The sequence below is a fragment of the Brachycentrus maculatus genome, unplaced genomic scaffold (assembly GCF_059751285.1).
Source record: "Brachycentrus maculatus isolate JH-2025_06_01 unplaced genomic scaffold, ASM5975128v1 h1tg000574l, whole genome shotgun sequence".
NCBI classification, from domain to species: Eukaryota; Metazoa; Arthropoda; class Insecta; order Trichoptera; family Brachycentridae; genus Brachycentrus; species Brachycentrus maculatus.
Genome location: NW_028281314.1, coordinates 52,457 through 196,635, shown reverse-complemented (window position 1 = coordinate 196,635; position 144,179 = coordinate 52,457). Strand labels below are relative to the sequence as shown.

The window sequence follows — 144,179 nt, the reverse complement described above, 5'->3', positions numbered from 1 at the left end:
TTCATCAGTTCTTAAGAATTCTAAAAATTGTTAGGACTTTTTTGTGTAATTTCATTTTCTGAGTTCTCATTGTTAGGAAAGGAAGAAAATTCAGGCACGTGCTTTTGATACATAATCAAAATTATCGTTTTTCTGTCATAGATACGTTTCTCAAATCTCATTTACCAACCACTGTCATATTATACGAGTATATCCAAATTCATGTCTACTAACAATGAACCGTTTTTTTTTTAAATATGTTGGTAGTAAACAATTTATATTTTCACACCTCATTATTAACACCTCAACAAAGATAAATAAAAGTATTGAAGTATGGGTATTTACAGGGCTTATGACCTGTTATAGGCTGGTTAAGTGATTACATCATACACGTACAACATTCACCATTTTATACCCATGATTGACAAACGCACTTATCAAGTTTTTGGAACTCTTACGTATATCATTAATCTCATAACATTGAACATGTGAGTTCACTAGAGCCATCTATGGTTGGATTGAGTAAACCTTGATTTAGTAGAGACCATTTTATTTGGATGTATGCAAAATGCTTACCGAATTATTTGTCATACTCGGAAACGCCTGATATTTGGACACACTCAAAATGTTGTTAACAATTTGTATGTTTTAGGATGAACGACGCACGTCGGATATCATTTATTGTGTAAAAATGTAAATAGCTCTGCGAAAAAATAAATCGTGCATTACAATGAAACCACCTTTTAGGGTAATATTTAATTTTTTCAAAAAAAGCTTCATTCTTCAATCCGTGTTGGGGACAATTTGTCACGATTGTGATATCGCAAACATCTCGAAACAATTATTTTCATACGTTTTTATGGCCGTTCAGATGCTAATATCAAATTTCTGGCACGATAGCACTTTTTGAAATCGTTTTGGATTATATTGCAGCGTCTATCATGAATGGTAATACAAAAAGGTGCATGTTTGTATAATGCAAAAGAATTTTTAAAAAAAAGAACAAGAGCAAGGAGACGGTTGCTAGCTGATACAAGGTCCAGAAGGTATCTTATCAGGGACATGTGGTAAAAGGAGAGAAGTACAAGAACCTAATCCTTAAAGGCAAAATAGAGGTGCCTGCTGCTGCCTTGATTTGATCGGTCCATCGTGTGGGGATCTTCCTTTCCCTCTCTTTCTCTCCAGGCTACCGATCACAACTAGTCATTCCAGGCTATCCTCGTTGCCACGTGTCCAAAGAACTGGAGAATCCGTCAAGTTTTTTATTAATTAACTGTTTTATCCGAAATTCTAAAATCGTATTATAAATTCAAAAACACGATAAAATAATGTATTAAATAAATTTAAAACTTTATGATTTGTCAAAATTAAGTAGTAAGCGCTTTAGGAGTTCAGTTCATTTGGAAAATTTGATGTAAATAGCGTCTTATACGCCTGAAAACTAGGCGTAATTTATTTTATACATATTTTTTTGTTTGTTTATATTTGCAGATAACGGTCAGTTGATAACATTGACAAAAATGTAGTTAAGGCACTTTACGTAGGGCACGTTGATACAAGATTGGACGGGGACCTGGACCGTCGAGGCGCTATTTAGAGCTGCCCAAGATAAAAACAATTAATAATTATAATTGTCGACGTCAGGGGGACCTGACATGACACACACAGAAGAAGAAGAATAATGGCAGAAATAATCAGTAAGGAAAGTTATTTTGTGCACCATGTCCCTGCGGAGTTATGGCATAAATTATTTAATTGTGCGCTGTAAGCAATGACTTTCCAAATAACACGACTATTGTCTCCGGTTGAAGTGCTTTAATTTATTCCCACTTGAGAGATCTGTGAAGTATTTACACAATTGTCGAGATCGCTCTGTTTGTTCTTAAAGTTTATCCGCCCTTAAAAGGTTTTGTTTGTAGCAACAGCTGATAATGACACAATCTGTAATGAAAATAGGTACATAACTACAGTATAAAGTACGCAAATTATACCAATGATCAAATATTATACTTTACATTTTTTATTACGTGTTTTATTTTTATTTTTAGTATTGTTGCCGTTGTAATATTTTATTGTTTTAATCATTAGTGAAAAATATCCTTTGAATTTAAAACGAAAATTTGTTTTACTAATTGATTCGGTACTCACTTTTTGGTCATGTCTACCCATTTTTTATTTGAGTTTTACTTAGTAAATACCGCTATTTAATAGAGAAAAATAAAATCAATACATAAAAATTGGTAAATACCAATATAAATAGTGGTATAAGCTAAGTAAATCTTAAAGAAAAAAAAGGTTTATTTATTTATTTAATATAAAAGTTAAACTACTTTTACAGAATTAATGTATATCAGTGGGCTTATTTCTAAAAAGCAATATCTTCCAACTAACCAAAAGCAGACTGATCAAAATTTTAACCTTAGACAGCATTTTGAAATTAAATGACAGATAATGCTTGGGCATAATATCAACGAAAAAATACAATTAATCGCAGTATGAATGAACAAATAACTACATTTTCATATATTAATAAAACGTAAATTTACGAATATAAGAAAAGCAAAGAAAGAAAAATAAAAAATTGAATTTAGGGAAGAGGTAAAATAAACCAAGAATGAATGATATGGTAGACAATTACGGTTCAAAGGATAGATAGTAATATTTCCGGCGTTTGCTTAAAAGTTTTCGAAGATGGTGCACTAAATTATTTTTAATGTGTTATCTCAATTACTTTTTAATTACAAATTTACAACCTTTGACGTATTCTTTCGAAAATATTTGAAAATTTTATAAATTTGGAAACTTTTATTATTATTTTCCTTCAGTAAAGTGCTGGAACTGATGGAAAATTGTATAAATGTCCTTGTACACTCTCTAATTTTTCTTCTTTTCGTGACACTTCTCTTGGAGGTTGGCGACCATCTCCTTAAACTCCACACGATCCTGGACCAGCCTGATGAGGGTTGCTGCCTCCGGTATTCCAAACCACTGTCGAAGATTTTTTAACCTTTTACGCCCCAAACCCCGTCTACCCTCTACCTTTCCCTCTACTAAAAGCTGTAGAAGGGCATATTTTTCCACAGAATATGTGGCCAAAGATTTTTTTTTCGACAGTGGTAGCAGTACCCTTTCTAATATTCTCTATCTCTCGATAGAGAACTGATAACCGCTATCTGATTAGTTAGTATTTTATTGTTTAAAGATAGAAATCGAGCTTTAAGGAGAAATTATTAAGGATAATAAAGTAAAAAGCCGAAGATAAACCTTGAAAATTTTGATTCAACTGTTCATGAAGAAAGTTTTGAATATACAAGAGAATTCGTGAAATCGCTTATAGTTTCGTAAGAAAGTTGTGTAATACAAATAGTTATACAGTATATTTGAATTTCAAAACTTGATAAAATACAGTTAAACTTAAATCCCATAGATTACACTTAAATACCGCATACAAATCTTAGACACAGCACTTTGAGTGTTAATAAAATACGCATACTCAAAATGTTTTAATAAAATAACTGGTAAAATTATGAGCTGCATAAAATTTTTTGATTTCTTTTTCAAGCGACTCCTAGTATGTTAAATAATCCAGAATTTAGATCTTGCATATGCTATCTCAATCCAACTAAAGATGGCTGTTGTAAACTGCATCGTGAATTGTCATGAGATTGATGATATATTTATGTACATAAAAGTACCAAAAATGTTAGTAGAAAGGTTGTCAGTCATGTGTAGAATCGTTTTTTTTTCGAGCAAAGCATATAAAATTATATCAATGTATTTCTATATATATATATATATATATATATATATATATATATATATATATATATATATATATATATATATATATATATATATATATATATATATATATATATATATATATATATATATATATATATATATTTATAAATATATATATATGTATACATATATATATATATATATATATATATATATATATATATATATATATATATATATATATATATATATATATATATATTATATATATATATATATATATATATATATATATATATATATATATATATATATATATATATATATATATATATATATATATATATATATATATATATATATATATATATATATATATATATATTTATATATATATAAATATAAATATAGTAAATGTTGTATACTTGAAAATTAAAAAAATATGTTTTATATCATATTGAATGTTCAATTTTCCACGGATCCCAAAGGATTCAGCGGGATTCAGAAAATTCCACACCAGTTCCCGATGGATTAAATCTGCGTGATTGCAATCCTTGATACGAGTACACAGTAATAATTTATGATAGCACAAAAGGATTGGCATTACTCAAACAGAAAGCTTTTTGTGCTTACAAAATTTTCGTGAAACATTTTTTAATTATCAAACACTGCGAGTGATTTAATACTGATATTAAATGCGAGCTCACATACGTGTGTCTGTATGACTTTATACATTTCTGTGAAATTTATACATCTAAAATAATTAACTTGACTTGAAGTCTTGCAAATACATTTCATAATTATATAAAAAATATTATTTTTCTTTTATGCATGCAAAATAATAATCTCCATGATGGCGTTTCTCCGCAGGGGAGAGAATAGATCGCCACACGGTGTAGCCCACACCAATCTGTATTAGTACGCAATCTTCGCCTCTTCCACATTCATGCATCTTCTCATATATACACGCCCATTATTCCGAGACCTTACCTGGCTACTTTCAAGAATTCGATAAACTTGATCAAGTCAATCTTTACTTGGTCTTCCTTTGTTTCTCTTACCATCCACACTCACCTCAAATAAAAATAGGTATTTTTTTTATTGTCAACGATTTCCAATATTTTGTTTATCTGTAATATGTACCAACATATTCCTTCTATTTTCATCTACTACGATTGTTAACAATAACAACAAAACAAATCAAATCAAATACATATCGTAGTCATACAGATGAAAGTGACCAAGTGCATTTTTTACAAAAACGTGATCATTGATTATTTGATATCTTATTAGCTTAATGTTGCCCTGAAAAAATACCGAAGGATTTTAAACTTGGAAGTATGATATATTGAATTGTTAAAAATGACTAACTGCATTAATTTTTATTTTTTTACCAAGCAAACGTGAGTTTAAGTGAGCAAACGGCCCTGCTGAACATTTTACGTTTTGTTAATTGGTCTTTTTCTCCTGTACGACTACGATATATGTATATAATTTGAATATTTTGAAACAAAACTGTCAATGCCGTAGTGGTATAACGAAAATGAGTTGTGGTCTTGTGATTCCGTCGGAGTTTTCAGTCGATTCCACTCTGTCAAAAATGTATTCCCATTTTAAAATACAAGCCGCTTGGGCTTACCTGAAAATTGTATTTAAAATTGCGTTTTTATTTGGGTCAAACGCAAAAGCGCGTCACGCGTCTAGCCGTAAACATGTCCAGTGCCAACAATACCGAGGGAAATGAAACAATATTGTCGAAAACAACAACAATAACAAGGATTTTATTGCTTAAATTTCTACTTGGAATTGGAATTTGAAGCGTGTAATCATTACACCTTCATGCAATTTAAGATTAAGATGCTCCGGTTTTAATATATTGCCGTGTAAATGTAAATGGTACCAGCGAGGATGGAGATTATAATATAATTCAACGGTAAGGAATGATACTAACTAATAAGACCTACTGATACTAACACCCTGGAATTTATAGTTATACATATACACACACACAAGCTTTATATATATATATATATATATATATATATATATATATATATATATATATATATATATATATATATATATATATATATATATATATATATATATATATATATATATATATATATATATATATATATATAAATATATATATATATATATATATATATATATATATATATATATATATATATATATATTTATATATATATATATATATATATATATATATATATATATATATATATATATATATATATATATATATATATATACAAATATTTATTGCTAATACTAGCTTAGTATAATTATTTACGTTTGGTTTAAACCATTTTATTATAAATTAAAATAAAAGGAATAGAAATAATAACAGAAACCGTAATCAGAACATTTGTAACAAAAATTACTTCTGTATAAAATTATACGTGAATTTGAATATTTTTAAGTTCATTAAATACCAAATTACTCGTCGATATTACTCGATGACAAATCTAATTTTCAGGTACGTTCCTTGAAGAAATAAATCTTGAAACATGTGTTATATAGTATGATATAAATTACTTTTAAAAAAATACTCAGAATTCATTTGTATACTGCAGAGTTGCAGACCATACAGATGAAATGCAGATGAAATTCAAAAATGGATGTGAAAAAAATAAATAGATAAGCAAGCTTTCATGCAAGTGACACGAGATTTTTTTCTCTCGCTTGTTTTATTTTAACGGTGTAATTTAGTTTTCTGAATTATATTCCGGCAAATAGTACCTACGTGTTAGAAATCTGAAATATGTTTGCCCATAAATTTGATCATTAGTATTCAGTTCATAGACTGCAAACACAATTAGTTTGAAAAAATGTTATCAGAATTTTAAACCATGGCGGAAGACGGCAAAATATTCCGGTACTGAAATTGTTACGACTCACGCTAGTGTTCTTTGATGAAGTAGATTTTTAAAGTGTCATTTTCATGGCGTTAGATTTATGAAGGAAGCGGGATCTGATATGTTTTGTGGTTCATTGTAGAATATTCATCATCCAGACAATTTAAAAATATACATATTTATCTTTATTTTAAACCTTGAGGTGAAGTGTGCAAGCTTCTTAGGTTCATGTGATATTATAAATACATCATATAGAATTTAATAATAATAAAAAATAACATAAATGATTAAAGAAAATAACAGCAAACTAAGAGTTAAATGAAGTCAAATTGATGATTTCTTTGTTACATTTTTCAGTTTTCTTATGTTGTTTTTTTTACTTTTAATAAACTGTCCTAAAAAACTTAAAACATGTGATTGTCTTCGACAACAATATTTCCTATAATTTAATTTTAGTGTGCTCATTGGTTGCAGCTTATTTTTTGCCTAACCACCGTTACAACTAACATTCGAAAGAAATACAGCAATAGTGGATATATACGACTCCATATACATATGCTATGTGTACAATATTTTTCGACTTGTACACACACACACAAGCAAACACACACACATACACACGCGCGCGCGTACGCACACACACACACACACACACACACACACACATATACGTCGCAGCTATATATGTAGATAAGTTGCGTTCTACAAATATATTATTTTTTCCATATTCATTTCGTTAAATATATTGCTCAGCTAGAAATAGTTGAAACTATAGGTTCCAGGTACGAATCCTGGATCCGGCGCTTATTTTTTCACATTGCTACAATGACACCATCTATTGATATTTATTAAAAACTCGGTTTGTAACATTTACGTATATTCGTATCCATAAATTCTGTTAAAATTTTACTTTATTACGAAAGCTCAATACTAAAAAATACGGACTAGCCAGTATTCACCCCAGTATTCATGTCATGCCTCTTCCGATATCAATGTAATTTCACTATTGGTTTTTGACACATGGGTCTAATAAGTTGATTTCAACCGGATAAGAGAGGGAATAAAACAGGGCGGGAGGAACCTATCCAGTTTTTCAATATGAAGATTTCTCTACAGGGTAAAATGTTAAAGGCCAATCTGAATTCACCCGTGAATAAAAGACTTATCTACATCGTTAAGCTTAGTACATTGAAAATGTTGAATTATAATTCTTAATATTTTTTTTAGGGATTTGTTTTATGATGTCTAAGTAAAATCATTGATTTATGTTTTCCAATGAAATTTCTTGGTAGAACAGCATTTTACTCATACGATTAAATGACGAATAGTATATTTAGTTTTTGCCACATTTATTTTATTCGACCAGTGACTAGGTTTCATCGTTACCGACATTATCAGACAGTACCAGTCTAGTGATGTCGGTAACGACGAAACTCGGTCACTGGTTAAATAAAATAAATCTCGAATAAATTCTATTAAATAATAATTAATTTAATTTGTAATTACTAAAATGACCCAAAATTTTTTGTTTGCTTATGAATTTTGACATACCGCTCACTCCTTTCAAGAACGTCACAAATCAAAAAACTTAATTTTTCAGGAGAACGGTTTAAAAGTTTAAAAATAAAATACAGTGTATTAAAAATAAATATCAAGCCACTTATTGAACTTTTTACTGTGCAACAGATCTTTTAGGTAAAACCTGAAGGTTTTTCTCCATTTGAAAAATATTCCAGATATTAAAAAAAAATTAAACAATAACTTTTCTTCAAAATGTACAACACTTTGTGCCCTCTAGCTGGTAAATATTAAGTTAAAAATATGCCTGTTTTGCTGGGATAAAGTACATTTTCTGGGCATTCCGAAAACATGCACAACTGAAAATTGACGATTTTTGATTTATGACGTTCTTGAAAGGAGTGAACGATATGTAAACTCTTGGTTTTTGAAAGAGATGTGTATAGATCAGGGTGTAAAATATTAGTAAATGGGTATATTTTCACACAGGAAGATGATTCCGTATATTTGGGAAGTTTCTTTACAAGGGGTGAAACGATTGATAACGATATATAGAAAAGAGAGTGAATGCTGGAAACAGAAGGATACACTTAAACCAGTTATGGTTAACCAAGGCCTACCAGCATAAGTTAAATTTTCAGTAGAAAACGGAGTCCTAGTAACAAACCTAATGTATACAACTGAAACATAAAAGAATACTGAATGCAGTTAAAATAATATACAATCTATCAGACGAATGTGATATTAAATTATTTATAGTGAGAATATGCATAAAATATCCATCACATTTATGTATTTAGCATGTTGAAATATATGACACTTTCAAATATATAACGTTTTTAATTTTATAAACATTTGTTTTTGGTAGAAAACAAATGGAATTATAGTGATGTTAAGTGATATAAGATCATTAAACCCAATTTACTTTGAAGGTTATTGAAATACATCATAAAATTGATCAAAAATCTTAATGATTTTGTAGTTTTCTGTATCAGAGTCGGTTGATTTATCAAGTGAAATATTCACTTTTTTCAATAGATTTGAGGTTTGACAAATAGGTACCTACCTGATTGAATTTTACAGATGAAAATTATACATAAAACACAATACATAAAATGATTTAAATTTAAAATTATTTAATTTTATGTGTCTTTTAAGTATTTTATTTAATGTGCTATTACACAATACACAATGTATTTTGTCCGCCTCCGTAGTGTAATGGTCAGCATGCTCGGCTACTGTTCTGGAGGTCTCGGGTTCGATTCCCAGGGGGGTTTAATAAATATAAGTGATTTTTTTCACTCTAATATTTATTCAATATTACACTGGACTGGTACCTGAAGTTGAGGGCTGATCACCTTTCCTTCATGTGTAAACGATCGAGATAACACTGCGTTTATATGAAGCAGTGCCCTATGCACCGTTGGGGTGCGGTAAGGGTTTATTATTATTATTTATTATACACAATGTAACCGATGAATGATAAGTACAGTGTTATATTACCATACCACAATGTTAACAATGCTGTTAATATAGAAAATATATCCAAATTGTATTTATGATGACAAAATTATGAAGTAGTACAGTGCAAACATATTGTTGACTTATACTTTGCTTTCCTCAGGATTTGATTAAAGTATGATAGGTAATTACTACGTACAAAAAAATGAAAAGTCCGAAATCATATTAATGTAGAACATTAAAAAATATTGGAGTTTTTCATGCCAGATATCACTAACGCCGAAATATTTTAAACTGATTTCATATTAAGAAATATATAGGAGAGTTTGCCCGAAGAAAATTTTGCCTAATTTGTTAAGGTCCATTTCAGTTGTTCGTCTTATCCCAATAATGAATGGACGATTGACTTATCAATCTGCTTGTAAAAATCACTCCCGCTTTAAATTAAATCAGTTAATGTATTCAAGAACTTTCTGGATCGTTAAGGCAACGAAGATTTAAGATTTCTCTCAATATTTGAATGGGTTGGAAATGAAACGACAATCTTGATCGTGTTCAGAATTAATGACGATAATTAAACCTTAGAATTCTTCATATTGCATGAAATCGAAAATGCTTGCAACACAAAGAAAGGTCATTCAATACCCAGACACAGTAAATACAACTCGATTTATTTGATATATTTTCCACTCTTATGTTTTTTATTAGATTTAAACAAACTGTACTAAAAATAATAAAACATGTGGTTGACTTCAATAACAATATTGCTTAACTTTAATTAAAGCGTTTTATTAGTCAATAAGCGTTTATTCGTTTAAGCTTAATTTTTTATATAGGGATTTTTTATCTACTGGTTTTGAGACGTACCAGTCTCTATGTCAGGTTAATTGCTACAACAGCATACAAACAGTACTACACACCACTACCAAAGTAATATTTTTTTTATTGGAAGGAAGAACAACAGTCACAAAATATGATACATCAGAATACAAAAAATAAAATCATGAGTACCAATTACAGTTCTTCACAACTATGCATAAGAGAAGTCTATATATAGGAAGAGACATGAGACAAGGATGGGATAAGAGAAAATGAGGTGGCAGTGATAGGAAAAGAAGAAAAGGAAAGAACAGGGAATAGAATTACCTTTTTAGGTTTATAAGATTTCGAACAATTTAGCTTTAAAGTTTGAAAGATTGGAGTAGAACCTATCAATATTCACACACTTCTAAAAACGTAAAATGTTGATCACAGTAATGTGTAAGTGAATAGTGCTATGGTAGTGACATATAGTATTGTTTGCATGCTGTTGTAACGATTATCCAGACGAAGAGACAGGTACGTTCAAACTTTTAGACAAAAAATCCCGGCGACTGGTTAAATACTTATATAACAAATATTTTTGTAAAAAAAATATAAAATATTAAAAGTGATTAACGATAAATTAAATGCTTTAAATATTAACCCCTCGTGTGATTTGCCCAAATATAATTTGGGTAGGTATTTTGCTGACACAGTGATTTGCCCGAATTCAGTTCGGGTCATTAGTCACAGGTCACCAGTCTAGATATATCCATTCATCCTTTGTTTTTTTTTCTTTCCTAATATCGTTTATTTACGTGTTATACTGATTTATTCTAGGTACACAAACTTTTTATAGTGATTTGCCCGAATCTAGCTCTGGTCATTAGTCACAGGTCACCAGTCTAGATATATCCATTCATCCTTTGTTTTTTTTCTTTCCTTATATTGTTTATTTACGTTGTATACTGATTTATTCTAGGTACACAAACTTTTTATAGTGATTTGCTCGAATCCAGCTCAGGTCATTAGTCACAGGTCACCAGTCTAGATATATCCATTCATCCTTTGTTTTTTTTCTTTCCTTATATTGTTTATTTACGTTTTATACTGATTTATTCTAGGTACACAAACTTTTTATAGTGATTTGCCCGAATCCAGCTCAGGTCATTAGTCACAGGTCACCAGTCTAGATATATTCATTCATCCTTTGTTTTTTTTCTTTTCTAATATTTATTTTTCTTTTCTTTTCTAATATTGTTTATTTACGTTTTATACTGATTTATTCTATGTATCTCAAAATGTGAAAAAAAAAACATAATTCTGAAGAAAAAAAAGGGTGGCTTTTTTTGACCCACTTTTTTCCAAGAAAGTACTTTTTTTTTTACCTCACAAGTGGTTAATAATATTGTGATTATAATAATTATATTTTTATATATTTTTTTAGATTGGATTCATTCAACTGGTGATCGAAAGTGCCAACAATGGATGAATACGAGTTCTCGAGTTTGGTGGAGAACCTGACGGATCTGGCCGCCAACGTGACGTCACTGGTGCGCGCAGCCCACCCCGCGTCGCACGACGAGTCGGACGACTACACCCCTTACTCTGAGAGGCCGGAGACATACATCGTACCGGTGCTGTTCGCCTTTATCTTCGTGGTCGGAGTCCTCGGGAATGGGACTCTGGTCGTGGTGTTCGTGAGGAACAGGGCGATGCGAAATGTCCCAAATACGTGAGTGTTTTTATTATATTTTACACTCATTTTTCTAGAATAAATATTAAAATATTTATATTCGAGTATATGTAAATACATCCATTATTTCAAAATTTCAAATAAATTTCAAAAATTCAATTCAACAAAATATGTTTTTTTTTAAATAAATTATTAAAAACATACTTATAATGTTTTTTTCTTAAAATAATTAAAAACAATTAAAATGTCGATTTTCAGTTGTGCATATTTTCGGAATGCCTAGAAAATGTACTATATCCTAGCAAAAGCGGCATATTTTTAACTTAATATTTACCAGCTACAGGGCAGAAAGTGTTGTTTTTGCATTTTGAAGAAAAGGTGTTGTTTAATTATTTTTTTTAGATAAACCAAATATTTTTCAAAAGGAGAAAAAACATTAAGATCTTAACTAAAAAGATCAGTTGCACAGTATAAAGTTCAATAAGTGGCTTCATGTTTATTTTTGAAACATTGTATAATATACTTTAAACTCTCAAAACGATCTTATGAAAAATCAAGTTTTTTGATATTTGACGTTGTTGAAAGGAGTGAGCGATATGTATGTAGTTAAAATCACTCCAACCCCGTTGGGTTGCCGCCATCTTGAATCTCGTTTATTTTCAATTTTAGACTGTCATTGAAATAAATTAATTTAAAGTCAGTAAACGCTTTACTTCAATTTTTTATTGTGTTGTTTAATTTATTTAAGAACAATACATGTATTCCAAATTTATGGTAATACTTTACAGGCAAACATGGAACTGGCAAAGGAAGGATGAAAGCAGAGTGAATGCTGTTGAAATGCGCTCCCTCAGACATTAGGAAAGGAATGTAAGGCTGAACGAGGAATAATTGAAAAGATTAGAAAGAGCTCTTTGCGGTGGTATGGACATGTGGAGCGAATGGATAGCGAGAGAATGACTAAGAAAATATATGTGGCGAATGTGAGAGGGAAAACAGAACGTGGACGACCGAAAAAGACTTGGCACGATCAGATCAATCGGAACCTAAAATCTGGCGGTGTCAAAAGTCTGCGTAATCGGAGGGCATGTATGACTAGATGTATGGATGTGAAGGAGGCGAGGAGTGTATGTCAGGACAGAAGAGTGTGGCGTTCCATCCTCTCTGCCTACCCCTGCGGGGAAACGGCGTGATGGTAGTAGTAGTAGTAGTAGCTTTACAGGCACTTACTGAGTAAAAAGTACATGCGGATGTTGTAACAACTATTTAACAATAAGATTACACAAAATCCTTTCTTTGATGGGCTTCAAAAATTCTAAAACAACATTTCAAAATAAATGTAAAACAAAAAGTTTTCACCACTTGTATATGATTGTTTCCTGGGTTCGTCTAAATATGGTCTGGAATTTGGAATGAGTCAATATATGTGATGATTTATACAATGGATAACGAAGTCTTTGTAACTTGAATTCTCGAAAAAGAGCTTGCCAGGAAATGAATACACTTCCCTTTAGTCCAAGGATGGCCCGCATGCGGCCCGCCAGGTGTCTACTTGCGTCCCGCGGAGCAAATCACACATTTTTTTCCTTTAGTGTACACAAAACCACCAAAAGAACATTCCATCGTGCGTAGTTCGTATCATATCCCATATATGGATGTATAAATTGTTCGAAATCTTATAAACCTAAAAAAGTAATTCTATTCCCTGTCCTTTCCTTTTCTTTCTTTCCTATCACTGCCATCTCCTTTTCTCTTTATCCCATCCTTGTCTCATGTCTCTTCCTTTATATAGACCTCTCTTATGTATAGTTGTGAAGAACTATAGTTGGTACTCATGATTTTATTTTTTGTATTCTGTATGTATCATATATTGTAACTGTTGTTCTTCCTTCCAATAAAATAAAAATAAAAATAAAATAAAATAACACTATCCTGTCAATTTCCAGACCCATAATGGCGTCAAGTGGTAAATACTTTAGACTAAAGAAGAGAAGAGTAAAAGAAAAACTGAGAAATTTATAAGACAGATGGACTGTAAACTAATTTTTCGTGGAATTTAAAACAAACCCAATATGACTGATATGCAATGGTTCTATTTCTATCTTGAAAAATATAACATTATCGACATTCCAAGGCTAAACATCATTCTATAACACTTCGTTTTTGGTGGTGCCGCTCATTACCAGCGTAGTATTTGGTAATATTGAAATTATAATGAAATTAAATCATTTATATGGCGTCATATTCGTAAAATGCTGCTTCAAGAACGCTCAGGTGAGTTATTTGGCCGACTTCCAAAAAAAATACGTTCGTAATTATGTTTGAATTCGGGAGCATTATTTGAAAAAGTTCGTTATTTACGACGCTCGGCCCATCGGTTTCCGTGGTGTAGTGGTTATCACATCCGCCTAACACGCGGAAGGCCCCCGGTTCGATCCCGGGCGGAAACATTGTTTTTTTAACTTTTTTTTTTTGGTTAATATGGAAGGAAACATTGATTTTTTCATTATTATTTTTAATTTATTTGAATTATTTCGTATTTTTTTGTCTTCATTATAAAGTGTTTAACTTGAGTAAATTGGATCTCTGCAAAAAAATAACTGTTTATGAATTAAAAAATAAATGTGTATTTGTAAGTATATATTTAACAAATAAATAATAATAATAAAATAAAAAATAAATTACATGTTTCAAACGTATACAAGCAAAAACGTATCATATCAAATATTTTTTGTACTATAAGAGTACGGGAATGAAACCACGACTGCCCTAGCTATTGAAAAAAAACATTCAGGTTTTACCTAAAAAGTTCTGTTGCACATTAAAAAGATCAATAAGTTTCTTGATATTTATTTTTAATACATTGTATTGTATTTTAAAACTTTTAAAACGTTCTCCTCAAAAATCTTTTTTTTCTGACGTTCTTGAAAGGAGTGAGCGAAATGTTGGTACGTACAAATAATATCTACTTTATTCAGTGCTTCAAATGTGTTCAAGAGTATTCTGAAAGTGTTTTAAATGCTATTTTATTGATGTACTGATTTACAAGAGTAAATCAGTACATCAATAAAAACTACGAATTTAGTTTTACTGTGGTAAAACTAAATTCGGTATTTCACAATAATTCCCAATTTGATATTGGTTTGGTTGCCCGCATTGAAGTTTCTGAAGAAACTCTTGAACTATTTAAATTACAGTATGTACTGTCCAATTTTATCCGAGTTTTCCGAGATAAGTGTGACAAAACAAATCACAGTGTACGAGTATGTGGGTATCGCGGTCTGGAGTTGGGTATGTTTTAGGTAACTTTAAAGTTTAAATCCAATTTCAAATTTTGATTTGAATTCTAGTTGGAGGAAAACAAATAATGGAAGATGAAATCATGGAATTATGAACGCTTAATTTATAAAGATAAGTGAAGTGTCTATAAAATTAATGCTACTTCTCGACTTATATTTTGGAAATTTGGAACGACTTGGAAATTTGGAATGGAGGTGATGTACAGGTTGGCACAAAATTAATAACCAAATCAGAGAATGTTGTAATTTTTGCAAATGGCGTCGTTCGTCAATCATATTTTACATCTGTGAATAAGACAGCTGCAGTATACAAACATATTCATTGTGGCGCAAAATTTATCATCTTATTTTATTTTTTAACAACTTTTTTAATAAATAAAAAAAATTGAGTGATGGAAATCTTTATTTGGACCTTTACAATTGTCTGTCAAGTGGAAAAGATGATATCCGTCAAGTGGCTGCCACAAGTGTTGATACACAATTTGTTTATATAGTGCAGCTGTCTAGTTTACAATGTTCAAATATGATTGACGTACGACGCCATTTGCAAAAATTATAACAACTTCCGACATGGTGATTAGTTTTGTGCCACCCTGTACTATATACTAAGCAATTGCTTTTTCTAGTATAAAAATTTACGCAGCAAATGAAATAGCGTTTAACGAAACGTAGGCAAGACACGATAAACCCCACACGGCATAATAACCCAGAAAAACGGCATCAACATAATGATTTTATTTATTTCTTTAATATTGGAATACATAATTTTAAGCAATTATTTTGTTTTATGTATTAATTTTAAATCAAACACATATTTTTTGAGTCTAATTAGTAAACTTAGTAGACTCAAAAAATCTGTGTTTGATTTAAAATTAATACATAAATTAAAATGGAGTTCTACAAATTAAACGCGAAATCAATAAATAGAAATTATTTACAGCATTTTGAGTGTGTCCAAATACTTGTTCACAAAATCTGGATTACCTCCAATTACAGGAGTTATTTTCATATTATTTTTAGACATCTCATCAAAGATGAAGAAGACCATATTCTTCTTCATCTTTGATGAGATGTCAAAAAATAATATGAAAATAACTCCTGTAATTGGAGGTAATCCAGATTTTGTGAACAAGTATTTGGACACACTCAAAATGTTGTAAATAAATTATCTGGTCAAATTATAAGCTTAATAATAAAAATGAAAATGGTATTTTCTGGCGTTTCTCATGTGTGTGATTATAATCCAGGATTCGGATCTCACATACTAATATAAGAGTTTCTGCTTAGTAAAAAAGCTTCTTTACATCTCACCAATAGATGTATCTAGTGAAGTTCTAGTGATTCAAGAACAAAGTTTCTAAATTGGTTCATATATATAGAACTTCCAAGAATTTGAGTAGTGTGGTTGTCAATAATGGGTAGAATTGGTGAATGTTACACGTGTGTAAAGTGATCACTTAAACCAGCCTATGACGGTCGTAAGCCCCGTAAATGCCCAGACTTCCATATTCTTCTTCATCTTTGATGAGATGTCAAAAAATAATAGAAATTATTTTGTATTATTTTGTATTCCTTAATAAATAACTTAAATTACAAAGCGTTTATTTTTATTGAAAACCAAATTCATTTTATTGCTGTACCTAAGTAGATTCTACTTAGTCCAAAAATGCAAAAAAAACGTACTACAAAAAATGTCCCTTACTGTGTTTTAAGTTTGGACAGCCGTATATGTGCTTGTATCTATACAAAATATTAAATTGGTATACGTGTATTTGTGAAAACGTATCATATGTTTCAATAAAACAGAATACTTTTTTTAAGTGTTTGTACCCTGCTTATAATAAACAAGGTAAATTTCAAATGAGTCATTTTTACATATTAACTACAGTGTTTTCAATGACATATTGTATGGAAATTAACAATATAGTACAATATAATTTAATACGGAAGCGAAACGTGGACTATCAGGCAGGCAGAACGGGGTGGCTGGAGACATTTGAGATGTGGTGCTACAGGCGCATGTTGGGGATTCATTGGTCGGGACATGTAGGGAACCACGAGGTTTTAAGCGGAGAGTGGGAGTCTAGATTCTCACTCAATGAAGGAACACAACAGCGAGCCAAATTGATAGGGCATAAAATAAGACACCCAGTTCTGCTTTTCGGGTTTGAAGAAGGCATGTGCGAAGGCACAAACTACAGAGGACGACCCCGATTAACTTACATGGACCGAATTATCTCCGACATGCGTTGTAGCGGGTACGTTGAGTTCAAGAGACGAGCGGAGGACAGAGATGGGTGGAGACTGACCATGAAAGAAACATTACATCAATCATTACAAAGACTGATGCCCACGATGAAGAAAACAACATTCCGTCTAAAAATTATCAATTAGTTCAATGTCTGCATCTATGATACAATGTAGCCATTTCTAGCAGTTGGTTGCTAAACGCCAAAATCACCTGACATTATTCGTACTCACGTAATTAAAATTTAAAGCATCAGCGGAGTCGGATAAATCTTAAAAGCGTTTATTTCGATTTAAGGTAATAAGTAGAGCAACTCTCCATTTTAATAAATTGATAATGAAGTTTGAATATTCATAAAGTTCCGGTTCTTAACATGCAAAATACGTAAATCGCACGAAACTTCTACAACAACATCTCAAGAGTAATTGATCGAGACAGCAATAACTATACATAAGTATAAATGTAAATGTTAAATGAAAATGTATGCTTTGTTTGCTGTTAAAATAAAAAAAAAGACTAATCGGTTTACAACCAAAACTAAAAAATAAATGCGCCCAACGTGGGGCTCGAACCCACGACCCTGAGATTAAGAGTCTCATGCTCTACCGACTGAGCTAGCCGGGCTTATAGCTGAGTCGCCAAATTATTATTTCCCCAGTGGAGATTCGGTCAATTGTGTTATTTCTGTAACATTATCTCGCAGAAAGAAAACATTTTCTTAGGAACAATTTTCATGAATTGAATATTATTATGTACCCAAGTATACAACACAACGTATCAACAAAAACAGATTATTAATCAACTATAGGAATATATAACTTATTTTTCCTTGCTTCATCTCAACTTATCATCTTTGTAGACTATTGGGGTCAGCTCTCCTCGTCCTCAGGTTGTAGGTTCTTCTATCATGGACAACTTCACCTAGGCCATGCCTTCAAATAGTGTTTTCTTTTTCTGTAGTATCCATGAATTATTTGGTCTTCTTCTAAATGTCTTTCAAGGAAGATCCATGGCAATTACCTGGCTCACAATATGATAATATAAATAGCAGAATAGCTGTCACTAAGCCACAAAAATGGTTACAAAAATGGTTAGTTGCAAAATACATATACTTATTACATACATAAAACATACACAACTGATTGACGATGAAATACAAATAAATTATTTTAACGATATTCCTTTCCGATTACTCGTAAGTTAAAAAATAGATAAAAAAGGTAAAATACACATTACAATTTTCTTTTCTCAACATCTTTTTACCGCATTCCGGAATTCAGTATAAATATTTTTATGTACCGATTTGAGTAATAAAATTCAAATGGATAATAAATAATAATTCGCCTTAGAAACGATTTAGTATTTTTGTGAAAATGAACGCAATAAATCCCGCCAGATGAATACTATCTCTTAAAATTTACTGATTTCCTTTAATGATTTAGTATTTTGTAATAGTTATTTTCTGTTGTTCATTTTCTGTTATTAATATTGAATAAAAAGCATTGTTCTTTTCAAAAGTACAAGTAATGATTTATTTCGACAAATTATGGAGCATGTTCGACTATAATAAATTGAAAATATATTCTTAGAGTAGTTTTTGTATAATCATTGTATAGATAATACATAATAATACACAATATATATATATATATATATATATATATATATATATATATATATATATATATATATATATATATATATATATATATATATATATATATATATACATAATATATATATATATATATAAATATATATATATATATATTTATATATATATATATATATATATATATATATATATATATATATATATATATATATATATATATATATATATATATATATATATATATATATATATATATATATATATATATATATATATATATTTGTATATATATCAATCAGAACCTAATATCGGATGCTGTCAAAAGTCTGTGTAATCGAAGGGCATGTATGACTAGATATATGGATGTGAAGGAAGTTAGGACTGTAAATCAGGACGGAAGATTGTGGCGTTCAATCCTCTCTGCCTCTTGCTGAGAAATAGCGTGATGGTGGTAGTAGAAGTAGCAGTAGTACTAGTGTCGGGTTGTGGTCCCGTGGTTAGTGTCGCGGACTCTTGAGTCAGAGTTTCTCGGTTCCTAAGCGACTCATTACCACAATATGTAATAATGAGTCGCTTAGGCTAACAGAAAAAGATTAAGATTGTTTTTTTTTTTTAATATTTCTCTAAAAAAAAGTACACATCGCTCACTCCTTTCAACGACGTCATATATCAAAAAACATTAATTTTCAGGAGATCGTTTTTAAAATTTGATAGTATAATAAAGTATTATAAGTTAAAAATAAATGTCAAACCCCTTTTCGGACTTTTTACTGCGCAAAAGATCCTTTTTGGTAAAACCTGAAGGTTTTTTTCTCCATTTGAAAAATATTTAGCATGTATAAAAAAATAATTAAACAATACCTCTTCATCAAAATGCAAAAATAACACTTTCTGCCCTGTAGCGGGTAAATATTAAGTTAAACATATGCCGCTTTAGTGGATATAGTACATTTTACGGGCATTCCAAAAAATATGCAAAACTGAAAATCGACGATTTTTGACAAATGGCATAAAAAACTAAAGTTGAGTAGAATTAAATGTCCTTCAAGTTCGGTCATTACCATTTATAGCCCATAGTTGAAAATATTGATAATTCAAGATGGTGGCTGATGGAACATGATTGGGTTGCCAAAAATATAGATTTAGACATTTTGAGACATTTTAGGAAATTGAGGTAATTAGACATTCTAGGGTCTAGGGGCGTCGACACGTCGGCATCGGCGTCGGCCATCGTTGGATACTTATCTATGTTATATCCCTACCAAAACTGGGGGTTTGCAAGGGACGCGATAGCTATTTCCAAGTAAATATTTAATTGGCTTATCAGGGATAGCTACATCGAATAATTCTTTCTTAAAATCTGTGTGTATTGTGTATGTTTTGATGCAATCCGCATCATTTTCAAACACCGTATATACGGTTTTTGAAAATGGTGCAGAATGCATTAAAGCACATGTCAAAATAATAAAGAAAAAATCGTATTTACTAAGTAAAACTTAATTGAAAATTTATTGAATTCACTCGAAAGACTACCAAATCAATTAATGAAATTAAAATAACCCTTTTTTGTTTTTTTTTTTTATTTTGTTCATCGGATATCGTCAATTTTGCCTGTATGAGGCCTGTCAGTTAGTCAAAAAATTATGATGAGTTTAAAATATGCATTTTCTTAAAGGTACATCTTCTCTCTGGCCTTGGCAGACCTGTTAGTGATCCTCATCAGCGTACCGTTTGCCTCCATGATATACACCCTGGAGTCGTGGCCTTGGGGAGGGGCTCTGTGTCGTCTGTCGGAGTTCGCCAAGGACGTGTCAATCGGGGTGTCAGTCTTCACCCTGACGGCTCTGTCTGCCGAGAGATACTGCGCTATTGTCAACCCCCTGAGAAATCTACAGGTTTGTGATTATATTAAACATTTAACAGGAAACAGAGTGAATGGTGCAGTGAAATCAGTTATGGCGAATAAAAACCTTTCCCCGAAAGCTAAACTGGCAGTACACAACGAAGTCCTGGTTCCAACCCTTATGTTTAGAAGTGTAGCATGTACCTGATAAAAGAAGGATGAAAGTAGACTGAATGCAGTCGAAATGCAATCTCTCAGACAAATGTGGGGCAATCGTTGTATGAGACGTTCGAATGGTGAATTTTTTAAAATTTATTTATTTATTTTGTTTGTTCTGGAATTGTACAGCTTTCGTATAAAAAAATGATAAAATAAGCATAAGTTACATCAACAATAATAAACATAACATTACTTTAACAAAATAGTTACGTTAAAAAAAGCCAATTAAACAATTCCACATTTATGTTATAATAACTATTAAAACAAAAGGGTATAACTATAAAAAAAAGAAAATAAGGAGGAAATGCAATATCCATAAAATTAAAATTTTGGTGTGTTGATATGGTTTGGATATGTGGAACGAATGCATGAGGCAAGAACGGTAAAATTAATTTATGAGGCGAATGTAGTTAGAAAAACGAGCAGAGTTATCCTCGGTCGTCCTCCACTCCTTTTTTCCAAGCACAAACTTCTAATAATTTTAATTTAATTTAATTATTTTAAACATAATTAATAAAATTTCTATACATTTATACATATGGCAAACTTATAATTTCAGTTTCCCTGTGCCTCTCCAAAATAGAGACGGAGCTCTTGTGCTTGGTTTGCGTTTTAATGTTCCTCGCTCATTCGTCCCACATATCCTAACCGTCTCAACACACCTTATCTCAGCCTTGCATTCATTCCTTATTTCACCATTCGAACATCTATTATATGATACATCGTTTTGCCGCACACTTATGTGAGAGATTGGATTTCGACTGCATCAAGTCTGTTTTCATCCCTCTTTTATCAACTTCATGCTTCACGTCCAATGTTCACTTCAGTTGAAAATGAAAATTTATTCTACTCTGTAATTTCCATTTCGTTAAAATCCTTATTCTTGTTACATTATATTTGTATTGTAATTATAAAATGACTCGTACGTTATTATAAAACTATACTTTGACTTACCATGAGCTTTGCGTTACGTTACTTGTCCTTTTGAGCTTTTGTTTTCTATCCAAGTCCGCGAACCTTTTGTTAACATATCATTTGACGTAAAATTTTGTCCGATTTTATTTATAAGCATTTTGTAATGGTACCAGTACATTATTGAATTTAATATTCGATTTAATTTAATTTATTTAATATAGTTAGGTACAAAAAAATATTGAAAATGAATTAATTTGCTAGACATTTCTACTTTTAATATATTTATTTATACTAGTTACGTTCTTAGAAAACAGACTTAACTCTTGTGCTTGGAGAGGGACGTTTTCATTGTTTTTACTTTTTTTATAGTAATAATCCACAAAGCTCCTACTTTCAAGGGCTTGTTTGCAGGTAGGATAGTAAAATCAGGGAAGGTTAATGTGAAAATTACTTCATAAATACCCAGACCAATTAAAAATAAATCTTTTGTTAACATATCATTTGACATAAAATTTTGTCCGACTTTATTTATAAGCATTTTGCAATGGTACCAGTACATTATTAAATTTAATATTCGATTTAATTTAATTTATATAATATAGTTAGGTTAAAAAAAATACAGAAAATTGATTCATTTGCTAGACATTTCTACTTTTAATATATTTATTTATACTAGTTACGTTCTTAGAAAACAGACTAAACTGTTGTGCTTAGAGAGGGACTTTTTATTGTTTATATATTTTTTAAGGAATAACCCACAAAGCTCCTACTTTCAAGGGCTTGCCTGCAGGTAGGATAGTAAAATCAGGGAAGGTTAATGTAAAAATTACATCACAAACACCCAGACCAATTGAAAATAAATCTTTCGTAAAATTCATTTTGCAATTGGCGGAAATCTAACCCGAGACGATAGTTACGTAGTGGAATGTCTACTCACGGCACCTTATGAATGATATAAATGTTTTTTTGTATTATTCTTGTTATTTTTAAATAACACGTATTTATAATTGATAATGTTTAGTAACAAAAACAATTTGTAAATAAATAAATAATAACATAAAAACGAAAATTCAAGTAATCTACAATCAAAAACAATGTTGAATTATTTTAAAATTATAACTGCATAATTGCGATAATTCTATTGATATTTTACTACGAAAAATTCTAAATACATTAAAAAAAAATAAGATAAAACCATAGTACAAATTATCTATATTCAGATATGATGAAGATTACAAAAAAATATATAATCGCATGAGTCAAATTATGCAATCGTTACAAGAATAAGTATTAGAAAGTTACTCTTATCACAATCTCTCTCCAATTAATCGCGCTACTGCGTGTGGTTTCCGTGGTGTAGTGGTTATCACATCCGCCTAACACGCGGAAGGCCCCCGGTTCGATCCCGGGCGGAAACATAGTTTTTGTTTTTTTTTTTAATTTTATATCTTGATTATGACTTAAGTCAGTTTTACGAATTTGTCTTTAAGTGGTAAATTATTCGTCAATTTCATTTGAATTTCCGAAAACATTATAAAAGCAAATCCTACAGTAAAGAAAACATATAAACGACAGTTCATTTTCATTAATTCATTCGGCAGTCAATTTAAGCTAATATTTACCCATATTTTATATTTAGTTTTACGTAGTAAATACCACGATTTCCTAGAATCGATTATGCACTTCGGCTGCCCAAACTTAAAACACAGTAAGGGACATTTTTTTGTAGTACGTTTTTTTTGCATTTTTGGACTAAGTAGCATCTACTTAGTCAAAAATGCAAAAAAAAACATACTACAAAAAAATGTCCCTTACTGTGTTTTGAGTTTGGGCAGCCAAATTGTTTCGATGCATTCAGCATCATTTTCAAACACCGGTGTTTTTAAGAAAATGTGGGATTTACCAAGTAAAACTCAAATTGAAAATCTTTTTTTTTCTGTGAAATACATGTATTCAAATGATTAAGGAAACACTTATTTTATACAACTTGAGTTTAATAATGACTACTAGTTTTATAAGCTAAACTTCCATCGTCATGTCTGAAAAATAACTCAATAATAAATTCAAGTGGTATAAAAACAAGTGTTTCCAATGTCTTACCACAAAGTAAATGCCGAAACAATAAATAAAATACATGTATTCATATTTACAATTAAATAGTTTTATTAAACAATTATCTAATCAACAAGTTATATGAATTAAAGATGCATTTACTATTGGTTCTGCAGACTATACGATTACCGACTATCGGCTTTATTCAGTGGTTGCTAACCTGAGTATCTTGAGCCGCGTGCTCTCTTTGGCCCCTTGAATGCGACTCAGCCACAACTGTTAGCGGATATTCTGACTTGTTTAATTAACAAAAGAAAATATTTATTGTAACTGCAGATTGTTGGTAGAATTCCACATTGAATTGTTGGGTAATATATCCAAAATTAAACACGGTTATTGGATATCATATTTCGCTCACTCCTTTAACAACGTCATATCGCTCACTCCTTTCAAGAACGTCATAAGTAAAAAATCGACAATTTTCATTCGTGCATGTTTTCGGATTGCCCAGAAAATGTACTATATCCCAGCAAAAGTGGCATATTTTTAACTTAATATTTACCTGCTAAAGGGCATAAAATATTGCTTTTGCATTTTGAAGAAAAGGTATTGTTTAATTATTTTTTTAAATATACTAAACATTTTTCAAATGGAGAAAAACCCTTCAGGTTTAACCTAAAAAAATCTGTTGCACAGTAAAAAGTTCAATAGGTGGCTTGATATTTATTTTTAATACATTGTGTTATATTTTTAAACATTTAAAACGTTCTCCTGAAAAATCCAGTTTTTTGATTTATGACGTTCTTGAAAGGAGTGAGCGATATATCAAATAAATTAATTTTTCGTAGATGGTTATTAAAGTTTGAAAATATAATTTAATGTATTTAAAATAAATATCAAGCCACTTATTGAACTTTTAAATTAATCTACTTAAGATTGACAGCCACATTACTTAAATTCAAAACATAACACTTCTTAATTCAAATATAGATCGTACCAAAGAAGTAGTGCGAGCAAAATGTTTTCAATTGAAGCATAAATATAACTTAAGTAGCGAGGTTGTCAATCATGGATAGAATGGTGATAAAGTGATCAGTAAAACCAGCTTCTTCTTCTATGTTGGGATATCAATGAATATCACCTTGTTATAAATATCTCCTAAGGGGAGGTGAACCCAGAATTTTTGAACTAAGTTTTGGAGACACTTAAAATATTGTGAATTAACTATTTAAAAGTATAATTTTATTTTGGTTTTCAGTTTACACAACCATACTTGTTTTGAGTTAGCAGTCCTGCTGTTGACAGATAATTTCTGCATATCCAAGAAACCACTTCAATTTGTTGTTAACAAGTAAAACTATAAACTTTGTTTTCTAAGTAAGTTTTAAAAACAGTATTATTTAATACTAAATATCGTCATAAAAAAGTCAACTTATTGACCCAGATTACTTTAGTAAAATATGTATTTTATTTGACTTATCATACCAATTTCGATAATGCGAATTCCCTATTTATATTTATTTATAATTATTCTTTAAAACGTTTAAGTGTACAAATACGTGAGGTAAGATAAAAGCATCGTAAATTCTTATCAAAATCACGTAGAAATACGGAAATACATATACTCTACAATTCCCAAAGGAAACCAACATTTCGGTAAAGAAAATAAGTATATTGAAAGATTGTATTCCCTTTTTTACTTTCTCTCGCCAATGATTTCACCAACGAAACATAACGATCAACGTTCTCGCGGGTACTAAAATTTAATATTATTGCCTAAATGTAAATATGGGAAGCTCTCTCTTTTATAACTAATTTTATTACTTTGAATTACTTTAAGTGGTTTACGATAATCGATAAATGTTGCGAGTTACATTTGAAATACCCAATGAAAAATTGTTCTAGCTGATAATGGAAAATAAAGAAATGCAAACATTAAAAAAATATGTAATAAAAATACATACATACGAGTATATAGTAAATTTATGTTTGCATAAATATGTACATTTTAGGCAGACATGTGGTAAATCAGGGGCGTGCGATGACTTTAATGGGATAATATTGGTTGGTTGCAAGATAGCAATAACCCCATAATAAACAATTATTCTGTACATTTTTTAAAAATAAATAAAAAAATATTGAATATCTTTTTTTCCGTCTTAGTCCTCATTACTGAGGGTTGTAACTACTGATGGAATTAAAAAAAATTAAGAACCGGTTCGCCCTTTAGGTACTATTCCTACCCCCTATAAAAATATATATTTATTCATTTATTTGTTTTTTATTCTGCACACAAATAGAACGTTCACATAACGACTGAGAATGCTCCGATACATGATCTCAATCTGAATATTGTGTGAAAACAAAGGGTTAAGGAACGGTTCAGCGTAGGTACTTTAAAAAATGTAGGCACTGGTTTGCTAGAACTGGTGCGAACCAGCTTAATCCCATTACTGGTTGTAACCATTGTCAAAGCAATGACTCTTCTCCAGTTATCCTTTGACTGCTGTCTTAACTTGATCGATCCATCGTATGGGGATCTTCCTCTCTATTTCTCCAGACTACCGATCACGAACAGTCGTTCCAGGCTATCCTCATTGCCACTTGCAACGTGTCCAAAGAACTAAAGAATCCATCGTAATAACTTTTTTTTAAGTAAATAAAATATCATGGAATTGAATTGCCAATAAACATTGGAGATACAATATTTTCAAATTTCAATATAAAATTAAGAATTTTCTGTACATTTTCTTAAAATAGATTTCAAAAATAGAAAAAAAAATATTTAAAAATAGATGATAAATAATTGATGTGTATTCTGTGAAGTTTAATACATTTCAGTAAAGAAAATGTGCGGTTTTCATTCAGGAAGCAATGTCTACTACGTCATAGGAAATTGAATATCGACCGCAAGTGATGGAATAGGGTAACACTTCTACAAATGTATAAATTGTGTATAATGTACCCATACACACCTACTTTATAATAAATACATATAACTACTATACTACATGTATCATACTATACAACGCGCGTCATCTCTTGTGCACGAATAAGCTAGCCAGCCTCTTTACTACGAAGATCGGCCGTCATGAGAAAAACAAAATAGATAATAAGATAAATACAACATTTTGAGTAATATAAAAAGGTTCACAAATCTAAATGTCTCCACTTACATTTCAATTTTACATTTTTCAAATCAATTTAGATGAACATATGTAAAATACAACAGTTCTCGTGTATACAATTATCTGTTTAAGATCTAAGTTTCGTATAGACATTTCTTGGTGGAACTGCATTTTATAGAATAAAATAACAACTTTGAATTTTTTTCCACCTGAATTTCATTTGACCAGCAATCGGGTTTTATCGCAACCGACATCACCTGGTTGCTGATGTTTTAATTGTTTTTTAGTGTTTAATAGGCTTTATTTTTATCGATTTTACAATTTTTTTTAACTTTATGTAATGTTTATTACTGTTAATGTAATTATTTTTTATCAAATACTTTTTTAAATGTTAACATGTACAATTCCCGAACAAATAAATTAAATAAATAAATATTTTTTTATGCATTTATTCCGTTCAGTTAAATCGAACAACTTCGTTTGACTTTGTAATGCCTTTCGTCATTTCATTCTTACTTCATCGTACCAAACCACACTATTAAATAAATATTCTCGTTTTATTTTAAAGGCGTATAAAAAGTTTTTCAATGGATTTTCAGTTTTCTACTCACAAAGGCAACAATGGATTGTTAAATTCACTTTCTTACTTTTATAAATCGGCATTTGTCCTACATTTTTTTTCTCTATATTCTGATCATTCTTAAAAGATTTTCTCCACAATTTTTTTTCTTTCTCTAGCATAAAAAAATATGCTTAAAACAGTGTAGATATTAAATAAGGCTTTGATGTTAATTGAATACATTTGTATAAAATGGAAAAATAATGATATTAAAAAAGTACAGTAAGTTTAATTAAAATTGAACAAAATCCTTATATATCTTTTTTCAAATTATTCCCTTATAACTTCTGCAATGTCCTCGTTAGAATATTTTTAATAAATTTGATAAACATCTTAACAGACATACATTTTAAAAAATCTAACAATTCATAAAAATGGCCTCATGTTTTTCAATTTTTGTGTTATAATTATTTTCCTGGTTCATGTAGAAAGGGTCTGAATTTATAAAATGTATACAATTAAGTGAAGAAGGAAAGATCTTTAAAACAAATTTTTGAGGCGCATGTTAAAAAGAGCAGAGGAAGACCGAGAAAAACTTGGTACGATCAGGTATGCTAAATACATGAAAGTGGTAAAGCGAAATAATCGGTGGGTATGTATGAGGATATACAAGAACGTGGAAGAGGCGAATAATTTTTGCTTGGACAGAGTGGTGTGGCATTCTATTTTCTCTGCCTATCCCTGCAGGAAAGCGGCGGGATGATTCATTAGTTAGTTAATACAATTTAGGATATCCTTGTTAAGAATTTTTTACATTTTATATTTCCCTCATACGAACTGATAAGACAATACTTACGGTAGGTAACTCAAAATATTTTTTTTGACATCTCATCAAAGATAAAGAAAAATATGGAAGTCTGGGCATTTACGAGGCTGACGACGGTCATAAGCTGGTTTAAGTGATCACTTTACACATGTGTAACATTCACCAATTCTACCCATTATTGACAACCACAATACTCAAATTCTTGGATGTTCTAGATATACTTATACGAACCAATTTTGAAATATTATTGTTGAATCACTAAAACTTCACTGTCAAAAAATAATATGAAAATAACTCCTGTCATTAGAGATAATCCAGATTTTGTGAACAAGTATTTGGACACACTCAAAAATTTGCGAAATAAATTGGTTTAAATTTTCAAATTATGGAGTGTTTGAATCCCGTTCGCTTCATCTAAGTTCATGCTTCTTATGAACTCTTCAAAGGGTTGAGTTTCAAGTGGGGTTGTAAATTGATTTCTTTCAAAGTAAAAAGAAAATCTGTGTCCTCTTTGGCGTTTCAATGGCTTGGAAAAACTTGTAGCAAGTAAGGTGTATATTTATTCACTTCGCAATTCGTCCTTTGTGAAGTTGAAAGGAAAATAAGGTAAAAGATTGCTCTCCCTAGATGTTTGGTGAATGATGTAAAACTTACCAAATTCAATATATGTATATATACTTGAAAATATAAATTTCGGATTTTTCCGTAACTACCCCGAAATTTGGTGGAATGTTTTTATATTCATTATTATTTTAGGAAAATAGGCGTATTATATAAAGCTGTACTGGGTTTTCATTTAAAATAAGCTTGTCTTTTTTGTCAAAGGATATTTGCTTTACAAAAACTAATTTAAAATAAGGAGTTACAAAAGATACTGTATATATTCGTTTTATTTTTCATTCATACTTTATTCGACATAAAATGAGCAGTTAGAAACAGTAAGAGAGAAATAATATTTAAAAAATATTTCTTTACTTAATCAATTTTCCCCTTTTGATCATAGTGAAGCCCTTGAGGTAATATTTTACGAAAATGGCGATTGATAAATTAACTAAAATTATTTTTATTTACCCGACTGAAAACTTGAATAAGGAACGATATGGGAATTTTTCACATTTTTAGGTCGAATCACGTTTTATATGAATTTATCGGATTTTACACAATTTATACGATAAAGTCTGTGATCTCAACATCATAATTATATCGAAGCTAACAATCCTATATAATGATATTTTACATAAATGATAAGTCAAAATCCATCATTTTGTTAATATTGGCGTTAATAATTGATCCAACATTTATAAAAAAATATTATATTAAAAATTAAAATATTTCATTGTAACTTAGACATTTTAATTAATTTGATATTCTTGGTGACAAAAACTGGCTTTCTTTTCTGTCCACCTTAAGAAATTTAATCAAGATTAAAAGAATTTCTAAGTATCCCTGACGGATTCTTTTACAGACAATATAAGTTTATAACTTTCGTTGTAACATTTTTTCTAATTAATAAATGAATTTATTAAAATATTCATAATATAATTACAAATTCTTAATAACGAAGCCCTCATCATTTTAATTTACTCTGAAAAAATGTTTCAAAGAGTTTTCTATTTACGGATGAGATATTTCATATAAAAGTAATCTTATTTATTTAATATTGGTGCTTCAAGTTACACAAGTATTATATTGAAGGTGTACTGGCAAAAAACGTTAACTCGAAAATATGCACTTTTGACTTAATGATGCATATTATAAAGAATTCTAACTAACTAACTAACTAACCATCACGCCGCTTTCCCGCAGGGGTAGGCAGAGAGAATAGAGCGCCACACCACTCTGTCCTTGCAAACATTCTTCGCCTCTTCCACGTTCATGCATCTCCTTATACATACCCGCCAATTGTTACGACTCCTAACCTGACCACTTTCAAGTGTTTGGCATACCTGATCGTGCCATGTTTTTCTCGGTCTTCCTCTGCTTCTTTTCCCACTAACATTCGCCTCATAAATTTGTTTTACCGTTCTTTCATCACTCATTCGTTCTACATGTCCAAACCATCTCAACACACCTTTCTTAATTTTATCGGTAATGCTTATCTCAGCTTTGCATTCCTTCCTTATTTCACTATTCGCACATCTATCATACATCGTTTTGTCGCACATTCTTCTGAGAGATCGCATTTCGACTGCATTCAGTTACTTTTATCCTACGTTTGCCAACTCCATGTTTCACTTCCATACATACATTAGAGTTGGAACCAGGACTTCGTTGTGCACTGCCAGTTTAGCTTCCGCTGATAGGTTTTTATTTGCTTAAACTGATAAAGTATTCAACGTTCTATAAACTGGAAAAACACACTTAGTAGTTTGAAATGTCATATATTTGTGGTTTGAAAAGTAAATTCAACTTTAAGTTTCATCGCCGATATTTTATTCAGGCTAAAAGTAACAGGGATTATGATAATGTTTAACAGATTTTAGAGTTAAAGTTTTTTTGCCAGTACACCCACGATATGCTATGAGAAACTTAAAATATCGGTTTCTTTCGTTCTTTATAGATACACAATAAAATAAAACAGCAACTTTATAGCGTTTTCTACATTTCATTGAGATACGGTTATTATACAATTGTTATTTTATTATATTACAATAAAGAATGTCAGTAGAAAAACTTGAAATTAAAACATAGTAGATTTACAAAGCACAAGTTTATGAGAATGTCTATTGAAAAACGGGTGATTGATGATAAATATTATTTATTGAATTTGAGGAAAAACATGACGATTAAAATATAAAAATAAAACTCTCATATGAGACCACTTTTCACTTTATTATTTTAAGAGAATTACCCGCTTCCATTGTGTTAATAGGCGACCATAGCAATTTTACTTTAATCCATAGTTGACCTGATGAGAAAATGAATGTCGTGAAATAAAGTGTTAAGTGGTATTACACAAAGTGAACAATGAATGATAAGAGGAGTGTAAATTATCATACCACAGAGTTAATAATACTTTTAAAATACAAATTATATTACAGATGTGTATTTCTGTTAATATGTATTTAAAACGCGATGTTCCAAATTAAAATTCAATTATGTTCTTTAAACTCTTATCCGCACCCCAATGGTGCGTAGGGCACTGCATCATATAAACGCAGTGTTATCTTGATCGTTAACACATGATGGGAAGGTGATCAGCCCTCCGCTGTCCAGGGTAATATTGAATAAATATTAGAGTGAATAAATCAGTTATATTTATTTGACCCTCCCCCCCTGGGAATCGAATCAGGGATCTCCAGAACGGTAGCCGAGCAAGCTGACCATCACTACGGAGGCATACAAATTATGAGTTAAAATTAATTGACAAATTATAAATTATGTTACCAACACTTTTCTCTAATTCGAGTTTGTTTTCAGACTCGCCAGATGACGCTGCTGGTAGCATTGCTGATATGGTTCCTGGCTGTCGTTTGCGCTTTGCCCGCCGCCATCGTATCTGATGCTATCTCCATTGATCTACAAAATAACCTCACTATCTGCATCTGCTCTCCTTTCCCCAATGGACCATTCGAACAACTCTACACCAGGTGGGTAAGCCTTGCAAATAATGACACCAAAAAATAATCATTCAACAGCATAGTTTATATTAAAAAAAAAATCCCTATGTATTTTTTTTTCTTTATTTTAAATTCTTTAGCATTACACAAACATGACAATAATTCAAATACAAAAATATGAAAAAAAAATCAATACAAAAAAAAGATCCCACAAAGGCATGGCCTGTGTGTGGGTATACAATATAATTTAGGCCATAGTAAAGGGCACTGGCAAGAATACAATAGGTATTATAAGTAGAACTAGAAAAAAAATGTTAATATAAAATACAAAAAATACTTGACTATCAGAAAACCATAAAAAAAAGATTTTTTTTAAAATAAAATTAAAAACTTAAAAACATAAAAAAGGTGAAAAGTAAAAAGTAAAAAGCATACAAGTTAGCAAGCACATGCGATACAACATGAGTGATACGTCTACAAGAAAAAGGAGCTTAAGTCTGTCTCTTCAATAAAGAATCTAAGCAAAATGTTTAATGTACTCAAACTTAGGTAATTAACATCTAAAAAATAGTCTTTGTGGAATAAATTGAACAGTTTTATATATCTGGATCTACGCAATAGGTTATAAAGTATTTTTTATATTAAAAGCATTGTTAACTTTGTGTTATGGTAATATAACACTTTCCTTATCATTCATCGTTCATTTTGTGTAATATCATTTTAATAAGGACTTATTCGTGACTATCGGTTTAGTTATAATCATAAATAGCTAATTAAATTTAACTCTAAGTCTGTTTTACAAAAATATTCCCATTGTGGTTCATTTGTCCTCTTTCTCGATGAATGACAAGGAGAGTGTTAGCTTATAAAGTTTCATTTTTCATTAATTGAATAGGCAGTCATATAAGCCGCTGGTACACGGAATTTTATCATCCGGCAGTTCGGTTTTTAAAAATGAAAGCGACTACGACGGTTAAGCGAGATCGAATTTACACGCAACGTATTCACGCATAGATCAAGAGCACTGATCCGAGAAAAAATGTGTAAATGCACAAGCCAATCGTCCGTTTTATATGCTAACTGACGTGCCGGACGGTAAAATTCCGTGTAATTCCGTGTAGCGCATAAACGCCCATACGGTGTTTGAAAATGACGCGGAATGCATCGAAACACGTGTTCCAATAGATTTTAAGAAGTTGTGGTATTCTCAAAGTAAAACATGATTTAAAAAAAATTTATTTCATTACATGTAATGATATTAATATATAATTTTTAATATTACGATTATTTTTACTATTCTATTTAATGTTTAATGTTTTTTTCAATCATTTTTATGCTTTGTTTTTTTTTTTCATTTTATTTTAAATAATTATAAACCATATGAAGACATGAAGCTTGCATCCTTAATCTCATGGTTAAGAAAAATAAACATTAATATTTTTATTATTTTGTTAGTTTACGCCTGTGGTTGATGGTGTACAACCTTTTGCATAACCCCTGCATGTAAAAAACTTTTATTTTTTAAAAGGCATTTTTCTGGAATTCCGTAACCCGTTTAACAATTTCATGACACGAAATTCCACGAATACAGTGCAGCGATTGAACGTTAAATGAAAAAGCGCCATTCGGATTACCTTTTGAAGTTAATACTGAAATACCGCGAAATGAAATATTGCGAAGGCGTCTGGATGAATGTGGAACGAATGGTTTATCTTATAATTTCCAGTTTTTTTTTCTATTTGTCATTAAATTATTATTATTCTTGTTTTTTTGGTTCTTTCTCTATCTCCTCTTATATCTTTTATTTATTAAAATAACAAGGTAATTTCTTTTCAAGTGCTAAAATCAATTGTAAACTAAAAAAGGATAAAAACCATCTCGAGTTTAAATGAGTATTGTCCATACAAAATAGAATTACATATACAGTCTGTAAGCCGTTATTTCCATACAACATTTGAAAAAAATATTTTTCCAAAAAAGGCCAAAAACATTTAACATTTGCTTTTTTAATATTTTAGAAAAAATATGGCGTACTTGGGTTACCGAAAGTCAATGGGTAATAATTTTATTTTATGGTGCTTAGTTCGCATTTTACGGGGTGGCTTTTGACAAAATTTCATGTTTTACCGGCTTTTAAGATATTCTGTGTATGGACTGACGGAAATTTAACGGCGAAGTATAAACTTGAATAACACATTTAATATTAACATCCATTATGACTGAGAACATAAAACGGTATTTAAGAGACCAATCATTATATATTCAAACTGTTAAAAATTTATTTCATCACCCTAACCATACAGCTAGTGTATTATATAAGTACGCACCGAAGAAACGGAGTTTAATATTGTCAAAATTATAAATTCTTTAGTGTTTATAATCATTTCCATGTAAAACATATTGCTCACTCCTTTCAACAACGTCATATATAAAAAAACGTTATTTTTCAGGAGATCGTTTTTAATGTTTTAAACTATAATGAAATGTTTTAAAAATAAATATCAAGCCACTTATTGAACTTTTTAGTGTGTAACACATCTTTTTAGGCAATACCTGAATGTTTTTTCTCCATTTGAAAAATATTTAGGATATTTAAAAAAAAAAACTAAACAATACCTTTTCTTCAAAATGCAAAAACAACACTTTCTGCCCTATAGCGGGTACGTATTAAGTTAAAAATATGCCGCTTTTGCTGGGATATAGAACATTTTCTGGGCATTCCGAATACACGCACAGCTGAAAATTGACGATTTTTGATATATGACGTTGTTGAAAGGAGTAAGCGATATTTGTATTTGTATGTATAAGTATATGACATATATCGGACAATCTAAGTGGAAATATGTGGAAAACTAAGGCACATTTACTGAGGCTATATTTTCATTTTTGGTGAGTCATAAGCTTGCCTAATACCCCTTTAAAAAGGAAAAGGTCGGATTATGGGACACCTTGTATATATAAACATATACAAATACGTATATTGTTTTATTATACGGTTATTTTACTTTTGATAGACAATGTAGATGAATTCAACTTAAATTATTTTATTTTCTTTGTTTTTTTTATTGCTTAATAAAAAGAAGAACAATTACACTCGTATTTTTACTACGCAGTATCATAAAAGAAGCGTGGAAATTTCAAATAAAAACAAATTCTAAATTTTTGACACAACACCCAAATACAAATCCATCATTTTGATAAAGAACGATAGATATATTTCCCATGGGAATTATTTATAAGCAGCGAATATCAACAGGTCTACTCTGCATCTTAGATGAATCCGAGTAAAAAGTACCTTTGCGAAGCTGACGCTTCCAAGATGCTGATTTTTCATCTTTATGTAGATCTTACTTGGGTTCTTTAAAAATAGCGATTTCCAACGAAACAAATGAAAAAAGTTTTGAGATATTTTAATAAATTTGGTTGTCATTTAATTTAATCACCATATGAATTTAAAATTCAATGAATATTTTACGAGTAAAAAAAAAAAATTATTGTAACTGCAGACAGTTGGTAGAATTCTATTATGAATTGTTGAGTAATATATCCCAAATTAAACAAGGTTTATTTGGTTGAATTCTACATTTATTTATGTATATGTTAATACGTGACGCGTTTCGTATTCTTAGGACATTATCAAACATTCGAGTGTTAGATTATGTCCTAAGAAGACGAAACGCGTCACTAATATACATAAAAAAATGTATATTAGTGACGTTGTATATTAGTAAGGTTTATTTGGTTGAATTCTACATTTATTTATGTATATGTTAATACGTGACGCGTTTCGTATTCTTAGGACATTATCAAACACTCGAGTGTTTGATTATGTCCTAAGAAGACGAAACGCGTCACTGATATACATAAAAAAATATAGAATTCAACCAAATAAACCTTGTTTAATTTTGGATATATATTACCCAACATTAAAAAAATATATATTTTTTTAAAATTGTTATCTTTGGCGCTTCATAGTATCAAAACTGTGAAGGTTAAAAATCTTAAGTGTGATTATTTATAACTTGGACCATAGTTTTCCGGCGTGATCTTTATGGACCACAAGGGTCAATTTCGACTTGCAGAGGGTTACATAAGATGTAAATCGGGGTCCACGTTAGCGGATCCCATTTAGGGAGATAATCATTAATATGTTAGGGTCCTATAAATATCTTCTTACACCGTACATAGATTTTCCGTACGTAATACTTTAATACTTTTAAATACTTATATTAGTTGAATAAAAGTAGTATACGTTAATTCATGTGCGAATAGTGAAATAAGGAAGAAATGCAAAGCTGAGATAAGCATTATCGATAAAATTAAGAAGGGTGTGTTAAGATGGTTTGGACATGTAGAACGAATGAGTGAGGAAAGAACGGTAAAACAAATTTATGAGGCGAATGTTATTGGGAAAAGAAGCAGAGGAAGACCGAGAAGAAGATGGCACGGGCTTTATAAGTTTTTATACTGGCAGTACCACATCAAGGAGTGGATAACAGATGTCTAAACTCGTATCATTGTGTCAGCTGTCAAAAACATATATCAATGATTAAAGAAAACACTTCGTTTTTTACCCTTGAGTTTAACAGTTTAGTTTGTATAATAACTAAAATATAAAATTGTTCTATAAATAATACAGACCTGAATGATGGAAGTTTAACTTCTGAAACATGTAGTCTATAATAAAACTCAAGTGGTAAAAAACGAAGTCTTCTTTAATCATTGTAACATGTCTTACCACAAAGTTAATGCCGAAACAATAAATAAAAAACATATTTAAAGTTGATAACGTAGGTAAAAGATTAAAAAGAGTTCTTTAAGGTGGTATGGACATGTGAAGCGAATGGATAACGAGAGAATAACTAAGAAAATATGTGGCGAATGTGAGCGGGAGAACAGAACGAGGACGGCCGAAAAAAACTTGGCACGAAGGATTAAACAGAACCTAAAATGTGGTAGTGTCAAAAGTCTGCGTAATCGGAGGGTATATTGAAAGCTGTCCCACCGCATGCCCAGTTCTGATACAGAAATATCTAGGTTTCCTGACAGATCTGCTCTTGCTAGGCAATTTTATTTTATTTTGAACTAAGTTGCGAAATTTATTGAAAATGTGAAATAATATAAAATTGAATGCTGATTTTACTGTGAATTTACATTTCAAAGCTTTCAATATACCTAGAGGGTATATATGACTAGACCTTTGCATGTAAAGGAAGCGAGGGTTGTATGTCAGGACAGATAAATGTGGCGTTTTCTCCTCTCTGCCCACATCATATGTATATCTGCGGGTTGTATGTGTAAGTAGTAGTAGTATGTATGAAAATTCATTATAAGCAGGCAGAAGGTATACGGAAAACAAATAAAAATTCAAGTGGACTACGAAGGGAAAAAGTTTGGGGACCAGTACCTTATGAATATGTGAAAAAATCAATGCAAGGCTAGATTAAAAAATTCATTAATTTATTCGGCACTCATTTGGTAGTTTTTTTAAATTTTAAATGCAACTATTACTTGGTTTATACTACTATTTACTAAACTTAAGTGACACATAATTCGATGCATTTAATGTCATCCCATGTGAAAATTAAATAAAAAATATGTTTTTAAAAATAAAATTAAGCGTAGTTGGAATGCACGGAGAGGGTGTCTGAGAAAAACCTATGCAAACGATGATGAATAGTCCACTTATCCAGAGGACATTATGACGTTTCTTTTTCCCTTCCTACCCTTGCGCAGAAAAGGCGTGTTTTAAGTAGTAAAAAAACTCATTACTAGTCCACCCATTTTTTTCTAAGGGAATGAACTTAGTTCTGAAGGGGTTGAGCTCAACTTACACAGGCAATCATAATACCTAGTTAAACATCTTAGTTATGTTATATGTGAATAAATAATTATAAGGTTCATGTTTAAATCTCGCACGCGCTAATAACTTGACAGTAGGTAGTTTAGTTCTGTAAATCATTGAGTAAGGCATTCCTAAGGTAACGGTTTGGAATTTCAACATGGATATGTAAATATTATATTGGTGCCAATGAAATATTGGTATAAGGGTAGATGTATATCTACCATAAAACTAGTTGCTAGAATGTGAAGATAGATGTTCAAAGTATATTTATGACTTACTAGGTTTGTAAATGAGATATTTTGATAAAGATCTCTGATACCTAAATAGGCTTATTTTAAATCTCTCTACGAATTGTATATTTTAAACAATAAAAATAGTTTTATATTATCCACTGACACTTCGTGATGGAATTGCATTTTTAATTTATTATTGGATTAAAACCAATATTTTTAGCTTTTCCACTTTTTTATTTGACCAGCGACCGGGTTTCGTCGTTACCGACATCAGTCGACCAGTCTGATGATGTCGGTAACGACGAAACCCGGTCGCTGGTCAAATAAAAAAGTGGAAAAGCTAAAAATATTGGTTTTAATCTAATAATAAATTAAATAAAAATAGTTTTTTAGTAGAAAAAACATATTACAATAAACGAAATACAGTGCAATACAAATAGTTTTGATATTTTTCATCAATTAGATAGGAACACAACAAGCTTACAGAAACAAAAAAGGTGCAGGTTAAACATAAGTATAAAGAACAGTTATTTGGTTGTAAAAAAAGGGTAAAAACAATTAAAGTAATGAAGTAAGAAAGAAGAAAGAAGAAAGAAAAAAGAAAGAAAGAAAGAAGAAAGAAAAGTAAGAAAGAAGAAAAAATGCATTTTTTATGCATTTTATACAAACTTTTTTTTAAATAATGTTTTTTTGTTATATTTATTATAACATCAACTCTCCAGGAAAGGGGTAAACGGTATTTTATGTAATTTTCCGTCAATCTTCGTAAGCTTAAGTTTAAAATTTAAAATTTATTTTCAAAAGTCTGCATTCATCTTTAAATACCAAATAATATTAAAATAAAACAAGTTATTGGCATGCAAGCCTAGATTTTATATAATAGACTCAGGAACGTGATAAAAGCTTTCAGAGGCCAGATAAATAAAAGCCAATTTAAAATTGAACATTCATTTGATAAAAACCATCAATTATTAAATTTTAACGAGACCCGTGCTTCGATGCACTACCGCAATGTGACAATTAATGAAACGTGTCAATTAATGAAATAAATAAGAGCCAATATTTTTAGTATTATGGGTAGGTACATATAAAATATTTCATTCTGCGATGGATTCGCTCCATTTAGGAGTTATTCATATAACGATTTTGGTTGTTCTCGCAACAAAGATATATAATTGTACTGAATTGGGAATACATTAGCTCTATAATTTTCCAGACTTTTACATAGATTCCCATCTTAAGAGACTTCTTCATCAATGTTGAGATGAAATCAATTAAAATCTAGATAAAAATAAAATGAATTTATTAATCGTGTTATTATAAACCAAAAAACATTGCATCTTAACATATATGAAGAAGAATATTGAAAACTGAGTATTTACAGAGCTTTCAACCTGTCATAGGTTGGTTACGTGATTACTTTACACACGTGTAACATTCACCATTCTAGCCATGATTGACAACCACACTACTCGAGTTTTTTTTAAGTCATACATATATAATCAATCTCATGACGTTCCATGATTGAGTTCAGAACAGTCATCTATGATTGGATTTAGAAAACTTTTATCTAAAAGAGTCCCTTTTATTTGTATGCAAGATCCAAACCCGGATTATCTTATATACTTAAAAAAATAAATTCGTGTAGAAGTATTTGGACACATTCAAAATGTCGAGTAAAAAAATATGTTTAATATTGCCTAAAAGCCAATGTAAATAATTTATTCGTCTAGTAATACAATTTACTATCATGGTATTAGTTTTCGAAGTATCGACATTTGCGATCATGACGAAATGGAAATAAACGTTTATTTTATATTTACTTTGAATGTAAATTTATTATATCAAGCCATCCAAGTAGTTATACGTGGTAGATTAAATTAAAAACTAATTAAAAAGTCTATAAATGAAAAGGAATTCGCTTGATTCAATACAAAACTTCTCGGTTCTTATATCGTATCTTATGGTTCAATAAATTCGTAATTTTGCTTTGTGTACCCATTACAAAGTATTATTTAACAGTCTTCGATCATACTGTGAAAAGTTTTGTTCAATCAAAGTTATAATAGATCCGCATGAAGAAGTTGGGAAGGTAATTGGGTAGTACCTCATAATGATAGAACAACGGAAAATTAATTAAGCCTAGTTGTTACATGTCCGGAAATCGCTCAATTTAATATTCAAAAACAATTACTTTTGTAATAGTTGGAAAAAGTAGGGTCGTGGTAGATTTTTCCCGATTATTTCCTGTTGTGTTTGCTAATTTCTTAAATAATGTATATTGTCAACAAAAAGCTTAAAATGGGTATAACTATACTTGTTCGAAATACATTGTATTTTGTCTTCAATATTCCCCCTTTTAATAAAGTACAGAATGAAGAAAATGTATTGTTTATATCAACCAAGTGCTATAAATATCTTACTAGCTTAATATTGCCCTGAAAAAATCTTAAAGGATTTTAATCTTGAAAGTGGTGTTTATTTTCTTGCCAAGCAATAGTGACTTAAATGGCCCCCCTGAACATTTTACGTTTTGGTAGTTAGTCACTTTCTCCTGTACGACTACGATATATTGAATTATGATTGTCTTTTATTATTTCAATATTTATTTTGAAATGTCAAATATACCATCAAACATTCTGTCTTGTATTATTTTAATATACATATTTTAGCGGTTCAGCGAAAATTCAAATTAGTTTCGTAAATGTCAGTCTTTTTGATATGATGTAGATAGAAAATCATGTTTCGATATTATTCAATGTTTTTTAAATAATACGGAAAGCAAAATTTTTTTGTATTAATTTAAATGAAAAATAATATCACAATTTGATGTAAGTTATTATTTAAATATTTATTTGCCATATAATACGAGGAAAAGCACGTTTGTATATGTAAACAGAATGAAGATAACTATTTTCATATTTTTTTTCTGAGTATATTTATGTTTTGAACTTTAAACTTTGATACATTTGAATAAAAAGGTCTCTGCTAAATAACAGCTTTCACAAATCAATCATAGGTGCTGAAGTGAACTCAAATGTGAAGTGATATGAAATTTATGAAATATTATACATATATATGAGTACCAAAAATTTGGGTAGTGTGGTTGTAAGTCATGGAATGACTTAACTATGCTATGACAGGTCATAAAGTCTGTACAGCCTACCCAGACATCCATTTTGCTCTTTTTAATTTTTTTATAAATCAAAAAATAATCAAATAATACGATTCATATTTTTACATCGTAATTGCATGTTAATGAAGAGGGGTTAAAATTAATTATTTCTACTCTTACATTACTTTCGGAAATAATGTTTTCCGTTTTTGGGTTTAATCAGATATAATACATACTTACAAAATACAATTCTGTTTCCACAAGGAAAACTGGATTTATAAATAGTCCAGAAATGCTCCACGTTGGCGTTGTGAACAAAGTATGAATGAAAATTAAACGGACAATTTTAGGTATATTTTGCTATTCTTTATTTTAAATTCATTTTTGTAAAACAAATATCTTTTGAAAAAAAAGATTAGCATATTTTGTAACGAAAACCGTGTACAGCTATAAATAATACACCTATTATCCTAAAATAATATTAAATGAATGTGAACAATATTCCACCAAATTTCTGGATAGTTAAGAAAAAACATTTTTTTTTTCAAAATTTCATCAATGTATCTTTACATTTTATCATTTTTTACGGTACATACCGACTGGGCTATACAGGGTACAGGGAAGGGACCGTAAAAATGATATCGGTTAATGAAAATTAAAAAAAAAGCCATTATTTTAGACATCTCAACATAGATGAAGAAAAAAATAAAAGTCTGTACATTCTAAAGGCTTACAACCGTCAAAGGCTGGCTTAAATGATCTAGATTAATATATCTAGAAGTTCCATGAATTTGAGTAGTGTGGTTGTCAATACAGCCCATTTCTCTACACTTCACATTTTACTACACGCAAACTTATTTAATAACAATTTGAGTGTGTCCAAATACTAGTTCACAAATCTGGATTACCTCCAATCATAGGAGTTATATTTTGTTTTTGTGCTTGTGAAAATTCAAGTGATTCTTGTACAATGGTTCAAAATTGGATCATAAATTTAGAAATTTCAAGAATTTGAGTAGTGTGGTTGTCAATCATGGGTAGAATTGGTGAATGTTACACGCGTGTAAAGCGGTCACTTCAAAGCCAGCCTATGACGGTCATACGCCCTGTAAAGTGCCCAGACTCATATTCTTATTCATCTATGTTGAGATTGACATCCCAAAATAGATGAATAAGAAAAGTGTAAAGTGTAAAGCGATCACTTAAGCCAGCCTATGACGGTCATACGCCCTGTAAAGTGCCCAGACTCATATTCTTATGCATCCATGTTGAGATGTCAAAAATAGTGTAAAAAATGGCTATTGATTTGAGATAATCCAGATTTGTGAATAAGTATCTGGACACACTCAAAATGTTGGTGCATTGTTTTTTATTTGGTGTATTTTTGTTGCTGTATTTTTTAGTTGGTGTATTGTCAATATTGGTGATTTGTTTTTTACAATCGGGTTTTTATTCCAGGTGCAACGTGATCGCAAAGGCCCTCATATATTTCTTCCTACCACTATCGGTTATAGCATGTTTTTACATACTTATGGCACGACGCCTGCAAGCGAGCGCCCGCGAGCTGCCCGGAGCACTGCGCGGCGCACAATCCGGCGCGCAGGTTCGCGCTCGGCGGCACGTGGCGCGAATGGTACTGGCCTTCGTGGTTGGTAAGTACATAAGTATACAAAATTAACACGTTGAACGCCATGTGAGTTATATTTAATTCACGCTGTATTTGAGTTATATTATTATGAAGTAATTTTTAATTACAAATGAGATTTCTTCTTCAATCGATTAATTTCTAAATATAAAATTTCTAAATATTTCTAAATATAAAAAAAATATGGAAAAATCTCAGCCACAAAAGGCTGATTAGTGCGGATTCCGCACTATGGAAGGCTTTATTTTGTTAACCTGAAGGGTCTTCCTCTGTTGACCCAAAGGATTTACCTCTGTAGATACGAATCGCTTAGCTTTGTTGGGACGGAAGGATTCCTTCCCTTTTGAGCCAGAAGTCCAACACAGAAATAAATGTTACTTTGCTTGTATGTCCAGTATTCAAAATTAATATTCTGTTAGACTTTTTTCTATTAAATAACGAAACATTTTAAATCAGTGGCGTAGCCGAATAAATACAATGGCAATTTCATTTAAATGATCGTATATATACTTTTTTAAAACCAATTCCAGTTAAAAAAATCACGCCAAGAGTATAGTGGTTACAGCATTTAGCTACCGTGTATATAGTTCAAAGTTCAATTCCCGGGGGTTTGAATGAAAACGAAGAGATTTTAATCACTCTTAAATTTCTAAATATAAAAAAAATATGGAAAAATCTCAGCCACAAAAGGCTGATTAGTGCGGATTCCGCACTATGGAAGGCTTTATTTTGTTAACCTGAAGGGTCTTCCTCTGTTGACCCAAAGGATTTACCTCTGTAGATACGAATCGCTTAGCTTTGTTGGGACGGAAGGATTCCTTCCCTTTTGAGCCAGAAGTCCAACACAGAAATAAATGTTACTTTGCTTGTATGTCCAGTATTCAAAATTAATATTCTGTTAGACTTTTTTCTATTAAATAACGAAACATTTTAAATCAGTGGCGTAGCCGAATAAATACAATGGCAATTTCATTTAAATGATCGTATATATACTTTTTTAAAACCAATTCCAGTTAAAAAAATCACGCCAAGAGTATAGTGGTTACAGCATTTAGCTACCGTGTATATAGTTCAAAGTTCAATTCCCGGGGGTTTGAATGAAAACGAAGAGATTTTAATCACTCTTAAATTTTACTAAATTGCCTAGGAATGAATTCAAGACGCAGTGGTGACAATTTTTTTTATATTATTAAAGATGAAATTAGTGGATAAAATACTGTGGTTAAGCTATCGTGCATTTGGTTTTGACTTCAATTTTCATGGGATTGGAAAAAATGCAATTTTAAATTTTCTAATTTTGTCCAGAAATGATTCCAAAACGCGGGGCTGAACACATACATAATATAATTCACGATCAAGTAAACACTGCTCAAAATTTATGCGGTGGCTTATACACTATTGGGAGAATATAAGGGTTAGAACTAACTGCTGCTACCACTTAATTTTGATGATAACGACATTATTGTACTAATATGTGAAGTACATATTACTATTGAAAAGACGTTAGTTTAAGTAGTGAAATAAAATTCAGAAATTTAGAATTCGAAACTAATTAAAAATAGCAGATCTTTTGGTAAAGAAACGTTATGATTTTCTTTAAAATTTCAGTGAAAATTATATGTGATCATTTTATATCTCAATTATGAATTTTCTTTGAGTTTAACAACGCAAATGGTTTTGGCATTATTATTAAATGGAATTTCGATTTTAGTCAAAAATAATATCACTATGCGGTTTTTTGTTCAATATTTATTTCATTATTGGGTCTATTTTATAAATTCTAAATATAGTTAGTTGTATTGGTTGTGTTTAACTGACGTTATTTCGAACTTAAATAAGCATCAAGTATTTTATGATTATATTATACATACGCAGGTACCGTAGACGTTTCCATTACACAATTAGAAATCTTACAATAGTAATTTTAAGAGAATAATAGTATGATTGAAGAGGAGACGAAGAAACCGAATCAGAAAATTAATAAACCGAAAAGGAAAATACAAACCGAACAAATAAACTTTGAGCGAGGCTGAGGTTATCAATGAATTTAATAAGCTCGCTTTTCGGTCAGTGGACAATGGCAGCTATGAGCTAACAAAATAATAACTGGTAGTTTATTACAATGAACAGATAAGGCATGATCACAAAAACATCGACAAAATGTTTTTCTAATCACCTGTCGATAAAAACAACTGTGGTTTTCCGAACTACTCGTGTGTAATGAAATCAAACTCAATAAGTGGTTTTATAAAATTGTTAAGTTTTTAAAATAACAAATAATACTTACATTCCGTCGGAAAATATCTTGCGTCTATTGTAAAAAAAACTGTTTATTTTTCTATTAATTGTTTCATGTGTTTCTAGACGTTTCAAGAAAAGAAAGGTTTTTTATTGTAAATTCAAAAATAAAAATACATTTCCTTGTTAATATTATTCCTGATTTCTGTAAAGGGAAACAGAAATTTAACGAAAGACTTAACAATGTTCTTCCATGTCAATTATCCGGAAATGAAAATTTTATCCCTTTGTTACATTATTTATTTTGTTGAAGCTTATTTTCCAAAACAATGTTTTGCAAAGTATGTTGTTTAGTTGATAAAATCCGTGATTATTTCTTTAAATCCTTTAAGACGTAAAATAAAATTACGTGTTAATTAACGTTATGCCATTCCGTCCTATAGAATTGTTTACAAATAAACTTGCAAGCATTCCTAAGGGTTGTTATATTTTATGATAACATCTTACGGAAAATTTATTATAATTCCAGGCGATACCAGCAGCGCTCATTTTTATTATATTTTGTGTGAAACATGGGTATTTAATTAGGAATTATGACACCTTATTTTTAGATGACTAGATTAGTATTAAGATAAAGGAAAAAATCTTATACCATTTGACGTCAACCGACTTCCTTCACATGTTTAGAAAGTGATAACCACTTCTTTACTATTTCGGAGACCAAGACGATTACAACAATACTAGTAGTAAATAAGATCAGTCCAATCCGAAGAATAATTTAGTTTTATGATTTTTAAGTTCGGACTCTCTACTAGTACTCAAATACTGGATTTTACCATTGAGTGATTATTTGTTCCCTATGTATTTATTACCAGTTACTAGTTATTTTAATAACTTCTTTATTTAAAAAAAAAATAAACAAAAAACAAACTAACCATCACGCCTTTACCCCGAAGAGGTAGGCAGAGAGAAAAATACAACTCCACTTTCTTTCAACTAACTTTCCACACATAAATACCCACCGATTATTTCCACTCCTGACATTTCCTGACTGAAATATTTGACATATCTGATCATGCCAAGTTTTCTTCGGTCTTCCTCTGCTTCTTTTTCTAACTGAATTCGCCTCATGAACTTGTTTACTGTTTTTTCCTAACTCATACGTTCCACACGTCCAAACCATCTCAACACATTTTTCTTAATTTTATCGATAGTGCTTATCTCTGCTAATCTTATTTATAATACATGTATATATATATATATATATATATATATATATATATACATATATATATATATATATATATATATATATATATATATATATATATATATATATATATATATATATAAGTATATATATATATATATATATATATATATATATATATATATATATATATATATATATATATATATATATATATATATATATATATATTTATATATATATATATATATATATATATATATATAAATATATATATATATATACATATAAATATAAATTTATATATATATATATATATATACATATATATATAAATATATATATATATATATATATATATATATATATATATATATATATATATATATATATAAATATATATATATATATATATATATATATATATATATATATATATATATATATATATATATATATATGTATATATATATATATATATATATATGTATATATATATATATATATATATATATATATATATATATATACATGTATATATTTATATATATATATATATATATATATATATATATATATATATACATATAAATATAAATTTATATATATATATATATATATACATATATATATAAATATATATATATATATATATATATATATATATATATATATATATATATATATATATATATATATATATATATATATATATATATATATATATATATATATATATATATATATATATATATATATATATATATATATGTATATATATATATATATATATATATAAATATATATATATATATATATATATATATATATATATATATATATATATATATATATATATATATATATATATATATATATATATAAATATATATATATATATTAATATTAATATATATATGTATAAATATATATATATATATATATATATATATATATATATATATATATATATATATATATATATATATATATATATATATATATATATATATATATATATATATATATATATATTGGGTTGATGCAAAAGTAATGACCGTTTTTTATGATCCCAGGTAAAAAAAAAAATTTCATAAATTATGAATAGTATCTTCTTTTTTTATGATTCCATTGTATAAAGGATGCTTTCCCTCTACTTTCTATTCAGTTTTGGCCTGGCCAGAGTACAGTAATAACCCCTTGTATTTTTTCAAAATGTCGTTCGATAAAGTGCATTTACGTCATTGTTTACGTTATGAATTCCGTAAAGACAATACCGCGAGTGTGGCAACCAAAAACATTTGTGAAGTGTATGGAACAGATGTCATCAAAGTTCGACAGGTACGAAGATGGTTTGCAAAATTCCGATCTGGAGATTTTTCACTCATTGATAAACCACGTACCGGGCGGCCATTGAAGTCTGATGACGACGAATTAAAAGTCATAATTGACACCAATCCACGTCTAACCATCAGGGAGATTGTGTCAATGATGGGAGTCAACCAAACAATCGCATTAAGACATTTGAAGCGTATGGAAATGGTTTCGCGGTACGACGTTTGGATACCTCATCAATTGTCGGCTACCAATTTATTGGATCGTGTTTCAACGCGCGTTGCTTTGAGTGCGAGACAAAAACATGAACCTTTTTTGCATCGTTTGGTGACGGGAGATGAGAAATGGGTCGTGTACAACAACGTGACAAGAAAAAGACATTGGACTATACCTGGACAAGCCCCATTAACAACTTCGAAGGCCGAAATCCATAAAAAAAGTTATACTTTGTGTTTGGTGGAATAATAAGGGTATTGTGTATTTTGAACTCTTGGAACACAATAAGACAAGTACAGCAGAACAATATTGTCAGCAATTATCCAAATTGAACATGGTCCTTCAAAAGGATAGACCAGAATTGGTAAACAGAAAAGGGTCAGTGTTTCATCACGACAACGCGCGACCACATGTGGCTATGATGACCCAACGCAAGCTAAATGAGTTGAATTGGGATGTTATCAAGCATCCACTGTAGCATAAAAATCAGAAAGAGCAAGATCTGGAGAATTCCAGATCTTGCTCTTTCTGATTTTTATTTATTCCGATCACTGCAAAAAAATTTAAATGATGAAAAAAATTATTCAATACAGCAGGTAAAAACATCCCTTACTTCATTTTTCGCATTAAAATCCACGGAATTTTATACTACTGGTATTAATAAGTTGATAGAAAGATGGGAGAAGGTTAAAAGAACTGATGGAAATTATATAATTTATTAAATAAATAATACACAAGAAAAAAAAATTAAAAAAAAATATATGTAAAAAACGGTCAAAACTTTTGCATCAACCCAATATATATATATATATATATATATATATATATATATATATATATATATATATATATATATATATATTATATATATATATATATATATATATATATATATATATATATATATATATATATGTATATATTTATACAAATATATATATATATATATATATATATATATATATATATATATATATATATATATATATATATATATATATATATATATTATATATATATATATATATATATATATATATATATATATATATATATATATATATATATATATATATATATATATATATATATATATATATATATATATATATATATATATATATATATATATATATATATATATATATATATATATATATATATATATGTATATATATATACGATATATATATATATATATATATATATATATATATATATATGTATATATATATACGAATATATATATATATATATATATATATATAAATATATTAATATTTAGATAAAACAAAAAAATATATTATCATTCTTTACAATCTTTCCCATAAAACGTGATTTCTAAAAGGACTCTTTAAATTGTAAGATTAAAAAGTCCTTGCGGAAAACTGACGATGCGTATTTAAATAACCTTTTATTTGATCACCGTTATTTTAATTTCTTCAGCATAATTACCGTGGAAACAGTCATTGAAATTCCAAAACTGCTCCATTAAACTTCCTTGTTTTCTTAAAATGGATTGTTTAATATCTTAATTAGAACCGAATTAGCATAAGACTGCTAATGACATTGATAAAGAAAACTCCTTAATACCAAAAGTCTACAAGGAATAAACGTTATGCTGTGTTTAAATAATCATAGTCGAAACATTTTTGAAATACTTCCGATATATTTTATTCTGCACAAGCTATGTATACCATCAGCCCTCCGTTGCAATGATGAAATATCCAGTGAGACACTAAAGTATCTAATAAATGTAGTCTAGCCCGGATGATTTTCTATTCTGTAGTCCTTTGACTGCCCTTTTTACTTCGAATTCAGTGACCTCTTCCGTACTGTTGTTATGTATGAAATGATCTTGACATTCTTCTGCCGTGTTAAAAGGTTATTTTAAAAAGTCTTTCCACTGTTTAATAGTTACTTTTGATGTTTGTGTTTATTAATTTAAAGGTATTTTTACATTTCCTCAACGTCTTCCAGACTTCTTTTTGGGCTCCATACAGGTCGAACTCCATTTCTTTTGTGAATCTCATTAAGTCTTGCTTGATTTTATTTATAACCGAGTTCACTCGGTTTGTTACTGTCACATATTTAGCATATTCTTTTGATTAGGGTCAGTCTCTTTATTTCAAATATCTTTTCTTATTTACTTCGGCGGGTTTCTTGATTTCGTAAGTAAACCAAGGGTTTGTTTGTCTCTTTGCACACATACATCTCATATTTACAGTGCGTTTCCTTAGAATCTCTTTAGCAGCATTGTCAATATTAGATTTAATTTATGTATTTATTGTCCGCTTCCGTAGTGTAATGGTCAGCACGCTCCGCTACCGTTCTTGAGGTCCCGGGTTCGATTCCCAGGGGGGGAGGTCAAATAAATATAAGTGATTTTTTCACTCTAATATTTATTCAATATTACCCTGGACTTGTACCTGAAGCGGAAGGCTGATCACCTTTCCTTCATGAGTTAACGATCAAGATAACACTGCGTTTATATGACGCAGTGCCCTATGCACCATTGTGTGCGGATGAGGGTTTAATTTTTTTTATTGTTAAATCAAACAGATTTTTGAATCTACCAAGTTGTATTTTATTTTTAAAAAATACCTAAAAATTAACATTGTGACAATATAAATTTTTATGTGTTTTTTAACAATAAAATACAACTTAGTTGACTCAAAAATCTGTATTTGATTTAACAATTAATACAAAAATTAAAATAGAGTTCCATAAATTAAACGCCAAATCAATAAATAATTCAGATTTGAAATTTTCTTATGCCTGATCTACATTGTCAGATTTGGTACAGCATTTTGAGATATTTGGTGGATAAGTCTTTTTTCGTGAAGAATTATCGTGCAATCAGTTTCCAATCAATTAAATTTATTTAATCTATATAATCTATATAGTTAAATAAAATGTCTCAACACGGACATCAGAGGTGGCCAAAGCGTGAACTGCGCAAGTATTTATAATCGCCTACCTTTCGCACGTCTTGCTCATGTGTTCTTGTCTGATATATATATATATATATATATATATATATATATATATATATATATATATATATATATATATATATATATATATATATATATATATATATATATATATATATATATATATATATATATATATATATATATATATATATATATATATATATATATATATATATATATATATATATATATATATATATATATATATATATATATATATATAATGTGCATTGCATAAAACATTGCAATGTCACGTTCAGGAAGACAAAGAGAATGACAAAACTACTAGTTAAAGAATAAATAAACTCAACAAAATTTGCTTCCGCCAGAGCGATAATTTAATTTGAATTGAAATTTGTTTTATTCTAAATTGTCTGAGAAAGCTGAGCAAACAATTAACTTAAGTTCCTGCTAAAAATTTACAGGGTAAAATTACCCCGTAAATATTATCCTTTCTAATAAGTTTACATAAAGTACAAAGTTTGGAGGGCAATTACTTGGATATAAAAGTGTAAATATTTTTTCGGCTGACGTAAAATATAAAAGATACTTCCGTAGGTAGCCATTAGAATTCGTTAGTAAATGAGGAAAGTCAGACTTTTTAAAATAAATAAAAAAACATGTGAAAAAATGGTTGCAATTATAGGTCTGCTTATATAATTTTATACTCAGAAATGTAACAATGATTAAAGAAAACACTTCGTTTTTTACCACTAGAGTAAACTGGTAAAAAACAAAGTGTTTTCTTTAATCATTGTAACATGTCTTACCACAAAGTTAATGCCGAAACAATAAATAAAATCTCAGAAATGTTAAGAAAAACAGTATATTAATAACACAAATTTGTCTTAATTTAACATTTAATATAATATGTAGAAGTTATTATTCATATATGGACTCCGATGAATAGGTTTTCTGAGTAGGGGATATGGGAGTTTGTATATTTCCAAGATTTACGATAGTTATTAAAATTCATTATTCTACCTGTAACTGGAAATCACATTTCTCAAATTTCAGAATGTTATTTACATGTAGTAAATTTCAACCTCATTATTTTAAATATTTTATTTTATTTTATATATGTAAATACACTTTAAACGCGACATTTACGGTAAACATTTGTAAGTTTTTTTTTTTATATTCGGAGAGACCTTTGTGAATGGATGTGAGATTCTCTCCAAGATATAAATATTTTTTTTAAACTTACAAGTAAAAAAATGTGTATTTTTGTTTTATTTTCATATTTTTATTTAAGTAACGATAGTTTATTTCTGATAATTTGATTAATTTTCTAGACTCTTTACTATACATTCTTAAAATTAATTACACTGTTTTCTCCTATAAAGAGACTAAGCTCTTGTGCTCGGAGAGGGACTTACACTTTTAATTTATTGTTTATGTTTGAGGGTGATATAATTTATTTTTCTTCAACCAATACATATTGATTGTTTAGTCATTTAATTTATTTTTTAAGCATTTTAATGTCCTCAATTTGTTTTATATCTGTTGAAAGGTTATTAAGTTTTTGGTTCCCAAATATTTTAAGTTATATTTTTAATTGTTTTGTATTGTATTTTGGTGCTCTACTACAAATTTTATTTTCATTAAAATAAACATTTTCTAGATATGTTGACATGTCGTTTTATAAAGTGTTAGAGTGGAATAACATAATTTCAACTTTGAATGGTTTCTCTGATATTCAATTACATTTTACTGTTACCACGAACTCGACCATAAATGTTTAATGATATTTCTCGACTCCGGACCGATTTATCACAGAAAACACTGATTTACAGCTAACAGGTTATTCTATAAGGTGCCAAATGCTTTACATATATTCCTATTTTGGTGAATAAACAAACACGTTCGTATGCATGGGACGTTTGTGATACTAAATTATAATTAAACTCTACTTGTTCATATTAAACAGATAATTTGTATTCAGTTGCTCGTTTTAATTCACTGCATATTACTTTTGTCAATATCATTGTTTTAAGTTATTTAATATCTGATTTAGTTCAGGCTTCATTATTTCACTTTTCGTAATTAATGTTCCCTTCCGTGGTATAATAGTTAGCGTGTTAAGCTACCGTGCTAGAGGTCCCTGGTTTTTTTCTCATGGGGAGGGGAGATGAAATAAATATTAGTGTTTTGACACTGTAATATTTATTTAATATTACCCTGTTCTGGTCCCCGAAGTACAGGAGTTATATATTTATTTTTTAAATTTCCTTTTTCTTATCCCAAAACCACTCTATATCAATTATATTGACTGTAAACGGAGTTTGTTTCATCTTATAATATAGTAACAGGCTGAATCAGACTACCGTGTTTCACTTTTAGAATATGTGACCTCAATGATAACTGTAAAAAGTTCATGTAATTTTTGTTTTTTTGCTAAAATATTACGTGAAACTTGGGTCGAATAGGGCATCAATGAATGCCTGCTTACTTTATTATGCCGAATTTTTAAGAATAGGAATAGAAAGGATGATTACATTTACAATATTTTGAGTGTGTCCAAATACTTGTTCACAAAATCTGGTCTATCTCCAATTACAGGAGTTATTTTCATATTATTTTTTGACATCTCATCAAAGATGAAGAAGAATATGGAAGTCTAGGCATTTACGGGGCTGATGACCGTCATAGGCTAAATATAATAATAAGTCTGATCATTAAAAAAGCTTCTTTTCATCTCACCAATAGATGTCTCTAGTGAAGTTCTAGTGATTCAAGAATACTGTTTCAAAATTGTTTCATATATATAGAACTTCTAAGAATTTGAGTAGTGTGGTTGTCAATAATGGGTAGAATTGGTGAATGTTACACGTGTGTAAAGTGATCACTTAAACCAGCCTATGACGGTCGTCAGCCCCTTAAATGCCCAGACTTCCATATTCTTCTTCATCTTTGATGAGATGTCAAAAAATAATATGATTATATTGACACTTACTCTAGTATATGTACCGAATATGTATATATGTTATGTACGCATTCAAAGCAAATATCGTTTGATATTTACTTATTTATTATCAGAATACTTTGATATACTTCTTTCTTGCCCACTTATTTCGATGGTTAAATAAAAATTAGATAAGTTGCTGACTTATTTTATCAGATTAACAATTAACCAACTAATAAATTAATTTCAGGGACAGTCATTAGAATCAATAAAAGTCTAGCGTTGAAATGTTTGGGTACTTTGCGGTTTTTATAACTGTTGTGGCATGATAATTATTCCACAGTTCCTTACAATCAAAGTTTTAATATTGTACCACCATTCATTTCAATTACCCGATTTGAATAAAAACCAGATTTAAATATTTAATTATTCAAACAGTAATAAGACTTCATATTGTATGGTAACATCCTACCGATATATATAATAAATAAAAATAAATCCCTTACCGCACCCCAATGGTGCATAGGGCACTGCTTCATATAAACGCAGTGTTATCTCGATCGTTTACACATGAAGGAAAGGTAATCAGCCCTCCACTTCAGGTACCAGTCCAGTGCAATAATGAAAAAATTTTAGAGTGAAAAAATCACTTATATTTATTAACCCCCCTGACCTCCAGAACGGTAGGCGAGCATGCTAACCATTACACTACGGAGGCGGACCGATATATACGTACACCTAAATAAGAATTTATGTATAGATTTGGTGATAAATTTGTAGAACTCCATTTAATTCAAACACTGATTTTTCGAGTCTACTAAATTGTATTTCATTGTTAAACAACACACATTTGTTTGAAAATGCCATAACGAGGCAAAACAGTTGACACAAATTTGATGTTGATGTGTTTTTTAACAGTGAAATACAATTTAGTGGAATAAAAAAACAGTGTTTGATTTTAACATGTAAACATTGTACATCTATAAACAAAAAATTAATGTTTAATTTATATTAGCTTCATAATATTTTTTGTATTGTATCTCAGATTATTTTTGTATTGTATGTCCGCCTCCGTAGTGTAATAGTCAGCACGCTCGGCTACCGTTCTGGAGGTCCCGGGTTCGATTCCCAAGGGGGGTAAAATAAATACAAGTGATTTTTTCACAGTCATATTTATTCAATATTACCCTGGACTGGTACCTGAAGCGGAGGGCTGATCACCTTTCTTTCATGTGTAAACGATCAATATAACACTGCGTTTATATGACGCAGTGCCCTATGCACCATTGGGGTGCGGATAAGGGTTTTATTATTTATTATTATATCCACCATGAGCTACATATGGGGGTGAGAACGGTGGTTTTGTATCAACAAAAACAGAATATTTTATTATACATTTTATTATTTACAAAATATTTTATTAGATTTTATTAGATATTTTATTATTTATAGAACATTTATTATTATTATTATCTCAGATCACAATTCATTTGCTCAATGTTTACTTGTCTTTTCAGTTTTCATGTATTTATTTATATTTTTTCCAGTGTTCGTGGTGTGCTTCCTTCCATATCACATTTTCATGCTCTGGTTTCATCTGCATCCTACTTCTAAGGAAGACTATGACGAATGGTGGCACGCTCTTCGAATCGTGGGATTTTGTTTCAGGTAATCGTACAAATAATATAATTGAAATTTAAGTACTTAGAGTAGTTACTATTTTGAACGATAATTTGCAGGGCTTCTTTTTAAATAAGAAAGGTCCAGGAACTCACTTCATACAGCTTTTTACTAAAAAAAATATGCAGCTAACATTTAAATGTTTATTACAATACCATATTTTATAATTTTTACGAATTATATACATAGAGATCGTAATTACGTTAGCATTAATTCGTACACTTGATTTTGAAAATTTAAAAACAAAAAATACATCCGTGAAAAACCGCGTTACAGCGCTTATGCACTACATGGAATTTAACCGTCCGCACTGCCGTTTTTTTAATGAAAGCGACTACAACACTTTAACGTGATCGAATTTACGCGTACTGTGATCACGCACCGATCAAGCGCACCGATCCGAAAAAAGACAGCCAAAAGCACAAGCCAATCCAAGCCAATCATCCATTTTATCATGCTAACCGGACTGCCGGACAGAAAAATTCCGTGTGGTGCTGCAAGCGCCCTTACATGGAGAAAAAACCTGATAATTTGCAGCACAAATTATTAGTTTATAATATTTTACAAGAAAAAAATATTTACATGGATTTTACTTTATTTTACAATCACATATCAAGACTTCAAGTATGCAAAATAATTTGCTTATTCAAGTGTGTAAAATATTTTTTTTTCAAACCCACCATTCATGGCCCCAGTGAACTCACAGATAAAGCACCATAAGATTTATAAAACACGTAGGAGTTCCAAAATTTTTAGTAGTGTGGTATCAATCATGGGTAGAATGGTGAATACACGTGTGTAAAGTTATCACTAAACCAGCCCAGGACAAGTCATAAGCCCTATAGTTTCCCAGACTTCCATATTCTTCTTCATGTATGTCGAGATGTCAAAATGACCACATTAAGCTTATCCCACGCATTACATATTTCTGACACAGGAAACAGTTAAAAAATAATAATTATGGTATATGTTCGAAAAAAATAATTGCTAACATTGAAAATTTTAATATCACATTAGCAACTCTACCAGTCTACTAAGTCTTTGACTCGACCTTGGGCGAAAAATTTATCAAACCAAATGTAATCACCTCACGACTTCTGTTGATTGTTTTTTACCAACCATCTCTCGTTTGATTGTATGTTTGAACCCCTATCATGATCACAGATGGCGGTCGAACATTTTACTTGTTCAATTCCATAAGAAGACAATACGCAAGACAGCTTAGCTTTACGTTGAAAATTGTATCAATATTTTTATCACATTTAAAATATTTTAATTTTTAGCGTTTCTTTTATTCACAGATTAATATGTACACAAAAAAATATTTTTATTCAACTTCTATTTTATAAGTGCTTTGTTTAACATCAACGTATAAGCAGAAGGGTAAAATTATGCCACCCTTAAAAAAATATGAGATGGGCAAATGATAAATCGTTGACAGAAAGAAAATTTTATTATTTAAAATTATTACAAAATATGTTATGAGTATACGTTTATTGTATGTATTTTTATTTTTTGGGGAATTTACTGTTACTTTAAACGCATAGTTTTAGTTTCATTTGAAAGTATATATCGAATTTCTTTTAGTGAATAGATTTTTTTTCCTTAACCTGAGAATTTTTAAAGCGTCTCTTTCATTTTTGTTCGAATGGATTTTAAGTATGTAAATTATAAATGCGAAAAATATTTTAATGTATATTTTCACCTCACATATCTCGCTTAGGTATGTGTCTATCATAATCAACGGTAAAGGCTACTAGCATTACATAATAAATTGAGTACCTATGTAGAATAATTAAGTAGAGCAAGTATGTATGTATGTTACACACTCGTAAACCATAATATTCCTTAACACATTCAGTGATACACCTTTAAAATATAAATCCTCTTCAAACGCTGGTTAGATCCTTATAAATTTACATTAAATCTAGACTTACAAATATTTAAAGGGTAAAGCATCATTGGACAAGGAGTTTTGCATTTTTTCGCGATAAATTCACGAAAATATAGAAATATTATCACGGTATTCCATAAATCAACATTTAGATTTTCTTCATGACAATTTGTGTTAGTACAAATTTTTGCGAGTATACAGCGAAGCGCTCTCTGAGACATTTTTTACAAGTTGTGCTGAAATACTATTATTTGAGCTGTATTCGTCCTGTGAAATGTTTTGTTATCGCGGAGAAGTTTATTTATCCCTACAAAAAGTAAATTGATGTGCTTGAGCCATTTTTTTTCCTTAAAGCCATATCAAGTGTGCGATATTATGGTTTTACTCGAGTATATCAAAATGATGGATGTTTATTTCATACAAAATTGAATATATAAAAACACCTTATGTTTCATAAAAACACCGTGTATGATTTAATAAATAGTATGGTAAAATACATTTCTAAATAGAAAAGAGGTCTTTCGGAATAAATCTGGAATTAAAATATGATTTTGTAAGACAAGATATTTCACATGCGTAATTTTTCAATAAACAAACGAAAAACTTCTTAAAAAATGCGACGATGGATATTGATGTTTGGGGTCATTCTTCTGGCATCTACTCGCACTCGATTTGTGCATATGGCACCGCAACAATATATGTAGGCATGGTGATCAGTCCCGCCTTCCAGATTCGTTAAATATATTGTATATAGAGTGAAGGAGCTAACGGTGAAGGTTTTTACATGTTGAAATCTCAACATAAATGAATAAGAACATGGATGTCTTATGACTGATGGACTGGCTATGTGATCACTTTACACGCATGTAGCAATATTTTTTTGGATCTTTTTGGATTGTAGTAGAGTGGGTTCAGAGTTCAGACTTAAGAGTCTACGACACTTACCATGGGACTACAACCCGACACAATGCTATATAACCTATGTTATTCCAATACGAATCGAACGCAGAATATGGTAGTGCATACATTTAGCTTTCACGAAATCAACTTTAGGCAGTGTCATTTTGAAAAACGTTGAAATCGCAATCATTTTGGAAATCGAATTTTTATTTTATTTCTGACAGCTAAACTTGTTGGAGGGCGATTGGGGTTTGAAGAAATAGTGTGTGGCATCTTTGATTTAATTATTTCAAGTTGGATTTCAAAAAGAATGAATCGTAATATTATGTTTCATTTGATTTTTTTTTTATTTGACGTTAATGATAATGACATACTTTTACATTTATTACGAATCCGATATGAACGAATTTTAAAGAATGAATCGCATGTGTATATGCAATTTAATATTTTATCTTTTGCTAAATAAGTAACAATTTCTGAAGGTTTATGATTCTACAAGTTAATTTAAAATGCATCAAGCATGTATTTGTTACCATAACGGTAATGGTTCAGTGATGGAAAGATTGAGAAAGATATAAAAAAGTTAATGGTTCACTGAAATCCGTTGATGAATGATGAAATGATGGATAGTTTAATGGTAAAATAAATGAAAATAATGCCGAGATAAGTGTTATCGATAATAGATATATATAAATATATATATATGTATTTATTTATATATATATATATATATATATATATATATATATATATATATATATATATATATATATATATATATATATATATATATATATATATATATATATATATATATATATATATATATATATATATATATATATATATATATATATATATATATATATATATATATATATATATATATATATATATATATATATATATTTATATATAAATATATTTATACATAAATATATATATATATAAATATATATATATATATATATATATATATATATATATATATATATATATATATATATATATATATATATATATATATATATATATATATATATATATATATTTCCAAAAGTGATCATGTTTTTAAAAACATGATCAAAGAGAACTTATTAGAGTCCAGGTTTAATATTCGTAATTATTTTACAGTCAAACCTTTCTACTGTAAACTGTTGTATCTATTGTATAAAATCTAGAAATAAAAAAAAATGTTTAAACAAGTAAGTATTTCGGCTCAACACAGGCTATGCTTGAAGAGCCGTAATACATATATTTGTTTTTTTTTTACATATATGTGTTTTTGTATGTGTGTGTGTGTGTGTGTGTGTGTGTGTGTGTGTGTGTGTGTGTTTGTCTTTGCGTGTGCGTGTGTATACAAACAACTGATAAACATGAAGTATAGAACTTATGGTCATCGTGTATCACTTATCTAACAGTACGGGTCAAAATATTTTAAATATTGTGTACCGATTTTTTATTCAGTTTCTTGAATTCCTGCGTGAACCCGATCGCGCTGTACTGCGTGAGCGGCGTGTTCCGGCAGCACTTCAACCGCTACCTGTGCTGCCGACGTCCCGAGGGGCAGCGCGCGTCGCGACGCTCGCGCTCGCAGGCGCTGGAGACGAGCTTCAACTCGACGTACCGCCGCCACACGCAGGACACGCACATCGGCAGCTACCGCGCTCCACGCTTGACCGGGGCTTTCAAGAGTAAGTTGATTCCTTCTTATTTATCGTAACTGCAGACAGTTGGCTGAATCCATTTTTCATTTTTGCGTAATATATCCAAAATTAAACAAGGTTATGGGATTGATTTCTTTTTTGAATTACATATATGCAATATGTGACGCTTTTTGTCTTATTAAGATGTTATAAAACACTCAATTTGTGATTGATAATGTCTTAATAAGACGAAACGCGTCACATATATCATATCTATGTAAATACAAGTAGAATTCAATTCAATAACCTTGTTTAATTTTCGATATATTACCTAAAAATTTAGTTTCTTCTGCTAAAATCTTACTAGACTAGATTCGTTGAGATGTTTTATTGATATCTCAACATAGGTAAATGACAATAGTTCGAGCACTCACAGATTGTGACTGACAACGTTCAGTTAGTTCTTTCTACCAAAACCTCCCTAGACTATATTAGAGTCTTGGCTCCAGTTTTGTCAGCTAGTCCAATGCCTCCGGGGTCGCCTCATGGATATCCCGAAGGTTATAACTTTTTACCCTGCAGTCCTGCATTATGTGTCTTATGGTCTGCTCAGCTCGACACTCACAATCAGGGTTGTTCCTTTTCCCCACCTCCAAAGCAAGAATTTGCAGCAAACCTGCTATGTTAGAACTGCGTTCTGCTCTACCTCTGCCTTGTTGTGTATATAACATATTATTTAATATAGCCTTCCACCAGTCAGACAAGTCTGATAACGACGAAACCCGGTCATTAGTCAAAATAAATATTTGCGAACAAACTACAAAGTTCTTATTTTATTATATAAAATGAAGTTTCGGTTAGAGTTTCCAGAAATGTCAGTGCAAATATTTAAATCTAACTGACTACTGATTACTTTGTCTCCGGGTTAATGATATAAAATCGTATTTTCTAAATTATTTATAAAAAAAAAAAATATTTAAATGCATATACCTTAGCATGTTCAGGAGAGGAAAGTAGCCATCTTTGAACCAGGGCGCAGTGCTTTGATTGGACCGCGTACAGATGTTACGAACCAAATACTAAATTTACAAAGAGTATATCAATAATTGCATTATAAAATACCCTCCTTCCTTTTCATACTGCTTTTAACGCAGATTCTCACTTGTTATGGTGTAAGAGTAATTTACGGCAGTGTTGTAATGTTGGTCAAACAAAAAATATTAAAATCAAATCAACTGTTAGTAGATCGCTAATAATATTTACTTCATTTGAAAAACAAATATGCGTATTAATTTTATTTAAAAAAATAATAAAAATTTGTTATCAAACCTATTTCTATCAATAGACCACTTAAAAACGACCATCATTGGACAATTTTAATCATGCAAATGACTTAAAAAATTATACGAATCAGAAACTTTTATTTCACACAAAAATAAGAAGGAAATCTGAAAAGGATTTTTTTTAAAAGAACTAGGCTTAAATGAGAACGTCGAATATTTGAGGTTCCAAAAGCTACATAAAAACGATTTTTTTTAAGAGTATTTTTTTTTTCGAAACAGCTACTCTATACTTAACTCTCATTACAACCTGTCAGCAGAATTAGGGATTGATATACATATTTTTGAACTGGAATATTGTGTGTTTAGTAGATATTCTTAACAGTATATCATACTATTCATATTGTATATAGAAGAGTTGTAGAATATATGAAACATATATATATATATCTAAAATTAATTACTATTGACACACTTTTTTATTTTCATGAGAAACATTGATTAAACCACATGTTTACGAGTAAAATGATAGGATTTATCCAATTAGAGAAACCCAGTGGTTCAATCATGGAGACTGAGGTCCAATAAAGACAATGACCAAAGTTATTATAATTTGTTAATTTGATTATCTGTTCATGTTTTTGTTTTGTATAAGTAATGAATAAAAAAAGGCCATTTGTTTTTATTATATCAAAATAGGTGGCCCAATAATGGTACATTTCCCGTGCATCATTTTTGTTTTGACTAAGCAACTACTATAAATTATAAACACGCCTGCTCTCAGCTTATATTATAAAGGGATAAGCGCTCTAATGAGGACAGTGATTAATGTTTGCAGATAAATTAAGCAACCATTTTAGCATATTATATTTTTGAGATTGAAATAACATTTTAATGTCGTTTATGCTTATTTTTTTGTATTATGTAGGAACTTAATCTGCTCAAACGGAATGCAACACAGAAAAATCTATCTTGGTATTATAGTACATAAATTTATTTGCTTTGAATGCAGAATTCATTTTAAACGTTATTTGCTACCATAAACCAGTGCTAGAGAGTAATAAAGTGAATTGAATTTTAATACTATTTCGAGATTGAATGGGGCATTTCCTCTTAATTTTCTCCTCTTTTGTAAAGAAATTATTAACAAAATAAATTAGTTAAATGCTTTGAGCAGACCTATAAACGTGGTAAAGTATCACAACATTTTAAAAATAAATATACTTCATGGTGATGTACAAGAGACCTTATTTAAGAAGTGAGTTATTTAGTAATAAATGTACCATTGTAAATTTTCGTTTAAATTTATTTCCACCACCAATCATCATAAATGGCAATATTTTGCCCAAAACTCAAAATAAATTATTAAATGAATTAGCGGTACAAAAATATTTTTATTTTATAATATTGTAACACAAATTATTTATTTTGCGTTCAAAAAGACAAATCTGAATTTATTTTATATCCTTTATTTCATTTAATCTCCATTCTTTATGTATGTATTTTGATCAAATAATTTCATTATGGTATGAAGATATTTTTCTATAGATTTTTTAGCGATGCATTTATTAAAAAATAACTGTGATTGCCTTATGCTTAGATTATACTGAGAAAAATATGTTTATTTAAGTTTAAGTGAGAAAATTTGTTACAAACTACTTTTGCTTAAAATGCTTGTTTATGTTAAATCCCCATGATAGAAGATGGAATTTATAACTGTCGAATTCCCAATTATTGTATAAAAATAAGAAAATTTTCAATTTTCGCAAAGAAAAAATTATTTTGTTCTTCATAAATAATTTGAGACCTTTACCCACAGACTATGATCAATACAATCTATCTGATCTCTTAACGCATTAACGGATTTATGTTACCTTTGCCATATCCACTCGCACATATATGGTTCTCTTAATTATGGTTTTGAATTCAGCGTTCTTGAAACTCAATTCTGTCTCCAGGGTAGAAGTTATAATGTCTGTGACATTAAAAATATACAAATTTATTTTTATTACTTAATTAAAATAAATAGTCTTTTTGGTAGAAAAATACTTTTTATGGCAAGTGAGATATGGAACGCAATACGATCAGCGTAATCCAAGACCGCACGCAATCTCAAGCAGCTGGTGAAGTAAGCTTATATAGGCGGATATAGTAATATGCCAACATGGTAATAGAGATCGCGTGCGTCCCAAGATCGGATCTGTAGATCGCAGCTAGTAGGTAATCAGTAAATATGTACAAAGGCAGAGGAAAGTAAAAAAAAAATGACCGAGAGAATAATAAAAAAATGTGTAAAGCAATTAATAATAATCACTTTTTTTCAGATTCTGTTGTGGTAACCACGTTTGAAAATGCCAATAACAAACAAGCCAGCAACACTTCTTCATATTTGGTGAAAAATGGCGAGAATGGACCTGCTATGAACGAAGACAAAGATGGCTGCTATCTCACCACAGCCGGGATAACATCTAAAAATATAATTAAAAGATAAATCAATGTATTATAACAAAGATCCAAAAGATCTTTATTACGATATTCTGTTCCGTCAAATGACTTATATCATTCACACATTCGCAAATAATACTGACAATTACTTTTAACATGCCACTAACTATAATTTTGGTTTCGATAAAAAAGATAAGAAAATGACAATATAAAAAAAGTTGTATAATAAGCATGTTTCCAAATTGTCAAAATAAAGTCCAACGCAAAAGGAGTTCCCGCGAAGGTAAACATCGCTCTTAAAAGGTAAATATTTTCATAGTTCAATTAGTATTTTCTTTGCCATCATTAATTACTGCCAAAGTAGGTACTTTACTTTGCCGACTCACTTTTGAAAATTCATTTTTTTAACGGACTCATTGTATTAAGCCCTTGTACGGGTACCAGTATTTTTGTTCGGGAACTATTCAGTTCAGCAAAATGAAAGAATCTCAAAATATTTCATTATATTTTATATTTTTATACATATTAAATTTTTTAATATATACAATCTGGTCAAAATATGAAGTATTAAAATTTATCTTTTATTTCAATTCTCATAATCATTTTGTATAGAATGCCCCTTTTATTCAAAGCATTCGAGTAATTTTAATATATGTGGATATATATGTACATAACTATGAGAACTTCAGACAAAATGTACTTAGTAATTAAGTAAGCCAGCCGATGATATTTTGTAAGCCCTTTAAATGTCGAGACTTTTTTTCTAATAAAGTATTACTTCATCTCGGTGATGCTTGTACGAGTAAGATATATATTAGAAATAATCAAGAGTTTAATTAAGTATTTATGTACATATTAATAATAAAACTTATTTTAAAATATTGTAAATAAATACATATCTTCGATTTGGACCGGATGAAGTAAAAAAAATTGCCATACCTACCCAAAATGAAGCAAAAATTTAATAATCCTCTTGTTTTTAGATTACAATTTAAATTTATAATTTTATACAACGTTTTATAGAACTTTATTTCCTTGTTTTTGTTTTCAAATAATATTATCCATAAATCGATGTATCTATTCATTAAAATCTAATAAAAATACATTTAAAAAATACATAATGTTGAAAATACAGTAAAACTCTATGAATGTAATTTATTTTAATAGCTACAGATGAAATTTAATTCATTAGTTGCTCTTAATATTTTGATAAATATTTTAGCTGTAAGTAATTGTGTGACAATAATGCTATATGTCACTTTTGTTTGTTCATTTTATCCAATCAGAATTTATGAGTTCAAATGGTACTCTTGAAAATGGAAACCGTGGATTAAATTATTAATTTATTGTGTCCGAATTTAATTCGAAAATTTAATAAATCAAACTGATTACCTGGCACTGAATTCCCTGTATGCATAATACTTTTGAACAAAGAAAAACATTTATCAATTTACATATAAAATCTCGTATATTATAAAAATAGATTTACAAAAAAGGTGTTTTATGTATGGCTATATTTAATTTATGTTTTGCAGTCAAAAGAAGAAATAAATCAAATGATATGGATAATGTATAAATGCACGACGTCATCACCTCTTTTAAAAAAAATGTTAATACGATAGCCAATTAAGGATTATGAAACAGCAGATGTAAATAATTCTTAGATAAAAATCTATTGTACATATGTATATGTGAAATTGTAGTGTCTGCCTCCGTAGTGTAATGGTCAGCACGCTCGGCTACCGTTCTGGAGGTCCCGGGTTCGATTCCCAATGGGGGTAAAAATAAATATAAGTGATTTTTTCACTGTAATATTTATTCAATATTACCATGGACTGGTACCTGAAGCGGAGTGCTGATCACCTTTCCTTCATAAGTAAAACGATCATGATAACACTGCGTTAATATGACGCAGTGCCCTATGCACCATTGGGGTACGGATAAGAGTTTTTTTATTATTATATGTGAAATTGAGCTCTCGAACATCGCAGTATTTTTTTAAAGACAGTATGTACTGGCGTTCTATCCACTCTGCCTACCTATAAGGTAATGGCAAGTAAGTCAGTTTTTTTACATTGTGTTAGGATTATATGTTCATAAATATGCTTTGGTTTTAAATAAAAATAAGCATGTTATTTCACATGACAAAAAACTCAAACGATGGATCTGAAACGTATGTAAATAATAAATTATATGTATCTCGAGGAAATTTTAGTGTTATTACAATTAACAGTATATACCTATAATTTATTGCAATTTTTATGGTATAAAATAAAAAAAATACAAATATGAAATAATAATACAGCGTAGTATAATCGGTATTCACCCTTTTTAATGTGTTATTATGGATATACAAATGAAACGTCATGGTAAAAAAGGTAAATTTATACCACGCGACAAATATTTTTCTTTTACTCGTTAAAGCATCTTCTGTTTTTTCGCTTGGATTTCTATAGTTATGATGGCCTTTAAAGTTCGTAGCGATTGAGGCCTATTTATGAAAACTTAAGCATTAAAATATCTCCATAAAAAAACAAGACTGGATAAATCTCATGACATACATACAATTTGAATCACCATGTCGGGATGAAACATATTTCTTAAAGTAGTCATACAAATTTATTCATTAGGCCTGTCGGTCCATCTTGCAGGAACTATATTAAAAAAATATCACTTTTTTATTATTAGTTTTCTCCAAAAGGTTTCGACAAGAACCTTGTCATCATCAGGGTTAAACATGTACTCGTTTACATGTTTAACCCTGATGATGACAATTATTTTTTTCCGAAACCGTTTGGAGAAAGGTACTAATAAAAAGTGGTTAAAAACAAAGTTAGTTTTTTTTTAATTTATCAAACGTGCCACAAAGTATCTGCGAAAACATGAAATAATTAACATTGATTGTTTCATTAATATTTATCCATAGTGACGCTCTAAAAATAGCTAATGCCCATTGCTTCACCCTGTATATAAGTATAAAGTCATCATTACTACCACCGAATTATGATAGTTTGGTAGGGAGGAATAGGGTAATTTTTGTAAATTTGTATGTGGAAAATCATAGTCATATATGTATTAGTATATAAGTAAGTGTACAATATTATATATCATAGGAACTAGAATAAAAAATTACGTTAATCGTGTATTTATAACGAGAGTGGAGATTTTTACATACCCTTGTAACATAATACATATTGAAGTAAACTCTACACGAAAAAAAGACATTATTAGTTATTGGATGAAGAATGAAAATAAAACTTTAGATTACTAATTTTTTAAATATTTATATTTATATATATATATATATATATATATATATATATATATATATATATATATATATATATATATATATATATATATATATATATATATATATATATATATATATATATATATATTTATATATATTTATATATATATGTATATATATATATATATATATATATATATATATATATATATATATATATATATATATATATATATATATATATATAAATATATATATATAAATATAAATATACCATAATAATATCCACCAATTTCAATCTCGATTCTAACTCCACACCATTTTATCAAATTCGTAATTAAATAAAAAGTATGTGTAACAAGTAAGATTATCTAACGTAATTGTTAAAAATTTTATATTTCGTTTAAGGTATTTTTTTTATTCAATGGGGAAAAAAGATGCTTTCTATGTAAATACAATGTACATAAAAATCTATGTAATCGTTATACTTAAATATTACATTTTTGATACCGGAGTTTTGTGACAATGTGATAGTGCATGATTGGGTCGATGACAATGACTTAGAGAAAGATATATTAGTATTAAGATAAATGTGTAGACCTACATATCTAAAATTAAAACTAACTAACTTACTAACTAACCATCACGCCGATTCCCCGAAGGGGTAGGCAGAGAGAGTAGAGCGCCACACCACTCTGTCCTTGCAAACATTCTTCGCCTCTTCCACGTTCATCTCCTCATACATACCCGCCGATTGTTACGACTCCTAACCTGACCACTTTCAAGTATTTGGTATACCTGATCGTGCCATGTTTTTCTCGGTCTTCCTCTTCTTCTTTTCCCAATAATATTCGCCTCATAAATTTGTTTTACCGTTCTTTCCTCACTCATTCGTTCTACATGTCCAAACCATCTCAACACACCTTTCTTAATTTTATCGATAATGCTTATCTCAGCTTTGCATTCCTTCCTTATTTCACTATTCATCCTTCTTTTGCCAACTCCATGTTTCACTTCCATACATTAGAGTTGGAACCAGGACTCCGTTGTGCACTGCCAGTTTAGCTTCCGCTGATAGGTTTTTGTTTGCTATAACTGATTTCAGTGCACCATTCACTTTGTTCCCAGCATTCACTCTCTAAAATTATATTGTTTAAAATTAATTTAGCTATGGATATCCACCCAATCATTCTTTGTATTATGATGAATTATCCATTCAACTTGCGACTACTCATTAAAAACCTTTACATTAATGAAATTTTTTCTTTTCCTTCTTAATAGGGTTTAAAGCAAATAAAAACATGTTTTTTGTTATTCACAGAGTAGTCACAAACACAATTTCTCTGATGTACAGTTAAGATTTTCACTAAACTATTTATTAATCTTCGTATGCACATCGATATCGGTTTATAATAGGAAAAGTTGCACATTTTTTTAAATTCAAAATATTAACTGATATATAATTTACGAAATTGCAAAATGACATACGATAAATTAAAATGAATCAAATCATTCTTTATAAACAGTCTTTTCCTTTACTTTTTCTATACCATTGTAATAATTATATAATGTATAACACGTAAAAAGTTTTTTTTTTATCGTTGTAAGTACTAAGTACATATTTTTTTATTTCGTTAGGTTACTTTGAAACGACTTTTGTTAATTAAAAATTTCAAAAGAATGTTTAATGAGATTTTTTTTCAAATTATTCTAATGCTTTATAACAAAAAATCTTATCTGCAAATAACATTTAAATTCTTTACAAAAGACGGTTTATTTTACCATGGAGATTATCATTTTTTATTTATTTTGTCGATTTAAATACTCGTTGTTGTAAAATGTTCATAAATTTGTAAATATAACAAAAATTTATGACGTAATTCATTATTTAAAATTTTAATTATTTATATTTTACTCACTTCCTCAGACGTATCCATTTTTTTAGATTCCACACGTTTTCCTAAAATGCCAAAAAGTAGTTAAAAAAATTTACACAATACAACATTTAAAAAAAAACTTTGTTTTTCCCTACATATTTTTTTCTTCTATCGGCTTTCAGCGTAACATATATCATACATAAACTTCTTCTCAGCGCTAAGTTTTAAGTAAAGAAAAAAGTTTTCAATCGCTTAGCTTTTATAAAGAAATTAAAGATTTTGCGAGCAAAATGTGAGACTTATTTATGACCAGGCGTGAATAATCTTTGCATTTTTCAACATTCAAACTCCAGACATGATTTACAGCACCCTCTCTAATCTCCGCTAGATGGCAGTCAAATATCGATAATGCTATTATTTACTGAAAAAAAAACTAGAGAATGTTCGACGAAAACCTTATTTGAATACTTACTCATATAACAGATCAATACTCTGACCATTTGAAATATTGACAACACAATATTTCGTGAGCATACTGCGAAAACAGAAACGGAAAGAATGTTTGAAAAGATATGCACCTATATTTCCATTTATAGCTGTTTGAAACCAGGAATTTAAGTTATTAAATTTAATTTAAGGAATAAAAGTTGTTCTAAGCTGCTTGAAAGCAGAAATTTAATTGCGAAAAAAAAAATTATTAATAAAAATGGATATATATATATATATATATATATATTATATATATATATATATATATATATATATATATATATATATATATATATATATATATATATATATATATATAAATATATATATAAATATAAATATATATATATATATATATATATATATATATATATATATATATATATATATATATATATATATATATATATATATATATATATATATATATATATATATATATATAAATATACATATAAATATAAATATATATATATATATATATATATATATATATATATATATATATATATATATATATATATATATATATATATATATATATATATATATATATATATATATATATATATATATATATATATATATATATATATATATATATATATATATATATATATATATATATATATATATATATATATATATTTATATATATATATATATATATATATAAATATATATATAAATATGTAAGTATATATATATATATACATATATATATATGTATATATATATATATATATATATATATATATATAAATATATATTTATATATATATATATATATATATATATAATATATATATATATATATATATATATATATATATATATATATATATATATATATATATATATATATATATATATATATATATATTTATATATATATATATATTTATATATATATATATATATATTTATATATATATATATATATATATATATATATATATATATATATATATATATATATATATATATATATATATATATATATATATATATATATATATATATATATATATATATATATATATATATATATATATATTTATATATATATATATATATATATATATATATATATATAAATATATATATATATAAATATATATATATATATATATATATATAATATATATATATATATATATATATATATATATATATATATATATATATATATATCTATATATAGTAACCTATACAAGCAGGTATTTGTGCGTTGCATTGTTTCAATTGATTTTCTTTTAAATACTTACTATCGTTTACTTTAAATACTCACTACCAAATTGTTTGAGCATTAGTGTCATAGTTTCGAAAACTGTACATTAAAATTTTTTTACTCATACACAGTTTGTGTGTGATTTATATATGTACATACAAAAAGTCTACATTCTACTTAACCGGAGAGCATGTATGATTAGATGTATGGATGTGAAGGAAGCTAGGAATGTAAGTCAGGACAGACACATAACCCTGCAGTGAAACGGTGAGGCGTGATAAAAGTTCTAGTAGTACATAGTACATTTTATATATTCATACAAAAATCCTTTTAATTAGTCATTGGTGATTATATTCAATTGCGGTTTTCCTTCTTTACGTATTTCTCGTTTTCAATAAATGTACATAACATATTATTGTTCTGTTAATTCTATTGTTCTACTATAATAATAAAGGATTTCCAATACATGACAGAGCAATACCTACTTAAGTACTTATTGTCTCCCAATAACCTATATAAAGCGAAGTGGAATATGATCAAATATGGTACAGACATATTAATTCACATTAAATTCCTTAAAAAAAATATTTAAAAAAGTTTTACATATTTTCATAACTTTGAAATAATTTATTTTATTTAATTTTTCAAAATGTGTGCGGTGAAAACAATTTTAATTTATACCCACATTAAAAAATTTACTTACAACATTTTGAGTGTGTCCAAATACTTGTTCACAAAATCTGGATTATCTCCAATTACAGGAGTTATTTTCATATTATTTTTTGACATCTCATCAAAGATGAAGAAGAATATGGAAGTCTGAGCATTTACGGGGCTTACGACCGTCATAGGCTGGTTTAAGTGATCACTTTACACACGTGTAACATTCACCAATTCTACCCATTATTGACAACCACACTACTCAAATTCTTGGAAGTTCTATATAAGTTAATAATAAAAATGAAAATGGTATTTTCTGGCGTTTCTCATGTTTGTGATTATAATCCAGGATTCGGATCTCACTTACTAATATAAGAGTTTCTGCTTAATAAAAAGCTTCTTTACATCTCACCAATAGATGTCTCTAGTGAATTTCTAGTGATTCATGAACAAGGTTTCTAAATTGGTTCATATATACAGAACTTCCAAGAATTTGAGAACTTTTCATTAAACGACAATTCTTTTATATTCGCCACTGAACAAAATTTAAATTTCCTTAATAATTCATTAAAAAAAATACGAGTCGTATCAATCGTCAACATGAATAAATGCAGTGAGTATTTTGAGTAGTATTATTAAATAAAAGATTGATTCGATTTCTCCATTTATAAATCTAGATCACAATATATACCTAGTCAGGGGATCAGAAATAAATAAACTGAAAAAAGTGATTAGCCATATTTTCGCTTTTCTTTCCTTTGAATATGCTTCTTACCTTGTTTTTTTTTATATGCCTATTTACTTTACCCACTATTTGTTTTTTATGTTGCCCTGTGTTAGTTTAGTTTTATTTTGTATATTTTTTTTAACTTCCTTTTCTGTGTTTCTTTTCTTTGTTTTTTGTCCGAATCCGTAGTGTAATGGTCAGCACGCTCGGCTACCGTTCTGTAAGTCCCGGGTTCGATTCTCAGGGGGGGTCAAATAAATAGAAGTGATTTTTTTCACTGTTATATTTATTCGTTTTGTTTGTTATGTATACATTACTTTTTTATTGAATAAATTGAAATTGAAAATTAAATCTAATTCAATATTACCCTGGACTGGTACCTGAAGCGGAGGGCTGATCACCTTTCCTTCATGTGTAAACGATCAAGATAACACTGCGTTTATATGAAACAGTGCCCTATGCACCATTAGGGCGCGGATAAGGGTTTCATTCATTTCTGTGTTTCAGTCTTGTTAACCTTAATTAATCACATATCCCAAAATGAATAATGAAAAAAACCTATCAGGAATTATTATTGGCATGACTTATTTTTGTAATATGTTTTAAGCATTTATAATTATATAATAGTAAAAATCGAAAAAATATTTTATATTTTAACTCAATTAAACCCAATGTTTATCACCCGGTGACAAAACACACTGCTCACTTCAAATATGAACTTTCAACTGTTTTTTTTTTCATTTATGAAGAATCTGACATTATATTTGTTGAAAAAATACTGTATAATTTACAAACGAAACTAAAAATATGTCAATAAGACTTTCTTGTAAAATATTATAAATATTACAAATTATTTCAATACCGTAAAATTTTTCATAGATTATTAATACATATTTTTATATTTTCATGTGAATTTTTTTATATAAAATAAAAGATTAAATTTTAAAAAAAAATAAATTTACCATCTAAAATTCCTTTTTCATAAGTGACAAAATACGTTACCAGGCACTATTTTGTAAAAACGATATTTCAATCAAAACATTATTATTGTTTTTTTTAGAGAATAGAAAAAAAATGTCTCATGTGTTTTGTGTATTTGCAAATATTTCAATTTTCTCTACACAAGTAATTTATTTTGGATTAATTTATATTAAATACAATAAATAAATTATAAATTAAATTGTATGTAGACAATACCTATTTAAGTTATTTTTTAAAATAACAATGATGTATACTTACCGAAGAAACGGCGTCCATTTGATATGATTGAATAATTTTTGTAATATTAATATATCTAAGTGTGAAAAATATATTTTATCATGTACATTCTTTTAATATTTCTGTGATAGATGTGTTAATCCTGAATATTTAAGGATTATATTAGATTTTTAAGGGTAAATTGGACCATCCTGGACCATCCTGGACCTCCCAACACATTCCCTTCTTTGACGCGACGTCATCTATATCAAGCTGAAAAACATTATTAGAGCTACAAATTTACCAACGGCTACATTTTTTGACGTAAAATGGTCTGGTATTTTTTATTATTAAAAATGGTAGTATGAGTGGACTGAGAGAGAAAATCTTTTTTTAATAAACTGTTTAAAAATCATATCCCCGTATCTGCAAAAATGGTATCTTTTTATATGCTCGATACCTATTTTTCTTAATAATCTTGAAAAATAAAGCCATCGTAATAATTATTGAAGTTGTGGTTCAGTGGTTTGTGTCGCAGAATCTGAGTCAGAAACTCAGGGTTCTACCTCATCTTGGCGAACTGGATTATCTTACAACCTTCCTGTAAATAGTAGGTACTAATTTGACATTTTCTTTGAAAAATAAGTGTTTTTAGTGAATAGTTTTTATTGGATGCAACGAGTGGTCGAATTTACTGTGTTAGCTGTATTATGAATCTCAATTTGAAATGTAAAATGTCAAAGTTTATGTAATTTATCAAAAGTACTAAAAAGTAATAATATGAATGATATATAGTAGAAAAAATTATAATTATTATTATATATACTACATAGTATAATTTTTAAAACTTTTAAATACAGGGATCCGTTTTTTGTTTGTTTGTTTATATGAAGTATTCGAAACAGTTATGGCATAATAAAAACTTCATTTTAAAATTATTTATTGATTTGCATTAACTTTTTTGAACATGTTCATATCAAAATTAAAATAAAACACCTGTATTATACCATTTTGAGTTTATTGATGTAAACACGACTAGTTTCGAGAACTACAGAAGTTCTTATAAACAAGTATTTTCACCTGTTAGGTGAAAACCTGTAGTTCTCAAATCTAGTCGTGTTGTCATTTATGTACTCAAAAGTGGTCTAAAACAAGTGTTTAATTTTTAAATTGATATGTTCTCATTCAATCATTGCATAACGCAATATTGTAAATAATTTCATGTACAATTTCAATTTGTCCATAAATATCGTAGCGATTACGATTCTTACAATACTTTAAAAACATATTTTTTATGCCATTTTATAATCACGATCAGAATAAATAAACAAATATTATTATTGCTTTTAAAATAAGATAAAATCAACTTCAAATGTAACATTACGTTTTGAAATTATTTTACTATTGAGGAAATATTTTTATATGGAATTTAATTACGACCATCGTCATGAAAAAAAATATCTTCAATGTACATAAAGATTAAAATATATTGTTTTACATGAAAATTATCCATATTTCTGTCATTAAAGTAAATGTAATAGAAATGTTTTTAATAAAAAAATAAATAAAAAACAATAAAATACAAATGTTTTTATTTTAAAATACTATGTGAGGACAAACTATAAACAATGTTTTGTTAGCCAGAATAAGTATGTAGATAATAAAAAATACGTAAAAGAATTTATATGTGTATTCACCTACGTCACACTTTGGGGTTAAGCGGGAAAAAAACCCGCACAAACTACAAATAATGCAAAGCAAAATAATTCACATTGTGGTGAACGCACAATGGTTGATGAGAATTACGACACCACATAAAATGCCTAGATCCCTTACGTGGTCGATTACAATGGAAGTTTTATTTTTGTTTTTTATTTGTTCGATATTTATTTATCAGACGTATTTTATTTAAAAAACGTTTTTAACTAGTGACGCTGTGCTTCTTCGAAAAAAGACTTACCTCTTGTGCTAGGAGAGGGACTTACACACAATGTTTGTTGATTTTGAAATGAAATGAAAAAAAATAAATGTTTTTATATTTTGCATTATTATTCAGTGATAATGTTAGTGAGATATATTTTTCAGGTGTTAAGTAACTGTGTTGTCCACCTTCGTGGTGAAATAGTTAGCGTGTTTAGCTACCATGCTTGAGGTCCAGAATTCCATTCACAGGGGGGGAGGCTGAAAATAAATATAAGTGATTAAATACTCTAATATTCCTTTAAAATCGACCGATCCCTGAAGCGTAGGAGTGATCGCCTTGCCCTCTCATATAAGTAACGATCAAGACAGCACTGCGTCGATATGATGCAGTTCCCTATGCTCCATTGTATTAAAAGCAGTGTTTCTCAGAACTCTAAGACAGATATTAAATAATAAACCTTTAAATCAAAGCGTACCTATTCTAGACTAAAATTTTATGTCAGTAATAGAATGATATACTTTAGGTGCCAATTTTTTAAACCTTCACCTAAAAAATTAAGTAAGCATTGTTGTTGTAATTAAATTATTTACCCACTTATTGTAACTTGGCAATACTTTTATACTAACCGCAAATTCGTCATCACATTACGCAGCATTTCCGATCAGATATTCGATGAATTGAAATTCCGAGAACAATCAAAACCCTTCAATAAGGTTTACGAGAGAAACTCTTGTTCTGATTAATAATATACTTGCGTGTAGATTATATACATATATATATATATATATATATATATATATATATATATATATATATATATATATATATATATATATATATATATACATATATATATATATATATATATATATATATATATATATATATATATATATATATATATATATATATATATATATATATGTATATGTATATATATGTATATATATGTATATATGTATATATATATATATATATATATATATATATATATATATATATATATATATATATATATATATATATATATATATATATATATATATATATATATATATATATATATATATATATATATATATATATATATATATATATATATATATATATATATATATATATATATATATATATATATATATATATATATATATATATATATATATATATATATATATATATATATGTATATGTTACCAATTTATTTTTAATGTTTTCACATACTTTTATATTTATATAAAAATTGGAAATATTAAACTTTTTTTCAGTCTGTTATTATTTATAGGAGTTAAGCACTGCACGAATGCATGTAAGTATATGATATACATATAAACTAGACACTAGTCCTCTAGAAGCAAACAAAACCTAAATAAACGAAGTTTAAAAAAATACTTGTGGAATAAAGGCAACAAATGTAAATGAACATTTCAGCTAAAACAAAATGTGGTATGAACTTTGGAACGAAAACATTTGAAAGGTTCTATTTTCGGCTAAAATAGATTACTCATTTTCTCTGACGACTACATTTCATTAAACCCACATGTATTCTTACTCTTCGTACACAATTTCATTGATGTTGTTGACCTTCAAAACAATGTGAGTACAAGTTTCTATTTATTTGTGGGGCAATTGTTTTTGGATAACAATAGCAAATGGAAAACTTTTTGAGGTATCTATGTTTTCAGGTTCGCTGTTATTATTATTGGATTTAAAAAATCGTTCACGTTAATGTCAGGAAAACGTTGGTAGTTTTCAAAGAATAAAACATATATTTTTGATGAACTCTCTTGGACCTTACAAAGAAATAATCTAAAGGGAAAAAAGCGTGTGCATTAAAATTTATATAAAAATTTCTTGGTTAATATGCACCACTAATTCTTTAAATATATATTGACACGTTTTATTATGCATTCAGCATATTTATAAAATGTAGTAAAATCATACACCGGTGTTTGAATACGATGCGAAATGTGACACGCATCAAAACACTTGTCCCAGTGGGTTTCAAAAATATTTACGAAGTGAAATTTCAATTAAAGATGGAAAAATATTACCAAAAATGTATGTTGAATCAATAAATAGGATATTTATTATACCTACAATATAACAAATAAGAAATAGTAGCAACAGCACAGTCTTTCTCTTACATGATAAGTATGTTCGTCTCTCCAGTAAATTTTATTAGGTGGACTTCGTACTTGTTATAATTCAACTAACCTGCAATGTGTACTATTTTTTCTCTATTAAGGTATTCGATAACTTGCATTTACTCATAAAAATAGCAACAGTATATGCACCATAATATTACCACGTGCAAATGAACTATCTTTAATAACCTTAAAAACACGTCTAAAATATTTATTTCAATCGTTGAAACGAATTTTGGTTGTTGATAATATTAGGGTTAACATAACAGACAATTTATCTTCTTAACCTTTATTTTTGGCGTAGTATTATCTTGTTCGTTAATCAGGATTTTAATTTTTGTACGTGTCTATGATGATATTTAATAATTATGAGACTGAAAATTACTTATATTTGAATTTGGCTCCCTGGAAATCCAACCCGAGAACTCTAGTACAATAGCCAAACGCGCTTGCCACTATACTACGGAGGCGGATAATTAGTCCATCATATCATTTCAGACTCCCTCCTCCTCTTCTCTTTTCCATATTCCTTTCTTGATCCTACTCCCTCAACCTTCCTTTCCATCATCAATTAAAGTATTATTATACTAAAATTCCTCATACATTGTTTTATTTAACCATTTATGTGTACAAACGCTATCTAGACCAAAATAGCCATAAAAGGTTTAAAGCTTGACCACTACAACTAATCTGTTTTTAGTTTAAGAATATAACTTCATTTTAACAAACTACTAATATACTTAAAGCTTTGTACAATTAAAAAAATACATTTCTTGGAAACTGGATTTTTAATTGAAACCGTTATAATGAGAAACACGTTTCGAAGAATTTTATATCCCATAATTAACAATCAGTTGTAATATTGTATGACATTTGTCATTAAAAAAAACATATTTTATTACAAAATGTAGGACAAGGTTGAGTACTTAGAATTAACGATACATACATTTGTTATTTCATCACGAAATATTAGATAAAACTTTATCAATTAAATAATACTAAATAAAAAAGCGTATTTTTTCTTCTTCTTTCCTTGTTTTTTTTATTATTTTTAAATACATTATATAGTTTTATCTTTCATTTCATCTCTCATGCATTTTTTTAAATAAGTTTTTTCGACGTGTAATGCCTTATAATTGATGCATTACTAGGGTTAAACCTACAATGTACTACATACGTATTTAAATGACGTTCTGATGTAAAAACATGCAGTTTATTATCATCGTTAATAGAGCCCCGATTCCAACCCTAATGCATCACAACATGAAGTTGACAAAAGAAATATGAAAATAGACTGAATACAGTCTCGATGTATTCTATAAGAAAGGAAGAATATATGCTATGGACTAGAAATTCGATGGTACAAGTGGTATAAAAATCTCAAGGCAAACGATATTCGCCCACTATATGTTTAAGCTTAGTTTTTAGTAAAAAGAAAAAAAAGATCAAATTATCATGACATCAGTCTAGTAGTGAGAATGGAGCACATATACATATACATATACGTATGTTTATATATACTTATATAAGTATTTGTATTAATAATAAGCAAAAATTGCATATTATCGTCATGCAACAGATCGATATCGAATTAAATTTCAGAAACATTAAATTATAATAAAATATAACTCATTTTTCTTTTAGTACAATATTTAAGATTATATTTTTTCTACTGAAGTTAAGCTTACAAGTTGAAATAAAGTATCGATCAAAGTATCACCAAACCAAATTATGAACTTAAATTTTTTGTTTCAAAGGAGAAATTTGATTTTAAACTTCGATTCTCTTCATCAAGCTTTATTTGTTGAAAATTGAAAAGAGTAAAAAAAAAAATCTAAATAAAGGCAAGAATATAATATGGTGTTATATTTATAAAGTCGGAGATAGGTTGAATATATTGAAACAATAAAAACATTAAAACCAATAGTTGATATTTTTATTGTGTTTCAATTCTTTCGATTATGAAAACTACTATCACTTTCGACTCATGGGACAATTTTAACGAGTAAAATTGGTTTTTACTTGAGTACGCAATTCGCCTGTATGGCTGTTGCGATTAAAACCTCCTGAACTGGTTTGTTTTCTAAAGAAGGGCTATATTATTGTATAACATTGATTTCAACTCGTATATACGGTGTCTGAAAAACCATAGCTAGAAGCAAATTAAATTATAATGGCATACAATAAGGCGATAAAAATAAAAATAAAATTCAAAATAAATCACTGACCGATTTTTCAAATTCAGTCATATTTCTTTTTTCGGCTTTTAAAAAGAAACACTTTTCTGTATTTAAATAATTAAAAAAAATAATAAAAATTTACATCAAATGTCATATAATCCTGAAAAAATAGGTATTGGTTTAATGAACTTTAAAATTCTTTGAACGTAACCATTGAAATAAATCTTTGTCACTTCAGTGACAAAGATTTTATTTTATTTTATTATTACATTTTATTTTATTTGGTTTACCAAATAAATATAATTGAAGTAGATATTGTATTCAACAAAAGCAATACTAAGGCTGGTTTTCCATGCGCAAATCAAAGATTTAACGACTTTGCGTAGATAAATTTCACCTATGCACTGTAAAAAATAAATACACAAAATCGGTAACTACAACATCCAAACAACACGGATAAAAAACAGATTAAGAAAAACGAAAGAAAATGTAATTAAAAGTCGAAAAGTAAAGCAAAAATTACTTACCGACTTACATATATAACCTTCGTATGGAATCAAAGCCCAACAGTTACTAGATTACGTATTTCTCAACAATCCTGTTGTCTCGCTCCTCTGCGACGAACAACCGCATATGTGAGAGAGCAAAAAACAAAAATGAAATATTTCCGAAGTATTGCAACACAACCTTTACCAGCAATAATACAGGGCAAGACCGCTATATTGTGGGCCACATTACAATATTGTTGTGCTACTTGACCACACTGTAGCGACACGGTCAAATATCCAGGCAATACTTGTCTCCGATACATTGTGGTAAAATGCTGCTCGTTTAGTGACCATCTTATCAGTAGGGTAGACTGGGTACGGTTGAAACAAAGGACGGTTGAAACAGAGCAAATATCTTGCAAACCGTATGCGGTAGGGTGAAGGGTCCAAGGGACGAACAAAGTGGACAACAAGTTCAAACACAAATATCAGTGTTGCATCGCTCGCCGCACTGTGCAGTTGCTTGTAGGAGGTCCTATTGTATTTTGATAACCAAAAGTAAGTATTTTTGTTCTGAGAATTTTCCTTTTATTACGGTTTCTATTGAAACGATATTATTGAGTATGATTTCGTGTTTGAAATGAAACTTGTAGAACACGATATAGTGATTAGTTTTAATGTGCCATTATTGTTAACATTACTATTTTCTGTTTTCCACCTGAAGGAGGGGTTGGGGACGGTTGAAACATTTTTTGTGGGTACGGTTGAAACAACATATTTTTTCAGTTTTCCTGTTTTCTAGATGCCGAGAGTACGCGCAAGAAAGACTTCGAGAGGAGAGGTCGACTTGTCGAGGTATACATACGCTGATGAGGAGGTTAAAGCAGGAGATTCACTGCGAAAAGCGTCGGAAAAGCATGGATTAAACCACTGTTCGCTCATTAGATATATACGAAAGCGAGATGCATCTGGTGAAGAAGAAAATGGGATATGAACCTCACAACGAAGTTTTTAATAAAGAGCAGGAGCAGGAGCTTGCAAAATACTTGCTACTAAAAAAAACAGAGAAAGAAGAGATAAGAAAGGAGCATGAAATAAGGTTGAAACGGATGAAAACTAAGTAAGTGAAGAAAAGATTGGATGGAGGAAAAAGTAGAAGGATCGTTAAAGAAAAAAATAATCATAATACGCAACAGGAATCATCATCAAAAGAGGACGAGTGCTATTGTCTTGTTTGTCTGTCACTGTATTCAGAGAGCAGATCCGGTGAAAAGTGGATACAGTGCACCACTTGTAAACTGTGGGCTCAAGAAGACTGCACAAAAGGTGGTCTTAGCTATGTTTGCCACAATTGCGACTCGGAATGATCCCAAAGCTAGATTTCCGCTTGATTTATGACTAATCAAAATGACAGAAGTGTTTCCTTTTAGTTTATTCACAGATTATTTTCGTTCGATTTGTTTTTTTTTTTAAATGCCATTGTTTTTAGTTGTTTTTGTTCATTACATATCTGTAGACTGATTAATATTGTTATGCGGTGCCATAATTATTTATAACACAAAAATAAATAATGAATAAAACGTCTTACAATATAAATATTGATTTATTTGCGTGTGTTTCAACTGACCCCAATCACTGTTTCAACTGCCCCTGGTATGGGGACGGTTGAAACAAATCGGATATATTTTTTATATTTGATCTGCCACTAAAAATAACACACCGGGTACTGAAATTATATTTCCCATTAGTAGACAGAAACACGCTCTTGTATTTAATGCATCTTCATCATCGCTTGACTTGTAAAGAGCAATACTATGGACAATATAAGCAAAATTGTTTCAACCGTACCCAGTCTACCCTACATTTAAACGATGTATCATCACTGAGATTTCCTATGCCGAGGTTAAATTATGTTTTGATTAAAAAAAAAGTCAATTCAAACCCTTATCCGCACCCCAGTGGTGCATAGGGCACTGCATTATACAAACAGTGTTATCTTGATCGTTAACACACGAAGGAAAGGTGATCAGCCCTCCGCTTCAGGTACCAGTCCAGGGTAATATTGAATAAATATTAGAGTGAAAAAATCACTTTTATCTATTTAACCCCCCCTGGGAATCGAATCCAGGACCTCCAGAACGGTAGCCGAGCGTGCTGACCATTACACTACGAATAATACTAATAATCTCTCTAATAATAATATCACTAATAATAATCTCTCTAAATGTTACTTACTTGTTTTTAGCCACTCGGTATAAATATGAAACGGTGAGTATAGATAGCGCTTGGAATTGTTCGGGTTTTTCCAGTGTCAGCGTTAAAGTAAATTCAAGCTAAGTGCTTTAGAAATAACATATAAAGTTGGTTTATCCACAAACAATGCGTATGAATATCGAACTACAAGGTGTAAAAAAAAATATTGATATAAAATACATATAAAAAAAACATTTAATTTTTAGAATACACAAATTTTTTTTAACTGTCTGGTATATTTTTTACTTTTTCTACTGATGATAACTTTTCTATTTTGGTAAAAAAAAAATACATTTTTCAAATATTTTTTTAATAAATATACGTTTAACTTAATCTTACCATTTTGGGCTTTTATAAAAAAAAATATTCATTAAACACACCGAAATACATTAATTTAAACTACAGTAATTCATATACATAGTTACATAAGCTAATAATAATCTTAAAATAATTTTTGAAAGCTTAGTACTTTTACTCTAAATTCACCCATTTAATGAAATCATTTATGTTTAAAGTATTGCTTTAATTCTCAGACTCTATTTATGCTAAAGGTCCCGGGTTCGATTCCCAGGGTAGTCAAAATAAATTTGAGTAATTTTTATTCTCAAACTTATTTTAAGTTACCCCGGCAAGAAGCGCACTCATGGAATTAATGATTAAGTTTTTTTTTATCAAATTTATTTTAAGTAATAACACGTAAAGCCTCTTGTTTTAGAAGCTTGTCTGCCTAATAGATAATAGAATAATAAGGATAGGGAAGGTAAATATGTATAAAAAATATATCAAAAACACTCGACCAATAATCCTTTCTTGAATTAATTTTGCAACTGGCGTAAATCGAACCCGCGACGCCAGTTTCGCAGTCGCAGTCGGGCTTCTACCCAACTACGCTACAGCGCCTGCCAGCCTTTAGATAATTTTGCTAATAATTTAATTTAATAACTGCATCGATACTACGCAGTTCCCTATGCACTATTGGGTATAGGTTAAAGTTAGAAAACAAATAAGAATATTGAGGTATTGATTTTATGACCACACTGTAAAATTTCATGTCTTTATTTTATTATATTCATATCGCAACAAGCTTCTCCTTTTGACGTATTAACGAATTTCCCAGATGATCTGAAACTTTTGATGCGTTGTGCACTTTTGTGAATGAATCATTTTCGCTTTCTTATATAAAACTGTCGTTGTGACACGGCAACTTAGTTTCAAGTTTGAAAGCGCCTCGCAAACACGTTTAGTGCACACAAGTGAATATCCCGACAGTTTGGTGCATTGTTTGTTTTTATCCAGCACAAAAATCCTATCTGGTTGGTTTTAGTTTTTTCTCTTAAAGTGTCATTATAAACGGTTCATGTTATTATTCGTACATTGTGGTAAGATAAGGCGTGAAATAAAAACATTCGTCACACCTCTGATAACACATTATAATACTCGTACAATCGCTCATTATTATTATATGAATTCAAACAGATGAATAAATTATTAGTAAATTTTATAATAAGCGTTAGTCGGGAAAAATCCTTAGCTTAGCTATGACTTAAAATACTTTTTTCTCATTTCAAGTACTTATTATTTAAATATTATTTTTTTTACCTTATTTATTTATAACAAAAAGCAAGTACTTGTTACTACAAAATACTGTATATATATATATATATATATATATATATATATATATATATATATATATATATATATATATATATATATATATATATATATATATATATATATATATATAAATATATATATATATATATATATATATATATATATATATATATATATATATATATATATATATATATATATATATATATATATATATATATATATATATATATATATATATATATATATATATATATATATATATACTTAAACGTATTCTTGATTTATAAATATCATTTTTATCTTTAATTAAAGGTATTTAAAAATAAAATAAAAAATCATTGTGATGTACCTGTGATCTTTAATAAAATGATGGAATAACACAGCGTATAAAGAAAATGCTTAAACCAGTCAATTACAGGTCGTAATCCCTGTAAATACACGCACTTCCATATTCCCTTTCAAAATGTTTATTTGACTCTCTTGAGATATCTGTTATACCTTTTTATATAATATATTCATGGATTCTCCGATTTTAATGGTTATTTAAACATGTGTGATTTCACATATTTTACGAAGGTGCAAAATTAGTATTATATTAATATTTTCAATAAAGCAATACATACAAGAAACATCTTACAATATTTGGATATTTGCATATCTTTTAATAAACATAATTAAATCATTATGTAACACAATTTTTTTTAAATAATTTTATTAGTTTTTAGTTTAAATACCTTGCTAATCGATTTGCAATACTAAAAATTACATTTTTAATTAGTGCTTTTAATCAGTTGTCATTAATATTTAAGTTATCATCAGATATAAAACTTTTTAATTATTTAGTTTTATTTCATGAATAATAATATAGAAAATCACCAATTAATTATTTCGTTTACCTTTGGTATTTAAAAATTAAAATATTAATTTTTAACAAATTAAAAGATATTAAAATATTTACATAAACAGACGCTCAGATAAATGTAATAATTTTAAGCGTAGAAAACCTGTTCTGCATGGGTGTATATTCAGATCTTTGCCAGCAAAAAAAGCAGTTCATATATTATATAACAATTGATTTTTCAGACAAAACAATGAATGTTTGTTTTTGTAGTATGAACGTTATAATGTCAAAATAAATGTTTGTAAGCTGGAAGCAATAATTTCGATTTGGGTTCCCAAATCGAAATTACTCTTTTTGAAGAGTCACACTCCTATACAGCTATAATTATAAATATGACAAGTTGAAAATATTTTGTTATAGTAGGATACAGCATTTTAAAATTTAAAAAAAAAAGTGTTTTGATTACACAATACAAAGTAAGGGAATATATACGTGTAAAAAGTGTTCACTAAAACCAACCTATGACAAGTCGTTAGTCCTGTAAACATATGACTTTTATATTCTTTTTCAAATAATTAGTAAAAGTGCCAAATGCTAATAAATCATATTTATTAAATGCTAATCAAAAATGACTCCTGGTGGAGATTTATGAACAAGGATTTTGACACACTTAAAATGTTGTAAATTGTGATTGTTTGTATGTGTTAGTGTTCCAGAGATCAATAAACTGTTTATGTATTATTCAGATATTTCTGCTGGCATAAGAATTTCATCACGTCTCTAAATAATTACTAATTTACTTGCTTAAACTTTACTTCATATAAAACGATTCTCTCGGTCCAACCTTATTGACATTCATTGTTATTCCCAACGAGTTCTTCGTTGACTTTACTTTTTATCAACAGAAACCTGTCTTTGTTTCTGTTTCACAGGGTTCTGCATTTACTTGAACCTTAAACAAGGTGATAAGTGTGGTCACCTGGTACCAGCATATTAAATATGTATTAAGATGATAAAAATGTTAAATCACACATTCATTTATGAGTATATACACTTATATAGTATATGTGTATATATATTTATATATATATATATATATATATATATATATATATATATATATATATATATATATATATATATATATATATGTATATATATATATATATATATATAAATATGTAAATATATATATATATATATATATATATATATATATATATATATATATATATATATATATATATATATATATATATATATATATAAATATATATAAATATATATAAATATATATATATATATATATATATATATATATATATATATATATATATATATATATATATATATATATATATATATATATATATATATATATATATATATATATATATATATACATACATTAACTCTTTATTTATTCTTGTTAAAAGTATGTGTAATAACAATAATGAAGATAAACTTGTTATTTATCTAACTTTAATGAAAACCAGTTTGAATTTAATTCCACTGTTAATTGATTCAGCTTTATCTTAGATGAAAACTACGTTTTAAAGTCGTGTATTTTAAGTGGGTGGATAATATTATAACGGTTTTATAACTATGAAAAAAAAAACTTTTTGAAAAAGCCTAAAACTATATTATCCATTTTTTTTAAATAAGAACGGGAGAATCATTAATTTCCATGAATATACTTGTGTGTATGTCGAGATCTTAAACTAAAAAACATTTTCTTGTGTTAATTATGTACAGTTGGAATGATTTTTTTCTTTTTGGTTTCAGAAAATCATGAAGGCCTTTTACGTCATAGCGTTCCTTACTGTTACGTCAACAATTAAAGCCCAGCGTCCATTTTACGCTGGTCTTCGACCGATCGGGTACCCGGAACTGGCCGACAGATTCAAGCCCGCCGAAGATGCAGAGACATCCACTGTCAACCTTGTCAACCGCCTGGGAGAAGATGGACAACCCATCACGACCACGACAGTCAGACTGCCCGTAGACGCACTGGGAGACAAAAACCTCGTGGACAGGATCAGCAAATGGCCCGTGGACAAGCAACCTTACTGGTATCTGAATTGGCAACTAATCGAGGAACACAGGCGACAAAGACCAACTCTTACACAGAACGCACCTGTTCTCGGAAATAATGCCAGGTCTTCATTTATCAGCAATGATGCGACACCTTCTTTCAACGATAGAAGTTTTCTTTTTAAGAAGTAAACTGTTAGTTGACTGTAACGTGGTATCATAATAAGTATTTTATACATATGATCTTGTGAAAAGATTGTTAAAGTTATTTTATGTTTAAGAACCTAAAACTTTTATATAGATTTCTTGTTTTATTTGTAGAACTCCATTTTAATTTACATTTTTTTAATACCAAAATCAAACACTGATTTTTAGAGTCCAAATTATATTGAAATATTACCAAAAAAAAGAAATTTGTTGTAATTGTTTCGCCTTATTAATTCGCATTATCAAACTACTGTTTTCTATGACAGTATTTTGATAATGACAAAACAAGGTAAAATAATTGGTAACAAGGTAATTGTCACAAATGTGTTTTTAATAATAAAATACAATTAAGTAGATTGTAAAAATCAGTGTTTGATTTTAATATTTAAAAATAAAAACGTAAAAATTGTCAATACAGTTTTTTCAAACCATGGCAATCTGGAGAACTTTTTTCACGTGATTGTTAAAAAGTTTAATGATGTGTATGATAAAAAACCAACAAAAGTATTTTGATTTCAATGTATTACGTTAAAACATGTTATATTTTGAAATTTTTAAAAAACTATCGTACGAATATTGTGATTAATCAAGATTGTGATAAATATATGCTATTTTCTTACTTATGCGTAATTATTTCATCACCTCTAATACTTATCTAATATACTTTCAATCATATCCCACTCTTTACAACCTAGCCCTCTGCAAGAGGATGCCGTCTCAAATATATCCATAATCTTGGAGAAGAACCATCGAAGGCGCCTCAAAACCGACTTTTATAGATCCTTATTTTACCTCAACTATTGTTTCCATTCGACGACCGTACAATTATTTATTTTTGAAAATACATGATTATACTACTGAAATTATTTCGCCTTTGAAGTCAGACACTCCCTCCTTACACCCAATTACATTGAGTTGATTCCTTATAAATCTACGTTTAACGATGCTTCAGGCAAGTTACTATAAATAATAAAGTGACATGTCGCTCACTCCTTTCAACAACGTCATAAATCAAAAATCGTCAATTTTCAGTTGTGCATGTTTTCGGAATGCCCAAAAAATGTACTATATCCCAGCAAAAGCGGCATATTTTTAACTTAATATTTACCCACTACAGGGCAGAAAGTGTTGTTTTTGCATTTTGAAGAAAAGGTATTGCTTAATTATTTTTTTTAAATTTACTAAATATTTTTCATGTGGAGAAATGACCTTCAGGTTTTACCTAAAATGAACTGTTACACAGTAAAAAGTTTCATGAGTGGCTTGATATTTATTTTTAATACATTGTATTATATTTTTAAACTTTAAAAATGTTCTCCTGAAAAATCAAGTTTTTTTTTTAATTTATGGAGTTCTTTGAAAAAATTATGTAAAATAATTTTTTCAAAGAAAAATTTTCCACTGTAAATATGATTTTCCCTAACAAACATGCATTTTTAAATCGACCAAATAAAATTATTTAAAAATTAAATGAATAAATTATCCAGCGGTTAGTATTAACGGTTTTTATCAGGTTGATTTTGTTTGTGATCTATTCTTATTTTTTTTAAAAAAACCTGGTCGTGGATTGCTAAAAATTATTTAAAAACTAATTGAACAGCCTCCGCGTAAACGTTAAGAAAAATAGTGTCAAAGATTTGATAAACTTTATGACCAATATGACTTTATACAAGCTATTAATAATATAAACAAGCGTTATCATTTCGTTTTCCACTCTCAGTACAATTTTAAAAACCATCAAGATACTGTGTGTTTTAGAGAGTGATTTCTTAAAAAAAAACTTAACTATAATAGAGAGTTTAATCATTGGTTAATTATATTACTGGTATGTAGATATTTTGATGAAGTTACAATTTTGGCTATACGTATTAATTTTTACATTTTTCTCCATTTATACAATTTAAGTAAGAAAAAGAGGAAAGGATTTTTTAGAAGCCAATAGGTATTGTAAACGCAGTTTCCATTCTCTGGTCATATGCCGTTATTTCCAAAATGATTTTACTTTGATTTGGCCTTAATTTTATGGAACGACATGATGACTTCAACTATGAAAATGAAAAACATATACACATGTATAAGACCATTTTTGAGTTTATAATTTAAACACGACTAGTTTCGAGAGCTAAAAATGTTCTCATCAACGTGTGAAAATATAATATTTGAGTTTAGTAAAATTACACAACTGTCAATCAAATTTCGGTAAGGCAATACAATTGAAAACCAATCATATTTATTTATTTCGAAAGATATTTATATTTCAAGTTTTAAGATGTTTAAAACTGAAAATGAATTAAAAAACAACGATAAGGAACATTTTTCTATGGATTTAGCATTAACTTTGTGGAATAATACGGAAATATAAAACACTTGTAAAATACTACGGTTGAATTTACTACTATAAATGTTGAACCTTTTTCCGCCTCCGTAGTGTAATGGTCAGCATGCTCGGCTACCATTCTGGAGGTCCCAGGTTCGATTCCCTGGGGGGTTTAATAAATATAAGTGATTTTTTCACTATAATATTTATTCAATATTACACTGGACTGGTACCTGAAGTGGAGGGCTGATCACCTTTCCTTCATGTGTAAACGGTCGAGATAACACTGCGTTTATATGAAGCAGTGCCCTATGCACCATTGGGGTGCGGTAAGGGTTTTATTATTTTTATTAAATGTTGAACTTTTTTAGAATATAAACATATCACAGCTATTTTTCAGAATATAAACCTAATAACATACTGTTTAATAATTTTACTAATAATAATGTTATTTGAAAACTGTTAACAAAAATTCTTTAAATATCATTATTTGTCTTTCTTCGAGGCTTGACCTTTTGGTATTTTTATCTCGCACTTTCAGATATTTCAATGTTTGCATAATACATGCGAGGTATCACAACGCCATAAAAATGGCATCTGAAATGGTGGCAGATATTTCGGGAAGAAGTACGACCAGCACAGGGCATAAAAATTAAGATATATGCTTTGAATATCTATATTTATCTGCAAACGGTTAAAACAAATAAAAATCCTCTTGTGCCATCAGTTTTGTTGCTTGATATAGACTTTGCAATTTCATTAATTTTGTTTGTCTCTTAAAAATAAAATAAAATAACATAAATAAGATTACTTCAGAGTTATCCATCAATCTCAGTTTAAAACTAAAGGTTTTAATCCATATTATCATGAAGTAAACGATCACAAATGTAAAACTCGAGTATTCACCAAGGATAAGATTGTGACCTTTTAGAATTATTTAATGCTCGGTTTTAGCAAGGAAACATGAATTTTTTGAAGATTATAATTAAATGAGCCACACTTCCTAAAAATTGGTAGCGAAATGGAAAAACTCAACAAAAATACAACTTGCCTCTCTTGAAAATTTAACGTTTTGGATTTATGATTGTTGACCTCGCGCCTATAGACATGTAATTATATTCATAGCTATGTAATCATTTTATTTCCAGGAAAAAAATGAAGGTCACAGTTATCTTGATGTTTTGTGTCGTCGTTTCGATTGTAAATGCCCAGCGACCTTTCTACGCCGGAAACAAACCGATTGGATATCCCGAGCTTGCTGACAGATTCAAAGCTGACGAGGAAGAAGAACCGACCACTGTCAGTCTGGTCAATCGTTTGGGAGACGATGGACAACCTATACGCACCACAACCGTCAGGCTGCCTGTAGACGCTCTGGGAGACAGGGATCTGGTGGACAGAATAAGCAAGTGGCCTGTTGACAAGCAACCTTACTGGTATCTGAACTGGAGGCAAATCGAAGAACAGAGAAGGCAAAATCCATCGATTATACGAGACACTAATAGAAGGCAACCGGTTGAACAAGATCTAAGCAGAGGGGAACAAGTTGGCCAAAACACCAACAGAGGGCAACAGTTTGGGCAAGATAACAACAGAGGCCAACAAGTTGGACGAGAATGGAATAGAGAACAACCAATTGGGCAAGATAACAACAGAGGTCAACAAGTTGGACGAGAATGGAATAGAGAACAACCAATTGGGCAAGATACCAACAGAAGGCAACCGACAAGACAAGAAACTAACAGAAGGCAATCACTGACCAAGTAACAGAAGATATCTGATCAACGTACGCACCATTGAATTTAAAATATCTTATTCCTCATTATTTTCTACTGACTTCTTGACTGTATTCTTGAAGTCTTGAGAGTTGACATCGCTAACACCTAATAAAATGATCGTTTTGTTATCCACATATTGTAAATTGCAACACGTTGTAAGTTTTTAACACTCCATACATAAGCGATTCGCATGTGAAGCACTTATTTTATATCAACTCTTCTGGCATAAAAAATATCAACGAACAATGAAAAGTACAACCGTAAACTTGAAATAAAAAGATTGTTGTATTAATTTATATTATTCTTCTTGGAAAAACTATAATTTTTCACATGATTTAAACATAGTTTGAATATAAATAAATAAAAACTAAAAAATCTGGTAATAAAGTTTTAATTATCGCTGACCCTACCTTATATAAAAAAAAACTGTATCTAGTCAAACGCTTAAAAGAAATGCAAGGCAAACAATATATTTTCCATTTTCCATTCAACTTTTATTCATTCATGCATATGTATATGAGACGTAGATACTCTGTGAACGACCAGATCTTAACGATCCATATTGAAATATGGCCGAGAGATGCGCATCCTAGTTTCAAATTTCGGTCATGAACAAGTTGCGTTGAGATCCGTCGTTGAACGACGGCTCTACGGATCGCGTGGATTCGTGATGAAGTAAACATGAGAGCAGTACTTTTATATAAATTAAAAAAAAACATGATAAATCAGTACTTTAAATACACAGCTTTTCCATATTTTTATTTGTATTTTTTTTATATCTCAACATAGGTGAAGAAGAATATGGAAGTCTGGGCATTTACAGGGCTTACAACCATCATAGGCTTGGTTAAGTGATCACTTTACACAAGTGTGATTTTCACTATTTCCATCCATGATTGACAACCACATTAATCAAATTCTGTAGATATGTTGATCAAACTCGTAACACGGTATGCACGAGTTCATAATAGCCATCTATTGTGGAATGAGGAAAGCTTTTATTAAGCAGAGATTTTCCATTAGTATCAATATATCTAGAATTTATAAAAAATAGTGTAGCGGTTGTCAATCACGGGTAGAATTACTAAATGTTACACGTGTGTAAAGTTATCATTTTACCGAACCTATGACGGTCGTAAGTCCTGTTAATGCCCAGATTTCCATATTCTTCTTCATCTTTATTCAGATGTCTCCTATTGGAGATATATAACTCCTTATTGGAGATAATCCAGATTCTTGAAAAAATATTTGGACACTCAAAATGTTGTAGAAAATAAAATATTGTCAAGTATTATTAATAATTCTGAAAATATTTGTTGAGGTTCTGTTACCTAGAGGAATCTGACAACGCCATCCGCGAACAATGATGTATTATACTCAGATGTGACACAGGGTGCTCGCAAATTATCTTCAACGGTATTGTCTGACTCTGATATACAGATTTATTACAACTGACTACTACGTTTGCGGTCCCCCTACACTTGGTATCCTCTTGTTCCAAAATATTATGGTTTTGTATAAAGTGTCATCTTTAAAATATAATGTCTCAAAGTCCACGAGTGAAGGATTTCTCGAATATTTACTCTATCAAACAACCATACTCGGTAATAAGAAAATAATTCATGTACTGTACACTCCCGATTTTCCATGGTCGGGTTGGTTGGGAAACGGGTTATCCGGGATACTTGAGTCATTGAAAAAATATTTTATAAACACCAAAATATTTCACAATAGTACTTACATACTATGTATGTCGAAACACGTGTTGAAGGCCAAACACATTTTCTGTCCGCAGTGATATATATGTAGAGTAACAGTATCTCATTTATAAGGCTTAAAATACAGTGCAACCTCTCATTATGAGCATAGTTCGTTCCAGAATCTTACCCGTTTAACGAAACACTCATTTTGGCGTTTTCTGCGTAGTCCCGCTTCTCAAGTGAACGTCGTGAAAAAGGGACTTGCCATTTCTCTATAACTCGTTATGCGAAATGTCGCTCGTTGAGGGAGCAACATTTCATATTTTTTGCTCGTTATGCGAATAGCATGTTATGAGAGATTCCACTGTATTTATAAAATACCTGGATATTTGTTTTTATTTCGTTATTTGAGTCGTCATAATATTTGTGATTCTCCGGCTTAATCGGTGCAATTTATTCTACGAAAAATTTCTGGTTCCTTTTTATTTTGTGACATCATGCATACTTTAAAATAAAAATGTAACTTTCCATTTCAAAATTTTTTTCATACTCTCAACACGTGCATCTTACTCAACAAGTAGTTGTATATAAGCGCAGTTGTTAATTTATCTTTGTTTATATTTTATTCATTTTTTCGGATTAACTGGAAAAACGATTGTATGGATTTTTTTCACCATTCATCCTGAAAAATTGAGAGTGTAATGTATACACACACACACACACACACACACATCCACATATACACACACATATATATATATGTATATATACATATATATATATATATATATATATATATATATATATATATATATATATATATATATATATATATATATATATATATATATATATATATATATATATATATATATATATATATATATATATATATATATATATTTATATAAATATATATATATTTAAATATATATATATATATATATATATATATATATATATATATATATATATATATATATATATATATATATATATATATATATATATATATATATATATATATATATATAAATATATTATATATATATATATATATATATATATATATATATATATATATATATATATATATATATATATATATATATATATATATATATATATATATATATATATATATATATATATATATATATATATATATATATATATATATACGCGGGCTGCTTCTAGAGGTGATTTTTATGAATTTTTCTTTTTACCCGGTTGACTCCGGACTTTGAAATACCTGTGAGTGCTGCTATCTCTCTTTAGGAATATGTGGAATGAAGTAGTTTGGTTGGTACTTCCCTATATTTTCTTGGAGATATGTCTAAAGACTTGCCCATACTTAAAATTAGAATATTAAGTTTCAATTCAAACTAAATTGAATTTTAATTAAAAATTAATTGAAATTTACTTATTAAATTAGCAAAACTAATAAATTTTTAAACAATACTTAATTTTTTATACTCAAAAAACATACAGAAAAATGGTGTAAAAAAATATTAACTGAGCTCACACCAACACCATTTTTCACTAATTAACACTAAAATGAGAAAAAACTTACTTCTTTGATATTTTGCAGCATTGCTACGTCTTAAAAACAATAATTATGATACAACCAACAAAAATAAATAGTATTTTTTAATTAGAACAAATTTATTTGATCATAAAATTCATTTAAACTTGAAAATTACAAAAAAGGACAAGTGTCCCTAATAATTTGGCCACCCACTGTATATATATATATATATATATATATATATATATATATATATATATATATATATATATATATATATATATATATATGTATATGTATATATATATATATATATATATATATATATGTATATATATATATATATATATATATATATATATATATATATATATATATATATATATATTATATATATATATATATATATATATATATATATATATATATATATATATATATATATATATATATATATATATATATATATATAAATATATGTATATATATATTTATTGACTATGTAAGAAAAAGGTACCAAAAAAATGTAATATAAAGTGCAATGGTGAAAGTATACAAAAACTTTATCAATTTTTGTTTATTACCGCAAACCGATTTATAAAATGCCACAATTGTTTTATCTAAAAATAAAAGTACCTTCAAGACTTCCTGGCTATATTAACTACCTTCTGCGGTTACCATTTTGTTATGACTAATTTAACAATATGTGGGTACGTTAAAAATATTTATAAGTACATCACATATATATTTTATTATAAGGTTTAGTGGTTCCTTGTTACTTCCTCAGTTAAGTGTAATTAGTCCAACAGGTTGCAAGTTCATACAAACAACACACATCAGAAATAGTGTTATTTGATTTGGTTTCTGATTGACTATAAAAAGGGAAATATATAATTTTATTGGTAAGTTAATTTCCATTCATCTTTTATTTGTGTTTAAATTTTGCGCTAGTTAAAGGAAAATTTATTTTTTTAAATAAATTTCCTATTCTCACAAATTGAATTATAAATCAAAATGGAGTTCTACAAATTAAACGCCAAATCTATAAATAATATGGTTTTTATTGTTCGGCATTTACTTTGTGGTGACATGATTAAATTATAAATAAAACGCTTGTTTTTTACCACATGGGTATTAGATTTCAACAAATAGTTTAAGAAGAACTTCTTTATTAAAATATAATACTCAAATGGCAAAAAAATAACTGTTTAATTTACAATTTTAAAAACTAATCCTGTAGTATTTACTTTTTTTAGACAAAAATGAGAGGTTTTATTATCATTATCGTATCCATTTTTCTATTCAACATGGCAAGTTGTCAGCGACCTTTCTACGCTGGTTTACAACCGATCGGCTACCCACAACTCGCTGATAGGTTTCTGAATGAAGAGGAGACTGAAACAACCACCATCAATCTCAACAACCGTTTGGGAGATGACGGGCCGACAACTACTACCACAACCATGAGACTGCCAGTGGACGCCATGGGGAATAAAGCCCTGGTAGATAGGATCAGCAAGTGGCCCGTGAATAAGCAACCTTACTGGTACCTTAATTGGAGGCAAATTGAAGAACAGAGGAGGCAAAGACCTACCCAAAATAATAATTGGAACCCTTCAAGTAATTCAATTAGGAAACCTTCACCCGAAAACGACAATTCGGATTCTATTGAATTCACTTACTGAAATTTTATATACATGTAATACTACATTTAAGTTTTGTACTGACATGTCTTAATAGAATTTCAGATAATAAAATAACAACAATATCGATTTTACCACATAAATTTTTATTTTCCAGCGATCGGGTTTCGTTGTCAAATTAATTTTATGTGGAAAAAACTATATTTAAACAAAAAATAAGAATAATTTATTAAAATTTGTATGTATTTACTATGGGTGTCAAACATTTTATTCTCTGGGGGTGACCATAATTTAATTCATTGTAAAATGGAATTATTTCCTAAACAGAAAAAAATGTTAATAAATATGGCGATCCATAAATTACCGATTCAGTTTTCGAGTTTTATTATTTTTTTCACACAAAATTCACTGTTATATTGATGTTTAGTATATGCTGAAATAAAATAAGTATTTTTATGGTCTAGTTTACTTCTATTATATATAGTTGTTATTTTATTCTTTACATGATATATACTTATAATGTTTTATTAATTTATTAAAATATCGTCTTAAAACAGACAATTTTCCATCAGGACAATTCAATTATATGTACTCTTAATTAATAAATCTTAGATTTAAATTTTATGATAAAAAAATAACTCTTTTAATTAAACCACTTTTATTAAATTTTATAAAGTGTTTTTCTCCAACCGGTTTCAACAAAAACTATGTCATATTAAAGAATGGGTATAAACTCTATTGCAGTACATATCCGTCATTGAAGATGACAAGTTTCTTAGAGAAAAATACCAATTTTAAAAGTGGTTAAAACAAAGTTGTAGTTTTATTTTATACAGTTTTATAAACAAAGTATCTGCAAAAAAGCATTCAAGAAAATAATTATAATAAATCAAAGCCATCGAATAATATTTAAAACTTTTGGATGACACCTCTCTCGATGTTGTTTTAAATATGCTTGTAATTTATTTCGTAAATACTTATGTAATCATTAAATTCTTGTGGAGAAATCTGTCAATGTTATGATCAAAAATTATAATTATATTGGTTGCTATTTACCAATTTTTTTCCTGGGGGCTCGATTTCTCTTCAGCAGGTTATATTATTCACTATGCAAATTCAGCCATATTAGAATCAATTTTTTTTAACAACTCAACAAAGATGAAGAAGAATATTAAGTCTGGGAATTTACAGGGCTTACGACCGTCATAGGCTGGTTAAGCGATCACTTTACACACGTGTAACATTCACCAATTCTACCCATGATTGATGACCAATTTGACTAAATTTTTGGAACCCCTAAATACATTGATCAAACTTGTGACACAGTCTGTGTAAGTTCACTACCGTCATCTATGTTGGAATATGGAAAGCTTTTATTTAGCCTATACTCTTTCTATTCGTACCTAAAGTCCGAATCTTGGATTAAATTCACATAGCTTATAATTTGACCTGGTATTTTATTTCCAACATTTAAAGTGTGTCCAAATACTTGTTCACAAATCTGGATTATTTAGGAACATTTTGTGTATTTTTGACATCTCATCATGGATATATTTTTATTTACTTCCATATTCTTCTTCAAAAGCTACATAAAAAAAAATCGTTTAACTTAAAAAATGAGTTTAATTCTTATCGAACGTACATTATGATACATTTTACATTAAACAATGTTGTTTTCATGCTATCGTCGCTTCACAGAATAATTCAACAAGAATAAGATCAATTTCATGGATAAATAGTTTCCGTAACCGGTAATAACAATACATTTAGGTCTAAAAATACCACTGTATAAAAAAAAATACACAAAAAATTAAAGAGTGACTTGTTATTTTTATCTTCCTTTTGTGGTGTAATATACAGTTGGCGGTGAATTGTAATATTTCTATAAAACATGCGTGCAAATATAATGTGAGAAGTTTGAAAAATAAACATAAAAATAACGTAAATAAGGATTGGATTATTGGAAAAATGATGCGTAAAACAAGAACTCAGTAACCACAAAATAAAATTAAAACAACGAGTAAATAAAGTTTCTTTTGTAACGAAAATCGCTGTTTATACGGAATCAGTATTTGATTTTAATATTTAACATATAAATGAAATGAAACTTACTTAAAAAAAATATCAGTGGGAAAAATAGAAAGAAAGAACATCTCAAAAGAAATACAACAATACAAAATTTGCATAAAAATATTTCGTTTATTCAATGTTTACATTGTCATTGATTGGTGCTTTAATTGGTAATACTGGTATTAAAGGTTTGTTATAGCTAAAATATGAGATGTCCATATGTCCGTGATTCGATATTTTCGAGATAACGAGAACAGATTGCTACTATTTTAGTCACGGAGTTTGTTAAAATTTGATGATAAACATTACTTGCGAAACGTGTGGTACTTCAGCTGCTCATATATAGTGTCTGACATGTATGTACATCCACAACGCGCGCATGGACGACATTATTTTATTCCATTGCTTTTTATCATTGTGTATACGACGTTCTAAGCGGCTCATTATTTTTCATTTTTCAGTGAATCTTTTGCTCCACTCCCGTGGCGTCAGAATGTACAGTTCTCTTACTCCTTCTCTCTAAGTCATATCTTTCTTCTCTCTCATGTTACGAAATGTGCCTAATAAACGTGACGCGTCCGTGAAATTTCAGTCTCGATTCTTGTCCTATTATCGAATCGCCACCTAATAGGTTTCACTTCAGAAACAAGAAATGTTATTTAATACATTAATTTTTGGGACCATTGGTCGATATAAAATAGGTCTTTTGGTCCAAATATAAGCTAACTATTATTTCTTGTGGTCATTCACCTAATAATAAAACGTTTTGCTATTAAAATCACATAATTTTTGGTAACAATTTGCTAATTGAATCATTTATGTCTCACAATTCGGTCGTAAAGTATGATTTTATGCCATGAATCATCATAATAAGAAAAACGGTAGCAAAAGCAGGTCATAAAAGTTTTATATTTGCCAATCGGGTGATAAAATTAATAGCATGACCTGTTTTACTAGGCATTTGAACTCGAACTTACTAAACGACAGGTATTTCTCAATATATTACATATTTTAACAAAATTTCGGTAAACCGGTTAACCGGTTACACTAAATTCAATTACCAAATTTGAAGTAAATAAATCTAAAATTTTCGGTAATTTCGGGACTCGTTTGTTTTTCAGGTGTTGCGAAACTATGGAGTATAAGTATTGTTTGTACATATTTTATGACATTTTCGTTGACTTGTAATTTTTGTTTCATTAATTTAAGGGTGTACTCTCAAATATGCAAAGTCAGTACACGACCGGTTGAGCGAGACATGTCCACGCAATTTTTTTTTGGAAATATTCCATAATATTTTTTAAACCCTTTGCCTTTCTATAACTCTTTTTTTTCAAAAGCATGTATTTATTTGAATAAATAACTAATTTTTGCTAATAAAAAATTGGTTGAGGAGTTAAAATAAATGTATGTATCAATTTTAAATCAAACACAGATTTTTTGAGGCTACTTAGTTGTATTTTATTAACAAAAACACATAAGAAATTATATTGTGACAATTGTTTCGCCTTGTTAGGGCATTATCAAACGAATGATAATGCCCTAACATTCGTTTGATAATGCCCCAACAAGGCGAAACAATTGTCACAATATAATTTTTTATGTGTTTTTGTTAATAAAATGCAACTTAGTAGACTCAAAAAATCTGTCTTTGATTTAAAATTAATACATAAATTGAAATGGAGTTTTACAAATTAAACACCAAATCACTAAATAGTTAAAATTAACATTATTTTTAAAAATTGTTTATTTGGATACCGAAATATTAGCTCACACAGTTATCGATAAACCTCCTACCCTAAACTCCCTTTTTCCTTTGCCTTCCTTATGATCATCAATTTGTAATTTATGTTTTTTTAATGTTCAAGGACTATCTACCTCTGATATGAGCAAACTGCTATATAACGTATCAAACCTTTTAGGCAATATCACTGCTCTTTTTTTGGTTGGTTGGAAGATAATGCTTTTTAGCAATAAGCCCGTTAATGTACTTATTTCTTTTCTGTGAATCTTGCGAATTTCAAGAAGTTTAAATAAATATATAAACACTTTCGTATTTTTACGATTTAAGGTATTTTCATTTTCCGGTAATTTTGCAAGCCCTTAATATAACATCCATACTATGTATTTAATTTCACCCGCCATTTTTTTTTATACGCACATCAAATTTGCAAGAAATTCAATTCTATTAAACTTATTTTTTATCCAATATTGATTCCAAGTCGTGTAAAACTTCTCATGTATGCAAATATCAGAATTATGGAATTCAGTAAGTGATATTAAAATTGATAAATATAAGAGCTTGGTAGGTGATAGGAGCTGTTGTTTTCTTGCGCAGTTCCATATCATTCTGGGTCAAAGTTCAATGATGATTAGGGTTGCCCGTATAGCTACTTAAATATTTTTATTAATTTGAAGTTCCTACTTTATTACAAAATATATTTTTTCTGTTTATCTGTCGATTGTTTACGTACGAGTACAAAACAGATTGTTTTTATATTACTAAAAAATAATATTTATAAAATACGTATGACAAATTGTTACATAATATGTACAACAAATGATTGTGTCTGATTATGTCTAAAATAGTTTTACATTCTAAAGTCGTCAAACAGAAAGTTGAATTAAACATACATAGGAGTAAAAACCTGTATTATTAAAAGTAAAGAATGGTCATTCATTAACTTTATGCTGAAAATGCACCTAAATATTGTCTCTGTTTTTATGGATTGATGAAGATGATGAAGACAAGGTTGATGTAATCATTATATAATATATATATGTATATATATATATATATATATATATATATATATATATATATATATATATATATATATATATATATATATATATATATATATATATATATATATATATATATATATATATATATATGTATATATATATATATATATATATATATATTTAACGTAAGACATTTTAGGCCGCCAGGACCTTTCTCAAACTTCATTAATATATACCTTATATACATATGAAGACACCTTCTGAACCAGATATGTGTAAGTATTGTTTAGTGGCTCTTAGAACAGGATCAATTATTTATCCAACATAAGTTAAGAAGTAAGTCTGGTGCACCATTAAGGTGCCACTATAGATTGTTTTCAAAGATCAGCCAAGAAATTGCTCAACTAGTCCCTTCCTACTCTCTACCACAGAAGACCTACCCGAGTCGTTGTTCAAGAATAAAACTTTTAACTATTTTGTAACCATTGTTACAGCAGAGAAAGGAGTAATACCTTTCGGCGTATTAGTTACTTCTTATCAGTAAACTTTGAATGAAAGGAAATCCTAAAAGTAATTGTGGGTACTTTATCAGCCTTCCGGCATTTCAGGATTAATTATTATTCAGCGTTACTCTATCCAGGGTCAAGAAAGGATCTAAACCCGCATTAAACGGACGTCAAAATGACATTCATTATCGGGGATAATGACGTTAATCCTTCAACCATCCAATCACTCAACATATTTTTGAAATAATCAACGACGTCCTTATTTTAATTATTATATAAAACATTTTTTTTTTATAATTCATTAAAATTAAAAGTTAAAATGAAACTCGTTAAAAAATATATTAAAAAATAAAGTTGATTTGTGGTCGTTAGTTTCATTACACGATCTTCTTATTTTTTATTTTAATTGATTTAGTTTCGAGGTAAAGTCATTTGGAACACAGGCCAAAAAAAATTAAAATATAGCACATTAACTCTTCATTTAATTTGTAATGCAAAATGGGTACTGAGAATTATCTTTAAAAAAAAGTTAATTTAAAAATTAAAAAGTAATGTTCCCAAATCGCAATATGTACCTACATTAGCCATTTTCTGGGCTGTGAATTTGTATTTTTGACTGATCGGTGGGATCAAAACTCCAGAGCTATATGTTTCTTCTTAGGCTCCAACTTTATGAGTTTCTTCATGTATCCTGCAAAACCAAACTGGAAAGATTATTTCATTAAGTAGGTTTGAAAACTCATAGCTCTCGCCAACGACCATACCATGTTGAATGCACCGGTTCTCGTCCGATCACCGAAGTTAAGCAACATTGGGCGCGGTCAGTACTTGGATGGGTGACCGCTTGGGAACACCGCGTGCCGTTGGCCCAACTTTTTGTTGTATAAAATAAACGAAATATGTATTCTGTAAAAAAAAGTCAATACGTATGTAGAAATCAGTATTTTCTCAACTTTTCGTTGCATAAAATAAACTAAATATTTTGCAAAATAAATTATTAGATTTCAGTATTTTTTTATGGACCAATAAGATGACTGTGCAGAGGAAGACCGAGAAAAACATGGCACGATCAGGTTACCCAAATACTTGAAAGTGGTCAGGTTAGGAGTCGTAACAATCGGCGGATATGTATGAGGAGATGCATGAACGTGGAAGAGGCGAAGAATGTTTGCAAAGACAGACTGGTGTGGCGTTCTATTCACTCTGCCTACCCCTACGGGGAAGCGGCGTGATGGTTATTTATTTTTTAGTTAGTTAAGATGAACGTTAACTTCATAAAATTATAACCCTTAAAATATTTTCAAAGGTTCATCTCCTGAATCATCCGTAAAACAAAAATATAAATTTGTATGGCTTTTTGGATCTCACACGTTTTTGATATTTTGTGAAATATGCTTAGTTGAAGAATTTTTAGTACCGAGATATCGGCAGAATACAAATCAGGAAGCAGTTATATTGAATGGAAAATTGAATATAGTTCTGGACCTCTTAAAGAGCGCTCTGAGATTTAAGTCCGTAAATTATCGAATAAAATCCCTTTGTAGCAATTAATAGAATGTGCGCCAATGGAAGAATCCGAAAAGTCCCAACGTTACAATGGCGTTTTTAATAAACGGAACACAAATGATAAGTGAAAAATTAGTTAGATGGCGGTAATGTATACATGTATCTTGATAATAAATGCCTTAGAAGGCTTTGGTGAATCGATTTTAGAGAAAATGACGGTAGATGGCAGTAATGAATACCTTAAATCAATTCTCGATAGATGGCACTAAACTCGGATTATTTTCAGGTGAAAATAATGTGCGCAAATTAAATTTATAAATAAATTCTTAAGAATTGTTCAACAAACAGTGCCAAACTTTCTCAACATGGAGCTTAATTTTAATAAAAATGTTTTTAGGCGCATATTAAAGATCAAAATGTTGTATGTAAAACTTTTCCGCGGAAGAAAGATTGTAGGTGTCTGACCAGACTTTGAGTGTGTTAGGATAACCTAAACAGATGGAACCTTCTATCAAGAGGTATAATGTTAAGTGTTGCGGAGATTAGTAAGCACTGCATCGATTGCGTGTGTCCTGTATCCTGCTTAGAAACTGATTTCAAACATACCTACATATCTGAAATATAATTTTTTTAAGTAGGTTTGAAAATTCGAAGCTCTCGCCAACGACCATACCATGTTGAATGCACCGGTTCTCGTCCGATCACCGAAGTTAAGCAACATTGGGCGCGGTCAGTACTTGGATGGGTGACCGCTTGGGAACACCGCGTGCCGTTGGCCTGTTTTTTTTGCTGTTGCATAAAACAAAATACAACAGTTTTATAAAACAAAAATTTCGGAAATTAAATTAAATAATACTCGACTGCCAAATAAAACAATTTATAAAATGATGTCACTTTTAAAAATAAGACACCATATTTTTACTGTAGTTTCAGCAAAATTAAAAAATGAATGAAAATAAGCTATCATCTTGGAGGGTTTTAGCACAATAGTATATTTTTCTTGTATTTTTTTCACACGGTTTTTACGCAATATTTTCATAAACTCGTGTGTAAATAATGTTAACGTGAAAAACGCTGAAAGCTGTCAACCCACATAGATGTTTATAACATTTTCAAAAATGTATTTATTGGTTGTGGGTTAGAAAAAAGTTTTCCAAAAAATATTGTGTGGATCTTCTGTTTTGGGAGTGTCTTCAGTAAAAACAAAATACAGCTGTTGAAGAAACATTTATCAAGTAAAATATAAAGCAATTAAATGTACAGCAAATAGGCATTAAAAAAACACAAGGTAAAAAGCATGTTTAAAGGAAAAAAGAAAAAATATGACTTATACAAATATCTTTCCATAAAGTATTTTTTTCAGATCATTCATTTAAAATCCTTGACATGTGTATGTCAGGCAGCTGGTTAATTTAGGTATAGGCAATATATTGTAAGGAACTTACTCCAAACTTAGTTGAGTTAATAAGCCCCACATGTATTGGATTATATAATCGATTTTTAAATTACGATTATAACAAGAAATCTTTTACTAATGTATTCGAATTCTCAGATCGATTCAACAAAGAAAAGAGTCAAAAACGTGATCATTTTTCGACGTTAGGTCGATCGATACTCCGAAAGCTATTAAATAAATCTATTAACTAGTCTAGAATTTGCTTGAACAACCACGCAAGTTGAAAAAATCCAAATGTCGTTGACTTATAGTATAACTTGACCTTCACAAAGTCTTGAAAAATACGTTTTACGCTTTTTAACATCAGGCTTAAAGCACGGTAACAAAATGGCGTGTTAAAAAAACATATTAACATATTTCCATTATCTTTTCTCACGTCAGGGCTATAAATTTGAACAGGGTGTGTATTTTGTACGTCTATGATCTCATTACATATGTACATACAACTACACATTTTAAAATAAAATATTATTTGATGAATTCGTATTATTTTGAAATATACATTTCTAGAGCTGCTAAAACTTTTTATTTTGATAAAGGTTATTTTATTTTATAAATGTTAGTCTATTTATATTTTATATAAAACTATTGTCAAAACTTTTTTATGTAAGAAAACTGTATGTAATGTTTGAACAAAAGTCTGTCTGGATCGTTTGGATAACTAAATAAATACGTTATGCAAAAAAAATGGAAAATTCAGTTTATGTGTGGATCTAATAGGTAAAATATTATTTAGATGAATTTATGAAATCCATTCATAATTTAAATGTGTAATTATTCATTTTGAAAAGGTCAGTATCAGATAAGGGAAGGGAAGATCGGGGTGGTAAATCCGAATTTTTTTTTTGTGGTTATTGTGCATGTGCTGATAAGTATACAGCGGCGGGTAGCTTGTACCCCTACATACCCCTAATTTAGTGCAACAATAACGTAATTACACTTTAAAAAAAGTTAAATTTGTCAAAATATGCGGAAAGACTATTTACATCTGGAGAAACATCGACTGAATTGATTTTGTGGTGAAATGCTGCAAGATGACGCCATTTCTCTTGCTACAACGTCTGAATGGCATCTCCTGTAATATTTTTAAAGGTGTTATTACGCCTTCGTTGCACTAAATGAGCGTTTTATATATAATATTATACTTCAACTAACATGCTTGTGGAAACGTTAGAAGATTATCGGAACCATGTTGCTTTATATTCGACAGAGATTTCGGACGCATGAAATCTTTGTTAATCAAATATTAATATGACTTAAGTGAAGCGACTTGTATACAGTGGGATATAAAATAGATTAGAAAAAGAAAAAACATGGCATCTGGATAGACGATCCTGAATAATAATCGATACTCCTGTTGTATTGATGTTTAGTAGAAATTCTAGCTTAGAAAAAACCCTCAATTTGATCAATTTAACTAAATATCACTCTGAATCGCTCCTTAACATTCATTCAATTATCGATCAAGATAACACTATTTTGATACGACGCAGTATCCTACGCACCATTACGTGAAATATGGGTAAGCAAAAAACATTTGGTACATCGTGTTTTTTTTATGTAGATTGTTATTATTTTTATAAATTAAATATAAAAATAAGAAAAAAAAGGTTTAATATCTTGACCATCGACTTCTTTAATAAATCTTTATGAAATAAATCAAACACAGTTTATGAGAAACAAAATAAAATGTTGAATAAAATACAATTAAAATGCTTAATATTTTTTAAATACAACTACTAAAGATCTGTATTTTAAGTAACACCATTTTTTTTGGTTAATTTCTGAAAACAAGTAATATGACGTTATTAAAAAAACGTATTGAAAAGCATAACGTAAAACACAGAATTGCGCGCGCCATCGTAGATGGCGTTACCATGGTTACCATGCCCCTTCGCATGTTCTAGGTCTACGCCGCTACAACTTCTCAAGAACAGATCACCAGCACTCCCTTAGTTGGTCTCTGCTACGCCAGTGCCGCCGCTACCCTTAACAAAGTAACACGCTACCGGCTTGCAAACGCAGCATGGTAACACACTAAAACAGAAACAAACTTAAATAATTTACAATACAAGAAAAAATATTTTATTTGAGATTTATCTTTAAATACGACCTTAACATGAAGTCACTGGGGTTTGTAATATTTTTAAAAGTCATTTTTATGATTTTCGAAGAGGTTTCGTCGGCGAGAGAACCTCCTACGGTAAATATTATGGGTCAAGGGATGGTCATGGGGACTTACAAGACCTTGTACAGGACTCAGAGGATACTCGCATACCTCGGCATCCCTTACGCACAGCCTCCGGTCGGCAAGCGGAGATTCTTACCCCCGGAAGTGCAGGAACTACCCCTGTGGGACGGTGTGAGGAATGCGTCTACTCCGGCTGCTTCCTGCCTCCAGGATACTACCGGCAGAAGGCAGTTGAGAAAGCACGACGAACTGTTCATGAAACTGCTGGAGCCGCATGCTGAGGATCAGGGAGAACGACTGTATGATGAAGACTGTCTGTACTTGAACGTTTACGTTCCTGATGGTAAGTTTTTAACATTCTTATATCTATTTCAAAATATAATTTAAACAAAGAAAACATTGTTGGTTAATATATCCAAAATTAAACAATTAAACTTCTAACACTGTTTGTGTTTGATAATGTCCTAAGAAGACGAAACGCGTCACGTATTAAAATATACATAAATAAATGTAGAATTCAACCAAATAAACCTTGTTTTATTTTGGATATATTACCCAACAATTTAATATGGAATTCTACCAACTGTCTGCAGTTATAATACATATAAAAAACATTAATTTATGATATTTTCCTTCTTTTGAAAATAACAACAATTTTAAATAAGAATTATTTCATTTTTAATAGAATTATGTTGATGATCCCGCTTGTTAGCTTTAAACATCTTTGCGTCCATTTAAAAATACAATTTGAGTTAAAAAATATTAATCTATGATATTTTCCTACTATTGAAAAACACTTTTTTTTTTAATTAGAATTATTTATATCGAGTTGAATAATTTTTATGATTCCCGATGGTAAGGTTTAAACATCCTTAAATCTTTTAAAATATATCTTTTTATAATTTAAATTATAAACGCACTTTATATCAATAATATTCATCTATGATTTTCCCTTTTTTGATAATCAGACAGAATTTTTTATTAAAAATTATTAATTCTGAAACTAATTACTTTGTAAATTAGTTCCTATTTTTACACTGACTTTTGTTTGTCATAAGAGATAATATACTTTTGTTTACAATTTTTTTTTATTTAAGTTTAGGTATAAAAAGTTGCGAAAATTAATCTAAAATATATTATTTAAAAATAAAACTTGTTTTTTACTGTGCTTATTATATCTATATTAAAAATTGATAATTTTTATAAATAAAAAATATTTCTAATAATGCTAAATATATTTTATGTATTTAGTATTATTTGAATGAATATCTATAATTCGATCAACAATATTTTTGGTGTAAATAATGGTTAATATTTCACATTTTGTTTCAGTCATAGTTAGAAGTCACGCATTTTAAAAATAACCAACTTCTAAATTTATGATAAATATGTAATTACTTATTATTATTATTCCCATTTTTTTTCAGGATAAATAATGCTTAAAATTTCAGTCGTACATCAATTAGATACATATAAAATAATTAATTTATAAAAATGTGTTTTTTTGTAATTTTTATTTTTAAATGAATTAAATACAACATATAATTTGTGCTAGGAAATCGTTTCTGTATAGTTATTTATTCATCTTTATATATTATTATTGTACTCTTCTATTAAATTTGGTAAATAAGTAAGTTAAATAAAATATTTTACCCGAACATAAAACTGACAAAGACGTAACGCTGGAAAACGGAATGTTAAAATTAACGCCATTTAATTATTAATTATTAATTAATTACATGTATGGATATTAATGTATGGTTAGTAAAGTTAACGCCATTTAATGTAATAACATGTATGGATATTAATGTGTGGATAATAATAACATGTATGGATATTAATGTATGGTTAATAAAATTAACGCCATTTAATTATTAATTATTACATGTATGGATATTCAATACAAACACCTATCTATACGTTTCTTAGGTAAGTAAGGATGGCGTTAGGAAAACTTATACTAAATTAAACTAGTAAAAAAATTATATGAAATTGATCTTCAGCATGGGAATTATCTGTCAGAGTAGTATGCTTACATTTATAATTAAGATAAAAATAAAAATAAACATTTTAGAATTATTATTCATATGTTCAAAGTTATATTGGCATATTTAGTAACTTAAAGATATTTTGGATACAACAACGTAAATAAATATTATAATACATATCCCTTTATTTAAATTATCATTTTTGCATACAAGCGTAGAGTAGTGGTAAGTGGATTGAACTTATTTCACTAATACTAACTAAATATGATTCCTTGGAAAGGCATCTGAAACGCAGACTGATTGCCATGACCTATTGTAATAATTAACGACAAAGACGAAACATTGATCAAATGCAGTGTCATTTATTCTAAGTTGTACTTATCCCAGTCAGGGATCCAAAATCAATGAACTAAAAGAATTTTGTATGGAAAGATATTTGTGTTAGTGATGAGTTATATTTTCTCATTTGTTTCCCTTAAACATACTTCCTACTTTATACTCGTATCTTTTTTATATCCCTATTTAATGTACCCGTTCATGTTTTATTTTATTTTATTCTGTTTCGTATTTATATTTTATATTATTGTATATGTTACTTGTGTTTGTTATATGTTTTAAAATAAATAAATAGGTTTGGATAAATTAAAAAAAAAAGTCATTTAAAAAAGGTTTTTTAAACTCGCATAATTATTTAAATTGACATTCCATTAAAGGACAGGAATCCAACGATCTACCTATTTATACATTGATAATGTTGGATAAAAAAATAACACGATCACCATACGGGTACATCGGTGGATCTATGTCGTTTGATTAAAGATACATTTTACATAATTTACATTAAGGGAGATTTTCAAAAGTAAATGCCTTTTTTCTTATTTTACCTCATCTCAATAGAACAAAGTAACATGATCAAATATATCAAAGATACCTTACCATTTTGCTTAAGACTTACATAGATTTATGCAGTATCTTATGCTCCTTAAGGTGCGGAAGATATTGCAAAGATATTGAAGACGAAATATATTGATTTCTGCTGTTTTAAATGTGAACTGTTCTATATATAATATCCATGTACGTAAATAAGGCTCATACCCATATCATCCTCTATATCCGCCCCTCGCTATATTTCGGTAGGCTATTAAAAGAGGATTTACCCTAAGTATTGAAAATCACGCAATCCTATTTCACCCTGGAAGACCGATGGATTTTCAAAATGCATTTCTGCAGTTAAATTCGTTCATAAAGACAGTTGATAAAAAACAAAAATATTTAAAATGCATGGTAATAAAAAACTTATTAACTAACCATGTCGCTTCTCTGTAGGGGTAGGCAGAGAGAAAAGAACGCCACACGACTCTGTTTTTGCAAACTTTCTTCGCGTCTTCCACATTCATGCATATCCTCATACACACCTTCTGATTATTTCGACTCCTAATTTCCCACTTTCAAGTTTTTATCATACCTATTAATACTAAGTTTTTCTCGGTCTTCCTCTGCTCTTTTACCGAAAACATTCCCTTCATAGTTTTTTTAATGTTCCTAAGGTAAAAAATAATATAAAATGAACGTGAGATTAATGTATGAATTTAAAAAAAAAATGAGTATTGTGGTTGTCAATCAAAGGTAGAATAGTGAATGTTATACGTGCATAAATAAAGTGATCAGTAAAATCAGTCTATGATAGATCATATGCCCTGTAAATCCGAATTCCCATATTCTTCTTCATCTTTGTTGAGATGTCAAAAAGTATTATTAATTATGTAGATACACGTTCATTAATACAATCCACAACAAAATACATTTCACCTTTTCCATGTACTCTGCTTAATAGCTATTCCTTTGAAATAAGGACCCTTATTAAAAAAAGCCCAATCTAACACATAAAAAATTTAAACGATCAATTAAAATAAGGAAATATTAAAACATGTATTATGGCTTAATTATATACTTACTTCAACCTTTCTCGAAAGTAATTATTTCCTTACTATTACAAAAGTAGTGGTAAAGTTTGAAATATACATATTTATGACGTGAGATTATTTTAATTTCCCGCCTATTTTGCGTAAATTTTAGTATTACCCCATGTACGCGTAAATCCAAATATATTTTATACAAAACTTGCTACTCAAATATTATCCACCACGTTAGTGCAATGGTTAGAGCATTTAGCTACCATATTTGATTCCGAGGGGGGATCAAATTAAATATTTGTGATTTTTCACTTAAATGTAGATTTAATATTACCCTAAACTGGTACCTGAAGCTCTGGATTAATCGTCTCGCTTATATGTAGGTAATGCTCAAAAAAACACTGCGTTAATACGATGCAGTGCCTTGTGCACCAAAGGGTGTAAAAATGGTTGTAAAAAGATGAAGAGAATAAAAATTAACAAGTATTGCGTATATGTAACGGTATTCAATTTTAATACTATTTCCTGATTTTGTTCATATGTACCTAGGTATGTTGTAATATTAATCTTGATGACTTCGTGTAGTGACATATTGTTTTTTTTTTTTAATTATACACTTGTATTATACCACTTAATGAGTTTTATTTCATTACACACGACTAGTTTCGAAAACAAACAGACGTTTTCATCTACAGGTGAAAAGTAAAATAAAGAGGTTGATCGGGTAATAAATAAAGGAGAGGGAGGGGGTTAAAGAACGGGATTTTTTGTAAAAGGAACCAGATAGTGACGTATTTTGAAACAGCATATTATTAATCAACGTTTTATCATAATTGAAATTTTTATGTATTTCTAAATTTTCTAAATTGTTCATGACTTGACCTTTATTTGTAACTGAGCGTAATAATTTTATACGTGAGTCAAATGAGTGGTTAGTTTCTATAATGTGATTCGTAAATTGAATTGAAAAATAATTACTAGGAGGTCCACAGCGATGATCTCTGATTCTTTGTAATTTTTAGATTTATCACAATTCGGCACATATATTTTTTGTCTTTATTTATTACCCTATCAACCTCCATATACTCGTATATACCTAAATATTTTTTGCTCGTTAGTTTTACTTTTCACCTGTATATGCAAACGTCTGTTTGTTTTCGAAACTAGTCATGTGTAATGAAATAAAACTCATAATGTGGTATAATATATAATATGTAGGTATGTTACATATTTTACAAAGATTTCTGTAAAAGCGGAAAAAAATCATGCTTAGAAAAATGTCTTCAAAAACGTGGAACAGTTTGTCCACATCAACATTGTTCAGTTTAGAGGTGGCTCATCGAATAAGCATTTCTACCAGTAGGTTATTCGTGTACTCCGAAATTTGAAACAATATATGGTATGCTCCCTTAAGATAGTAATTTTCGAAAATGTCGCTATATAAATTGTCACAAAATTATTATTATTATAATGCCAACGCCTCCTCAAGTTACTATCGAGAACATGCAAACCAACATTCCTCGTGATTTCAGAAATATCGATCATACAGCTCGACAATCGTTGAACACGTGCGATCGAATACACAATCCATTTTGGTATATGATATAGCCATGCATACCTTAGAGAATCTCGGTCGGGTTAGGCCAAGGATATATACCCGTACTCTTTCGTGTAAAAATATTTGAACCCACTTTACCACAATTTGATACCTTATTGCTCAAGTTCATGTGTCTCTTAATATATTAAGCCACTCTCGAGTCTACTTCGCACTAAAAAGTTATAAGTACACCTAGTAGTATAAACATCTATTTTTTTTTAAACATACAATCACGAAAAAAAATAGAGGTACATTTATATGTATTGTTATAGTAAATATATCTTTAATTTTATTATTTAAGTATGTGTTTTATGTAAAATTAAATTTAAAATTTAAGAATGACAAGAGAATTCAATTCATATGTATAATAAATTAAAAATAGCAGTACACCAGATAATTCCTGATATTTATTTTTATTTAATCATGTTGATCGTAATTTACGATTCGTAATACGAATGGATTTAAAATCTAGTACTTTTAATTTAAATTATACTTATTAAATACCGCTTTTTCATAAAATATATTATGACACGTGTTTTCATTTAAAAATGATGCAGAATCTGTCAAAACACGTGTCACAATAGATTTTAAGAAATAGTGATATTTACTAGGTAAAACTTGAATTAAAATGGATACAATTTATAACGAAATGCTAAATCAATTAATGATAAAATCTAGTAATTGGAATTAAAAAATGAACTAAAAATTTATAGTTCTTGAACCTTTAAGAATACATGAACACCTAATATGCCTTTTTTCTCTAAGCTTAAAATTTACTTTCCAAAAATATGTATTAAGCATCTGAAATAGTGTATGAGCAGTTGCACTAAAAAAATAACATTAAAAAAAAGTATCTCAAATGCTGTTCACATTTGTTGTGGCATATAAAATATTCAGAGCGTAAAAGGGATGGTTTAAGTAAAAGGTTGTGATATTTAAGTAAGCAAAATACCCCCGCATTAAGTGACAATAGTCTCACCGATCTAGATAGCTTTTTTAAAGGGTAAACTGATACAACATAAATTTATACAATTCTAGAGACTATAGAAAACAATGGAATAACTGTTTACTTAAAAATTTCATTACTATTATGATATTACGATGAACTTCTTTGTGTCCATTGACGTTTCATGTATTTAACTATCGTTATTTCAAATAAATCATCATTAATTTCACTATTTTTGTAATAATTCACGAATACAACATAATGGTCATATTCTTTGTTAATCACCTTGATATTATTGTATCATTTTCAATTCACCCCTCTTCTTTACATAGTAGGCATCCTGGAAAGTTATTTATTCAGTTACTTCTGAATATAGGATACGTTGTCTACATTTTTTTTATAAACTGTCTAATTCAAGTTTGTCGACGGTGTGAAAGTTTTACATACATTTTTTAAAACATACAGATTATACTTCGCCACAAAACTCCCTTAACTACAACGATGCCCTATAATTTTGAATAAAGTATTCATTTCTAGCTTTTCATTTATACTGTCCTCATATTATATCAATTCAAATGTCAATGCTACAAATGCAAGGTAAAATGAGATACTTACTAATCAATATCCTTAAATTTGAAAGTTCCTGTCACAATAGATATTAAGAAAAGTGGTTTTCACAAAGAGAAAATTTTAATTAAATTATATTTTAAAAAATACCGTACCGAATTATTTCAATTTGGTATGTAATAAATACTATAGGAGAGTTAAATATAACAATACTGGTATATTAACATTTCGTTGCTCTTTTATGAAATTACAAAAAAAATCGATATAGTTAATAACAAAAAACGTTAATAAAAAAGGTAATTCATTAAAAATTAATTAAAACATATTTTGTTTATTAAAAGCATTGATAACTTTGTGGTATGGTAATAAAACACTCTCCTTACCATCCATAGAACCGTAAAACTACTTTTTTAAAAACACTTATTTGTGATACCGGTTACGTACAATTATTCCATCATCAGGTCGTTAAAATTAAAATAAAATAATTATACCAAAATTATTAAAATTAAAATTAAATTATTACGATTTGACATTTGAATATAAATAATAAAAAAAATATATATATTTTTATACAAATGTCAAATCGTAACAATTTTTTTTTAATTTTAATAATTATAATGTAATGATTTTATATTTATTTTAACGACCTGAGGATGGAATAATTTTCCGAAACCGGTAGTCATTAATAAGTGTTTCAAAAAAAGTGGTATTACACTAAGTAAACAATGGATGGTGAAGAAAGTTTTTTTTTAATTAAAACATTTAAAAAATATAAATTAAAATTGTATAAACTTATTTTATCGTATTTTTTTTTCTACAAATTATGACGTTGGGCCAGCAAATGTTTGTTTGGTTTATGTATGATTAAGGTTAATTGCCCTTCAAAACGTGGTTTCTTACAATATGCTTGCACTAGTTATAACGTATTATTTTCTGAAGTACATTATAAATACATTATTTTATGTGGATTACATTCCCTTTGTCAAAAACCATAAAAAATGGCGTGATTGTGTTCGTTAAGATCAAATACAAGATATCATACTTTCAGAAGAGTATAACAAAATAATCACGGAACGGTGATGCATATTGTGGACTCGATTTTATTTTCACTTTGTCGGACTTTATCTTGAAACACCGTCTAAGACCTTCATGAGTTATTCACCCTATGATATTAACCTTAATTTGAATAATCCGATTTTACTCGAGAAAAAAATATGCTATACCCGTGTCAAAATTGTTATTATCAGTTTCTTTAGTGCTTTTTGCAGATATTTTGTGGCACATTTTATAAACTTTATAAAATAAAACAACTTTGTTTTAACCACTTTTTATTGGTACACTTTATCCAACTGAATTTGACAAGAACCTTATCATCATCAGGGTTTATGTACTAAATTCTAAAACATTGAAATACTCATAATTAAGTTATAGTTAATTACCTTTCCCTTACGATACCAAAAACGTCCACGCACTCCGTACACTACATTAAAATATGATTTAAAAAACGGAAAAAAAACTCCTAAGGTTCGATAAAGTGTACCAATAAAGAAGTGGTTAAAACAAAGTTGTTTTATGTTATTTTTATATATAAGTTACTCTTGGTAGAACTGCATTTGATATAGTAAACAACATCTATTTATTTTTATCCACTTTTATTTGATTTCACTAGGGGCCAGATTTCGTCGTCACTGACATCCCCAGATTATGGGAGGGTAGACAAAATTCTATACACAATAAGGCAGGGGTTGGAAACCATGAATTTATATAAATTTTCAAACAAAATGAATGAATTCAATGAATTTAAGTAGTAATAATAATCACATATACGATACTATTAGGGTTTTTATTAGGATTAATATAAAAAATAAAGAATAGGGTTTTTATGGTATATTCAAATAATATATTGGTGAATCTGAGACCATCGGTTGAAAACTCCTTCAACCACATATTTGTATGGGGAAGTACTATATTATATTCTTTGAAATATAAAATTTCCGGCAGCTATTTTTTCTGGACATAAAATTTAAGTATGTATAGTTTTTTTTTCAAACAAGTAAAGTAAAGGTGAATGACTGTATCATTTAATGTGAGACTTTATATTTTAATATTTATTTGATGGTGTGTGACCTTATCATTTAACCGTTTGAGTGCCAAAAAATGCATACAGTTTCTTGTAAAATGCCACCAAAAAAACATCATTTTTTATGAAACTATATATTTTTTTAAAACCCCATAAATTCTTTGAATTTTCATGAATTTTGATGATTTTTTCGGTGTTTTATTAAAGAATGTCGAAATATTTGAAATAAAACGCTTGTATAAATGAATACAGTATTTTATTTAGAAAAAAAGAAAGACAAAAATGAAAAACAAAAGAAAATCAACAACTGTGCTTTCCTGCACACGCCGTGTGGACACCCTTCTTACAATAAGCACAAATAGTCGTTGATCTACGCAGCCCAGCACCATCTTTATTACTACAGACCAGAAGAGTTTTCAAGAAATTGTTGGGCATATTTGTTGGTTTCATTTTTTATCGTTGTTAACAGAATGACATTAAAAAATAAATCAAAATATGATATAGGTTTGGAATCACGCGGAGGAGGATCCCGAAGTCCAGGCGTTTCGAAAAAATGAGAATTTTCGGTAGAAAAATTGGTTCCGGGAGGTACATTTGTAAATGAGTAATTTCTGGTGTTACTCTCCATTTCTTGGTCACGATCAGAAGAATTACTGGAAATTCGCATCCTGCGGTTGGGAAACACGGATATGACATCACTCTCACCAGAGCTACTCTTACTCGAACTTGAATTAGAGGAGTGGAAATCGTCGCTCCCGCTATCAGACATTTCAGAGGACGCGCTCGACATTATGTTTTTTAAATTAACTAAAATAAAAAAAATAATAAATGAATCTGAAATTTAAACGGTTTACTACGATCTTACAACTATTAAGATAATATTAGAATAATATTTACCAACGCCGCAGCACCACACCCTACGTACGCGCGAATCAGAGCACGACTGACGCAATCGACGGAAATCGACGATCGGCAATCTTCGTTAAAACACGAATCGACGAAAATCGACGATCGGCAATCAAACGGTTAATATTTCTGTAATATGCCAATTTTGCAATCTGGGTATATTTATGTATTAACTTGATTTTAATTTTCAAGTTTTTTTAAATTTTATTTCTAATTCAAATTATTTTATTTGACAACAAATATAATCAACCAGGTTTAACGACTTTCTGATGAAACGGACTCGTATTTCAAATTGCATTATTTATCATTTTCTATTTTTTTAACATTTAAATTTTTATCCTCCTTTGAAAAATTGAGTCAAGAGCTCTATTTTCAGCTTAAATTCTCCCTTGATCAGTAAATTGAAAAATGTTATCGCACATATCTCGAACTATATCGCACATATCTCGAACTAGATGTTGCTTATACAAGTAAATTCATACAATCACTATCAAATTCAATGTAACAATATGAAATTGATAAGTATTTTAGCAAATTGCCTGACGAAACTTGAAGGTAACCTGAATATCTAAAACATTCGAAACGATCCAACCCCAAGGTCAGCAGTACGTTTTGATTTAATTTTTTATCGAAGAATGCTTAACCCCTTATTATTTTAACACCCTTATGGAGCGGCAGTACGAACTTGCATGCAAGGGAGTAATATTTCGATAATGTCTCGGGGTAAGAAGGCTATCGACCAACTCAAGTATGAGTCATAATAAATTGACTAACTGTAAAATAAATATGCAATATTTATGCTGCAAACGGATAATTTTAAACCAGATATCAGAGTGCTGGCCTCAAATTTAGTGAAATTTATTAAATTAAATTTAATAAATTAACGTACTTATTAAAGAAAAACATATTTAAAAAACATATATATGTATATATATATATATATATATATATATATATATATATATATATATATATATATATATATATATATATATATATATATATATATATATATATATAGATATATAAATATATTAATTTAATTTCTTACTATTTCTATGAACCTAAACGGCTCATGATTAGAAATATGTATCAAATTATGGTAGAGTGTGTTCTAACCGAGAAACTCTGACTGAAGTGTCCGCGGCACTAATCACAGGACCAAAAACCAACACATAATTACGATAAAATAAAATAATTAAGCAATATGAATAAATTATATTTGATGAAGTTTTATAATGACGAGTAAATTAATTGTTCTGTATTTTTATTAAAACAATATAAGTAAGTTCATAACATCTTTTTTACAGTTTTATATATATTCTCGTATATATGTATACATACATTAATGTACTTAGGGCGGCCGGCATATTTCTATTTTTTACATACTCAATCTCTTTATTCTTGTTGTTGCCCATAAAGGTGCGGATAACCGCACCCAATAGTGCATCGGGCACTGCATCTCTTCAATGCAGTGATATGTCGTTAATTGTACGAAAGGAAGGTGATTTATCCTGCCCTGAAGCACTTTTTCACTTCTGTTATTATTTTATTTGATAGTCGAAATCAATGGTCCATTTTTTGTTAATAATTTGTAAAGCATTACATATTTTACGGATAGTGGTGAATAGTGAAGACTAATTTTAAAATATTTAAGCCGAAGACGACCGCTACCTACTTAAATTTTGCAAACTACTCAATCGTGACTAAAAACTTTAGTTCTGAGAAGAAACTAACAAATTTTTCAATGATATCATGTTTGTATTTAATGTACCATACATTACAGTGTTATAGCTAAGTAATAAATAACAATGGTTTGGTTTCATTCGGTATTCGCGTGTTTGGTGTTATTGCGAAACACGTAGCTAACTTTTTAAAATGCTGAATTCCATATTCCAGCTGTGATTTATTTACTCGGTCATACTTTGGATTGATTTTAATATCGAGTCATGGAGTAGCAAAGGGATTATACTTTTGTGATTTATTATAACTTATTTTTTTTACTTATTTATTTCATATATACATTTACTATATGTATTACGGCTCTTTAGGCATGGCCTGTGTTGAGCCGAATACTAACATGTTAATAAAATTTTTATATTAATTTTTTTATACTATTTCTTTTTAATTATTAGATTATATACATAACATACAGGAGATATAATAATAATTAACAGTATAAAGGTTTTTCAATAAGATAATTACACCTGAACTTTAATTTACTCCGACTGTATTAATAGGCGTGATGAATAGTGATGCGAAATTTTCTTATTTCAACTAAGTTAACTCTAAATTTGTTTATAAGCACGAGGTGATGTGATGCGATTTTTCAAATACTTTATTTAAATTTATTTACTTGGTCATAATTTAGATTAATTTTAATTTCAAAGAAGGGATTATACTTTTGTGATTTATTATAACTCTTTAACAGTTAACAACTTTTGAGTGTATCCAAATACTCACATACAAATAAAAGAGTTTTTTCTCAATAAAAAATCTTATTTATCTCACCAATAGATGTCTCTAGTGAAAATTCTAATGATTCTTGTACAATGTTTCGAAATTGGATCATAAATATAAATAGAAGTTCCTAGAATTTGAGAAGTGTGGTTATCAATCATGGGTAGAATTGGTGAATGTTACACGTGTGTAAGGTGATCACTGAAATCAGTCTATGATGGTCCAGCAAATGCCGAGACTTCCATATTCCTCTTTATCTATATTGAGATGTCAAAAAATAAGTTTTATGTTATGGTGTCGGGTTGTGGTCCCGTGATTAGTGTGGCGGACTCTTAAGTCGGAGTTTCTCGGTTCGAATCCACTCTACCACAACTTGATGCCTATTTCTAATAATAAGCCGCTTAGGCTCACAGAAAAAGTATGAAATTGAAATACTTTGTGTAAATAATGAAAACACATGTATATTTTTTTAAATAAAGTAAAAGAAACAACCCTTAAAAGTGATATTCGTCATAAAAAATCTAATTGTTCCCATTTTTCAAGAAACACCTAACGTAAGAATTCATTATGATCAATGTTGAAGTAAAAACGTTGGCTGGAAAGTATGTAGGTAAGAATTTTTATTATTGCTTCATGCCGGATTAAAGTTTGAAACAATTAGCAACTTGATTCCGTGACTGTTCAAACATTCTATGTATTTGAGTACACAACACATGCATAATTAATGAAGGCATTGCTAAATTTACAATGCAAATTTCACCTGTCGTTATGAGCATTCATATATTGGAAAATATACATGAATATGAGACACACGTACAAGCAAAAAGTTGAAATTTGTCAAAGCTTTAATTTGGGTTAAAAATATTAAATGCCAAATATATATTCTTCTTCTTCTTCTGCACCAAGTAGGCCTTCAGGTCTATTTTTAAGAGGGATTAGCCTCCTGCGATGTTGATTCCCAGCTGTCAATCCATCTCATTGTTGGTCTGCCCGGGAGTCATCGACCGTAGGGTTTGCCGTGCAGTGCAATGTCTGGATGGTCTCATTATCCTCGTTCGTTATCTTCCCCACTCAATCGCACAGATCCAAGAGGATCTCGCATATATCTCTTATCCTGGTGTTCCTTATTCACATAGACTTTTGCAAGATATGCTCTTAAGTGACATAGATACAATAAAAATAACCTTCGCATTTATTTCGACAAAAGTTAATATATTTTTGTAACTATCATATCCGCCTCTATAGTGTAGTAGATAGCACATTTGTTTACCATACTGGAGGTCTTTAGTACGATACCCAGGGGGTCAAAATATACATAACGATTTTCATCATTTTTTTTACATTACCCTGGACTGGTACCTGAAATACAAGACTAATCACGTTGGTTTTACAAAAAACAATTAGGATCGAATTGATTTGATGCAGTGCCTCATGCACCGTTAAGATATTTTAGAAACATGAATTTGAAAGTTGTCTACTTTAAAGCAGACTGCTGTATTTTTGCTCGTGACTAACCTGTCGTCTATATTCATTTTTCTAGGTTTACTGTTTTTTGTAAGAATGAAATATAATGAAATACTTAGACGTGTATATGTACCGTGAAGGCAGGAGGTAGAATCTAAAGTTTTGGGGGTCGATAGGGTGTAACTTACTTTAAATGGCGTGACATTTATGTAACAAGACTGAGGTTTTAATAATAAAAATCTTTAGATTTTTTTCTTGAAACTTGTTATTTATTTATTTATTTATTGAAAGGATTATGCCTTTAACATAATACATATAAACAGTATCTAATATAAAAATACACTAATCAGAAATAAAAAGTCTTGGTAAAAAGCACTGGTTAATACGCGTCTCCTTCACACACTATCAGCGAGTAGCGAGAGAGAGTTAAACACAACGTTTAAATTTATCCATTATAACATGGAGAAGAAATTCTGAGAAAGTACAGATTTCAAGGTGGACAACAATGTATTAAATAAATCTATACTTTCAAAAGCATTGGCTAACATGTGAAGCCGCGGAATCGGAGAGAACATGGCATAGTTTGTATTATGTAAAAATACTGCGAATATAGATTTTTACTGAATTACTGTATAGATTTATACTAAATTGAATCCATTGATTGATTTTTTTTGTGTATCAATGTGATAATATAAGAATGAATTCATTGATCTAATATTTGATTATTTTTATTCAATATATCCTTTAATGAAAAATAAGACATGTCGCTCACTCCTGATATATATTTAAAATACATTTTATTATACTTTTAAACTTTAAAAACGATCTCCTGAAAAATCTATTTTTTTTATATTTGACGTTCTTGAAAGGAGTTAGCGATATTTCCAATCAATATTTGATGGTAAATATAAGTAGGTACTACGTACTTTCGGAAACAATTTAAATTTCGACAATCATATTTACGTTAAGGTATCAAATGAAAATTGAAGACTTTACCACGAAATGGCCTAGATATAGAAACAAACAGTGACCAAAAGTACCAAATGCGTGTCTATTATACTTTCTTGACCTAATTAAATCCGATTTGTGGGCTGCGGTACTTTCGCAGCGGTCAGTAATTCAGTCTTGGTAGTTTTCGGTCAATTTCGAGACGTACGGAAGAGGGTTGGTAGGATGCCATTTGGGCCGTCGCGTGACCACCAGCATTATAATATACAATAGCAGGGTATCGATCGGTGCCATTCATTCGGTTGCCATTGCTTTGGCAACAACCTACGTGCAGACTTCTCTGTACCCCCCCCCCCCCACCATCACCCTTCATCCCCACCGCTATGCCATCTTCACCCTACTGGCCCATAATTGACAGGAATACTGAATACTTTGTAAGATGGTAATATGTACGCATAAGTACCCACTTGTTTCAAAATTTTATATACAAATTATACATCAATTCGATGTTGGAAAGCGAAAAGCCGTGAAATAATAGACGAATTTATCAAAATTTAATGAATTATTAAAATGTATCTTTGTTTAAAAATCACTATAAATTTTACAGGGATTTTAAACTAAGTTACATTTTAATTATAAAATGGAAAAGCACAAGGTTAGTCCTTCAAAAAAAAACATAAAATTGAATGTATTTAATAAAATAAAATTTAAAATCACTCGGTTAATACCGCCACTCCTTGAATTCGTTTGTGACACGTATTACGCATTATTTTCAAGCACCGTGCATACGGAGTTGGAAAATGATACGGAATGCATTGAAACGAGTGACACGATATAATTTAAGAAATAGTGATGTTTACCAAGAGAAATTTAAATGAAAAAAGGATAAGTGTTACCACAGAAAGAGTGCCGAATCAATTGATGTTTTTTTCTATATTCTCTAAAGAATTATAAATAATTTATTGCAGAGGTTTTAAGGGTACTTGAAAAAAGACAAATAAGTTTTATTTAATAATATTCTATTAAAAAGCGGTCAGGCAAGGAGTCGAAATAATCGGCGGGTATGTAGGAGATGCATGAACGGTGAAGAAGCGATTGCAAAGACAGAGTAGTGTGGCGTTCTATTACCACTCTCTGCCTACCACTGTGGGGAAGTGGTGTGATAGTTAGTTAGCTAGTTAGTTGGTCTATTAATTGTTTCTAGGATGAATATCAAACGTGTATTTATAGTATTTTAAAAGCATAAAATTGACTAAGAGTTTATTTGAATATAGCTCATCGAATATAAAACTAGGCTATTATTAGTGTTCTAAAACGGAATTTGTTTAAATAAAACAAGTCACGGAGACTCTAAAACTGTAAAAAAAACTAACTAACCATCACGCCGCTTCCCCGCAGGGGTAGCCAGAGAGAATAGAGCGCCACACCACTCTGTCCTTGCAAACATTATTCGCCTCTTCCACGTTCATGCATCTCCTCATACATACCCGCCGATTGTAACGAATCCTAACCTGACCACTTTCAAATATTTGGCATACCTGATCGTGCCATGTTTTTCTCGGTCTTCCTCTGCTTCTTTTCCCACTAACATTCGCCTCATAAATTTGTTTGACCGTTCTTTCCTCACTCATTCGTTCTACATGTCCAAACCATCTCAACACACCTTTATATTATTTCTTAAAGCCTTTAATTTTTTATTTTTTATTATTATTTTTTTAAACTATACTGTGTCACAATATCACTGGTAGAATTAGAATTTGAATAAATATACATATTTATTTTTTTAAATCTGTGCTTTGTATCCTGACACGCGTAGGTTATTAATTGCAGCGTGATAACTGAGTACGATGATATTAAATTTTAATCTACCTTTCCACGCTTCAATTTACGTGCATCGAACTTTACGTTTATTTTACAAGCAAGTACCAGAACAACTGTAATTATTTTAATGAAAGTCTGATTGCTTTTCAAGTTCTATCAAACGTTTTTGTTTAACATGAAAGCACATACACTTGTTTAATGTGTATGTCACAAATGAACAGATGTACATATATCCTTTCTTAAAAACTTTTTTTTTTTAGTTTCATTATTTAGAATAGGAATCAAGGATAATAGAATACGCATCAACTAAGTTATATAAATAGCCTGAATTTTTTCTAGTCTTTTATACATAAAAAAAACGATTAAAATGTACTTTTATAAAATTTAACAAAAAGCAAAATAAAAAAAATGTCCGCCTCCATAGTGTTATGGTCAGCATGCTTGGCTACCGTTCTGGAGGTCCCGGGTTCGATTCCCGGGGGGTTTAATAAATATAAGTGATTTTTTCACTCTAATATTTATTCAATATTACACTGGACTGGTACCTGAAGTGGAGGGCTGATCACCTTTCCTTCATGTGTAATCGATCGAGATAACACTGCGTTTATATGAAGCAGTGCCCTATGCACCATTGGGGTGCGCAGTAAGAGATTTATTATTATTATTAAAATTATTCAAACAACTCAGAAAAAATGTTAAAATGTACCTAGTATAAAATCGATACACATGCAATAAAATTCTATCTAATAGAAAATCTGTGCAATAAGCACATTTCAAAAATAAGCTGAAAAAAATAATAAAATATTAATTTAATCAGAAATATCTAAAAACTTTTCAAAAACCATCCCAAAAGCAATTTTACCATTTTGAGCGCTAAAAATCCTTTTTGTAGTCGGTACCTAAAAATAAAACAAAAGACTCGCAAACATCTCCAATTTCCGATAAAAGGTTTGAACGAAAAATCGTCTATTTTCCATTATGTCTGTCACTTTTCATTTCCGAAGGTTTGTCTTGACAAAACAGGAAATTAAATATTTCCTAAAAATTAAGATCACCCAGTGAAACTTTCAGTAGAAATAATGGAAGCTTATTAAGGTGAAAAAAAAAGTGAAGTTATAATTTACATTTTATTTAAAAACTTTGTACAGTTGATTACACAGACAGACATGATTTTTCAATGTCCGCCTCCGTAGTGTAATGGTCAGCACGCTCGGCTACCATTCTGGAGGTCCCGAGTTCGATTCCTAGGAGGGTTTAAATAAATATTTAAACCCCCCTGAGTGATTTTTTCACTGTATTATTTATTCAATATTACCCTGGACTGGTACCTGAAGCGGAGGGCTGATCACCTTTCCTTCATGTACAAACGATCAAGATAACACTGTGTTTAAATGAAGCAGTGCCCTATGCACCATTGGGGTGCGGATAAGGGTTTTATTATAAATTTATTATATTAAGGTGAAATAAAGTCCGATCTCTTAGAAAATTAATTTAATATATTTTTTATTACAGCATCGTTTTTCTTTTACTTATTTCAACGGACCAACCTATTGACGAATGTAATTGGATAGTTGCATAATGTCAATTCGTAGGTCAAATATTTTAAAAGCAATAATATAAAAACAATTACACACCCTCAAGATTATTTATTGATTTCAGAATAGCAATCTGCTACACCGAGCAATTTCAACAAAATTATACATATTTAGGAATCAAAAATTTTAAAGGGCCTCTCTACAGATTTTTTTTCATAACTACTGAAAATCAGTATAATAAACGATAAAATTACTATATTGCATCCTTAATCAAGTATAAAAAATAAATATTCTGCATGAATCTCTCCAAGCAAAATAGGTAGGTCTCTTTTGGAGAGGTATAGCACAATTCGAATAATATATTTTTTAAACAAGTAAAAATGTCTAATAAATTTAAGTGAAATATTTTCTGTTACAGTGTTTATTCCTTAAATAATATTAATTTATAAAGAAACGAAAACAAAAGATGTTTTTATTTAATAATTTAAAAAACATAATTTTAAAAATACTTTTCGCTTGCTGAAAACTAATTCTGTTTAGCTTTGCATTCTCATTAGACATATTTTGTTTGGTTTGGTCACTGAAGGTAAAAAAAAGAAAATTAGCACCGCACCACTAATTTAGCAGCTCTAATCTACAAATAGTTTCGCGTGTCACTTCCCTTTCACCCTAATGATGAGGCAACTTGACTATCTGAAATCCCATTAGGTGTTTCGCTCTTGTTCCCTAAAAGTCCGACCTTTGTTTACTGCCTTGAACTAATCAGGTCAGCGAAATGTCCCTTCCAGGTTTAGCGGAAATGTTATCGAAAGGCGCGCCCATTTCAAGAACTGAACGTGCCAACGGCCAATTATTGGAAACTGATAATGGTAATAGAAATAGCGTCTGACTCAGAACGCCAAGATTTATGGTAGGTCGGTATACCACAAATCTAAAAGGGTGGGTCGTTAGTAGGTATACACTTCAATTAAAGTCATTCATACAAAGTCAACTTCTTTGTATGCCTCCATTTGTTTGCGAATTTTAGCCTTCAAAATCACAATATATTGTAATGATAAGTGGAAATATAGAGGGGAAAAAGAACAACATGTAACTGAAATGAAAGAAAATACAAAAGAAATTTATTGAATTACATAAATTATATCGTACTAAAATGGTAACAATTTATTATCTTAAATGTAAGCACGAAATGGATATCGTAGTCGTACAGGAGAAATTCACCAACTAACAAAATGTTAAATTTATAAAATTAATAGACTTTATTTTCACCACTTTTTTTATATATTTTTAAATTGGTGAAAACAATGTCTATTAATTTTACAAAGATATTTTAAAATGTACCACAAAGTATCTGAGGAAAACGTTCAAGAAAAAATGTTAAATCTTCAGGAGGGTCATTTAAGTCACTTTTGCTTGGCAAGAAAATAAACATCAATGCAGTTAGACATTTTTAAGAAGTCAATAAATTATACAATTTGTTCAGGGCAATATTAAGCTAGTAAGATATCAAATAGTCAATAATCACGTTTTTGTAAAAAATGCGCTTGGTCACTTTCTCCTGTATGACTACCGTATATATGTATAGAATAGGCCCTTATAACAAAATAGTATTGAACTGTTAATACAATATTATACGTACATTATAAGTTATATCATACTGCGAAATTTGTTGGTCAAAAAATGTTTATGTGTTGATTTACCTTGGAAATACTATACTCATGAAAATTGGCGGTCAGTAGTTCTAGAAATGACCTCGTTTTAACCATTTTTATAGTTTTATTGGGGGTAAGTAGGTTCAAAACCAAGCACGCAGTTTACCGCTTAAGAGTCGTTTTACGTTTTTCCTGCACCTTGTAGATGTTATAACATATTTAAATTACCATTACGTTGTCAAGCCACGCCTAGAAGAGTTACAACCGAATGAAGAAATAATAATATTACAGTCTTCTAAAACACTTAGACCACGCGCATAAATTATGGTAGTATTTGCAGGTAAATTTATTGAAAATCTAAAAGGTCTACCTGTATAAATAATAAATAATAAAATATTAAAAAAATTAAATAAATGTTATTTACAAATCCATGAAATATTTGGTAGGGCGGGATTTCCAGCCCATCACTTAAGATTTAATGTTCGCGAAATTGCCACATGATTTAAATAACAATTTCAATTTGATTTATTCTCTTATTTTATTTATTCACTTTCCACACTTTAACATTCATCATTCTACCCATGTTTGAAACCCACACTGCTCAAATTTTTTAAACTCCTGGATATATTGATCAATCTCATGACACAGTATATGAATTCACAACGGCCATCTAGGTTGGATTAAGGAAGCTTTCTTTTTAAGCAAATAATCTTCATATTCTTCTTCAAACCCTCGTCCATGGTGCATAGGGCACTGTATGATATAAACTCAGTATTATCTTAATCGTCACCCCATGAAGGAAGGTGATCAACCCTCCACTTCAGGTACCAGTCCGGGGTAATATTTAATTAATATTACAGTGAAAAAATCACATATATTTATTTGACCCCCCCCTGGGAATCGAACTCTGGACCTCCGGTATGGTAGCTGAGCGTGCTGAAAAAATACAAGTATAAAAAATACAAAAAAAAGTACTAAGAGGGACTATTTTAATTAAATTATAGCCAGGTTGCACCCAAAGCGAATACCGTTCATTTCACCTAGTTTACTAATGGATTTAAAGCATATGCGTTCGTGACATGTCACTATATCTCCCAGGAGACAAATAACCACTGCCTTGGAAGAAATAATGACCACTAAATGCGTTATACATCACACCGACGCTCCATTGTCTCCCCATTTCCGTAGGATTACCACATTTACGGGAATGGAAAGAGCAACTGACCTAACCATTAAATGCAGCAAAACTAAACAGAGATAAATTGAATATGTGAATGTTTTGGTTTGAACAGATAACGGTTAATATATGTATCGTATAAACATAATGGATATTAATTACGAGTAGATATATTATTTTTTGATATCTCATCAAAGATGAAGAAGAATATGGAAGTCTGGACATTTACGGGGCTGACGACCGTCATAGGCTGGTAGGCATAAGTGATCACTCTACACACGTGTAACATTCACCAATTCTACCCATTATTGACAACCACACTACTCAAATTCTTGGAAGTTCTATAAATATGAACCAATTTTGAAACATTATTTAGGACTATGTCTTGTCATTCTCCGGTCCGCTCCTGGGAGGTGGAAGACCAGCTATCTCTCTAGATTTTGATTAATGACATTAAAATAACTTTTTTACATTTTCATTACGTCATTAATTGTATTGGAAGACCAGTCTACCAATCACATGTTCTTAAAAATAAAAATACATATTTTGAAAACAGAAATGACAGCAGGGTAGGTACTCAACAAATATTATAAGCCGGACTCGAGTCGGGGCAAAAAGAGTGTGAATATAAAAACATAAAATAGCAATACATTTTACTTTATTGAGAAAAAAAAAATTTACTTTTAAATACTCGTATATCGGTTAAATGCCGTGTATTTTGTATACTAGGATAAGTAGTTTTAATTATATGATTTATCGATTGCAAATGGTTCAAATTGATATTTGAATGTAACATCGTGCATGTCATGAAAGGTCATTGAATATTTATCATTTACGAATACTAACCTAATAATTGTCTTTACCGATTACCACAATTATAAATACACGTGAAAATATATAGGTTTCCAGGTCACGTGTTTAGAGGACCCTTGTTTTAATTCAATTAAAAAAAGTTAAATAAACTTGTTTATTGCGTTTTTATAGTATTTTGCGTTTTATATATACTAGTATTACTCATACGATTGTACGAGAAATACTAGTATTTAAAAATGAAGAACACTGAGAATAAATAATTTCATACCCATACTACATAAATTAACAATTTTTATTTTTTATTTGATTGGACTCAATTATGGATTTAACCCCTGCAGGCTATTTATCAAGATTTATTAAATGTATTAAAAATATATGACAATTTTTTTTACGCAAATGGAGTAAGAAAGTACTAAGGCCAACCTTTAAAATTGAAATGATTTACCGTTTTTATTTTTTTCTAACATCCATCTAACAGCGGACTTTTAAATACATGCTGAATAAAAAAATCTCTTGTTATTATACACGTAAATTAAATCTACTACTAACACTAAAATGTAGGTACTACGTAATAATAAAATATTCATTATGCGTGTCTTAGTTACAAAATCTATGTACATTTAAAAAAAATGTAAATCATAATTTTTTGACAAAATGGTAATATACTCATACCATATTTGTTTTTTCTTCTTTAGTTAGTATTGTACACAAAACAGTTATTTTCATCCACCCGTATATAACATATTTTTACATTACAGGTCAACCACCCAAAGGAGGCTTCGCGTCGATTGTCTGGTTCCATTCCGGAGACTTCTTACGAGGAAGCCCTTATGATATTAATCCCTTCCAGTTGGTGTCCAAACAAAAGGTGACATACAAAAATGTTTTATTTTTCAAAATGTTATTTTTGCCTTCACAATCTATGTAGGTACATGAATATTTATTTGTTTTTTTTTTTTAAATATGGACTACATGAACATTAGATTGTTTTTATCGCCATGAGGCAATATCTTCCAACCAACCAAAAATAGAATAAGTAATTAAGTCCACCTCCGTAGTGTTATGGTCAGTACTCTCGGGTACCGCACTGTTGGTTCCGGGTTCGATTCCCAGGGGGGGTCCAATAAATATAATCACTGTAATATTTATTTAATATTACCGTGCACTAGCACCAGGAAGCGGAGGCCTGATCACCTTTCCTTCATGTTTTAACAATCACGATAACACTACGTTTATGTGATACAGCGCCCTATGCACCATCGATTTCGGGTAAGGGTTTGATTAAGTTACAAATATCATATTAGTCAAGGTTCGTAATTTAAGTGTGTAAAGTTAGTTTCTTTGTTACTTTTAGATAGTTAGCGTTTACTTTAGTGGTGAGATAAAACTATTTCAGATCGTAAGGAATCGCAGCATAAATAGTAAAGTTACTTCCTTTCTATAATTTGTTATGTAAATGAATGATAGAAAGTAAGGCGTATGCCTTATCTTACTCCCTATGGAGTAAGACAAGGTAAGAAGGAGGGAATAAGAAATATAAATATATGGTAAACAGTAAGGGTTTTAAGGATAAATAGTTATATTACTATTATTTCTGTAAGGTTATCAGGAGTATCTGAGAGGTTATTTCGATAGTGTAATGGCAAACGGGGATATCTGTCAAAATTTTAATTTTCTAAGTTTGTTCCACAAAATGTCTAAAATAGTGTATTCCATAATCAAGCAAAGGGATATAGCTGTAGTTGCAATATTTATTTAGTTTTATTAAGATATGTACATATGCCATCCGAACAATGTTTTTAATTTCACAAGTTTGTTTTTGTTCTCCTGTAAAATTTGGTCTGAGACAGATATACCCCTTTGCCTTTACACTACCGATTTATTCCAGAATCTGACAGCGTTGATGTAAAAGGAATTACTAAATTTTGAGTGTGTCCAAATACTTGTTCACAAAATCTGGATTGTAAAAATTAAATAAATAAATAAATTATTATTATAAATAAATTATTAAATAAATTATCTGGTCAAATTATAAGCTTAATAATAAAAATGAAAATGGTATTTTCTGGCGTTTCTCATGTGTGTGATTATAATCCGGGATTCGGATCTCACATACTAATATAAGAGTTTCTGCTTAATAAAAAGCTTCTTTACATCTCACCAATAGATGTCTCTAGTGAAGTTTTAGTGATTCATGAACAAGGTTTCTAAATTGGTTCATATATATAGAACTTCCAAGAATTTGAGTAGTGTGGTTGTCAATAATGGGTAGAATTGGTGAATGTTACACGTGTGTAGAGTGATCACTTATGCCTACCAGCCTATGACGGTCGTCAGCCCCGTAAATGTCCAGACTTCCATATTCTTCTTCATCTTTGATGAGATGTCAAAAAATAATATGGAATTACTAAAGCTTATTTGTAGTATAGTAAGAAATAAAAAAAGTACATAAAGATTTATTTTGATCAGTTAAATAAACTAAGTTTAGATTTTTTTTTTAAATGTATGTTCTCATTTTAACACCAGTTATTAAGGATATTTGGGTGCATGATATTATTTATGGAAGAATTTTAAAGCACATTTCTTTTCAATATTTTTGATAGATTTCCAAATATTATAAATAATCACTTTTCTTTACTCTTTTACACAATGATTCCGTGTCACTAAAATGCACTCATAATAAATAACAAAGGGTTTTTCTGGTAAAATTTTCCTCATTGTAACTTTGCATACATTAAATGAAAGTACTGCGCTTTAGCGTACCCCAGGCTTTGAGAAACGTCACCTGTAACGATTATGAATCACGCAGTTCCTATATGCGATTTAGGTTTTATGTTAAGTTTTATTTATATATTGCACGTGGATTCGAGTCAATGAATAAATCAGTTTTTTTGCTTTCGAGGAAATTCCCAATGACCACTCACTCCCACCCTTGCGAGTTTATGACCGTCCCGCATCAGATAAGAGACAAGTAGGCCGATGTTCGTGCTGCAGTCGGAGTCCATTCTGAAGGGGAAATAAAGCGTGTTATGATTTTTCCAGGTCATCGTGGTGACGGTGGCGTACCGACTGAACATATTCGGATTTTTCACTTCCATGGACGGGGAGGCTCCGGGGAACTTCGGGCTCATGGACCAAGCTGGAGCTCTGGAGTGGGTGAGGAACAACGCCGAATCCTTCGGGGGTAATAAAGAGAACGTGTGCATATTCGGCCACGGATCGGGGGCAGTGAGCGCCGGCCTTCACCTGATATCGGGTGCATGGTCCGTAAGAACATTCCAGAAAATCATCGCCATGAGCGGAAACGTCCTAGCGCCGAACACTGTAGTCCCTGCAGCGAAGATGGCCAAAACAGTCAATAGAGTTGCAGAAGCATTCGGCTGCTTTCGCAAACCTACTTCAGCCCTCATTTCGTGCTTGCGAAATGTAAACGCTCAAATTATGCTCGAACAAGGAGAGCCCTTAACGGACTGGGGACCTGTGATAGACTCCGGGCTAAGCAACAACAGTAAGCCCTTTATCCCTGACTATCCCATTAAACTGTTCGAAAGAGGATCGTTTGAACCTGTTCCTATACTTATTGGCTATACGGACATGGAAGATGTCTTGCTTTTGAGTAAAGAAGATATTGAAGATACTGGAATATCGAAATCTGAATACGATACAATGATTAATGATATCGTTCTTTCTGATTTGGCGGTAGAAAATAACAACGATACTTGTTTCACCAATCAGCAGCACGTTTTTGACACTGTCGCATTCTTTTACGATCCTATTCCTCCGACCCAAAATGAAACGATTCTGAGGAGAATGTTCATCGATTACTTTGTGGAAAAGAATTACGGCGCTCCTACATACATGATGGCTAAACAAATAAGTAAAACTTCGCCCACTTTCGCGTATAGATTTGACCTGAAACCACTTTCACCCGCAGTTAATGATGGTATTCCTAACTGGATTGGAGTAGTACACAACTTTGATCTTGTGTTCGTCCTCGGTCTACCTTATCTGGCTTCTCCATTAGAGGCGAGCATGTGGGACGATTCAGATAAAAGGATATCGGATATTATAATGAGGATGTGGGCTAATTTTGCCATATACTCACATCCTACAAATTCAGGAGTGTACATAACTTGGGAACAGTACACGCCAGATAATCCAGGGTTCCTTATTATCGACAGAAGTTTTAATATGAGCGGTCCAAGTAATATTAACTACAAGTCCTTTGAGTTTTGGAATGATTATTTTCCAAAAGTAATGGATCTTTCTACTTTGTGCTGCAACGAAACGGATAATTCTGCTTCAAGTATTTTTAGACCGACTTACGTTAACGCATTAGAAATATTTTTACTCACTTTCTCTTTACTATTTTACTTGAGAAAATCATAAATAAATATCTTTAAATTAACCTACAATGTATAACATATTAGGTAAAGTATAAAATTATATATAATTAGGGTAAATAAAACTTATACATAGTAAAGTAATAATTGAATCGCCTTAGAAGTGTCATTGTAAAAAAATATTAGATACACATATATAAATATTTTATCATTGTTACAGTAGGTTTTAAAATCTTTATGGAATAAGGAAAGTTAAGTTATTAAAATTAATGTATGGATTTTAAAAATATTTATTGATTGATGTAATCGAATAAAGTTATTGTAAAAGGCGTTTTATTTGATTTTGTATCCATATTTAACCTGCATGAATCCTTGTTTTTCATCCTTAAAATTAAAGTATTTTTGTGTTAGATTTTGTTTTTAGACATGTTTCTTTCATGTGTATACATGTAAGTACTTTTTGTACCTTAGTTTTGTATTAACATTGTATAAAAAAAAACTCACACCGAATCAATTATTTTAATGAATATGCGTAAAAGAAAAATTATTATTTTATATATTATGGAAATAAAAACAAAATATATAATTACGGTTAGTTTACTCCAATTTAATCCGCTTAAAACTTCAGTACAAATACCATTGTTGCCGAAAAAATGTGCGTGACACTTGTGAATGCAGAAATACTGTGGTATTTTTTAGGACTTCATATTATAAAGATATTTGCTTTATTATGATCGTTAATTTTCTGTGTTGCACCCCTGAATCTACTTAACATGAATCACGAAAAAATAAAACTAAAACGGAAAATGGAAATCTTTCCAGAATTGGGCGTTTGTATACGTTTTTTTTGTAAATTAGGGGTTACATGACGACTGAAGGGGTGAGGTCAGAAAACTCCACCTTAATATTCTACATTATACGTGGTTCTCAACTTACAAATGTTTTATTTTATTCTGTTTTATATGTTATAATATAACCTATATTACAACCTTATAAAAAGAAAATGATTTCAAGAACTTAACTTCCGTTTTTCCTTCCAATTTCAACGTACACCGATTTTTAATTAATGCCCGGGTAACATTTTACGTAATCGATTTATTTCTTTAAACATCGTTATTGCATTAAATGATAAGTTTTTCTTTGAGGTTTTAAAAAGAAAAGAGTTATTGATAGGTCAGGAGTTGAAATAAATACTTAAAAAAAAAATTGTGTGTATTCTAAAAAAAAACGAAAAATCCAACATACATTCTTTTGAATAAAAATGGGCGTGAATAGACGTGGGGCCTCTTCGGCGATCACCGGTGGAATAAATTCTGTGTTAGTGAATATCCCCATAAATGTTTCTCTCACTTCAGTTTTTTTTAATTATTCATTCAGACTCTGGATGTTTCACACCGCGGATACACTGTGATAAATCAAGATATATGTTATAGGTGACTCGACTTAATGTAGCATATATTGTTTTCATACGAAAGGAAGATGGAAATCTAAGCATAACAGTGCTAACGACTAGGCATTTGGCTGGCTTGAGTGATCACTTTATACGATTATGCAAACTTTCTACCCATTCTTGAGCATCTAGATTTCATTTATTTTGAATATATGTGTACATATATGCACAAAACGATACATGAGTGTATAAAATGATCACTTAAGCAAACCAAATGCCAGGTCGTTAGCCCCGAAATGATAACTTCTCTATCTCTTCTTTGTATAAACACAATAGGTTCTTCGTCTCAGTTGATACTCCTACAATGTACACACACACACACACACATACAACAAAATATTTATTTGGTTAAAATAAAATGCAGTTATATTTCTAATTAAAAAAATATTTTTAAAATGATTTAATAAATGATTAAAACAGTTGAGTAAACTGTGCACGAATAAATATGCAAATCAGTTTGGCTTGTGGTCATGAAAGAAAGGCAAGTGTCGGTCAGTGAAGTATAGGGGGAGGGGTTGGTCTGGTTTATTGCCTGCGTAAGGGTGAAGAAAAGGCTTTGCTTTATCCACGTTACTTCTTCAGAAAGATAACGATTTGAAACACTATGGTAGGCTATACATTATCAGAGGAGTTGATCAAGTATGAAAGTATTGCTGGTAATATTAAAATTTTAGGATTAAAACAAATGTTGTCTTAAATAACGTACCGCCCTTACCGTGGGAGAATGAATATAAATACTGTGGGAATTTTAATTTTAATAATAATTTATCATCAGCATTTTACCGCATCATTTTATAACACCGTATTTGAAACACGATGTTTGAAAATGATGCGAAAAGATTTTATAAATTGTGATATTTAACTAGTATTTTTTTTTTAAATTAATATACGTTAGATATTTGAAGGAAAGGTTATATGCCCAGCTAGGTGTAAAATTTATTTGATAGAATACAGATTACATAAAATCCTTTGTTATCTGTAATGTCCTTCATATTGAGCGTTTTTACTCAAGTTATCTCAATCCCAACAAATATATAATTCTCTCCGAGAATCTGAAACTCAGTACTGATCACCTTATTTTTGTGAAATTAAAGACCAATTAACGATCAGTCGTGTGGATGCTATGACTTTGCACCATTGAGTGGGGGTTGTGGTCCCGTGGTTAGTGTCGTGGACTCTCTAGTCGGGATTCTGGGTTTGAACTCACTCTACCACAATTTGAGACCTGTTTCCAATAATGAGCCGCTTAAGCTCACGGAAATAGTATGAAATTGAAATTTTTTTGTAAATAATAAAAAAAATATAAAAACAAATATTTCGCTTTAAAAAAAAATATATACGGATCAGATGAGCTACATAATCCAAAATGTCAACATCACCAGGCCAGGTATTATTTTTGTATGATAAACGATATCCGATATCATCCATCTTCATGTGACAGAAAGCGTGAAAATTTTTGACTTCTGATATTTCGTTCTTTCACTTAATATATGAATATTTATGCAAATCACTGACTTGCTAGGAACGTTTATTTGACCATGAAACTAACACATATGTATATACATGTGTAGGTTAAAATTTCGCTAAAATCATCATGATTTTAGTTTCATTAAATTCTGTTATTGAAACTCAAGTATCGCGAGTTTATAATAAGTATAGGGCATTATGGCGGTCGAGTTTGAAATAGTTGTGGAAATAGAGCATTTTCAAATATTGATTGAAGTAAAAATGGCCAATTTATTTGGAGTTGTTTTAGCAAAAAAATCACGTTAAGGGCGCTGTACAATTATAGTAATTTAATATTTAAGTTGATAAACTTACATTTGTATTTTACACACTGAAATATTTTAACCAATTGTCCTTATGAAACTCAAAAATATTTTTTTGAATGTTTTTCGCAGATAGTTTGTGGCACATTTTATAAACTTTTTAAAATTAAAAAAAAAATTTTTTAACCACTTTTTAATGATGCACTTTTTCTAACTGGTTTCAACAAAAACCCTGTCATCATCAGGGTTTATGTACTAGTTCTAAAACATTGAAATACTCATAAAAGCAACAATTGTTGCTTTTATGAGTATATACTCTTTTATGAGTAGAATACTCATAAAAGCAACAATTACATATAAGTTTTTTTCCCGATTTTGAAATAAACATTTTAAAACCACATTTTCATGTGGTGTGCGGAGTGTGTGGAAGTTTTTGGTATCTTAAGGGAAAGGTAATTATCTATAACCTAAGTATGAGTATTTCAATGTTTTAGAATTATTACATAAACCCTGATGATGACAAGGTTCTTGTTGAAACCGGCTGGAAAAAGTGTACCAATAAAAAGTGGTTAAAACAAAGATGTTTTATTTTATTCAACTTAATAAGATTGATTAAATTATTGTGTTAATCGTCAATAATGAAATGTGAAATGTTTATTGCATTAACTCCGCTAAGGATAATTGGCAAACTGCATATAAGGGTTATATATAAAAACGAATACACACACATATATATATATATATATATATATATATATATATATATATATATATATATATATATATATATATATATATATATATATATATATATATATATATATATATATATATATATATATATATATATATATATATATATATATATATATATATATATATATATATATATATATATTTATATGTTTATATATATATATATATATATATATATATATATATATATATATATATATATATATATATATATATATATATATATATATATATATATATATATATATATATTGAACTTGGTAGAAATCGAATTTAATAAAATAAATAATAAATTTCACTTTTTAAAAATTCAATTATATTTTTTGTGTTCCTTTGTTTGATTAAAGTGTAGGTAAATCATTTTATTCTATGATTAATGACCGAATCAACAACAACAAAAAACTATCCACTTTTGATTTAATTTTACGAAAAACGTTATAATTTTTTATTACGAGTATGAATTTAATATTCGTGCACGTGAACTTATAAAACCTTGAAATATTCACGTTGTACAATCACTCCCCTGACCTTTAGAGTTCAGCCAAATACTATTAAGATGGCGAAAGATTAGAAAATTCGTTTTTTCGAATTGACAGTTTAGCGAATACTATCGTGGTTTAAAGTAGTTGATATGCAAGCCATTATTTGAAGATTGTGTAAGTAATTTGTTTGAGTAAATTGAGTTTTAATAATTATATAATATCATTACTGCAAAGAATTGCTTTCTCAGCACCGGTAACAGGGGACAATAATTAAAGCCCAATATGCCTACGTTAAATCGTAACTTAATTCTCTCTGAATCCAGATAACTTTGATTTTTTTTAAACACCATTATTGTATTGAAAATAATATTATTTTTTTTTGAAATATTGTTTAGAAAAGAAAAGAGTTATCGAAAAGTAAGGAAGGAGTTAGAAAAAATATTAATTTTCTATTGTTAAAATCCAAATTCAAATATCGCTCACTCCTTTCAAGAACGTCATAAATCAAAAATCGTCAATTTTCAGTTGTGCATGTTTTCGGGATGCCCAGAAAATGCACTATATCCCAGCAAAAAAAAACATATTTTTAACTTAATATTCATTTTGAATAAAATGTATTGTTTAATTATTTTTTTTTATATTTACTAAATATTTTTCAAACGGAGAAAAAACCGTCAGGTTTTACTTAAAAAGATCTATAGTACAGTAAAAAGTTCGATAAGTGGCTTGATATTTATTTTTATTACATTGTATTATATTTTACAACTTTAAAAAGGCTCTCCTGAAAAATCAAGTTTTTTGATTTATGATGTTCTTGAAAGGAGTGAGCGATATATGTTCTAAAAAAAAAGAGCGTGAATACTCGTACAAGTCCAGCCCTCAGCGCGGCCGAGATCTAGGCTTTAAATTATTACGTGTTTTTTTTTCTATGAACTACCGTTATTTGTTCAGTGAGGCATATTCACGACGCAAAGACACCCAAAGATACATATTAATACCAAATATATAATTATTGCGATTATATGTAACATCCCTTGACTTCGATAATGTATGCATATCCTTGATGGTTTATAAAAATGATGAGTGTTTCCTTTAGGCTCAATATACGATAAATCACGACTAGATTTTCTTAAAACCCAGGTAACATTTGCCAAAATCGAAGTTTTTACTTAAAACATTATTTTTGACTGGTTAAAATAAGTTTTCTTCAAAAAAAAATATTTGATTTGAAAAAAAAAGTTATTTAATGGTAAGGAGTTAAAAAACATGATAAAGACATAGAAATGAGAGTGAATGCTAGGAACAAAGTGAATGGTGCACCGAAATCAGTAAAAGCAAATAAAAACCTATCAGCGGAAGCTAAACTGGCAGTGCACAACGGAGTCCTGGTTCCAACTATAATGTATGGAAGTGAAACATGGAGTTGGCAAAAGAAGTATGACAGTAGACTGAATGCAGTCGAAATGCGATCTCTCAGATGAATGAGCGACAAAACGGTGTATGATAGATGTGCGAATAGTGATATAAGGAAGGAATGCAAAGCTGAGATAAGCATTATCGATAAAATTAAGAAAGGTGTTTTGAGATGGTTTAAATGTAGAACGAATGAGTGAAGAAAGAACGGTAAAAAATATTTATGAGGCAAATGTAAGTGGAAAAAGGAGCAGAGGAAGACCGAGAAAAACATTGCACGATCAGGTATGCCAAATACTTGAAAGTGGTCAGGTTAGGAGTCGTAACAATCGGCGGGTATGTATGAGGAGATGCATGAACGTGGAAGATGCGTAGAGTGTTTGCAAAGACAGAGTGGTGTGCCTCTGCCTACCCCTGTGGTGAAGCGGCTTGATGGTTAGTTAGTTAGTTAGAGTTAAAAAAATTATTTAAAAAAATCAAGTATATATTCTAAAAAATGTGCGTGGAAACACGTCTAGCCCCTAGCGTGGCCGGCTGCGTTCTGGATTTGAACGTTTGAGATCTCACCCTTAACCATTTCATACCTAGCTCGGTATGACGAAAAGACTGGCGCGTTGTAGGAAGCGCCTATTCAAACATCACTATGAAGTTCCGATACTCTATACAAAGTAAAAGATATAATTTATGAAAGCAAATACACCCGCTCTAACAATAATTTTCGTATCTTAATAGCAGATCAGCGCCTTGGTAATACACAATATCAGATATTAATGGTAAAGTTTTGTTTGAAAAGTGATCTTGGCATGCGAAATGCTGTTTAATTTCGGTAAAGTAACATTGACGTAATGAACATGAAAGCGGGTAGTTAAGTAATATTATTTTAAGGACTTAACAACGTAAATAAGATACACATGGAATCTCAGTCCTGGACCAATTAGCTAACGGCTCTATTTTCTTTACTGTCATTGAATTACCGATCTTAAAGATTAGTTACTGTTCTTTAGTAGAATTCATATAAAGATATCGCTCACTCCTTTCAAGAACGTCATAAATCGAAAATCGTCAATTTTCAGTTGTGTATGTTTTTGGAATGCCCAGAAAATGTACTATATCCCAGCAAAAGAGGCATATTTTTGACTTAATATTTACCCGCTACAGGACAGAAAGTGTTATTTTTGCATTTTGATAAAATGGTATTGTTTAATTATTTTTTTAAATGTACTTAATATTTTTCAAATGAAAATAAAACCTTCAGGTTTTACCTAAAAAGATGTGTTGCATAGTAAAAAGTTCAATAAGTGGCTTGATATTTATTTTTTATACATTGTATTATATTTTGAAACTTTAAAAACGTTCTCCTGAAAAACCAAGTTTTTTTTATTAATGACGTTCTTAAAAGGAGTAAGCGATATGAATTTAAGTCTTGGGGACATTCAACGAAAAAAAAATTTAAAATGGTTCAAAATCTGCAAACTTCCAAAATATTTTTTTTTACCCAGCCATATATATAATCAAAGGGACAAACCAATCTTGATAAATAAACATTCAAAATTACTGCCGGTACGTGGAATATTGTGGATGAGTATCATCGTTGAACAACAAAGTAGACAAAAATATCGAAATCTTTCAGTACACAACCATGATACACGATTTACACTCAACGAAGGTTTGATAGTCCCAAGAATAAACAATAAACATGGGAGTCGAACACTGCAATGTATCGTTCCGAAATTTTTTTATTTGTTGCTGACGGATGTTAGAAATAAAATATGGAACAAAGGCAAAATAAAGGAATGGGTAAATGATCAAGAGTTAATTTTACGAAAATTGTAAAATGTTTATACTTATTCATAATTTTTCTCTCTTTTTTGTTGTGTATATTAGGTTAAAATGGTTAAAAACAATAAAAATGTATTAAAAAAGAACTCACCGACACCGACAAGACACACAAGGTGGATTAAAATGTCTTTGCAAAATATATATTTTTTTAAATATGTTTAAAAATGTAATTTAAATAAATGTATCAAATTTTTGTAAATAAAAAGAGAAATAAAAAAGAAAAGAATAAATTATATAATTCATTTATAAATATAGCATCTACAGCTCATTGTTGTCGCTGCTAGGTAAGTAAACCTTTATACTGCAACTTATAAGAGGGTTGCGTATTTGTGTCAATCATAAGGTCAAGTGTTCATCGATGTGTACATACTTTTATGCTTAACATATTAAGCTTATTAATACATTTAAAAATTTCTATTTTATGTAATATCTGACAAGAGTCTACGCGACAGAATAAGGAATAACAAGATAAGGGAAATATACGAGATTGAAGATGTGGAATATGTGAAGGTGGGGAAGGCAATGAAGGAGACAATAGTATTTGCTCGTGAGCAGAATGAAACCATCCAGACTCCCCCACATTGCAATGTACGGCCAACCCCAAGAGACGACTCTCGGGCAGACCACCAAAGAGTTGGATCGACAGATGGGAATTGACTGTAGTAAGAATCTAATACCTCTTAAAAACCGGCTTACACCAAGCAGAAGAAAAAGAATATATTTTTTATTATATTAAAAAATGTCGTATGATGATATTATATTGTCGTTGAAATCTTCTTTTGCATGATTTTATGTAAAAATAATAAAAATTGTATTTTACACAAGAAAACATCAAAAATAAATGTTTGATTTTTTTTTTTAAAACCCTTATCCGCACCCAATGGTGCATAGGGCACTGCGTCATATAAACGCAGTGTTATTTTGATCGTTTACACATGAAGGAAAAGTGATCAGCCCTCCGCTTCAGGTACCAGTCCAGGGTAATATTAAATAAATATTACAGTGAAAAAATCGCTTATATTTATTTTACCCCCCTTGGGAATTGAACCCGGGACCTCCAGAACGGTAGCCTAGCGTGCTGACCATTACAGTACGGAGGTGGACATTTTATTATTAGTTGCATGTTATATTAGATTTCAAGGACAAAGTTGCCAGAGTAATGTATAATGTTTTTTTTATTATTTTTATTTAAGGAATAAATAAGAAAATAATTCATAATCATTCACCAAGTGTTACAAAAAACTCATAATGAGAAATGTATTATTGTACTTTTTCAATTTATAATTTTAATAGACTAGAAAACAATCTCTAATTACTCAATCCGTATAAGTTTTATACACATATATATATATATATATTATTCCGAGTGATATTTGTCATTTGTGGATCCATTTAAGTTATAAGTGTAATATACCACAACTCGGTTGTCATTAAATTGTCAATCTGTCGACTTTTATGCAAAGAAGATGTTAGCAAATTCATGCATTTTAACAAAAAAGTTTAAGGGGTAAGAATCCAGAATAATAAAAGGTCTATTGGTCTAATATCTAAAACGATGATTCATCTCGTTCTCGTTTCTTAGTCTTTTTAATTCTCGAGTACATTTTTCTCATATTTTTATGGTACCAAGTCCTACAAAATTCACCTTTTATGGGAAATTTAACTAATTATGTATTATTTTATACAATTCAATCTTATAGGGAATGTGAGAATTTTTCCCTTAATCACTAAATTACACGCATTACAAAAATGTAAAATACAGTGCCATGATAACGCGATGTTCTAAAATAATTAGGGAAATACTGGCACGGTAGGATGTTGTATCGGTCAAGTCTGTCCTGTCCTTTACTCCAGCACTTTGGATTAATTTATTACCGCCAGCGCTTTGCTATCATGACTCTTTCATCCGCGTTTCGTGCTGTGTGGAAAATGACAATGTCTAATAACGCTCACGAATGGCGTCATAACCCTTAAACAACCGACTACCCTTTAATTAACTTATCTTCAAATATGTAAGATGAAGTTGAGAAAAATAAATGGGAACTTTGCCAACCAACCTATCGTTGTCAGGTGCGTTATACCTTTTACATGAAATAAATAAATTCAAATTCTTCATTATTTTTGACGTCTTATCATAGATGAAGAAGAATATGGAATTCTGGGCATTTACAGGGCTTACGATACTGTGATAAGCTGGTTTAAGTGATTACCTTACACTGTAACCAATTCTACCCAGAATCAACAACCACACTACTCAACTTGGCAATATATGAATACGTAAAATTTTTGAGAAAGATAATTTTCTGTTCAAAAATTTTTGTTACAACATATTAAAAAAAAAACATTTGATTTTTAAATATTTAAGAATTCAAATGCTCACATATTAACGTGACCTATCATTATTTTTTATAAAATAACTAGCGCAATTACCGCAACCCCATTTGAAAAATCCAAATTTTATTTGATTATAACATGAAATAAATTAGTGTAAAAGAAATCAATGGTGTAATATTTTTATTGAGTCGGGATTTTTGTGTGGCGTGACTAGTTGCCTTCTCGAGGGTTAGGATTAATCAAAGCTGCCATTCCCACTGAAACATGCAAGGGAGCGCCGACCAGCAATGTTTGATCGTTTTTCCTAGGAAAAACGAAAACATTAAAATATTTTATTTTTAACGTGCGAACATTACTCGTAAGTGAAATGGCGAGCCTTTGGGTCAAGAAGAAAAAATTAATACTAATTGGATGAAAATGTATGAAACTTCATATATCGCTCAATCCTTTCAAGAACGTCATTAATCAAAAAACTTGATTTTTCAGGAGAACGTTTTTAAAGTTTAAAAATATAATACAATGTATTAAAAATAAATATCAAGCCACTTATTGAACTTTCTACTGTGCAACAGATCTTTTTAGGTAAAACCTGAAGGTTCTTTCTCCGTTTGAAAATATTTTGTATATTTAAAAAAATAATTAAACAATACCTTTTTTTTCGAAATGCAAAAACAACACTTTCTGCCCTGTAGCGGGTCAATATTAAATTAAAAATATGCCGCTTTTGCTGGGATAAAGTAAATTTTCTGGGCATTCCGAAAGTATGCACAACTTAAAATTGTCGATTTTTGATTTATGACGTTCTTGAAAGGAGTGAGCGATATGTTAAGGGGATATTTGCAAACACAAAACTTATCCCACCGGAGAGGTCACATTTGTTTGAATGAATGTATTTAGAATATAAATAAAAAAATAATTCAACCTTTATCTTTCGAAAATTCTTTTCTTTTCAAACTGTATTATTATTTCGAATAAAAACTTATTTTTTCAATGCGAGATTGGTGTTTTAAGAAAAAATATATTTGGTATAATGTTATCTGGATTTAGAGAAAATTAAGCTGCGACTTAATAAACACTGAGCCTAAAGATGTGAGGATGATTTACCAGGTATGAATAATGAATGCTGTACCAATTGAGATATGTTTACTTCTTAAAAAATTCGATTTTTTTTGTTGTTGTTGATAAAAATCATTTTCAGACATTATCTGATAGACATTAGTTCCAAAATGTAGTTCAAAATTTTAAGTACAAACGACAAGTTAATCTTATCAATATCGAAACACTGTTTTATGTGAATAGGCTTTAAGGTACTATAAGTCGTTATATACTCAATATTTTTCATGGTAGACAGCTTGCTTCTTAACTTAGATTTTCGGTGTTCTCGATTGAATGGATTTTTATTGCTTCACAATCATTGTCAAACT

General features: G+C 29.4%; 4 protein-coding genes, 1 long non-coding RNA gene and 5 other non-coding genes across 11 annotated transcripts; 8 read left to right on the top strand and 2 right to left on the bottom strand.

Moving 5' to 3' along the window:
* Positions 1-11,832: 11,832 nt before the first annotated feature.
* On the top strand, positions 11,833-64,227 carry LOC148301338 (neuropeptide CCHamide-2 receptor-like). The gene is made up of 7 exons (XM_088273428.1): positions 11,833-12,120; positions 20,919-21,138; positions 32,206-32,375; positions 42,997-43,190; positions 55,634-55,754; positions 60,028-60,254; positions 63,811-64,227. The coding sequence occupies exons 1-7, from the start codon at positions 11,870-11,872 to the stop codon at positions 63,975-63,977; spliced, it is 1,350 nt and encodes a 449-aa protein (XP_088129554.1). The 5' UTR covers positions 11,833-11,869; the 3' UTR covers positions 63,978-64,227.
* Positions 14,459-14,531, top strand: TRNAV-AAC (transfer RNA valine (anticodon AAC)). The gene has a single exon. It is a non-coding gene; the product is annotated as a tRNA-Val (tRNA).
* TRNAK-CUU (transfer RNA lysine (anticodon CUU)) lies at positions 18,180-18,252 on the bottom strand. Its single transcript has one exon. It is a non-coding gene; the product is annotated as a tRNA-Lys (tRNA).
* Positions 23,566-23,638, top strand: TRNAV-AAC (transfer RNA valine (anticodon AAC)). Its single transcript has one exon. It is a non-coding gene; the product is annotated as a tRNA-Val (tRNA).
* A 19,337-nt stretch (positions 64,228-83,564) lies between the features above and the next one.
* LOC148301337 (uncharacterized) lies at positions 83,565-87,678 on the top strand. The gene is made up of 2 exons (XM_088273427.1): positions 83,565-83,670; positions 86,604-87,678. Exon 2 carries the CDS (start codon positions 86,610-86,612, stop codon positions 87,042-87,044), a length of 435 nt encoding a protein of 144 aa, XP_088129553.1. The 5' UTR covers positions 83,565-83,670; positions 86,604-86,609; the 3' UTR covers positions 87,045-87,678.
* On the top strand, positions 83,565-91,533 carry LOC148301336 (uncharacterized). 2 transcript variants are annotated; one of them, XM_088273426.1, is made up of 2 exons: positions 83,565-83,670; positions 90,525-91,533. In XM_088273426.1, the coding sequence occupies exon 2, from the start codon at positions 90,532-90,534 to the stop codon at positions 91,141-91,143; it is 612 nt and encodes a 203-aa protein (XP_088129552.1). In that variant the 5' UTR covers positions 83,565-83,670; positions 90,525-90,531; the 3' UTR covers positions 91,144-91,533. The 2 variants fall into 2 exon arrangements, with proteins under 2 accessions (XP_088129552.1, XP_088129551.1); XM_088273425.1 differs by lacking the exon at positions 83,565-83,670 and adding an exon at positions 88,778-88,884.
* A 10,566-nt stretch (positions 91,534-102,099) lies between these two features.
* LOC148301335 (5S ribosomal RNA) lies at positions 102,100-102,218 on the top strand. The gene has a single exon (XR_015838807.1). It is a non-coding gene; the product is annotated as a 5S ribosomal RNA (ribosomal RNA).
* Positions 102,219-103,514: 1,296 nt separating this feature from the next.
* LOC148301334 (5S ribosomal RNA) lies at positions 103,515-103,633 on the top strand. Its single transcript, XR_015838806.1, has one exon. It is a non-coding gene; the product is annotated as a 5S ribosomal RNA (ribosomal RNA).
* A 2,585-nt stretch (positions 103,634-106,218) lies between these two features.
* LOC148301332 (carboxylesterase 5A) lies at positions 106,219-133,040 on the top strand. The gene is made up of 3 exons (XM_088273423.1): positions 106,219-106,845; positions 129,128-129,237; positions 131,412-133,040. Exons 1-3 carry the CDS (start codon positions 106,431-106,433, stop codon positions 132,756-132,758), a joined length of 1,872 nt encoding a protein of 623 aa, XP_088129549.1. The 5' UTR covers positions 106,219-106,430; the 3' UTR covers positions 132,759-133,040.
* Positions 115,833-116,617, bottom strand: LOC148301333 (uncharacterized). The gene is made up of 2 exons (XR_015838805.1): positions 116,491-116,617; positions 115,833-116,400 (listed from the first exon to the last, which is right to left on the bottom strand). It is a non-coding gene; the product is annotated as an uncharacterized LOC148301333 (long non-coding RNA).
* Positions 133,041-144,179: the final 11,139 nt, after the last annotated feature.

Excerpts from the sequence above, each read along its gene's own strand:
- LOC148301336 (XM_088273426.1), top strand. The coding sequence starts at position 90,532 with ATGAAGGTCACAGTTATCTTGATGTTTTGTGTCGTCGTTTCGATTGTA.
- LOC148301338 (XM_088273428.1), top strand. The coding sequence starts at position 11,870 with ATGGATGAATACGAGTTCTCGAGTTTGGTGGAGAACCTGACGGATCTG. Across the intron at positions 32,376-42,996 it reads TTCGAACAACTCTACACCAG|GTGCAACGTGATCGCAAAGG; the intron begins GTGGGTAAGCCT and ends TTTTTATTCCAG. Across the intron at positions 43,191-55,633 it reads GGTACTGGCCTTCGTGGTTG|TGTTCGTGGTGTGCTTCCTT; the intron begins GTAAGTACATAA and ends TATTTTTTCCAG.
- LOC148301332 (XM_088273423.1), top strand. The coding sequence starts at position 106,431 with ATGAAGTCACTGGGGTTTGTAATATTTTTAAAAGTCATTTTTATGATT. Across the intron at positions 106,846-129,127 it reads GAACGTTTACGTTCCTGATG|GTCAACCACCCAAAGGAGGC; the intron begins GTAAGTTTTTAA and ends TTTACATTACAG. Across the intron at positions 129,238-131,411 it reads AGTTGGTGTCCAAACAAAAG|GTCATCGTGGTGACGGTGGC; the intron begins GTGACATACAAA and ends TGATTTTTCCAG.
- LOC148301337 (XM_088273427.1), top strand. The coding sequence starts at position 86,610 with ATGAAGGCCTTTTACGTCATAGCGTTCCTTACTGTTACGTCAACAATT.